Below are 141,699 nucleotides of genomic sequence, written 5' to 3' on the forward strand. Positions count from 1 at the left end.
TCTATGTCTCCCTCTGTCTACAACTTGCTGATCAGATATGAGCTCTCGGTTACTGCTCCAGCACCAGGCCAGCCTGCCACCATGCTCCCCACTATGCCAGTCCTGGACTACCCTCTGAAACTGTAAACAAACCCCCAACTAAATGCTCTATTCTATAACTTGCCTTGGTCAATGTGCTTCATCACATCAATTGAAAGCAACCAAGACAGAAGTAGGTACCAGAAGTGGGGTATCACTATTACAGGTCTGACCATACTTTTGGGTGGAGAAATATGGAACCTATTCCACCAACTCTCCATCTCCCGTTTCTCTCTATCCCACTCCCAACTCCCTCCCAGAAGTCTCAGTAACCCCACCTAAGGCAGGAGTTAGAACAACGTAAAAAAGAATATAGAAGCCGGGCGGTGGTGGCACACGCCTGTAATCCCAGCACTCTGGGAGACAGAGGCAGGCGGATTTCTGAGTTCGAGGCCAGCCTGGTCTACAGAGTGAGTTCCAGGACAGCCAGGGCTACACAGAGAAACCCTGTCTCCGAAGGGAAAAAAAAAAAAAAACCAAGAATATAGAAAGTTTCATATTCCAACATCCTTAAAGCTCGGCCACACAAGGTCCCTTCCCATCCAAGGTACCCACCTACAGGTAGTAAAATTGGACTTATGAATGCTCTCCTTAAGAGTAAAAAACCTTAAAAGAGCTTAAATCTTTTCTAGGTGAGTCCTTTGGCGTATCAAACCAATTGGATTATTGGGCCTCCAGGTTTATATATGGGGTGAATTAATATCAGTCCTGGGTATTGTTTTCTTAGGGGAAGAATGGATGGCTGCGAGCATCATCTGGGAGAGGGAGCACCTAGCTGGACCTAGAGTCCTGATAGACAATGCTAGATGCCCTAGTCAGGATCCCGATGGGATAGTAACAATAAAGTCCACTAGGGACAGATGAGGAATCTGAGGGTCCTTGTTATTAGGGAAATGAGAAAACCAGTTCCCTGATCTCAGAATATTAAGGCTTTTAATGCTGGGCAGTGGTGGCGCATGCCTTTAATCCCAGCCCTTGAGAGGCAGAGGCAGGTGGATTTCTGAGTTGGAGGCCAGCCTGGTCTACAGAGTGAGTTCCAGGACAGCCAGAGGACTATACAGAGAAACCTGTCTCGAAAAACCAAAAAAAAAAAAAAAAAAGACTGAAGGATTCCTTTCCTTTGGTCACGGGTTGCTAAAGTTACATTTTATGACCAATAGTTGGCCAGACAGTTTAAAAAGTTACTAAAGATAGAAAGCTGAAGGGGTAGAGAACTTAAAGATTTGCTTGTAGAGGCCCAGAAAGAGCATGCTTGAAGGCATGAGGAAAGTAAAGTAAACAGAAAGCTAAGATCATGGTCTCCCTCTGTGAACCAAATGCCCCAGAAACAGGACCAAGGCTTAGGATCCCAACGATGTCATTCTCATGCCTTTCTGGTAGCAGAGGCCCCACAAGTGTGTCAATGTGGAAAGGTGGAGCACTTTGAGAAGGAATGCCCAGATGGAGAAAGGGTGATTATTCTCATGAATTTTAATCACAATTTGGAGGTCTATTTTTCACTGAGACCTCATGGGAACCTTTAAAGATAGTTCCTATGGAGGAAGAAATTATCTTTCTTTTTGATCAGGGGAATTCCACTTCTCCCTATTAAAGGACTCCCAAGGATGAACTTTTTCCCAGAAAAATTGATAGTAACCAAGGTTAGGGGAGAATTCTCTCCTCCATTTTCTGAAAAAACTGCAATCAATTTTCAGGAGAGGCAAAGAATAACATGGTTTCTTTGTGTTCCAGAAGCAGGAACCAACCTATTGGAGAAGAGATTTGATATCCAAATTAAGAGTTGGAATTAACCTATTTCAGGGTGAAGTCAAGGTCTCCTTTGATTTGATGATTCCCTGGGCTGAAAAACAAATCAAACCTAATGTCTGGGCCCAAGAAGGAAATCGTTGTGACTTGCAGGGTCCTTCCTCCCATCCAAATTGAGCTGAAACACCCTATACACGTGTTTGAAGAAGTCAGTATCCTATTTCTTTAGAGGGAAGATTAGGGTTCAAACCTATCATTGAGTTTATAGAAGACAGACTTCTTAAAGCCTATATGTCCTCCTTCAAGACACCAATTCTACTAGTCAAGAAATACGATGGTTCGTATCAATTAGTCCAAGATCTTACAGCAATTAATCAGATTGTTAAAAGTAAACACCTTGTGGTCCCCAACACATACTCTCTCCTCAGTAAGACCCCAACAGTGGTTCAGGGTCACAGATTGAAAAGATGCCTTTTGAGCTTGCACCCTTATGTTGACAACAGAGACCCTTTTGCCTTTGAATGGGAAGACCTCCATCTTGGAGAAAGCAACAATATTAATGGGCTCCCATAATTCTTCTAATGTGTTTCCCAGATACTTGAACAGCTTTGAGAATTGTCCCGCTACCCATATGCTTACTGTAATATGCAGATGATCTTCTCCTGTCTGGGGACTACCAGAATGAGGTTATCAACACCACCGTTAGCTTCCTTGGCAGTCAAGGGTTTTGGGCATCAAAAATAGGTAATATGTGTAAGATGAGGTTAGATACTTGGGGCAAGTGGTCATTCAAGGTCAAAGGTTAAGGCCTGAAATAACCAGTTGGGGTTTCTTCTAGTGCCATTGAGTCATTCAGCAGTGTATGATGTCATACAGCTGACCTGCATCCAACAGTAACTTCCACACAAACTTCTTTATTTTGCAAGATGAATTCCCTTATGTTTATTTTCAACATTAATAAGACTAGCAACCCCTCAGTTTGTATTGCTTGCTAGGATTAATTATCTACATATTTGGTTTTCTGTTTTGTTTTAGGGAGGGTCTCAAGTAACCTAGGTTGGCCTTGAATTTGTTATCATCTTGCCTCAATCTCTGAAGTGCTAAAATAAAAGTGTGCATCAAGATGCCCAGTTTTTCCAGTGCTAGGGCTCAAGCCAAGGTTTTTATACCATACTAAGCGGGCACTGTGCTGAGTCACACCATCACTACACACTGATATTGGTTTTCACAGTTTTTTAATTGGCTTCATTAAGTCGAAGGAAACTGGGTGTAAGAATTCCTTAGCCACTGCAAATACAACATTGATGGCTTATTCGTGTATCTTGCGGTAAAAAAGGTACAATATAAATAACACCATCAAGGATCTCCCGGTGTCTGCACTGACCCTGGGGTACACAGCGTGGAGGCTATACAGGCAGGATTCAGACAGCTCTGCTGCTATCCAACTTTGCTTCACTGAGAAATGTTACCTAGAGTTGGAGAAAACCACAGCTTGCTCAACTTCCAAAGGAAAAAAGAAAAAGGTAGATTCTGATCTCAGAGCTGAGGCACCCAACCTCACAGGATAACCCCAGTAGACAGTAAAAAAGGGCAATCTAACCAACGCCCATCAAAACCAAAACAACAAAAAACAAAAACAAAACAAAAAAACAAAAACAGTAAGAAACAAACAAACAAAAAAGGAGTCATAGTAAAAACAAAAAGGGAAATCTAAAATGCTTTTCAAAAAAAAATTTTTTTTTTTGAGACAGGGTCTATGTTTGTCTGGGACCTCAAACTCACAGAGATCCACCTGTCTCTGTCACTCAAGTGCCTGGCAAGGCGTTTAAAACACAAAACATGGACAGCACTTTGTTAAAAAGGAAAGTCTGGTAATGAGGAAACCTGGGAGTTGGCAGCAGTCAGGGTGTGTTGGCAGAAGAGAATGGAAAGTACAAGATTTGTTCACGGCACATGACTAATTCAGTGAGGGCCAAAAGATCTTTAAGTTACAGCCACCCCACCAGGACGATCTCCGGCGGGAGTTTTACTCTTTGTAGCTGTCCCTGTTGCTGTTGGCCCTAAGCTCCAGTCACCACAGCTATGGGTTTGTGCTGGTGTCTCAGAAGCCTGCACCCTCTGCCTCACAGTGGCTGCCCTCCAGGCTTCCGTCTCCCCTGCACCCAGAGAACCTACATTTAGTCCCACCAGCCACTGGCAGTGCCACCTCGGTCCCTGGACCATCCACGTGCTTGCCAATCATGGCCATATCTGTCCTTAGCATCATTAATATTCTCAAACGAGACAGGTCGAATCCACTGATTCTCTGGGTCTCTCTCTCTCTCACAGTCGCCAATGAAGAGAGAAGTCATTATCTTGAAACCTCCCATCAACTGCTCTTTAGTGCGGGAACTCAACCCTGCGATTAAAAACCTAAACTTGACCTGCTGTTCTGAGTCGGTCAGGACCCTGAGCATGAGGTGTGAGGTGGGAAGACACAATAGGCCACACAGCCCCAGCCTCCTAACATGCAAGTCTGTTAGTAACAGTTTATTTAACTTTCATTATGCAATCCTACCTAATATAGAGCAGAGTTTCCAAACTGTTTTCTACATTTGTCACGTTAAAAATGTCTTTCTTGGAAAATCTTTTTGATTTGAATTAAGTATCTTTCAGATCCCTCCTTCAGCTGTGGCTTCTCTCCAACACGAGTCACATGGTGTGGAGTAAGGGGCGACACCCCACTACTGGCTTTACCACCACATTCCTGGCATTTATAGGGTTTCTCCCCAGCCTGAATTTTCTGATAGTCCGTGGACTGTGAGGATGTGCCGTAAGTTTTCCCACACTCATGACAACCCCGGGATTTCTCATCACTCCGTATTGTCCACTGCAGGACAAGTTTTGCACTGTGGCTGAAGGCCCTGCCACCTCTCTCTCCAGCAGACAGATGGCTGGAGTCATAAACAAAGTCTGGGCCACACTCAAATTCCTGTGGGTTCTCGCCCATGTGAATGCGTTGATGCTGAGTGAGAGCCGATCTCCTGCTGAAGGCCTTCCCGCAGAGACCACACTCGTAAGGCTTCTCTCCAGTGTGAACACGCTGGTGGAGGGTGAGCTGGGAGCTCTGGATGAAGGCCTTCCCGCACTCCGTGCACTGGTAGGGCTTTTCCCCGGTGTGCACTCTGCGGTGCTGCATCAGAGTCGAACTCCGGCTGAAGGCCTTCCCGCACTCGCTGCACACATAGGGCTTCTCCCCGGTGTGAATCCTGACGTGCTCAGTAAGATGAGAATTGAAGCCAAAGGCCCGTCCACATTCTCCACACACATAGGGCTTCTCCCCAGTGTGAACCCTGTGGTGAAGGAAAAGGCTGGAGCTCTGGCTGAAGGCTTTCCCACACTGAGCGCATTTGTGGGGCTTTTCGCCTGTGTGAATCCTCTGGTGCTGAATAAGGCTTGCATTCCGACTGAAAGCCTTCCCACACCAACTGCATCCGTGGGGCTTCTCCCCCGTGTGGATCCTCTGGTGCTGAGTTAACTGGGGACTCTGGCTGAAGGCTTTCCCACACTCACTACACTTGTAGGGCTTCTCCCCTGTGTGTATTATACGGTGCTGAATGAGACTTGAACTTCTACTGAAGGCCTTCCCACACTCATTACACCCAAAGGGCTTTTCTCCAGTGTGAATTCTCTGATGCAGACGGAGATAGGAATTGAGCCCAAAAGTCTTCCCACATTCATCGCACTTAAATGGTTTATTCCCAGTGTGGATTCGCTGGTGTAGAATAAGATTTGAGCTGTGCGTAAAGGCCCGCCCACACGGACCGCATTCATAAGGCTTTTCCCCAGTGTGACTCCTGCGGTGCCGACTTAGGTCTGAATTATATTTAAACGTTTTATTGCATATGTCACATTTAAAGACTCTCTGTCCTGCTTTATTTCTTTGAATTGTAACAACACTTTGGCTGGGATTCAAGTGTTTGTCAAATGCAGAAGCCTGGGCTTTCTCTGGGAGTTGCCCCCGACAGATCGTAAAGTCCTTTTGAGCAACAATCTTCAAACCCTGAGTAGCAGAGCCCCCGCGGCTCCTGTCTCCCTGACCTTCACGGGCACGAGCTTCCTGGGACTCAGATGCCTGTGTGTTAGCCCTTGGGAATTTTTGTGATAGCAATTCTGGGGTTTTTACTTCTTTGGAACATTTCTGGTTTAAAATGGAGAGCTCCTTCTCAGTTTCGGTCTCAGAATCTGTTAAACAAAAAGCACAGATAAGTGAGCAGAGAACCCCTGTGAGCAGACAGCACGATGTGCTTCATGTTTCCACAGTTCTGATGCACCAGCTATGAAGGCATGCCTTGGTCCTGGCGTGGGATGCAGAGGCAGGCAGACCTCTGTGAGTACAAGGCTAGCCTGGCCTACATAGTAAGTTCCAGGACAGTAAGACTACATAGGACCCTGTCTCTAAACAAACAAACAAACAAATAAATAATCAAGCTATTATGTAAAAATCAGATGCATCAGTAGAAGACTATGGCAGAACCCCAAAATAAGGACAGCCAGCTAGCAGAATAAAGACAGCAATGTTCACTAGTCATCAAAGCAAGGGAAAGCCAAACCGTCAGTGATAAATTAGCAAATTAATCTATTCAACAAATACAAGGCCAACCATGTTCTAGGTAAGGAACACAACAGGAAGACAGACACAGTCTCTGCTCTCAAGAAGCTCATACCCTACTCAGGAAGACAGATAATGATTTGTTTGTAGTTATTTTGGGGTGTTGTTGTTGTTGTTGTTGTGTAGCCTATGGTGGCTTGGAACTCAGGAGATTCTGTCACTGAGTGCTGGTATTAAGTCACATGTCACCATTTTCAAAAAGGAATTGATAAGCCCTGTACCATGGGATCAGTATGTTCCCATGAGGAAGGGTGGATGTGAAACAGTTCAGGGTGCCTGCCCGGCAGCAGTGGCAGACAATGCACAACTGCTGGGGTGTGAGGAGGAAGGTGCTGAGTCCAAGGACTAAGGCATTCTCACCATGGCCAGAGCAAGAGGTGGGTGACAGGGACAGGGACAGGCACAGAGGATGCTGCACAGAGCCTGAGAAGACTGGGTTTAAGAATTGATAGCCTGCCGGGTGGTGGTGGTGCGCACTTGGGAGGCAGAGGCAGAGGCAGTCGGATTTCTGAGTTCGAGGCCAGCCTGGTCTACAGAGTGAGTTCCAGGACAGCCAGGGCTATATAGAGAAACCCTGTCTCAAAAAAACCAAATCCCCCCCCCAAAAAAAAACCCAAAAAATAGAATTTAAATGAAATGAAAAAACAAAAATTAAAAAAAAATAGAATTGATAGACTGCACATCCCTGCTCCCCAAACTACTCGCTAAGAATGTATCCCAAGACTTAGAAGCTGTCCACTGGCTTCTCCAAGCATCCTACAAACACACACACACACAGAGTAAAATACATCTTTTTAAAAGAGAATTTATCCCACGTGAATGCCCACATGCATCAGGTGAATGAGTATGGCAGTAACTGAAATGCTGTTTGTAAGTATGGGGAGATGAGAAAGGACAAAAAATTTCAGAACCCAGACATCTGTCTAAATACATCTTTACTCAGATAACACAATACCTTCCCTTACATAGTAATGGAAAAACATATATTTAAAGGAAAGTCTATGATATAGTATAAAACCAAGTAAGTTCCAAAATCTGATGTACAGAATATACCAATTTTTACTGGGAAAAAAACCACATATATGTACTATTTCTGCCTTAAATGTTTGGTGCAAATTGCTGAAGTCATCTGGCCATGGCAATTTCTCTGAGGAAAAGTTAGGAAGTAGGTTTATAGACCAGGCTGGCATCAACCTCTGCCTTTGCCTCCAGAGTGCTGGGACTGATATGCACACATCACCGTGCTCAGGAAAGAGATAGTTAACCTAATGAATTCTCACTTACTTATTTATACAGTGTATCTTTCCCCTGCATCACCCTTGCTGCCCTGAGAGGTGAGGAGAGGGTGCTAGATACCCTGGAATTGGGATTACAAGTGTTTATGAGCCACCTGAATTAGCTGCTGGGAACTGAACCTGGGTCCTCTGCAAGAACAGCAGGTGCTCTTAAACAATGAACCATAAATAATTAATTATTAATAATTTTAATATTTATTGTGTGTGTAGGACAAAAAGATAATTTGTGAAATGCTATTTTTAAAAAAATTGTTATTTGTTTAATGTATGAGTGCTCTTCTACATATACATCCACATGCCAGCAGAGGGCGTCAGATCCCATTACAGAGGGTTGTGAGCCACCATGTGGTTGCTGGGAACTGAACTCAGGACCTCTGAAAGAGCAGCCAGTGCCCTTAACCACTGAGCCATTTCACCAGCCCGTGAAATGCTATTTTTCCTTTCACAATTCCCTTCAATCATATGGGCCGTCAGGCCTCGGAGCATGTGCTTTTACCTGGTGAGCCCTATCCCTTAGGTCTGCAAAACATTTTTGAAAACAATAATTTTAAAAAGCAGTGCTGCTTTCTGGTTTGTACCCCAGGTCCAGGTGGCCAATCCTGGTTACTGCAGGTACAGCATCATACTGGACAACAAAGACAACTTCGACGGTAATGACCAATGGTTAATTGTAACTCAGGTTAATTAAGGAACATCTAGAAGGAAAGGCAAAGCATTGAGAGCCTCCATTTTGGGGAACAAACATAAGCCAATCATAACTAAGTGTGAGTTCATGTGCTGGACACCTGAACACCCCAGCACTGATGGGTACCCTCTGGGTTGGTGGTGTTGGAGACCTTTTCCTTACCGCTGTGAAGGGACTAAGTCCTTAAAGAGCCCTACTACCTTTCTCATCCACTGCTACCTGCTAGATGGAAGCTCTGTGCACTAATTATCACTGACAGCTGCAGTTTTCCTCCTAACTATAACCCCAGGCTCTATTCCTCTGTTGACATTATATGAGAAATGATAAACAGCATTTCAATCATTGCTCCTAAATAAGCTTCAAAAGAAAAATATCAGAGCCTACAGAGAGAAAAAAAATCTTTCAGGCTATGTATCAGGCATCAGTTTAGTAACTAAAATATATAAACAATTACAAAAATTAAACAATAAAACCTCTGAAACCATCCCCATGTTAAATGAGTCAATGAACAGAACAGACAGTTCTTAGAACAAATGGAAATTAGATCAAGTATAGTGATCAGATATTGTAGCACTTAAGAAACAGAGGCAGGAGGATCAGAGTTATTCTCAGCTATACAATTTTCATGCCAAACTGAGCAACCTGAAACTCAGTCTCAAAACAAACTGTAACAATACACACAAAAAGTAATACAAATGGCCTATCTTTGAAAGGCAATTCAGAATTCTTAGTCAACAGTGAAAGGTAAACTGAACCTGCTTTGAAATCTCCCCCAGCCTGGCTGGCTATCTCAGAGAAACAAGCAGCTAACGCTGGGAGAATGTGGAGAAGGAGTGACCCTCACACACTGCTGGTGGGAATGTAAACTGGTGTATGCAGTGCAAAAGTCAGGCCAGAGCCTTCTCAAAAACACTAAGGATCTCTGTGAGTCTGAGGCCAACGTGGTCTACACAGCATGTTTCAGGACAGTCAGGGCTAAATAGACTCCGTCTTAAAAAACAAAACAACAACCAAACCACTGAACATAGATGTTCCATATGACCCAGCTATACCACTCCTAAGCATATACACTTGGCACACTATCTCCATAGCCAGAAAATGGAACCAGTGAGATCCAACCGATATGTTGATAAACTGTAGTACATATACACAGTGGAATTTTATTTAGCTGTAAAGGAAAATGGATACAACTAGAAACTATTGTGTTTACTGAAATCAGCCAGACACATATATAGATGATTTGTTCCTATATGAATCTAGGTTGTTAGTCTGGGGGCTGGGGAGACGGTTCAGCAGTTGAGAGTACCCAGGATCAGTTCCCACCAGCCATAGTGGCTCACAACCATACAGAACTCTAGTTCCAGGATACCTGATGCCCCACTTCCAGCCTCTGAATACACCAGGCATGAAATGGTCCGTATGCATACATGTAGACAAAATACTCACATAAGATAAATCTTTTTAAAAATTGCTTTCCAGCCAGGCAGTGGTGGCGCACACCTTTAATCCCAGCACATGGGAGACAGAGGCAGGTGGATTTCTGAGTTCGAGGCCAGCCTGGTCTACAGCATGAGTTCCAGGACAGCCAGGGCTACACAGAGAAACCCTGTCTCAACCTCCCCCCAAAAAAAATTGCTATCTCCCCTATTTTCTGAGATATTACTAATTTTCTCTCCAAAATTATTTTAATGTAAATATGCTCATGAGCTGAAGTCTAGCTTAGTTGATAGAGGGCCTGCCCAACCTGTGGGCCATTCCCAGCACCACTTAAAATCAGAGGTGATGGTGAATGCCTATGATCTGAGCATTTAGAAGGTGGTGCAAGAGGATCAGGAGTTTTAAGGAATTTCTGACTAAACAGAAAATTTGATGCTACATGAGGCCCTGTATCAAAGTGTCCAAAGTGTCCTTTTATTACAATTTGCAGGATCTGTGTCAAATGGTGTGTGTGTGTGTGTGTGTGTGTGTGTGTGTTTAAAGATTTATTTCCATTTTAAGTATGGGTGAGTGTTTTATGGCTGTCACAGAGGTCAAAGAGGGGCTTTGGAAACCCTGGAACTGGACAGCCACCACATGGGCCCTGGAACTCTAACCTATGTACTTTGGAAAAGCAGCCAGTGTTCTTAACTGCTGAGCTATTGATCCAGTCCCCTCACAAACACTTTTTTTTTTTGATAGGGTCTCATTACAGAGGCAAGGTTGACTTACACACCTGACCACACAGCCTATGCTGATCTTGGTGTTACTATCCTCATATTGGTCATTTGTCCCTCTGCTCTTTAATTCCCTATTATTTCATTTTTTAGGTGTTAGGAATAAAATCCAAAAGCTTATGCATTCTAGACAAGTACCTGTTGTACTCTTACCAACTGAAACATTTCCTCTCAAATGAAATATTTCTTCTTGGAGGAAAGTTCATAATACTCAAGGAATAAAATTTACAAAGCTCAGAAAGTTCCTGAAATTTACAAGATTCACAAAAACCCTACCCAGGGTTTTAAAAGCAATAAACAAGTATAAGAGAAAAGAGATTCTGACCAGCCAAGGTGCAAACAACTTGGTTATAAAACTCCAAGGAGGCCGGGCGGTGGTGGCGCACGCCTGTAATCCCAGCACTCTGGGAGGCAGAGGCAGGTGGATTTCTGAGTTCGAGGCCAGCCTGGTCTACAGAGTGAGTTCCAGGACAGCCAGGACTACACTGAGAAACCCTGTCTCGACAAAAACCAAATCCAAAAAACCAAAAAAAAAAAAAAAAAAAACAACAAAAAAAAAAAACAAAAAAAACTCCAAGGAAACAGCTTTCATGAATGGTTACATACAGACAGACAAAATATACACAAAATGAACTTTTGAAAAAAATATTAGTTTTCCCCCCAATTTAATAAACTATTTTCTGAGATAGTAATACATTTTATTTCCAAATAAAAGTCTTTTGACATAATTGTGTTCAAGAGCTGAAGATTCAGCTTAGTTGACACCATGCAACCCTTAATTTGAAGGAGCTTCAGTTGTGCTTGGTCCTTTTGTCTCATCCTGTTTACCACAACTGAGAGGTTGGAGAGTCCTGGGCATCCACAGGGAGGAGACATTTGGTGTCAGAGCTGCCCGGTGAGCCACTCAAGCCCCCGTAAGTAACCCCTCACCCCCACTCATGTAATACCCCATAAACTCACTGATTCATTAGACAAACAGAATTTGTTTTGGGTCAGTGTCAATATCTGGGGTGTAAATACATGTTATCCACGCCTAAGAACTCAGCATGAGGCTACCAACTACAGGTCACAGTGCACTGGGATAACCACACTCAGTATGGTCATCAAAATCATTACTGCAAAAATGGAATAATGATTTCCCTTTCAAGTGACATTACTCAAGAGCTCCCAAGGGGCTCAGACACCCACTAGCTGCCATGAGGCTTAACCAATCAGAAAAAAAAACGTCATCAATGCACCCTCCTCTTCTACCAAAGCACCCAGTTCTATGCTTCATATTGAAGCAACCTCAGCTCTGCAAAAGCCTCTCGGCTGTGATCAGGCTGCGACAGAGGGACAAACACAACCCAGGCTTCTCCGAATGAAGGGCTGCATGATGTCATCTTTCAGGAAATAAATAGCTAGACATAAAAGCCACATACCAGGATTAATTGGATTCTTGACCCAAGATGGTACTGCCCACTCACAACAACCTCATTCTTCTACAGGCTTGAAAGGCTAAAATGTTAATGGAAAAAAATTCATGTCCTGGATGTTTGTGCTGAGACATTCATGCATGGGTATGGTTGGGAAAAACAATGAACAGGCGCACGTGTGTGATAATCATATAAAATTCTCCCAAATCCACTCAATACATTTCTTTAGACTTATTTTATTGTTTGTTTTGCATACACACACACATACACACACATTTTTTTTTTTTTTTGGTTATTTTGGATTTGGTTTCTCGAGACAGGGTTTCTCTGTGTAGTCCTGGCTGTCCTGGAACTCACTCTGTAGACCAGGCTGGCCTCGAACTCAGAAATCCGCCTGCCTCTGCCTCCCAGAGTGCTGGGATTACAGGCGTGTGCCACCACTGCCAGGCTGTTTATATTTTTTCAAGACAGGTTTCTCTATTTGGCCCTGGCTGTCCTGGAATTTACTCTGTAGACCAGGCTGGCCTTGAATTTAAAAGATCCACCTCTGCTTCCTTGGTGTTGGGATTAAAGGAGTATGTCACCACCACCTGCTAGATTTATTTTATGTATATAAATGTTTTACCTGCATTTATGTTTGTGCTTCACACGAATGCCTGGGGCCCATATAGGTCAGAAAACGTTAGATGAGATCTCTTGGAACTGGAGTTACAGACAATTGTGAGTCAACACACAGCTACTGAGAACTCAATCTGGGTCTTCTGCAAAAGCAGTAAGTACTCTTAAGTACTGAGTGAACTCTCAAATCTACTTTTGAAACTTATGTAGGAGAGAGTGCTACAAACTGTGTATTATTAAAGGCTGTTGTGCAGCAATTCTCTCCAAAGGAAACCTACTTCTTAGAATGACACTCATTTGATATAGGATGCTTTAAAGAGGTGAAACACTCAATCCCAGTATGGAAGCTTATTTGCCTCAGGAACTGAACAACTCAGTCTTTAGGAAGTCTCTGAGAATGACCAAGTACACTGGGCCTCTCCTTCGAGCATACAGAAACTGTAAGAACTGCTGAAAGCCATAAGAAACCTGGCTGGAAGAAGCAGAGACCAGGGGCTGGCAGGATGGCTCAGTGGTTAAAAGCGTTGGGTGCTCTTCCAGAGGTCCCGAGTTCAATTCCCAGCGCCACATGGCAGTTCACAACTCTATAATTATAATCCTGTGAGCTCCAACAACCACTTCTGGTGTGCATATGTACATGCTGACAAAGCACCCACACGTATAAAATATATAAATAAATAAATAAATCTTATTTTTTAAAAAATGTAAACTGGGTGGTGGTGGCACATACCTTTAGTCCTAGCACTCAAGAGGCAGAGGCAGGTAGATCTCTGAGTTTGAGGGCAGCCTGGTCTATGGAGTGAGGTCCAGGACAGCCAGGGCTGCATGGATAAACCCTGTCTCAGAACGGGGTGCGGGGGAGGGGAGAGGATGGACCAGCTGAGGTCCCCGGAAGATGCTCAGACCAATGGAGCTACTCGGAAAGGACACTTTCAAGCCGGCGGAACTGCTTGCAGGCTGGACTACACTCCAGGTTTCCAGCCTTCAGGAACTGTCTGCCATGCTGGAGTGGGTTGGTGATGTAGCTGTCTTGTCACCATTTATGTTCCTGTAAGGAACCCCTTACCCACATCCCTGTAAGTAGCCCACTGGTTCACCAAGCTGGACATGTGATAGCATCCTCCTGTCTGTTGTCAGTTCCCTATCTGTGGTGAGAAGACGTTTGCTCCCTTTTCCCCAAGAATAGTGCCACATAACAACAGCTCATGACAAATAGCAATAGCACCTTGACTATTGGGACCTCTGTGGTTCTTTGAGTGAACTGTCCCCCATGGTCACAAACATCTGAATACTTAACGCCACGATGAAGTTACTACGTCACCGGGGCTCTGAGGTTTCAACGCCTGGTATCATTCCAGTTTGCACCTGCTGCTGTTCCTGTCGCTTGCTGCCATGTCTTCTTGCCCTAATGGACTCATCCCTCTGCAACAAACCAGCCCTTCCTTCTATAAGGGCCCTGGTCACGGTGTTCTATAAGTAACCAATGCAGCCTCTCAGGCCCCATGAGCATGTGATATTAAGTAACGTGGCTGATAACTAATAATTTGTTAGTAATAAGGATGTATTAAAAATACGTTTTGTGTCAGCAATGGTGGCACACACACCTTTAATCCTAACTTGGGAGGTAGAGGCAGGCAGGTGGAGCTGAGTTCAAGGATAGCCTAGCCTAGCCTACAGAGAAAGTTCTGGGACAACCAGAGCTACATAGAAAAAAGAGACAAAAGAAAAAAAAATTCTTTGCAGGAGCCAGGGTATGCTTCAGTGGATAAAAGCAGCAGAGTTTAAATCCCTAACGTCCACTTAAAATACCATGCACGGCTATAAATTCCTGTATCCTAGCACATGAGGATAGGGGTAGGGCCAAGAGGATCTTCAGTGTTTGATGGCCAGCCAGCCTAGTCAAAATGTCAAGATTCCCAGTTTAGGCAGCAATAAGAGGAGACTAATGTTATATTCTGGCTATGTGAATGCCCATACTTTGTAGACATCTTTGTCTACAGACTGTGTGAATACATGCACATGAATGCCTGCAGAGGCCAGAGGTACCCGATCCCTGGGGGCAGGAGTTACCTATGGTTGTGAACCACCTAACAGGGGTGCTGGGAACTGAACTCTGGTCCTCAGGAAGAACCCGTGTTTTTAACTGCTGAATCTTCTTTGCAGCCCAAGTTTGTGACATTTCAATGGTTATCTTTAAAATCACGTAAAGGGCAGGCTTCTGGGTATCTGTGAGGCTGTTCCCAAAGAGGTTTATCTGAGGGAGAACAGATCCCAAACGTGGACAGCAACATCGGGTAGGATGAACAGAGTAATCAGAGCCAGTGCCAGCATCCTCGGCTTCTCATGGACACAATGTGACCAGCTGCCTCACTCCTGCTGCCTTGCCCTCATCAAAACAGAAGGTTCCTCCTCAAACTATGAGATACACTTAAGTTGCTCCTTGGGTATTTTGTCACAATAATAATTAATACAATGTTACAGAACATCTGCAAACCTGAGAGCCAGAAGGGTAGACACTTAACCTTGCCTGTTGCTGCAGCCTTGTTTTCTTTTGTGAGTAAGGCAGAGGACCACTTCAGGTATCCTTCCTTAGGAGCTGACCAACTTGTTTGTTGAGACAGGGTCTCTCAGCAGCCTGTATCTTGCCAAATAGGCTAGACTAACTGGCCAACAAACCCCAAGAATCTGCATGTCTCTACCTCCTTAGCACCAAGATTACAAATACATGTCTGTCTTTTCATATGTCCGGGAACCCAACTCAGGCCCTTGTCCTCGCAGGAAAAACTACCTCCCCAGCCAGGGTCTCACTGTGTAGCTCTGGCTGACTCCACTCAGAGCTCCTCCTTTCTCTGCCTTCCGAGTGCTGGGATTAAAGGTGTGTGCCTCCACCACCAAGCCACTTGATGTGAGTTCCTGGATAGTAGTTAAGACTTCTTTGGCTGCCTGTGTTGGTAACTGTTTTATTTCTATAAGGAAATATGTGATATAAAGGGAAAAGCTAACTCATGATCTAAAGGTTTGAGATGTGACAACTGTACTGCTGTGGGCCTCTGGGCAAGGTCACCAGGGGGCAATTGAAAAGGAAGTACTCAACAGAGCAAGACCCTTACGCTGTGACCACAAACCAGGGAGAACTAGCACTGTACCACAGTCTCTTTTAGGACATGCCATCAGTGATTTACAGGTCTTCTAAACCTTTAACACATGGACCTTTGAGGGTCACCTGGCCAAACCATAGCATTGCCTGAGTTCTGCAATCACTCCTTCAGAGTTCCTGTGTGGATGCTAATTTCCCAAGCCCTACTCCATCTCTAGCTGGCCAATTTTACAACCTAGATTAAACCCCTAGCACAAGACTTTGCCATGTTTGCTTTGAGTCTTTTTCCTGTGTTCCCTGAGCTCCCATCCATGTTTCTGCCATAGGTCTGAACCCCAGTTAATGACGGAAGCCTCTGGTCTTCAGCCTATCTCTGTGTTAGTTGAACTCCGTATGTCTGTTGGACATTCTAGGTACGCCTAAGACTGTCAGTACCCCTGAAATTGTCTCCGCTTGTTGCTTCTTCTGAGGGGGTACACTTCACGAAGGAAAACAAAGCCAAACAAACCAGAACAGAGAGAAATTGTGTAGAAATCGAACTTCAGTAGTCTCTGAAGGCACACAACTTTGTTCTGAATCTTGAATGCTCAGGAAACCATAAGCTATTCCAGTGCACGTGTCACAATGGGCGTCCCTACACAATGGCATGTCCCTGTTACCTTTGCCACAGTTTAGGTTCCATCTGTCAAAGATGCTTATTGTATGTACGTGTGTGATGTGGGGGTTGGGGGGAGCATGTGCCACAGCAAGCAGATGAGGACGCGGACAGTCCTCAGGAATTACTTCTCTCCTTCCACCCTTATATGGACTCCGGTTACCAAACTCAGCTTGCCGGGTTTGTGTTTCAGGTGCCCTTTTCCGCTGGACTGGGCCGTCTTGCTGGCCCAGGGCTCAGCCTTGATGTTGTGTCTGGCCTGAGTTGGATAAACCAGTTGCATCAAGGCGGCATATTAGACAATATATTGGTATTTGTAAATAAAATTGTTATAGGTACCGGTGTACAAATTTTTATCTGGGTATAGAAAGCTTCAATTTATTTAGATATAGGCCAAGAACACAATTGTTGGAACTTTTAATAAGTATGCTAAGTTCTATAAGATACAAAGTATCTTTTAAGCCAGCTACATTTTGCATTCTAATGCAATGAATGACAGTTACTGTTATACCATATCCTTACCAGTATTAGTATTTTCAGGGTTCAGATTTTTGCCATTCTAAAAGATATGTAGTGATACCTCAGTATTTTACTTTGTAATTCCTTGGGGACACAGTCAAACATTTCATATGCTTACCTGTCATCTGTATCTTTTCTTGTGTCTGATTGGGTCTTTTGCACATTTTAAAAGTAGTTTTTTCTTTTTCTTTTTCTTTTTTTTTTTTTTTTTTTTTTTTTTTTTGGTTTTTTGCTTTTTTTGAGACAGGGTTTCTCTGTATAGCCCTGGCTGTCCTGGAACTCACTCTGTAGACCAGGCTGGCCTTGAACTCAGAAATCCGCCTGCCTCTGCCTCCCAGAGTGCTGGGATTACAGTCGTGCGCCCCCACCGCCCGGCTAAAAGTAGTTTTTATTACTGAATTCTAAGAGTGGCTGCTGTAATCGATGCTGTAGTAGATAATAACCGCCATCTACTAGATATAATATTTGCAAATATTTTTAGTCTCTGGACTTTTTGTTTCTTTTTGCAGTTTATTTTTAAAAAGTTTCAAATGTCAACCTGGCTTTACTGATTGTCTTTGGTGCTATATCTGAATATTTTGTCTTGTTATCATTTGGAAACTTTAGAGTTTTGTATTTTGGACTAAATTTTATCCTTCCTTCTAATTCATAAGATAAAATCCTAACTCGCAATAGCATTTAGAACTGTGCCTTTGGGCTGCAGAGACGGCTCAGCGGTTAAGAGCACTGACTGCTCTTTCAAAGGTCCCAAGTTCAAATCCCAGCAACCACATGGTAACTCACAACCATCTGTAATGAGATCTGATGGCCTCTGGGGTGTCTGAAGACAGCTACAGTGTACTTACATATAATAAATAAATCTTTTTTTGTTTGTTTGTTTGTTTGTTTTTGTTTTTTTCCCAGACAGCCCTAGCTGTCCTGGAACTCACTCTGTAGACCAGGCCGGCCTTGAACTCAGAAATCTGCCTGCCTCTGTCTCCCAAGTGCTAGGATTAAAGGTGTACACCACCAACGCCTGGCTAAATAAATCTTAAAAAAAAAAAAAAGAAAAAGGAACTGCGCCTTTGAGAGGTAACTAGGGTCTGATAGAAAGGCGATAGGAGCTGGTTCTCACAAGGAGATAAGTACCTTTTAAGAGATGCCATTTCTGGAGGTCTGCTCTGTTTAAAGGGAAAATCAGCCCAGTGTGGAGAAGCACACCTTTAATCTCGGCACTCAGAAGACAGAAACAGGCAAATCTCTGAGTTTGAGGCTAACCTGCAAACTCATGTATATAGAGTTCCAGGAAAGCCAGGGCTATGGAGAAAGACCCTGTCTTGAGGAAAAGGAGGGAGGAAAGGTGTGGGGGGCGGGGAGAGGCCATTTCTGTCTACACCAGGACAAAACGAGATTTATCATCTATAACTGAGATTTATCAGAGTCTAATAACATCATTCTGATCAGAGACTCTCAGCCTCCCCTAAGTGGTTATAAATGGTTCTGTTGGTTAAGCAGTTAGCTATAACAGCAGCAGAGTAAGTATGAACAAACCAAGACTGTTGACTTTTGTTATCTTTTTAATTGGCATGTAGACATCTAGTATTTGCTGAAGTGTTCCTTCTCCATTGAGTACGTCTGCCCCTTATCAGTTGATATTTATGAAGTCCTTCATACCTGCATTGTCTATGCTTTTTCAACGATTGCTAGATCACTCCGTTTATGTTTGATAATACCACACTGCCTTGGTAACTAAAACTTTATAGTTCAATCTTGAGATCAGGTAGTATGACATCCGCTTTTTTGCTTCAATAATGAGCTAGTTGAGGTCTAGATTAGAATACTGCTTTAAAATATTTGTAAACTTATGAATTGACCCCTACAACCTCAATCACCAGTATCCCACCTACCCTACACTCAGACTGAATATCTAGGTAGCTGTACAGCAGACTTGGGCTTTTTTTGTTGTTGTTTGTTTTTGTTCTTTTTGAAGACAATTTCTCTATGTAGCCCTAGCTGTTCTGAACTCACTCTGTAGATCAGGCTGGCCTCAAACTCAAAAGATACACCTCCCCTGCTTCCTAAGTGCTGGGATTAAAGGTATGGTCCACCACCATACTGATAGCTGAGAGTGTTTTAAAGTTCTAATTTATTAACAGCTAACATTTAGGCTGAAAACATTCACTCAGCCCACCACCAGCTTTATAGGTCCTTGAGAATTGGAAATAATTCCAATGATACATTAGTTTTCTTTTAGGAAGGGAGAGTTTGATACTCAAAATATTTCTTCTTTTGTACTTCAAAATAAGCTGGAATTTCCACATAAACCCTTTTGATGCCTGTTCCTTATATAGCTTTCCCCTGGGCCTTACAAGATAGGGGCCAGAGGCGTCAGCCCAACTGCCAGTTGTTAACCAGTACACTGTCCAGGAAATAAAGAGAGATCGCTAGTTGTTCTAAGATCTTGAGAGGCTACATCTCCTCACTGCTTATAAGAGAATTTCTGTAGTTTGTGGTACTCACCAAAGGGAAGGCCACTTACAGTTAAGGAATCAAGAGTCACTGGGTGGTCACGAATCAGAGATGCTGTTTTTCTCAGGCTCCAAGAGTACTGGCTGCCTTCTGAGGTTTCCAACCCATGCCTTGAGATCCCATGTTTTCCAGTTAAGAGAGTTCCCTGCTCTATGTTTATGGGTAGGTGAAGCTGCTAGAGTCTTGGTTCTGAAGAGCCACACTACCTAATACAAAGTTTGCTAAAGACTACTCTTTGCTTCATAAAGTTAATTCTAAGTTGTGGTTTTTTGTAAAGGAGGCTGATCAAACCTGAAGAAATAACATTCCAGGTAAAACCTTAGCAACATAATCATCTTTCCTAATTGTATCCTGGATTAGTGAACAAGCAGCTTAATGCAAAAACAGAAAAGTGCTTCGAATCTGAGGGAAATCCACTCATAACTTGAGGAAACAGATATCCCAGGAAGGAGGCCAGCGGGTCCTTTTCAGTTGTTCAAGGGATCACATGGTCACACACAGAAGGACTGAATGAAGCCAGTGGCAAGGCCCAGTCTCACAGCAATCGTTTGGAACCTTCTGAATTTCAACCAGGGTGAGTGAAGCTCAAGTTGTCATGGTCTCTAGGGAGGGGACTCAGTCAACTCAGCAGTATTAGTGAACAGAAGACTGGAATGACAACGAAGGAACAAAATCATACCTACATCAGCTAACCAAGCTATTACAGAGCTAACGCTATCTGGGAGTACAACGTGCCTGCCTATCCCAAGACAGAGAAAGGACTCCAACCTAGCCGGTGCTAACCCCACTGTCCAGGTCTCCTCCAAAGAAAACTGCTTAGAAAAACAAAACTGCCGGGTGGAGGTGGCGCACATCTTTAATCCCAGCACTTGGGAGGCAGAGGCAGGCAGATCTCTGAGTTCGAGGCCAGCCTGGTCTACAGAGTGAGTTCCAGGACAGCAGGGGCTACACAGAGAAACCCTGCCTGTAGGGGTAGGGGGTGGGTGGAACTATGTATGAGAACCATGAGATCTTCCTGACATATTCCTGTTTGTGTATTAAACTGTTCATTGCATTCCCACTCAAGCCTCCTTAGTTCTACTTCAGCTTGTGAAAGCCACACAACCCTCTTTGTATGTATGTATATATACATACATACATCATATATATATACATACATACATCATATATATATATATACATACATATATATATGATGCATTTACTATGTAAATTTCTATTGAAGACAGTTTTCTGTGCATTCCACAAATGTTGGTAAGTGCAAGTTAAACTTAGTGTGAAGTGTTTTAAAATGTCTGAGATCGCTTTTTTGACCCTGTATATTCTGGTGCCCACCTGAGATTCCAGCAATCAGGAGTCAGAATCAGGAACTCTGAGAGAGGCTAACCTGGGCTACATCAGGGTATGTCTCAGAAAGGATCCTTCCTTGCCTTTCAGTTTCCTGTTACTTGGTAAGCAGATGTGCTCAGAAGGAGCTATGTGAGCAGGTCTCAGGAACGTGCTCAGCGCTGGGAAGGGGAGAGGGCCACAGCACAAGTAGATCTCACTTCCTGTGACTAAAATTCTCCTTCCTCAAGCCAGAAAGGCACTGGGAAGATTGTTTATCTGAAGAGTGGCCGTTTTAAGTCATACTTGAAAACAGTTTTCTTTCCTTTCTTCATGGTCTTTACTGTGAGGTCCTGGTTAAGCTCCTGAAGGTATAACTCAGAAAAATGTTCCCTCTTCCCAGTATCTCCTTGGGTTCTGGTTTTGGTTGGTTGGTTGGTGTGTGTGTGTGTGTGTGTGTTTTGTTTCCTTAAATGTTTGTATTTATTGTGTGTTCTAGTGTATAGTGTCCTGGGAAAGGAGTTGGTTCTCTCTGTCTACCATCTAACTTGTGGGTTCCAGTGACTGATTTCACTTAGTGGCAAATGCCTTTACTCACTGGGGACACTCGCTAGCCTGCCGTTGAGGTTTTCAACTCAGACTAGTCTCCACTTAGCATCCGGAAATCTGTCACTTACAGATATTCCCTACCTTACATAGTTGACTCTGATCTCAGTTCTCTGGGAGCCATAAAAGATGTTTCAATGTGATGAGCTTTTCTGAGACAGGGTCTCAAACAGCCCTGGTTGGCTCGCACACTCATATGTATATACTACTTTCCAAGTGCCAAAATTACAGGCATATACTGCCAGGTCTAGTTTTATTCCATATTGGGGATCAAACACAGGGTCTTGTTCATGCCAGGCAAGTCCTGTGACAACTGAGCCATATCAATCCTCAGCTCATTTTTCTCTATTTAAATAAACTATATATAGATGTCTCCAACTGTATCAGTCAGCTTCCTGATAGCATGACAAAATCCCTGGGATAATGAACTATTTTATACTCAGGTCAGGTGTCCTGTGCAGCTACATGCCCCTGCTTCTTTGACCCTGTAGCAGACCAGTGCGTCATGACAGGGCGGAGGAGGCCTGCTTACCTTTTGGCAACCAGGAAGAAAAAGAAAGAGGAAGAGATCAGAGTTTCAATATGTCCATCAACGGCATGCCCCCAATGACCTTTCACAGACCCCAGGTTCTAAAGTTCCCACTATCTCCCAGTGGTGCTCTAGGCTAGCTTTCAACACAAGGCTTGGGGAACATTTCAGATCCCAATTACAGCAATTTACCCTGAGCTAACGGAAGAAAGTTTCTACTTTTCTGTTTGTTTTGAAACAGGATCGTGCCATATAGCCCAGGACAACCTGGAATATATGAATAGTCCGCTTGCCTCTGCCTCTGTGTGCTGGGAGCATACATGTATATGTGTCTCCACACTCCCTGATTTTATGTGCATTGGTGTTTTGCCTGCATGTACTGTCTGTGTTGGGGTATTAGATGGGGGGTGGGGGTGAGACCAAAACAAAACAAAACAAAAACACTAACAGACTGAACACAAAAATTAAAAGACAGAGTGAGCCGGGCGGTGGTGGCGCACGCCTGTAATCCCAGCACTCTGAGCATTTCTGAGTTCAAGGCCAGCCTGGTCTACAGAGTGAGTTCCAGGACAGCCAGGGCTACACAGAGAAACCCTGTCTCAGAAAAACAAAAAACAAACAAACAAAAAGACAGAGTGAATAGAAAATGGCACCCTATTGTGTGTGTGTGTGTAAATATAAACCATTACAGCCAGGTTGTGGTGGTGCATGCCTGTAATCCCAGCACTCTGGGAGGCAGAGGCAGGCAGGTCTCGGAGTTTGAGGCCAGCCTGGTCTACAGAGTGAGTTCCAGGACAGCCAGGGCTTTACAGAGAAACCCTGTCTCGGAAAAAACCAAATCCAAATATATATATACATATAAAACCCATCACAGTTGGAATTAAATAGATACTCCATGTCAACAGAAACCGCAAGAAGGCTGGAGCTGCTTTGTTAGCATCTCCTAAGATGTCTCTGCCAAATGAGGACAAGTCACTACCACAGCTTCAGAACAGAGCCAGCGGACACTGACTAAATCAAAAGGAAAGACAACTTCCCATCCTTGGATAATCCTAGCACCTGAAAGAACAACTAAACAAGCAAACAAGCAACAACAACAACAACAACAACAAAAACCAGGAAAACCTGAACCCCACCATCAGCCTGGTCAACTTAAATGACAATGTACACGCCTATGCCGACAGAACACACATCTCTTTTTTACATAGATATGGTTGTGGTTGGAAGGAGAAATGTCTTCCACAGGCTGGCATCTTTGAATACTTGGTCTCTACTCGGTGCTAGAAAACTTGAGAAAAGTTATGGAACCCCTTAGGAGATGGTGCCTTGCTGAAGGACTTCCTGTCCCCACCCATGTGTCTCCTCGAGACCTCCTTTTGCAGATGCCATGTGATCACTCTGTGTCCTGATTGACAGGCAGGCCACACACACTCCTACTGCCGCGAGTTTCCCTCCATCATGGACCCTGCCCCTCTGGAACGCCAAGCCAGAATAAATGAATCCCTTTCTTTTCTAAGTTGCTTTCTGTCAGGGCACTCAGTCACAGAAACAGAAAAGTTATTAATACACACACAGAATGCTTTCTAAGAGAGACCTGGAAATCTTAAGACATCTGGCAACTTTAAGAATAAAACTATACAGAGTTATGTTGCTTGACCACAGTAGAATTGTATAACAAATTAACAACAATAAGATAATTAGGTGGGCTGGAGATGGCTCAGCGGGTAAGAGCACTGACTGCTCTTCTAGAGGTCCTGAGTTCAAATCCCACAACCACATGGTGGCTCACAACCATCTATAATGAGATCTGATGCCCTCTTCTGGTGTGTCTGAAGACAGCTACAGTGTACTTAGATATAATAATAGATAAATCTTAAAAAAAAAATAAGAAAATTAGAAAAACAACTACTTAGGGGCGGAGAGATGGCTCAGCGGTTAAGAGCACTGACTGTTCTTCCAGAGGTCCTAAACACACAACCCACACTCCCAGCAACCATATGGTGGCTCACAACCATCTATAATAAGGTCTGGCACCCTCTTCTGGTGTGCAGGCATATAGAACATTGTATACATTATACATAATAAATAAATCTTTAGAAAACAACTACTTAGAAACTCACACATGTCCAATTATTGATTGGACTAAAGAATTGTTAAAAAAAAAAAAAAAAGCTGGCCGGTAGTGGCGCATGCCTTTAATCCCAGCACTTGGGAGGCAGACATAGATCTCTGTGAGTTTGAGGCTAGCCTGGTCTACGAGCTAGTTCCAGGACAGCTAAGGCTACACAAAGAAGCCCTGTCTTGAAAACAAACAAACAAGGTACATTTTGAACTATATGTTAATAAAGCATATGGAAAATTCATGACGTACATACTAGAGCGGACCTGTAATGCTGGCTTCTCAGGAGGCTGAGGTAAATAAGACCTCAAACTCAAAGCCAGCCTAGAATAGAACACGAGTCTAAAGCCACCATGAGCAACCAAGACCCTGTCTCAAAATAAAGTCACGAAAAGGGCTCCAGACATAGCTCATTGGTAGGGTATTTGCCTGGCATGCATGAGTTCAACACACAGCACCAAAATTAAAAAGAAAAGAAGGCAGGCGGGCCAGAGAGATGAACGCGCAGGAGCTAAGAACACACACACACACACACACACACACACACACACACACACGCCCTTCTGGAGGACCTGCGCTGGTACCCAGTACCCTCACTGAGCAGCTCACGATGCCTATAACATCCAGGAGATCTGATGCCTCTGACCTCTGCAGTCACCTGTGCTACAGTGTATACACACACACACACACACACACACAGAGTAACATTTGCAAAAGAAAAATGTGAAATGTACTTTCATAAAGTCTTGATATAAATGCCTTTAAGAAAACAGAAGTATAAATCAACGATCTAAGCTCCCAATTTCAGAAAAGCTCCAGATACCCAATTTCAAGCATGTAGAAAATGGGGAGGGGGTGGGTATTACTCAAAAGAGCTTTTCCGAGTAAGCCCCTCAGAAATAACGATGCATCCATTTGTGGTGAAGGACCAACTAATAAAGGGTAAACAAACACTTGATGTCCTTAACACAGAGAATAACAGCAAATGGGAGGCCATGACTGATGACACAGAAGCCACTCTGACAGTGCGGGACAGTACACAGGACACCAGGACAGACAGGGACAAGAAGAGCCAGAAACTGAGCGAGCCTCAGTAAAGCAGAATCGATAAAATAAGACATAAAAAGGCCAGGCGTGGCTGCACACGCACATCCTAGCACTTGAGAGGCAGAGGATCAGGAATTCAAGGCCATCCTTATCTACACAGCAACTTTCAGGTCAGCCCTAGCTCCCTCCAGGAGCAGGCTGAGGGAGGGGAGGGAAGGGAGCCACTGAAGAGACATTATAAAACACTAACGAGCCAAGCGTGGTGGTGTGTACGCACAGTCCCAGCCACCGCAGAGGCCAAGGTTCTGGGGTGACCTGATCTGATCCTAGGTGTTAGAGGCCACACAAGAAGACCTAGTCTCAAGAAAGAGAGAGAGAACAGGAGAAACTGAGGGCTGGAAAGAGCTGAAGGAGAGAGAGGTGTGATACAGACCATATGGCTAGTGTGAAGAGAAAAAGTAGGCTCTATAGAAAAAGTTAATGAAGAATGAAACACATTATAACCACAAACCACAATATTGGTTTTTGTTTGGTTGTTTTTTGTTGTTTTCTTTCTTTCTTTCTTTCTTTCTTTCTTTCTTTCTTTCTTTCTTTCTTTCTTTCTTCCTTTCTTTCTTTCTTTCTTTCGAGACAGGGTTTCTCTGTATAGTACTGGCTGTCCTGAAACTCACTCTGTAGACCAGGCTGGCCTCGAACTCAGAAATCCTCCTGCCTCTGCCTCCCAGAGTGCTGGGATTACAGGCGTGCGCCACCAACACCTGGCGTTGTTTTGTTTTTTTTAAGGCCTAGCAAATAGACCTTCCAAGGCAAAGGAAGACCTTATAAACAAGTGCATCCAGCAGATATGCTTCCCCTCACGGAGGGCTGGGCTGTACGCCATTACCATACCTGCCTTCACTTCCAGCCACGGAAGGCAGGGCTGGTAGGCCACTCCTGAACACCTAGCTCATGCTCACCTGTCTGGCAGCTTCTCAAGACTTCTGGTTCTTCGGCCCCAAGAAGATCCAGGACCCACAGCTCCTCCTCTTGCTCCAGCTGGGAGATCAGTTCTGGCTTTGGGCCTGGGAATCCTGTGAAGCGGGAGGACCCTGGGTGAGCTGCTATATACCCTGGGGATCAGAGCAGAGAACCCTGTCTGCTGGGTCTTCCTCACTAGATAGGGTGTTCTGCCTGCAAGGGCACACTGGTCAGGGGAGGCCAAGGGGCAAGAGAGTTCAAATGCCTACGACCTCTATCAGATGGGGAAAGGGATAGCACCATGAGGTCATTAGCAACAAGGAGAACAGTCCCTAGAACTGTGTAGACTGCCACGTGGGGACAAGAGTGGGGAAATCAAAGAGCTAAATCATCCCAAGTGTCCCTCAGAGACTCCCCACTCTGAGCCAGGATTCTAGGGCAGTTCTCACCCAGTGAGGCCACGTTCCCATAGTTCTCCAACATCACATCCCGGTACAGCGCCCACTCCTCGGGGCTGAGCTGCTGCCCTTCTGCCCTGGAGAAGTACACAGCCACATCCTGGAAGGTCAGAGGCATCTCACCCTGGAATGACAATATGCCGGATATTACACCAGGCATGGGGTAGCAGAACTGAGACTGGTGGATCAGGAGAGGCCCAATGGGACACAGCGCTACTCTTACAAGAGGCTGTAGTCTGCATCCTGATCTTTCCCACCTTCACTATCTGCTGACTTCACAGCTCTAGAGGAGACAGGGCAGTGGAGAAGAGGAATAACTCACCGGAGTCGGGGAGCAGGACTCGGCAGCCATCGGGGCTGTGAACCACCTTGCAATCCGTGGTAGGCAGGAGGCAGCCCGGGCCTGAGGCCTCCCCAACTTACTCTCCAGGAGAGAAAACCGACAAACTCGGCCCCATCCAGCTGGGGCAGCGGGCAGATGGTCAGAAGACGACAGTCCTTGCTTCGGAAGTGGCCTTCTGGAGTGTCCTGAAGCCGCGAGAGTCAGCCTGTGACCTGTCCCGTGCCGCTATCCAAACTGAGAACTGCCCCAGGCACGGCGCGAGTTGGCAGTTCCTGCCGTGCACCAGGACACCAAGATTGGACGCATAGCATCACCGCAGCCTTAGAGGGCCAGCCTGGAGAAGGCTGCGGGCCTCGCCACGACAGGCCTCACAGGGTTGCGGGTGTGAGTGGACACGAAATGGGAGGCGAGGGAGGGTTAGCTCTGGGCAAAACCTAAAGGTCATCGTCCTTCGCATCCATGCCTCCCAAGGCCGCGTTGCGTCCAGCGGCTCGTCCCTCCCACGGGTTCTCCCGCTGCTGGGTGGCCCTTCTGGCTGCGATTGCTGCCTCCTCCGCTATCCCTCCTCCCAGGTGTCGCGGCATCATCAGCGCCCTTGGCCAGAAGCTGAGGCAGCCAGCCCGGGACCCTGCCTGTCCCGCTCTGCTGTCCTTGCCCACCTGCAGAGCGACAGGAACGCGGGAGCCTCACCTCCGCCTCCGGACCAGGCACCCACCTACACCCAGCCTGGCCCGCGCTGAAGGGGCAAGTTGACTGCCGACGGGGGGCGGAACAGCCAAGCTGCGCACGCGCGGCCACGGTCGCCGTGCACTTCCGGAGCTTCTTTAGGGTCTCAGAGACCGGCGCCCCTACGCACAGACTGGGCGGGGCTCGGAGATGCTCGCCACCGTGCTGCCAGTACTGGCCAGGTCTGCTCTGTGGGTCAACCAGCTAACATCTGTACTGGGCTGCAAATAAAGCACGGGTTAAGTAACTAACACCCTTAGTGAGCGTTTGTAGCACCCAAGTCTGTAAGCCCAGAACTTGGGAAACTGAGGCAAGAGAATTGCGAATTCCAGGGGGCTGGAGAGATGGCTCAGCGGGTGAGAGCAAGAGCACTGACTGCTCTTCCAAAGGTCGTGAGTTCAAATCCCAGCACCCACATGGTGGCTCACAACTCTCCATAAAGAGATCTGATGCCCTCTTCTGGTGTCTGAAGACAACTACGGTGTACTTACATATAATAAATAAACAAATCTTTAAAAAAAAAAAAAAAAGAATTGCTATGGCCAGGGTCTTTCTCAAAATAGCCAGGCTTAATTCCTTGAGAGACAGAGGCAGACAGAGGCAGGAGCATCTCTGTGAGTTTGAGTTCAAGACCAGCCTAGTCTACCCAGTGAGTTTCAGCACAGCCTAGGCTATGTAAAGAGACTCCAAAAAAGAAGTAAACTTAGTAAAACCACGGAGGTAGGGTTGGGCAGGACAAAGAAAGATTATTTAAAACCCAGGGACTATCCTCTCCCAAAATAATTTGGACACTGAGCACACAAACTTCAGGATTGGAGATTAGACAGCACATACTGTTAACTGCTAAGCTATTTCTCCAGCTCTAAAATTTATTGCCATAATATAATGTTTTAAAAGATGTGGAAATTGTTGGAAAATCAGTTTTGAGGTGATCTCAATTGTACCTGTGGGCATTTAAGCCAAATAGAAACAACGTCTTTGTTTGTTTTTCAAACAGACATTTTGTAGCTCTGGCTAGCCTTGAATTTGTTCCATTCTGCCTGGGTCTCCTGAGTAGCCTCCTGGCTACAAAGTTTCCTTTGATTCTCTTTCTAAATTTGTAGGTTCTTTTTTTTTTTTTTTTTTTTTTTTTTAAACTCGATGCTGCTGGCCAGTAACTAAACAGTTCCCGAAGCTGACCGGCTATTTTATTTAATGGTCGGGAATGGAGAGTTGGAGTGTATCATCTTTTCCCTGAAACTTTGTGAATCGGTGAAGAAGCAAAAAAACCAGTTGTTAGATTGTGACTTGTCAATGTATTTAGCACTGTCATGCCAAGCATGACTTAGTTGAAACAGAATGATCTGGGGAGATAGCTGAAGTCAGGCATCACCATCCTTAAAAACCTGCTTGCTTGCCCCACCTTGTAGTTTTAGAGACTGAGTATACAAACTGGGCCCCGGGTGGAAGCCTGTGTGATACCTCCCATCCCCCCTGCCCCAGCACTCCCATGCATTTGGGAATATGTGATATCTCGGTTGGTCCCTGAAAGCACGGTGATTGCTGGTACAGAACTTTACCTCCTTCTAGCAAGCAGCATTTGCAAATTAACAGAAGCAGAGAGAGACGTCCATTATAATTTTGAGGCTCAGGCCGATGATGGCGTTTCATGGCCTGGGTACACTGCTTTTAGGGAAAAACTACTACACTGGTACATCTTCACAGCGCCCTTTCCTTTATCTGTTGCTCTAGATGGATCTTAGTAAACTGGGGCTGAAAAGATGTCAGCACTTAAAGAGTGTGGACTGTTCTTCCAGAGGACTGAGGTTCAAGTCCCAGGATCTGCATAATACACACCTGTTTGTGACTCCAGTTCCAGAGTATCTGATGCCCTCTTCTGGCCCCTGGAGGTACTCCCTGCACTTTGTGCCCACACATACATGGAAGCAAAAATGAAAAGAAAAAAAATTAAAGAAAATAAATACATGGCCAGGCAGTGGTGGCACAGGACTTTAATCCCAGCACTTGGGAGGCAGAGGCAGGTGGATTTCTGAGTTGGAGGCCAGCCTGGTCTACAGAGTGAGTTCCAGGACCGTCAGGACTATACAGAGAAACCTTGTCTTGAAAAACCAAAAAAATAAAACAGAATAGATATATGCTTAGAAAAGAAAATTTTTGAAAGAACTTACACGCTTACCTGGCAGGGGAGACACCGTGCCTGGTTTTCCCAGGGCAAGACTTATTCATTGTACTCCGGATGAACTGACCCTTGAGATTTCCTCAAATGTAGGAAACTCAGCTGTAAAATTTGTGGTAGTAGGGACTGCATTTTCAAAAACTAAACATGCCAAGAAGTGCTCCTGTCTACCATTTTAACAAATCAGATCTCTCTCTCTCTCTCTCTCTCTCTCTCTCTCTCTCTCTCTCTCTCTCTCTCTTTCTCCCTCCCTCCCTCCCTTTCTTTCTTTCTCGGTGTAACAGCCCTGTCTATCTTGGAACTCACTATGTAGATCAGGCTGATCTCAGACTCACACCGGCCTGTCCCCTGCTCCCATGTGCTGGGATTAAAGGCGTGCGCCTGTACATCCAGATCTCCACTCTGTTATGTCTTAGCTGTGGTTGTTTTGGTTTTGCACTAATCCAAGTAGGAACCCATTGTGCTTAGTTACACCTGAAATTCAGTAGGCAAACTATAAACATAGGAAGAGTGTCTAGATAACGCCTAAAAAGAGATAGTTCATCCTCGTTGGAAAACTGTAACGTACTTGGCTTTATCATTTTTCCTTTCTAAATGCCTGAGTTTGTAGCTACAGGCATTCCTCCTGACTGGAGTGCCACCTATTGATAGGGTTACCAGCTACCAAGCAGCCCGGCCATCTCTAAACAGCAGTGTTGTCACTGGTGGCTCTATTCCACAGCGTCACTACCTCAGACGTTCAGGTGACTTTACTGCATTTCCAATGATTTGTTCTGTAAATGCATTACAGGGTGCAGACAGTTTCTTCTCCAGATGGCTAAGTGAGGTTGGCACGATTTGCGGCCTGTCCCTAGGGCCACAATATGACAGGAAATAGTTCAGATCGTGTGTTGCTCTGATGCTGAGGAGCCGGCTCAGGGAGGCTGCATGGTGGCCTGCAGTTTGGCACCACTGAGGAGAGGTGCAAGGTCCTAGCGACCCCAGAAATGGAGCCGCTGCTTACTAGTGCTGGCTTTGCTTCTTCTGAAGGAGCCACAGGCTATTCTCTCAAGAGTCAAAAGAGGTGATGCTTACTCCTTGTCCACACATGGACTTGTCTACCCTGTGGACAAGTCAACCTACCGTAGCAGAGCTGACACCAGTGACCTCCTGGTTTCTAAAACTATAACAGGGACACTAAAGAACTGAAAGCTCTCTAGAAATTTCTATGTAGGGTGAGACTAGCCTGCAAAGCCCCGGCACCAAAAGAGGAATTGCCCAAAAGCAAAAGTGCCTGACAAGGTTCCAACAATTGTTCTCACGTTCTATGCCTGTGTCCAGACTTGTAACACTGTTACAGCAAAGCCAGACTAAAACACAGGGTGTTTCTCTCCCCAGTTCTGGTCAAGTAGTAAATGAATCCATTTTCTTTGCACAATTTTTCTCTTTGTCTCTCTGTCTCTGTCTCTGTCTCTGTCTCTGTCTCTCTCTCTCTCTCTCTCTCTCTCTCTCTCTCTCTCTGTTTTTGAGATAGGGTTTCTTCGTGTAGCCCACGCTGCCCTGGAACTTACTCTGTAGACCTACCCACATTTTCAGGTCTATTGTTCACTTAAACAAAACAAAACAAAACAAGAAAGGCAGGGCAGTGGTGATGCATGCCTTTAATCCCAGCACTCAGGAGGTCGAAGCAAGGCAGATCTCAGTGAGTTCAAGGCCAGCCAGGATTGCAAAGTGAAACCTTGTTTTAAAAAACAAAAAATAAAAACCTAGACCTGAGATTTTGGTCACAGATCACTTTCCCACTTGCCAGCTTGTTGAGAGCTTTTGGTGCCCCTTCTAGGAATCTGCCATTTGTCACCGGGCTGGGACAAGGAAGTAAGCTCAGATAAGAATATTAGAAACTGTGACCATGGGACTTTGTTTACTGCTTAGCTGAATTACTGCCTTATGTGATCTCTTTGCTTACTCCTTTACTTAATTATTACCTTGTGTGATCCTTTGGCTTACTACTTTGCTTGATTACTATCTTGCGTGATCTCCTTGTTTACTACTTCACTTTATTACTTTGTCTTTGATCTAAGAACTGACTATGTTTTTTGGCCCTACCTAGAATGACATAAAAGCAGACTGGGAAAATAAATAAACCCGCTTCAGCCTCAGCCCTGGCTGGAGACATGTTCTAGTGTTGTCTAGTTGTCTTTTTCTTTTCAATCCTACCTCCCTCCCTGAGACCCTGTTGACTGACTGAGCTGGCTTTGTCACCAGCTCCTATAAGACATTTTGCCCTCTGATGCTCTCACTGGTTTTCTGACAGGAAAGTTTGATTCCCTACTAACTAGAGAGATGGTTGATTCTTTTGTCTTTTTCTGAGATTTTGGAGGGAGGGAGGAGGTTTTGTGTTTTGTTTTGTTTTGTTTTTGTTGTTGTTGTTGTTGGTTTTTTTTTCAGAAACTTGCTGTAATTAATGCTGAAGAAAACACAGACCGTGCTGTGTCTTTGCTCAACCCCGCAGGGAATTTACTTGTGGAGGTTAAGAGATATCTGTGCTACAAAGGTAGATTTCCTCATGGAGACCAGAAACTCTTCTGACAGCAGGTGGTAGCTTGGAAACATATATGTCCTGTTACCCTCTGAGTGAGAGAGAGAGAGAGAGAGAGAGAGAGAGAGAGAGAGGGGGGTGTTATTTTGTTAGTTTGGTTTAAGACAGTCCCAGTATGTAGCCCAGGCTAGCCTCTAACTTGAGCTTCTCCTGCCTCAGTAGGTAACTTTGAGTTCACTCCTGTGGGATAAAGCCCATGTTAGATAAGAACTTCCTCTTGTTATAGAGATGGCTCAGAGGTTAGCAGCCCTGACTGCTCTTCCAGAGGTGGCAGGTTCAATTCCCAGCACATACATGACAGCTCACAATCACCTGTAACTCTAGTCCCTGGGAAATCCAGTGCCTTCCTCTGGCTCTGTTAGCACTAGACACATGTATGTGTGGTGCACATACATACATGTAGATAAGCACTCATACACAGAAAATAATAAAAACAAACAAAATGGATAAAGGTAGCTAGCTAAAAGGTGGTGTCTCACACCTTTAATCCGAGCACTTTTGAAACAGAGGCAGTTAGATCCTTGAGTTCAAGGCCAGTGTGGTCTACAGATTGAGTTTTAGGACAGTTGGAGCTACACAGAGAAACCTTGTCTTGAAAAACAACAAACAAACAAACAAACAAACAAAACAGAAAAAAAAAGACCATTTTCTTGAGAGGGTGCACACATGTAATCCCAGCATCTGGGAGGGAGGAACAGGAGGACCCAAAGCTCGAAATCACCCACAACTTTGTAGGATGGCAAGGCCAGCTTGACCTGTGTGAGAATGTTCCGTTTCAGGTGTATGTCAGACAGGCTGACCAATAAACCCAACGGTTCATCTATCTCTGCCTTCCTAGCCCTGGGATTACAGACACCCTTGTCAAGGCCTGGTTTTGATATGGGTGCTGGGGAATCTGAAATTAATAAGCAAGTTTTTGGCAAGCTGACACAAGCTAGTCTCACCTGGGAAGAAAATGTCTCAATTGAGGAAGTGCCTCAGATTGCCCTTAGATGAGTCTGTGGGACATCTTCCTGATGGAGCAGCCCCTAGACGGGTGGTCTGGTTTGTATAAGACAGCTGAGGCAGCCGTAGACAGCAGGGCATGTGTTATAGGGTATTTACCAGAGAAGACTATTTGGTCATTAAGTCTAAACCAATAGAAAGTCGTTATTAGCTGGCTGGCAGCGACAGTGGGTGTTCAGGATCCCAGTGTAGCCCTGAGCCTTTCTCGGCACAAAATCATGCTCTGGATTGACACATTTCAGTTACCAGCGGCAGTTAGCCAGAAGATAAAGCAGAAAAGCATGGTTAGGACACTGAGAGACTGCCTCAGAACTGCATAGACTTTGATGGCTTAGTGACCAAGTCAGCTCAGTCAGGTAACAGGGTCAGGATGGAGGATTAAAAAGAAAAAGACAAAAAGAAAAAGAAAAAAGAAAAAGACAATTAGACAACACTAGAACATGGCTCCAGCCAGTGCTGAGGCTGAATTGGGTTTGTTTTCCTCAGTCTTTTATACCATTCTAGGTCGGTACCAAAACCATGGTCAGTTCTTAGATCAAAGACAAAGTGGCCAAGCGAAGCAGTAAACAAAGCCCATGGTCACCGTTTCTAATATTCTTATCTGAGCCTAATTCCTTGTCCCAGCCCAGTGAGTGACAAATGCCAAATTTCTAGAGGTGTCACCAAAAGTTCTCAACAGGTTAGGTCTCTTTTCTGCTGTAGATGACAGCCCAATCTTTAACCTTTAAATTACATTTAAATTATTTTATGTATTTATGTATTTACTTACTTATTGGTGGGGAACAGGTGGACACCACAGTTGTCCTGCCACAGTTGGTGTGTAAAGGTCAGAGGACAGTTTTCAGGAGTTCATTGTCTATTTCCACTTTCAGTGTTTGGCAGCACTTACCTACCACGCCATATCACTGGCCTAGTGACTGACTGGGGTGTGCGTGTGCATGTGCAGAGGCCTGGAAAACTTTCAGGAGCCAATCATCTCCTGTACTGTGTAGGTTCTAGGGCTCAAACTAAGGTCCTTGGTGTTGGGGTCCAGGAGTCACCCCGCACACCGCAGGAACATTAATCTCAGTTAAATAGGGATGGTTTATAGAGTAGATACTCCAAGACTGATCAATCAGGGTGACAGCTCAGGCACCAAAGCTGAAAGCTGCACCCTGGACATTTCTCAGGGCAGACTTCCAAAGTCTAAAACCGCAAAACCGCAGTGAGCTCATACGCAGGCGCTGGTTGGCTCTGACTCAAGCCATTTTACAATAACAGTTCATATTGACCTTTAATTTGATGGGTTCTAAGCGAAGCTTACAGTTGTGGAATCTCTTGATTAGCAAACCTCAGACCATACAGAACATAGCATGGTGTCTGGTCAGCACAACCCTGCTTCGAGACAAGAAATTTTTCTGTGTCAGTGACTGGCAGGCATATTGTAGCAACAATATGAAATCACTGGCAGGCGTGGAACAAAATGGCTACCGATATGCTGGGGGAGGGCAGGCCTCACCACTTGGGCTTCTTATCTTAAAAATCAAAAAAACCCAATAAAATCTAGACATGTCATCTCTCATGTCTATAACCTTAGTCATGTATAGCTCAGGCAAAAGGACTCTACAAGTTCAAGGCCAGCCTGGGCTGTATAGTAAGTTCGAGGCCAACGACAGAAACCCCATCTCAACTTCCACCCTTTAAAACTCCAGGACACAAAGTCATTTGTGTCACACCTGCCAAAATTAAAGTAAGACTACCTAACACTAATTGGACGCCTTCTGTCTTTGGCTGCTACTGATGTTCAGCTCATGGAATGTCTTTCAGGCAGAGGTATAAGTCAGGAAGTTTCACATCAACCCAGCAGTCACTCCAGATCTCTTGGGACTGACAATAGATGAGATTGCAACAGTGTTACACAGACCCTTACAAACTTAGAATTTCCGGGCTAGAGGGTTGGCTCAGTGGTTAAGAGCGCTGGCTGCTCTTCCAGAGGTCCTGAGTTCAGTTCCCAGCAACCACCTGTTGGCTCACAAGCATCTGAAATGGGATCTGATGCCCTCTTCTGGCATGCAGGTGTACATGCAGATAGAGGACTCATACATAAAATAAACCAATCTGAAAATTTAAAATTAAAGTTTCTCCAGGGAATCTCATGTTGGGCTGGGACTAACCTGAAGCCATTGACAGAGGGGCAGCCTCTGTCAGTGACAATGTAGAAATAAATCTTCACGTGCTGCTTTGCTATTTTTCTTTTTTTTCTTTTTTCTTTTTTCCTTTTCCTTCAAGGCAGGGATTTTCTGTGAATTCCGGTCCTGGAACTCACTCTGTAGTCCAGGTTGGTCTCAAACTCAGAGATCCTCCTGCCTCTGCCTCCTGAGTGCTGGGATTAAGGGTGGCATCACCACCATCAAGCTGATTTTCTGACTTTTATTAATCTTTTCTACAAATTGTAATACTGGTACAGTCATGGTGGGGAGGAACAGATTGGGTTTTTTTTTCTCTCTTCACCTAATTATGACAAAATTTTTAAATATTTATTTTCTCTTATCAGCTCTGTGTGTGTGTGCATATGTGTATGAGGTGTGTGTGTGTGTGTGTGTGTGTGTGTGTGGTGTTTGGGTAAAACATCAGGACTTAGATTATAGTTATAAAACAATGTATATATTTTTTCATTTCTTTTTACTTGCTCTTGCCAATCAATTCATATTCCCAATCTATACAAGTAAATAAACCATAGTTAGGCTCTTAAAAATCACACTGGGCGTCAGGCGGTGGTGGTGCACGCCTGTAATCCCAGCACTCTGGGAGGCAGAGGCAGACAGATTTCTGAGTTTGAGGCCAGCCTGGTCTACAGAGTGAGTTTCAGGACAGCCAGGGCTATACAGAGAAACCCTGTCTCGAAGAAAACCAAATCCAAAAAATCAAGAAGAAGAAGAAAAGAAGACGAAGAAGAAGAAGAAGAAGAAGAAGAAGAAGAAGAAGAAGAAGAAGAAGAAGAAGAAGAAGAAATCGCAATCGCACTGGGTGACAGCAGTTCAGATTGCTCTGAATCAGGGTTCTGCAGGGCAGAGGGAACTAAAGCGATGCCCTCCTGGGACAAAGGAAGCATCAAGATTCAATCCAGGGAGCCTATGCATGTTCACATAAGGGTTAGCCCTCCCCTAAGAATGTCCAGTTAAAGAGTGCATTCCTGAGTGTGTCCAGTACAAGGTCACAGAGTCACTTTTGAGGCATTAATGTGACAAACCAGAATATCTCTTTGCATGCTCAATTTAAACCAAAAAAGTTTTTTTTCTCTCTATAAATGAAAGGATACTTTAAAGGTATACTAGGCATGAGTTCACCACTGAAGCTGACTCAGTGGGTGGTTATGCCACTTTGTAATTATATTTAATGTTCAGAAGGAACAGAGGCTTCATAACCGACTCTTGCTGAGAGAAAATAAAGCAACGCTCGTGGGTGCTGAAGAGAGGAGTGGTCAAGGGCTTGCTGTTCGTCTACAGAGCCCTCACACAGCAGTGACTCACTACCATGTGGAATTCCAGGTCCCGGGTGGGTTCCTGCACTCTCCTCTGGCACGCGTGGACATTCAGACAGACACAGATGCACAGAATTAAAAAACAGAATGTATGCACGTAGTAAAATGTCTATGAAACAGAAATCCATGTAATCCAGTCGTTTTGATTTCCTGGTCTTTTTGTGTACTCGGTTCACTGTCCGGCCTCTGGGTTTGGCTCCCCATCATCTCCCCTTTCCTCACGTGGCTCAGGGTCATGTCCACTCTGGACTCCCCCAGATGTCCCTGCCTCTGGCTATACTCTCCCATTTATCTACAATAAGCTTTCTCTTCCACCGTACCTAGGAGCAGACATGTCCCTTCACTGTGGCCATGGTATAATGATCAGGTGGCTCCAAAAGCCTTCAGATGGAAGGTGAAAATGCTCAAATCAAGGGGCAGCACACACACATACACACACAGCACAACACATGCACATATACACATACACCCCACACACATACAAATAGCACCCACATGGCATAGACACATACACACATGCACACATCAAACACACATCTCTCTCTCTCTTACACACACACACACACACACACACACACACACGAATGTGCATACACACTCTCTCCTTCCTCATAGTTCCTTCTGTGCTGAGTTCCCTGAGGTTATTTCCTCTCCCCTCACACCCTCTCAACAGTGCAGATACAATAGGCCCTCTATCCTCCTGAAACACTCCTTCCTTTATCACCAATGATACCATCATCCTTCACTTAGTTCTTCCAACCTCCCGTTCCCTTTGCTAGTGTCTCCTTGTTACAAGAATTTAAAGGCCTAGGCATAGTTGAAGAACAATGCTAGGACAAGGAGAGTTGGCAGGAAAAAATCAGGTTTGCAGGGCGCCTTTAATCCCAGCACTTGGGAGGCAGAGGCAGGCGGGATTTCTGAGTTCGAGGCCAGCCTGGTGTACAGAGTGAGTTCCAGGACATCCAGGGCTACACAGAGAAACCCTGTCTCAAAAAACCAAAAAAAAGAAAGAAAGAAAGAAAGAAAAAAAAGAAAGAAAGAAAGAAAGAAAGAAAGAGAAAGAAAGAAAGAAAGAAAGAAAGAAAGAAAGAAAGAAAGAAAGAAAGAAAGAAAGAAAGAAAGAAAGAAAAGAAAAAGAAAAGAAAAAATCAGGCTTACTCAGGAGCTGGTATTCTTTAGAAGTTAGGATGTGCTTTCTCCTCAAGACTCTATCTTTAAGGTTCAGGGACCCAAAAGGACATTTGGTAAGGGAAAGTCTTTGGTAATGGTTTGAGGGGGGGGTGTTGGTACTGAGACTGTGTCTGGGCAGGCTCTTTCTCATCAGAGATGCAACCTCTGGCCCCGCCTCCTGGTCGCGCCACGCCTTCCGAGGCCTTCAGCCACACCCCCCGGCCCTGCCTCTCAGACTCTACCCAGCTCTTTACGGGCTGACAACCTCAGGTCCCGCCCCCACCCGGCTCGAGGGCGGGGCTGGAGAGCCAACTGGGTGAGCTGCCTAACGAGCGGATCCGAACGGGCGGAAGTCGGTCGGGTGGAACACAGAGGGATAGGCGTGCAAAACCGTTTCCGGTGGCTCGCTTGTTGGCGGGTCCCTGATGCGCCCCGGCCGATGAATAGGCGCAGTTGCTTTCCTTGTTGTCAGGGCAAGGGGCACTTGCCCCTCCCTCCCCAAAAGGATGGAAGGCGCGGGCCGCTCCGTGCGGTTGTGAATGCCTAGCGGAGGACTTGATCCCAGCGGATGCGAGTTGAATAGCCGAGCACCCCAGCTCCTCTAGCCTGCTCCCGAGCTCCAGTGTCGAGCCTGGGTAAGGTTGCTTCCCTCCAGGCCCGGCTCTGGCTGCGGCCTCCCTAGTTCCTCGTGAGTAGTCACTTCTTGGGACTATCTCTCCTCTCAGTTCTGCACCAATGACCTGAAGTCGATGACAAGAGGCTGACAATGTAGTCACGGTTGTGGACTCAGATGGCACCTCTCAGGATTTGCCCTTCTGTATCTGAGACCGCGATTTCCCATTGGCTGTCCAAGTGCGGGGCGGGGGGGGGGGGGTGTCCTGAGAGGGAAAACCCTTTCTAGTGTTCAGTGCTAGATCAATGGCCAGGAATCCAGTTTCCTCCCTCCCATTTTGACCTGACGGTGGGGTGTTTGCGTGTGCCAGGAGGGGCCCAAGGGCTTTGGTTTAGCCGAAGGGGACTTCTCGAATCTGTGTTGTTGTCATCCATGTGACTTAGGGCAGCTGTAACTCGATCTGGAATTTAGGTCCATGGGAACAGGGATTCTGTTTTCCTTTCTGAAGACCTTTTTTTTTTTCTGGCCCTGGCTGCTACTGCCTCCAGTTAACGCTACTTCCCTTGTCTCCTTTGGTTCACAGACTGCCTCACTTTACTCCATTTTCAGGTCCTGAAGTGCGTTTCCTACCTCAGCCACCAGCGTGGCCTAGGCCCGTGGGAGAAGGCATCCTGTAAACTTTACCAGAGTTTCTCATTGAAACACACTACTAGTCCCCCGTACCTCAGCACTATCATGGATGTGATTTATGCGTGGCTGTTTGTCTTTTCTACTACGTCCCAGGAAGGCAGAGTTCTTGTAAATTCACTGTTGTCTCCCTCATTGTTCAGTTGGACCTATGACAGACATTTATTTGTTCATTCATTCATTCATTTTTGGTTTCTCAAGACAGGGTTTCTCTGAGTAGCCTTAACGGTCCTGGAACTCATTCTGTAGAGCAGGCTGGCTTCGAACCCAGAGACTAAAGGTGTTGTTCCGCCCCCTTCCCGCACACCCCTCCCAGTAGCCAGACATCATGACTCAAGCCCTCACTCCCACACAGACAAGAAGGCTCAAGAGCTGATATTCAAATGTCAGTGCTGCCTTTGCCCAGTCTGGTGTGTCTGTACGTCATGGGTGGTAAAGAAGTAGGGGGTGCAGAGTCCCTGGGACTTGGGGAGCTTCCTCCACTCTGATCTCTGATCTTTTTGTGATTTCTCACAGGTGTCTGAGTCAACAGCAACAGATCCCACGCTCCCAGTCTCATGGTAGGAAGCCTGGCACCTGTATCCCCTCTCTACTTCTGAGGAGCTACCCTTTCCACTGGGCCTGGTCACATATCTAGCTTTGACCCTCACTGTGGCTTTTGCCAGGCTCTGTCCCTGAGGCGGTGAATAAACACCTGCCCCGATCAGAGTGTGGCTGTGCCTGCTCAGTGGGGAGGAGCGTAAGGCTCCCCTGGATCAAGTCCCTTCTCTGCTAGTAATGTGACTCTAATGCAACCCCATGGCTGCCCTGCTTGAGATGGACCACGCTATCGGGGCCACAGTAGAGCTGGCACCTAGGGGTATCTGGGGTGCTGGTGTGTGTCCTTTCAGGAGGCGGTGACATTTGGCGACGTAGCTGTGCACTTCTCTCGGGAGGAGTGGCAGTGCCTGGATTCTGGTCAGAGGGCCCTCTACAGGGAGGTGATGCTGGAGAATCACAGCAGTGTGGCTGGACTAGGTGAGGCGCCCCTGGGGGTCTGCTCCATATGCCGTCCACATCAGAGACGGCGTGTGGATGCTAACTGCTTGGGCCTTAGGGGCTAACCTTGCATCTGAGTGAGCCAGGCTAGCTCCCGGCCTTACACACGTCACCCGACTTTGGTGAGTAGCCTAGATGAGTGGATCTCTGGGAACCAGTCAAACCCGTTTCTCCCATGATATTAAATCATCAGGTGAGAAATGGAACCCACACTTGAAATAGCTTAAGCAAAACAACAACAAGAAGAAAAGGAAAAAGATAGTGTTAGTGTGAGGAACCTCCAGGGAAAAGTGTTCTGGGATCAGAATGACAGTGACACCTGAGTCAATTCTTTTTTTTTTTTTTTTTTTTTTTAAATCTTTTTTTTTTTAAAGATTTATTTATTATTATATGTAAGTACACTGTAGCTGTCTTCAGACACTCCAGAAGAGGGCATCAGATATCTTTAAGGATGGTTGTGAGCCACCATGTGGTTGCTGGGATTTGAACTCATGACCTTCAGAAGAGCAGTCAGTGCTCTTACCTGCTGAGCCATCTCTCCAGCCCGAGTCAATTCTTTTTGTTGTTGTTGGGTTTTTTTTTTTTTTTTTGGATTTGGTTTTTTTCGAGACAGGGTTTCTCGAAGCCCTGACTGTCCTGGAACTCACTCTGTAGACCAGGCTGGCCTCGAATCAGAAATCCACCTGCCTCTGCCTCCCAGAGTGCTGGGATTACAGGCGTGCGCCACCACTGCCCGGCTGTCCTGAGTCAATTCTCGATGTTTGCCCTGCCATCAGAGGACTCCTGTTCTTGCGGGGCTGCTCTGGCGCACACAGCTTTGTATTTTGTTTCAACTTTGTGGTAGAATGGAATGTCTTCCTCGCTGGCTGCTGTGCCTCTCCCCTGATACTGAGCCCCCTTCAGAGCTGACCCCACATGGTGGTGGTACCCACAACAGGAAAGGATGCACGAACTGGGAGACCAGGAGTGGGGAGGTAGGGATGGAGTGTAGTTGGTTTACCAGGTGCCTCTCGCAGCATTAGCCCTATAACTGTTCATCCAGTCCAGCCTGGCAAAATCTAGTGTGGTGAGGTTTTATCAGTAGGGTGTAATGAGGGCTGGGGGACATGCAGTTAGTGGTTGAGCATTGTTCTCTCACATATAAAGCTCCGAGTCAGTGCCTAGCACCGCAGAGAACAAAAAGGAAAAAAGAAACAAACAAAGCAAACAGGCTGGGCATGGATGTGCATGCCTTTAATCCCTGCTGCTGGGAGGCAGATGCAGGCCAGTCTCTGAGTTCAAGGTCAGCCTGGTCTACAGAGCAGTTTCATAGAAATACTGTTTTGAAAATAACAATAAAACAAAAAACAAGCCAATACAACAACAACAAAGAAAGTAAAACAACTTAAGATTCTGCTGTTTGTCCGTTTGTCTGGTTTTTGAGGGTTTGAGCGTCCTGTCCTGTCCCGTGGTTGTTACTTCGTGAGTTCTGGAATCATGTCTGTGTAGCTCCTTTGTTTTCTTCTTTAAATGGTTGCTGTGCCTAATTGACTTGTGGTGTTTAGGTGTTTAGATGTTTAGAATATCTTGTGTTAGATTTCACCAAAAGCAAAATGACCTGTTGTAAATATAGCACTCAAAATACATACCTTAGAATTTATATATATAAATAAATTCTTTAATTTACTTACTTGTTTTACTTTTAAAAAAGTTTACTTATTTATATGAGTACACTGTAGCTGTCTTCAGATACACAGGAAGAGTGGCATCAGATCTCATTACAGATGGTTGTGAGCCACCATGTGGTTGCTGGGAATTGAATTCAGGACCTCTGAAAGAGCAGTCAGTGCTCTTAACTGCTGAGCCATCTCTCCAGCCCCCATACCTTAGAATTTTAACAGAGGGAACTACTGACGATAGCACCAACAACTTAAACTTACTCTGTACTTTTTGAGAGCTGTCTTAAACTCACATCTAGTTTATTCCGTGTCACTGTAATAAGAAGCAAAACACATGGTGTGCACTGTGCCCCTTGCTCAATCATCCCAAGGGGTCCTGGCCTGCCAGGAATGGTGACGGTTTTCTTCTTGAGATCTTACCTTCTGTGGGGCCAATGCCTCAGCTTTCTTGCCTAGTATATAGCAGCCATGTCTTTTGCGTGGCTCTCAGTGACAGACCATACCGCCTTGTCTGCATTGCGTGTCTTCTCCGGCCCTTTGCACATGCAGTTACCTGTGCGTGGGACTGCAGTGGTTCCTTAGGAAACTACCCAGTTTCAGAAGGAACTGTTGGTCTTTCGCTGCAATGTCTGCTTCTATAATAAACATGTTTCAACACCAAGTGGCTGGGCGATTTTTTTTCTTTTTGCAGTGGGCGGGCGTCTCACTAGCTGCCCGGTCTTGGCCTCAGTCTCATTCGCATTTCCTCAGCGGTTGAGAGTCCGTCGACTCCGCTTCTGTTGCTCTTTACCAAGTTTGTCCTCCTCTACCCACTACCCAAAATTCAGATTTTGTCTTTTACTTTTATTTTTTGAGACAGGGTTTCTCTGTGTAGCCCTGGCTGTGCTGGATCTCACTGTGTAGACCAGCCTGGCTGAACACGGACAGAAACATACATGCCTCTTCCTCCCGGGTGCTGGAGCTAAAGGTATGCACCATGCCTGGCTTGATTTCTATCTCACTGTCATCTAATGTGTGTGAGGACACTGTCACTTTCTTCAGACACACCAGAAGAGGGTATCAGTGTTCTTCACTGCTGAGCATCTCACCAGCCCCCCTAGATTTTTTTAATTTTTTACCAGCATCTTTTTATGATGACCTTGATGGACTCTGCTAAAGGACGTCGTTCATCATCTTTTCAAAGATTTCCCTCTTGGTTTTGCTTCTTGTTGGTTGGTTGGTTGATTTTTTTTTCCCCAGCATGGTTTCTCCGTGTAGCCTTAGCTGTCCTCTGTAAACCAGGCTGCCCATGAGCTGAGAAATCCACTTACTTGCCTCTGCCTCCCGAGGTGGTCTCAGGTATCCAAAGCTGACCTCTGTACCTTTTTCTTTTTTCTTTTTCTTTTTTTCTTTTTTTTTTTTGGTTTTTTTGAGACAGGGTTTCTCTGTATAGCCCTGACTGTCCTGGAACTTACTCTGTAGACCAGGCTGGCCTCGAACTCAGAAATCCGCCTGCCTCTGCCTCCCAGAGTGCTGGGATTACAGGCGTGTACCACCACCACTGGCTGACCTCTGTACTTTTGACTCACAACATAGCTGAGGATGATATGAACTAGTGGTTCTCTTGCCTACACCTCCCAAGTGCTAAGTTTACGTCTTTGGGCCATAATACCCAATTTTTGTGAACATGCTGGACATTTAACTCAGGACTGTGTGCGCCTGGCAAGCACTCTGCCAACTGGGACACATTACCAACCCGCTGGCCCTGTTCTGTACCTCGGTTCCTCTCTTTTCTTGCCCACTTCGACTGTTTTTGTTCTTTTTATTTATATAGATTTATGGTTTTGTATTCAGAGCTTCTTCAGCTTGTGGGGCTTTTTAGTTTATCTGAGACAGGGTCTTGCTATGCAACCCTTCCTGGAATCACTATGTAGAGTGCTTTGAAATCACAGGGAGCAGCTGGACAGTGGTGGCGCACACCTGTAATCCCAGCACTTGGGAGGCAGAGGCAGGTGGATTTCTGAGTTCAAGGCCAGCCTGGTCTGCAGAGTGAGTCCCAGGATAGCCAGGGCTACACAGAGAAACCCTGTCTCAGAAAAAGAAACCAAAAAAATATACAAAAAACAAACAAGTAGTTATTACTTAATGATTCCTTGCTTATTTTCCAAATAGCGGATCACCTCTGAACTGCCCTTTTGTGGTTAATGTCCTTCAGGCTGTGTTGTTCTGTTGTACGTTCTTTGATGGGTCCACAACTCCTGGCCTGCTTGACCCAAGGATGTTTGTTTCCTGATAATTGTGGGGTCCTGCCTGTACTTAAAGCTTGAGCCTGTTGGTGTACCATGTGTTTAACTTTTGATATTGTAAAAGATTTGATATCTTTTACAAGGTTCCCATTCAAGAGCCTTACAATTGAGTTACCAAAACAAAACAAGACACTTAACATGTTAAGTAAGTTCATGGTTTTGTGTTGGGCTTCATCCATAACTGCCCTTGTCTGCGTGTGGCCTCTCTCACCATGTTAGGAAAAGCCAGTGGGCTTCAACCCCAGGGCTCTGTTACCCTTTCTGTTTTGTTTTGTTTTGTCAATGTGTATGGGTGTTTTGCGTGTGTGTATGTTTGTGTACCTGCTGAAACTGGAGGTTTCATGTCGGTGCTGGGAAGTGTCCGCTGGAAGGAGGAGGATACGTGCTCGTAACTGTTGCGCCATCTCTAGTCCCGCTCAGTTGGTCCCTGACTGGATATGCCTCCTCCACTCTTAGGAACTGGCCCTAAAGGGAGCTTGGGACCAGCACTTGTAAAGTGAATCTGCTTCCTTCATTTCATTACCATTTTGTTCGTTGTTTGTTTGCTTTGCTTTGCTGTTTTGAGATAGAGTTTCTCTATATAGTCTTTGCTGTCCTGGAACTCTGTAGACCAGGCTGGCCTCGAACTCAATAAAGATCTACCTGCCTCTGCCTCCTGAGTTTTGGGATGAAAGGTGTGGCTACCACCACCACCCAGCTAAATTTTGTTTCTTAGCTACTCCTACTGGAGTATCCTTGCCTTTTGAACTGGGGGAAGAAAACACACAGCTTCGCAGAACATGGTGCTGGCCTGGGCTTAAGCTTCCCGGTTCCATTTGCACCCCAAGTAGATCCAGCCTATTCTGTGATGACAGTGTTCCTTGAAGATTGTGGAAGTCTGGGTGCCCCTTTCTGTCTCGTCTAAGAAGCTGGAGAGAAGGGACCCCTGTGTATCCAGTGCCTCATCCCGCATCACCCTCCTGAACAGGCTCTGTATAAATATTATAAATAAATACATATTTATATTTTTTCTGTCCTTCATGGCTGGAAACTAGGAGGGCAGTTGACTCCAGAACATATTTCCAGCATCTCCTTCTCTCACACAGCAGGATTCCTGGTCTTTAAGCCTGAACTGATCTCCCGGCTGGAGCAAGGGCAGGAGCCATGGGTCCTTGATCTGCAGGGAGCAGAGGGGACAGAGGCACCAAGGATTTGCCAGACAGGTGAGGCCCAGGCCTTGTCACAGAGAAGGTCTGAATAAGAAGGAGCGGAGGTGAGGTCTCGAGACAGTGGGAGGCTGGGGTGAGCCCTGGTCACCAGGCTTGGGCCGCTGAGGAACACCTAGAAAGGACCTCAGCTAGGCGTATGGCCACCTCTGGGAAGACTATCCCATAAAAAGACAAGGACACAAAACCGTTGTTCATTTAGCGTCGATGTGTCACCTACTTAATGGTCACAGAGAAATCTGGCCTTTGGGATCAGGACAGGCAGGTAGCCTATGTGGATTTGGAGAGTCTTAAAGCAAAGTAGATATCGTGAAGGCCTCTTGGGGGTTCTGGGCACTAAGACCCTTGTATGAACTTTCTCCAAGGAAGAAGTCAGTGTGAACTACTGCATGTAGTCACGCTAACCTTACTGTGTCACATAATAAAACGTTCTGATTAAAAGTCACTTAGGAAGGAAAGAGTTTATTTCAGTTTACATTTCTGGGTAATAAGCCGTCACCGTGGGAAATGAGTGTAGAAGATGAGTCACCAACGGTGAGGAACACTGTCACTCTTACTGTCTGGCGTGGTTGAGCATTCTTGCTTATACAGTCTAGACGCAGGGCTCAGTATTGATGCTGTCCATTGTGGGCTAGGTCTTCTTTCCATAATCGTCAATAAAGACAATCTCACTGACAGATCTGAAGTTTCTAGTTGAGGTTTCCTCTTTCCAGGTAACCCTTGATGGTGCCAATCTGTCAGTACAAACTAACCGTCACACCTACAGCCGGGCTTGCGAGGTGTGGGATTGTGGTTTGGGTCCTTCTCAGAGAAGCCTGCCTTAGAGGACAGCCATGGCCAGGTTGAATACCCAGTTTGCTCTGGGCCCATCCTGCTAAGACACCATCTCTTTCCTCTTCAGCCCCGGTCTCATTCCTGTATTTTGGTCAGACCCCCTTTTGTCCTTAACTTGCCAGGGAGCATGCTTGGGGGCCTCTCATGAATTCTAGACTGACAGCCTGTCCTAAGGCTTGCTCGTTCCAGGCTCATTTTGAAAACTGTAGAATATTCCTTGGTGCCCGATGGGAGTGGAACTCTGCTTGTGGACCCTCTTAGGACCCGAGGCTCTCAGCACTCTGTCATGTAGGCATAGGCATGTCATCACAGTCCAGTGAACTAAATTGAGAGGGTCTCCTTTGTATCTCCTTGTTACACTTTGCACTTGGGGTATGTTGTAGTGCTGATACTTCCCCAAGTACCTGGCTGATTCTGCCTTTTTTCAGACCTCAGATGTAAGGAACATTTGTTTTACTTTGTGTTTATTTCAGACTCCGCTATTAGATCTGCTCGCAAGCAGACCTATGAGTACATAAGCCTTCTCAAACGGCAGATTCCTGGCTTTGGAGACAAATTGGATTCTAAGGTCTGGTCAGAGAATTGCCCGAGAAGCCTTGGGCTAAGAGTGAGCAGCTCACTTTTCCAGAAGCACCACTTGAATAGTGAGACCACAATGCCCAAGAACTTCACAAAGGATGCTGTCCAGGAAGGTAAGGAACTGCAGGCCACTGATCTGGGCTGTCAACCCAATGGCCAGAGAGAGTGTGTGAAGGGAACATCAGAAAACTGTGAAGTGTGTGGCCGAGTCTTTAGACCAGCTTTGAACCTGGATCCATATGAAATGAATATACAGGGAAGACCATACAGATGTCATGAGTGCCAGAAAGCATCATCTGACTGCACACAGGAGAAATTCACAAGTAACTGCCATGGGAAGAAGCCTTATGGGTGTGAGCAGTGCGGCAAAGTCTTCAGGCTGTGCTCACAACTCAGTCAGCATCAGAGAATCCACACGGGAGAGAAACCATTTAAATGTGTTGATTGTGGGAAAGGTTTCCGCCTGAGCTCAAAACTCATTCAGCATCAAAGAATTCATACTGGAGAGAAGCCTTACAGATGTGAGGAGTGTGGGAAAACCTTTGGTCAGAGCTCAAGCCTCATCCATCATCAGAGAATCCACACAGGAGAAAGGCCATACAGTTGTCAGGAGTGTGGGAAAGCCTTCAGCCAGCAGTCACAGCTCGTCCGGCACCTGAGGACTCACACTGGAGAGAGGCCCTACCCCTGCCAGGAGTGTGGCAAGGCCTTCAGCCAAAGCTCAACTCTAGCCCAGCATCAGAGGATGCACACTGGGGAGAAATCTCAATTGCCAAGAGCCTCGGAGAGCCCAAGCCTTATTGCCCGTCAGAGAGCTAACACTGCAGAGAAGCCATTTAAGTGTGAGGAGTGTGGGAAGGCTTTCAGGTGGGTCTCGCGCCTGAGTCAGCACCAGCTCATCCACACCGGAGAGAAACCTTACAAGTGCAACAAGTGCACCAAAGCTTTTGGCTGTAGCTCACGGCTGATTCGCCATCAGAGAACCCACACCGGAGAAAAGCCGTTTAAATGCGATGAATGTGGGAAGGGCTTCGTCCAGGGCTCGCACCTCATTCAGCATCAGCGAATCCACACCGGAGAGAAGCCTTATGTGTGTAGTGACTGTGGGAAAGCATTTAGCCAGAGCTCCAGCCTCATTTACCACCAGAGGATCCATAGGGGAGAGAAGCCATACGAATGCCTCCAGTGTGGAAAGGCCTTCAGTATGAGCACCCAACTCACCAGCCATCAGAGGATTCACACTGGGGAGAGACCCTATAAGTGCAGCGAGTGCGGAAAAGCCTTCAGCCAAAACTCAACCCTTTTCCAACACCAGATAATCCACGCTGGGGTAAAGCCCTATGAGTGTAGTGAATGTGGGAAGGCCTTCAGCCGGAGCTCCTACCTTATCGAACACCAGAGGATACACACTAGAGCCCAGTGGTACTATGAATTCGGGAACGCCACCGAAAGTTCCACCCTTCTGAACCATAAAAAAGTGCACACTGTAAAAAAGTTGCACCAGTGTGATGAGTGCGAGAAGATATTCAGGTGGCGCTCACACCTGATTATCCACCAGCGGATTCACACCGGAGAGAAGCCTTACAAATGTAATGCCTGCGGCAAAGCCTTTAACCGGAGCTCCAGGCTTACTCAGCACCAAAAAACTCACACGAGATAAATCATTTACCTAAACGTCCTGGTTACTTCTCAGTGGCTGCGATGGCACCGTGACCAGGGCATCTCATACAAGAGTTTATGTGGGGTTACGGTTTCTGAGAATGTTAGTTCCAGAGAGTGTTCATGGCCATCTTGGCAGGGAGCATGGCGGCAGCAGGCAGGCAGGCAGGATGCTAGAGCAGCAGCTTAGAGCTCAGCCAATTGCTGAGAGAACAAACCGGAAAGCCCCCAGTCTCACACCTCCTCCCAGGCCACACCTCCTAGTAATTCAGGAACAGTTGCACCCACTGAGGACCAAGTGTTGAAACAAACGAGCCCAAGGAGGTTGTTCTCATGCAAACCACCACACTCTATAAGTATGTAACTGTGAATAAGCCAGAAGCCTTATTTTATTTGGGTGATTTATGCTAACAAACTTGAGGACGCTCAGATTTGTTCTTAAAGAATAGTCTACTTAGGAAATGTTTTATTTTGTTTCTGTAATTTACCCACTAAATAAAAGTGTGTGTCACACAAGGTGTAGCCTGTACTTTGAACTCATAGTGAATCTCTGTCCTACAGATGAGAAATGGGTATCAGGAAAGCCTTGTGAGCCCTAGGAAACTGTTTAAGGGAAGCCAACAAATCCAGGCCTGGTGGTGCAGGCTGGCCAGTGCAGCCCTCAGGCAGGTGCACAGTGTCTTCTAGACTGTGTCTTGGCTTTGTTTGTTGTTTGAGATTTATTTATTTATGTAAGTACACTGTCCTTAGACATACTAGAAGGGAGCATCAGATCCCATTACAGATGGTTGGGAGCCACCATGTGGTTACTGGGAAATGAACTCAGGACCTTTGGAAGAGCGGCCAGTGCTCTTAACTGCTGGGCCATCTTCCAGCTCAGGATCTTAGTCTTAAGAGCATCTTTTCCATTTTTCCAGTTCTGAGAAGGAGGCTTCTCTATGATGGTGCTAATCCCTTTAGCAGTTACTGCGTCTTCATCCCATAGCTTCGCTAAAACCCAAAGCTTCCCAAGAGCCTGTTCCCTCTCCACACTATCCATTTTACATTTCTTTCTTTCTTTTTAAGATTTATTTATTTTATTTATAAGAGCACATTGTTGCTGTTTTCAGACACACCGGAAGACACATCAAATCCCATTACAGATAGTTGTAAGCCACCATGTGGTGGCTGAGAATTGAACTCAGGACCTTCGGAAGAGCAGTCAGTGCTCTTAACCACTGAGCCACCTCTCCAGCCCCCCCACTTTCCATTTCTTTCTGCCTTACTTTTTGCTTTTGTTTTTCCCATTGTAGATCCCCATAAGAATTAGTAATAGCCTCGCCACACTTTGCAGTCTTGAGAGTGCCTCCAACCAAATAAATTAGTTCTGTACGAAGTGTTTAAAGTACTCATCTTATGTATATGGATGTTTTGCTTGCATGTATGCCTGTACCCGGTGCTTATGGAGGTTAGGAGAGAGCATTGGATTCCCCGGGAACTGGAATTATGGACTGTCTTAAGCTGCCATGCGGGTGTTGGGAATCGAACCCGGGTCTTCTGTAAGAGTGGCAGGTGCTCTTAGCTGTTGAGCCATGTCTTCATCAAACTCTCCACTATTTAATTAGCCTCAAGTGAGTTCTTAGCTTATTGGCAAAAGGCAGCCAGATTCTTTGCAGAAATAACACAAATGCCATTGCTTTTTTTTTTTTTTATATTTTTTTTATAGTGTAGAATAGACTTTATTCAGGGCATGGGGAGGGGAGTTGGCATAGAGACAGAAAGGCAGAGAGCAGAGTAGAGGCCGGCCGTGAGCACATGGAGAGGAGGGAAGAGGGGAATGGGGAGAGGGGAGGAGCGGGGCAAGAGGACAGATTGAGAGGGACAAATGGCCTTTTCTCAGAGGCCTTGTTTCATAAAATGTATGAAAATTTATGAGCTGGGCTTCCACTGTCTGCACTTGTCTTCCTACTAGAACGGTGCCTTCTGTGATTTCTGTTTAGGACACTCGATGGCCTTTCTAGTCCAAACTTAATGTTTTATTTTTTTGGTTTGTTGAGCCAGGCTGCCTTTGTGTAGCTTTGGCTTTCCTAGAACTGGCTCTGGAGACCATGCTGGCCTTGAACTCAGAGATCTACCTACCCCTGGTTCCCAAGTGCTGGGATTAAAGGTGTGTGCTAACACCACCCAGGTAGTCCAAACTTTTAAAATACTTCACACTCCTTCAAACCTTAACCCACCCTGTGCTGGCTCCTGGGCCTCTGCTATACTGCATACCTCAGCAAGCCAGACAGAAGTCAGCCCATAAAGGCAAGTGATTGTGGATTCGGGTTGCTTGGTATCCTATGGTTGAATAACTGATCTCTACCAGGGGTCAGGAACACACTACACCTGTTTCTCAAATAGTGGATGATTCTAGTTGCAATGGTTTGGCCTTCAGAATCTCAGGAGTCCTGTGCTAGCTTTGATCTATCTTTTTTTGGGGGGGGTTGGATTCCCCCCACCCCCGACAGAGTATGATCTATCATTTTTTAATTGCGGGCATCATTACACCATTTGCTTTTTCATTTGTTTATTTTGAGACATGGTCTCAATATGTCTCCCTCGCTGTGTAGACCATGGCAGCCTTGGATTCCCAGAGTGGGGCAATACTCTGTCCCTTCCCCTGGAGTGCTTGGGTTACAGGTGTGTGCCACCATGCCCAGCCTCTTCACTGGGCCTCTTTACACTCCCTGAAATAGATCTTACCGTTATCAAGAGTGAGCCCTTAGCACGAAGCCACCACCTTGTGTCAGTAACTGTACCCTAACTTCCCACCAGGACTGGCCAGTCTGCGGGCAGTCCTTTTCAAATGGCTATCAGGCTTTGTGGGTCATTTCTAGGCTTTTGTGTTGGCAGATGCCACAACAGGATTATGTCTGAAAAAGGTTTCACAAATGCCTTGGGGGTGGGAAATAGGGAGCTCACCAGGAAAATGGAGCTATCAGACTATACGCAGAGCTTGGCACAGGCTGGAAAGTCCTGAAAGGAGCTTCCATGGCAGCTGTGAAGGGATGTCCTTCCTACTGGGCCACCCCCAGCACGTGATGCTGGGCTATTCTGGGACTCATGCTATCACATCTCTCAAAGGTGCTTTCTGGTTGCTGGTGTAGCTTGGTTGGAAGCATACCTAGAGTTCAAAAAACTCTGGTTTGTATCTCCTGACATCTCATAAAAAATGAGCCAGAGGTGGCACACACCTTTAATCCCAGTTCTCAGGGCAAAGGCGGGTGGAACTCTGTGAATTTGAGGCCAGCCTGGTCTACAGAGAGAGAATGCTAGGACTGTTACACAGAGAAGCCCTGTCTTGGAAAACCAAAAAAAAAAAAAAAAAAAAAAAAAAAAAGTTGAGGTGTAGTGCCTGGTTTTAAATCCTGCACTCCTCCCTCAAAGAGTGGAGACAGGAGGATCAGAAGTTCATGGTGGTCCTTAGCTTCTTGTGAAGCTCAAGGCCAGACTGGGGTAGGGGAGTCCTTGTCTTTTAAAGAAAGGGCTTTGTATCAGGCTTACCTCCTATGATGTTACTTCATCCCCCTTTATAATAAATTAAGTTTGTGGCATTTTAAAAAACATTCTTTTTGAGATCCCGGTATAATTACATCGCCCCCCCCTTCCCTTTCCTCCCTCTAACCCTCCCATGTACCCCCTTGCACTCTTTAAAATTCATGGCATTTTAAAAAGTTAATTATTGTTACATGCACACATGCATATGCATATCCGTATATAGTCCTAATTATGTAACTACAACCTGCTCAGTCTGTATCATGTTACTGATGGTCCTGGGCTCCATAAGAAATCAGGCTGAGAAAACCATGGGAGCGAGCCAGCTAGCAATACTCCTCTGTGGCTTCTGTACCAGCTCCAGCCTCCACCGTCCAGCCTGGCATGAGTTCCTGCCCTGACTTGCTTCAGTGGTGGACTGCAATGTGGGGAGTTTAAGCCAAATAAACCCTTTCTTCCTCAGCATGCTTCTGGTCCTGGTGCTTCACCATCGCAATAGTCACTAAAAGACAATCTCCAAGCCTTAGGTGCAGGACTTGTAAATGTATCCATTGGGATTGGTCTTCTCAACTCTCCCTTTTGATTGGTTGTGTTTTTCTGGTGTGATCATCATTTGTTGCAAAGAGACATTTCCTTGATGAAAGACAAGGACTACACTTACTGGGCTAGACCCTGGAGAGGGTTGTCCCTGTTAGAGTCCCTGTCTCAGAACAGAACCAAAACCAAAACCAAGGTGGTGACCAGGATGATGGCTCAGTGGGTAAAGGATCTTCCCAGCAAGCCTGATGACTCGAGTTAAATCTCCAGAACCCACGTGGAGAAAGGAGAGACTAACTCCTGCAAACTGTCCTCAAGTCGGGGCATACATTCCGGCATACAGATACACCCATGTAAACATACATAAGGAAATGTAGTTAGAAACAATGGCAGTGGCCAAATGGTGCCTTTGATCTCAGCACTCGCAAGGCAGAGGCAGGTGCATCTCTTGAGTTTGAGGTCAACCTGGTCTACAGAGTGAATTGAAGGATACCCAGGGCTACACATAGAGACACTGTCTCAAAAAACCCAAATCAAATACCCCCAAACTAGAATCAAACACAAAACTAACAGTAACTAGCCCAGCGTAGTGTTGTGTATCTTTAATCCTAGCACAAGGGAGGCAAAGGCAGAAGAGGCAGGGGCGGGACAGGGGCAGGGGCAGGCAGGTCTCTAGGAGTTTGAGGACAGGCTGGTCTAAGCACTAAGTTCCAGGATAGCCAGGGCTACTTAAGGCAGGGCTACCCCTGTGTTAGGGTTCAGGAATTGACACATAAACAATACGAACATTAAGCTAGAAAAGTTTATTGAACACCCCCCCCCCCAAGACTGATCAATTAGGACTACCAAAAGCACTTGGAGCCTAAATGTGGTATCAGTCTGTTCTCAGGCAGGCTTATTATAGGGGGAAAAAAACGGGTTTAAAGGTTCAAAGGGGCTGGGCGGTGGTGGTGCACATCTTTAATCCCAGCACTCAGGAAGCAGAGGCAGGCAGATTTCTGAGTTGAGGCCAGCCTGGTCTTCAGAGGGAGTTCCAGGACAGCCAGGGCTATACATAGAAACACTGTCTTGAAAAACAAACAAACAAACAAAGTTTAAAGGCAGTGAAGCAGTATAACATTTTGGCTAACCATACAGCTAACTTTTGAGCTTACTGGTCTCAGGTAGGGTGAAGTGCAGTGCATTGAGACAATAGAGGATAAGTGGACCATAAACTTCTGGCTTAGTGGCATTCTCCAGTGTCAGCTTCTGGGAAGTGGAGTCTGAGAACCTGAACTTAATTCCACCTTATGAGCAAAATGGAGACTGAATAGAGCAGGCTCAACACCCTGCCTCAAAATACCACCAACCGTGGTGACCTCTATCTCCACATGCATTTACACATACATGTGCACCCACACAGAAATGCACATCCCCTCAAAAAAAATCCCCAAATAAGGCTTCTATGAACATTTATTAGATATCGGTTGAATTTTGTTCTTCAAAAGATATCCTGGAGTCCTAAGATCTCCAGAACCTGAGAGTAAATGGAACACTATTTGGAAAAATGGTCTTGGTAAATGAAGTTATTAGAATGCTTACAAGAAAGTAGAACTCTCACCTAAATTGGAGGCAGAGGGCCAGGCAGTGGTGGCGTGGTACATGCCTTTAATTCCAGCATCTCGGAGCAGGCAGTCTGGTCTGAGGCCAACCTGGTTTAGGGCTACACAGAGAAACACTGTGTCATAAAAGAAAATATGGAGACAGAGATTAGATATATCCAAGCTAAGGAATGTCAGGATGTTTGGCTGCAAGCAAGAGGCCCAAGAGCCTGGTCATATCAACAGTTACAGCTTCTGGAACCATTATATTTCTGTTATATCACCAACTTTATTTTGACTGCTTAGGAAATGTGTGTGTGTGTGGTTTTTTGTTTTGTTTTTTGGGTTTATTTATTTATTTATTTTGGTTTTTTCGAGACAGGGTTTCTCTGTATAGCCCTGGCTGTCCTGGAACTTACTCTGTAGACCAGGCTGGCCTCCAACTCAGAAATCTGCCTGCCTCTGTCTCCTAGAGTGCTGAGATTACAGGCGTGCGCCACCAACGCCCCCGGTGTGTGTGTGTGTGTGTGTGTGTGTGTTTTATCACAGAGAATATGTAAGTGCAGAATTGCTGGCTCGTAGAGCACTTGTCCTTTCAATTGTTTTCTGTGGAGTTGATAAATACAGGGCTTCTAGATTTCTAGGCAAACCTCTCCCACTGAACTAGACCATTCACTCTTGCATATCTAAATTTAAATAGAAAGGAGCTGTTCTGCTTTCTACTCCATAGACAAGTACAAGTTTCAATTACGGCACAGTGTACACAGCATTTGAGGTGATCAGTCCTGTTTCTTTAAGTTGCTATGAAGGGTGAGATTCTAGCTTGAAGTTTTTGTAGTGGTGGGCATGTCCTCTTATGTGCTTATTGAATGTGTGTGTGTGTGTGTGCATTATTTAAGATAGAATCGCTGTTTAACCCTGACTGGCCTGATATTCACAGAGATCTGTCTGCCTCTGCCTCCCAAGCGCTGGAACTAAAGGTGTGCACTGTAACACGCAACTTCCTCCAATCTTTTTTTGATAAAGCAACACACCAAGTTATTCAGGTTGAATAACCTGAACTCACTCTGGAGCCCAGATAGCCCTGCCTTGGGTTTGTGACCATCCTGTCCCAGGCTCTTGCAATCACTCGTTTACATCACCAAGTTTGGGACATTAGTCATTCATATCATCCTTGTTGAAATGTTCATACAGACTTTTGCCCGCATAATTGCTCACCTATCCCAAAAGCTTCATGGAACTATAATGCGTATACACACGGATTACACGGATTTACCATTTCCCCGCCCCACACACACACACCTGGCGGGGGAACTTTTTTTTTTTTGAGTCAGGGTGTGTAGCGTTGGCTGTGCTGGAACTTTCTGTGTAGACCAGACCGGCCTTGAACTCACAAAGTTCCTCCTGTTTCTGCCCCCCCCCCCCCCAGTGCTAGGATTAAAGACGTGGGCCGCCGCCTGGTCCACTTAACTATTTTAAAATATGCAATTCGTTGGCATCAACTACAATAATTCTAGCGTGTGTTCCTCACACGGGACTGCCTGGCCACAGGGCAGCAGAAGCCATGCATCCAATAAGGATGCCAACTGGATCACAACCTTCTGCTTCCGCTTCCCTAAAAACTGTCAGAAGGCAAACGACCGGGCGGCGCATGCGCTCGGCTCTGGGAACCACAGAGAGCCTCTGTCGCGCTTTCCTAGAGCATCCCGGAAGTGTCTCGGGGCACTTCCTGAGACCCGGCCAACTTTGTGCTGCTGCCAAGCCCCAGCGAGCTACTGCGGCTAGGTTCCTCCGGGTGCAGAGGGCGTTAAAGGCGCGGTTTGTATTTGTAATGTGAGATTAGGTCTTCCAGAGCTATGATAAGGATTCAGGGTTGAGGGGTCTCAGCTGCGTTGTCCACGTTCACTAATACTTACGTAGGACTTACGCGCTCTGGGACGCCTCCCTTCTCTTAGACTCAGGCGGGCTCCTTTGCCACACAGTTTCAGCGCTATCTCCCATGCACATATCCTATTTGCGATCTAGTGAGCGGCGGATGGGGGCCCCACATGGTACCCCATTTTTTAGTACATGAAGCTCCTGACTTTGTCTCTCCTTCACCTTTCTAGGCAAGTGTGGTTAGGATCTTCTCTTCGGACTGGTCAAGAAAGGGGAGGAAAGGATGTCTGCTTTGGGGACTGCCGCTCCATACTTACACCACCCAGCTGACAGTCACAGTGGCCGGGGCAGTTTCCTGGGTTCCCAGCCCTCTCCAGAAGTGACGGCAGTGGCTCAGCTCTTGAAGGACTTAGACAGGAGCACCTTCAGAAAGTTGTTGAAACTCGTAGTCGGGGCCCTGCATGGGAAAGACTGCAGAGAAGCTGTGCAGCACCTTGGTGCCAGCGCCAACCTGTCAGAGGAGCGACTGGCCGTCCTGCTGGCGGGCACACACACCCTGCTCCAGCAGGCTCTCCGCCTGCCCCCTGCCAGTCTGAAGCCAGATGCCTTCCAGGACGAGCTACAGGAACTTGGCATTCCCCAAGAACTGATTGGAGATTTGGCCAGTTTGGCATTTGGGAGTCAACGCCCTCTTCTCGACTCTTTGGCCCAACAGCGGGGATCCACGCTGCCTCACGTGTCTTGTTTCCGGTGGCGGGTGGATGTGGCCATCTCGACCAGCGCTCAGTCCCGTTCCCTGCAACCGAGTGTTCTCATGCAGCTGAAGCTCACAGATGGATCGGCACACCGCTTCGAGGTACCCATAGCCAAATTCCAGGAGCTGCGGTACAGTGTAGCCTTGGTCCTTAAGGAGATGGCAGAGCTGGAGAAGAAGTGTGAGCGCAAACTTCAGGACTGAACCCTGGTACTGTGGGTGCTGAAGCTGGTACCAGAACCCAGCCCCACTGGTGATGAGGATGTAAGAACGTACTTTAAGTGAATAGACAGCTGGGACTTTCCGGTTTTGTTTTATGGGTAAACAGCTGGGCAGGGTGGCACACTTTATAATCTCAGCACTTGGAAGGCTGGCCTGGGTTACATAGTGAGACTCAGTTTTGAATTGAAGAGGTAAGGCAACTATTAAAAACGTGTTATTCTACCGGAGGATTAAACCTACTTACCCCCTCCCCAGCTGTTGGTTTATGCCCCTGGATGAGGCCATGTGGAGATCGAAGTCCAGATGAAGACCTCTTGCAACGTACAAAAAGATTGCTCAGCAGACCTGAACTCTGCTCACTTGCTTCCTAAGTCCTGTGCTGCTATGGACATGTTGACTCTTTTGCCCTAAATTCCCACTTCCCTGAAGCTGACATCCTAGTGGGAAGATAAGAGTGGGGAGACATTATAGATACTAAATATGCATTAAATAATGTTTAGCATATATAACATGAAATACGTATTTTAAATATTAAGACATAAGAACAGGGCTGGAGGACTGACTCAGCAGTTAAAAGCACTTGCCCTTGCAGAGGACTTGGGTTCAGTTCCCAGCATCCTCGTGGTAGCTCACAACCTTCTGTATATCCAGTTGTGGGGGTTTGGGGAGGTGAGGGTGTGAGGGGAGGGGGGAACCCAACACCAAGACATCCAACACTGACACATATGTATACTCACACACACGTGCAAGCAAAACATTCATACTCATAAAATAAGTCTCTAAAACAAATAATAAAACCACATATACGGATTGTGACAATTGGTCAGATGAGGATAAGTGTTTGGAAGGAGGGTCATCGTGAGAAGGTTGGGCACAAAGTGATCTTTTTCTTGAAGTTAGGTGTCTATAAAGGGGATTGAGGAGTCCTCTGCAGAGGGATCAGAGTCAAGAGTTCCATTAGGAGCTGGAGAGTTGAGTCTGGTTAAGAGCCCTTGTTGCATTTGCAGAAGTCCTGGGTTTGAGACCCAGCACCCACATGGTGGCTCATAGCTGTTTGTAACTCCATTTTCAGGGCATCCAATCTCTTCTTTTGCCATTCCTGAGCAGCAGGCACACACTTGGTGCAGTCATACAGGCAAAACACCCATACTCAAATCTTAAGAAAGTGCCTGATGGTGGTGGTGCACCTCTCTAATGTCAGCACTCTGAAGAGACAGGTGGATCTCTGAGTTTGAGGTCTTACTGATCTAGCGTGAGTTCTAGGACAGCCAGGTTTACATAGAAAAACCCTGTCTATAAATAAATATATAAGGTGTCTTTGTTTGGGACTGGAGAGATGGCTCAGTGATTAAGAGCACTGACTGCTCTTCCTAGAGGTCCGGAGTTCAATTCCCAGCAACCACATGGTGGCTTACAACCATCTGTAATGGGATCTGATGCCCTCATCTGGTATGGCTGAAGACCGCTATAGTGTACTCAGATAAAATAAGCAATAATTCTTATAAAATAAAACAAAACAATGTCTTCGTTCTCTGGAAGGACAACCCAGCAGAAGATGCCTATATCGGAAGAGTGTGACAGGGACTGAACACTGGCACATTTACAGACTCTCACAAAACTGTCCTATGGGCCAGTTGGGTAAGATATACCCTAGTAGTAGCAGGGCCCTGAGTACAGCCAGGAAGCCAACTACACCCTGCAAGGTTCACAAGACAGGTAGCCTCCCACAGTCTTTCCTGTAATAGGCATCTTTCGCTCTGGTTCTCTCCTGGGCTGATTTACCACTGCCCCCTAGGTGGCTTGATTTACCACTCTCCAAGTCCTGGGTCCCTGCCACCCACAGTTCCACTGCCCTTCTGGAATACCCCATGCACTAGCATCCTGTGGAACTCCAGCCATGACGACAGGTTGTCACTCCCTCTCAATATGCCAATTTTAGCCTCTGCCGTGCAGAATCTAGTTCTGACAAGCCTCTCTTACTGGAACCCTGACCCTCAGTTACCTCCCTCTCCGTCTACACCGTATGGTATCAACTACTTAGGTTTCATTCAAATGAAGATCCTCTGCTTGGTGGCTCTGTGCCATCAAAGACACATACAGTCCACTTTATTGCCCTGCGTCGCAGCGTTCCTTCCTCCCCGTTGTTCTCCAAAGGGTCATTGCCCCTTCCCTCTTCCCAATTGCCTGAGGCCACCCGTTTCTGTGCCAGACATCTTGAGAACTCCGCAGGTGACCTTCCTAAATCCCAATCATTATCTTCTTGTTCTTCTCCCCCTCCTTTTTCTGCCTCCCCCTCCTCCCCTCCCCGCCAACGCAAGACTGACTGGGTTTTCTTTGTAGCCCTAAGCTTGTTCTGGAACTTGTTCTGTAGACCAGGCTGGCCTGGAACTGCCCGCCCCAGTCTCCCGAGTGGTGGGATTAAAGGCGTGTGCTGCCACCGCCCGGACTGGAAATCCCAATCTTCTAGTTGTGCAAAGCACTAGGTTTCCCGTGCCTGCACATCGAATCTCCTCCCTCTACCTCGGAGCCACTTTCTGGAGCCCCTCAACTTATGTGGAAGTCCTTCCCTGGGCCCAGTTCGGAAGCTCGGATTCTGTGTGGCCCTAGACAAATACTTGAACCTCTTGAAGGCTCTGCTGCGGTCCACCTGCCCTGCACAAGCAAGTTGGTAGATACACAGGATACCTGCATGTGACTACAGGCCCCGACAGGCATTGCGTTGGGAAGGGGCGGGGCTATGGCCCCGCCCCGGAAGATAAGGCCGCTTTGAGCCGTCTATTTCCTCTTTCGACTTTGCTTGCCGGCAGGTAGGTTGTGTTTTCTCCACTGCGGGTTTGAAATTATCCACCGCCATCCGCCGCCGTTACCTACTCGGTGGTCTGTCATGCGCCCTGGTCCACTCATCCGGGATCAGGAGGGAGGGATGGAGTTGCTTTCGGCTTTGGGGGCTGGCAGGGATCTGCGAATTTTGGACGTTGAATGTGAGCCATTTCCAGACCCGCCGCCATGGGCCGTGTGATCCGCGGGCAGAGGAAAGGCGCCGGTTCTGTGTTTCGTGCGCACGTGAAACACCGTAAGGGCGCCGCGCGCCTGCGTGCTGTGGACTTCGCGGAGCGACACGGCTACATTAAAGGGATCGTAAAGGTGTGTGGCACCGGCGGGGGCAAGCAGGCGGGGAACAGGGCGTCTCGAGCAGGCCTTACCATACAACATGCCACCCTGACCCATAGGACATCATCCATGACCCGGGCCGCGGCGCTCCCCTCGCGAAAGTGGTCTTTCGTGATCCCTACCGATTCAAGAAGCGGACGGAACTGTTCATCGCAGCAGAGGGAATCCACACTGGACAGTTCGTGTACTGCGGCAAGAAGGGTGAGTTTCAAGGAGGGCAAGGAAGGTTGGGCCTCGGACTAAAATGCCGAGCTCTGTGGTATGGGAGCCGTGTGGGTTCGCATTGCTTTTAGCGTTCTATTAGTCGCTTCGACACTTTTCTTGACAGCCCAGCTGAATATCGGCAATGTTTTGCCCGTGGGCACCATGCCTGAGGGTACTATCGTGTGTTGCCTGGAGGAGAAGCCTGGGGACAGGGGCAAGCTGGCCCGAGCCTCCGGGAACTATGCCACAGTCATCTCCCACAACCCAGAGACTAAGAAGACCCGAGTGAAGCTGCCTTCAGGGTCCAAGAAGGTCATTTCCTCTGCCAACAGAGCTGTTGTTGGTGAGTGAGTGCTGGAGGGCAGTGGGGCCCTGCAGACAGGGTGGTGAGCTAGGAGCTGCCTGCTGTTGGGCATAGGCCCTAGAGCCACATTGCTTATTTTCTTGGTCATGGGGGAAACCAATTTGAACACAGAGTACAGCTCTGGATTGAATTGTACAATTCAAGTAGGTTTTGCTACAATACCTACTTTGTGGGTTTGTTACAGCGTGGGCTGTCACGGTAGTTGATTGGTTCAAAGTACTGGTTGCTTTTCTAGAGAACACCCGGGTGGTTTTCCCAGCTCACAACTGTGACTCCTATCCCGGGGATTTGATGTTCTTTCTGGTCTCTGGGCACTGCGTAAATGTGGTCTATAAATACAGGCATGTAGGTAAAGAGTGCCTGTATGCATAAAACTAGGTTAAAAGATTACAGCGCTTGATTGTGCGGTGTGACCTAGGAATTCTACCCTGCATTTGAGTTTAGTTGGTTCGTTTTAGAAAAGATAGGACCAGTGTTGTTGACTTTTAAAGCTGCTCAAGTCAGTAAAAGGGGGCATGACTCAGTCTCATGTGTAGTTACTTGGAAGCGTTTTACAGTCTGCTAACCTCATCCTTAACATAGGATAAGTTCTGAGGGCACAGAGTCAACGCATACTGTGCTTGTTGGTGGATTTTGCCATTTGTATGGAAGGTGTCTTCAGAGGTTGGAGGACCTGTCCTGAGTCTCAGGCACTGAGCATTGAGGTGCACCCCCTAGAAACTGAGTCAGCAGGATGCTTTAATACATGCATGCATGGACTTTAATCCTGGTGGAAATGTCAGTTTGCAGAGTGTAAGGGGTTTCCTTGGTAGAACTTGCTGGACTTCTGTGGGGTTGTAGATTTCTGGCGTACACTAGTGTCCGCCAGAGTACTTGTGATACACGTCTCAGTGTTGTGTAATTTTTCAGGTGTTGTGGCTGGTGGGGGCAGAATTGACAAGCCTATCTTAAAGGCTGGCCGCGCCTACCACAAGTACAAGGCAAAGAGGAACTGCTGGCCACGTGTGCGGGGTGTGGCCATGAATGTAAGTAACCAAGAACTGAGTGGGAGAGGGCTTCTCTCATGGCTGTGCTGGGAGGGTCTGCAGTCTATAGATGGGAGGTCCTGGGCAGTAGGACCTTCCATTGTGTTGCCTACAGAGGTGAGGTAACATTTACTCTTAACTATCTTCATTCTCTCTCTAGCCTGTGGAGCATCCATTTGGAGGTGGTAACCACCAGCACATCGGCAAACCCTCCACTATCCGAAGAGACGCTCCTGCTGGGCGCAAAGTGGGTCTCATTGCTGCCCGCCGGACTGGACGGCTACGTGGAACCAAAACTGTGCAGGAGAAGGAGAACTAGAGCTCAGGAGCTAATAAAATACGTCCTTTGGCTAACAGGCTGTGTGAGCCTCTTTTTTGTGGGGTGTCCCGGCGTGGAGCCTTTTAGTACAGGAGTAAAAGATGCTTCTACCCTTCTTCCAGTCAAGGACATGGAGTGCTGGGATTGGAATTTGGGTGGGTGTCTCTTTATGCTTGAGACTGAGTCTGCATAGTCCTTGGCTGTCCTGGAACTTCTGAAGAGCAGCCTGGGATTGCCATCATGCCCAGCCAGGTAGCTCAGTTTACAGTGTGCGGTGCTGATGGGTATGCTGTGGGCCACAGTTGCTGGGATTAGTGAGGACAGTGCAGACTTCCCCTGTTCCTTCTCAACATGCAGAGCCTCAAGCTCTTTACTTGCCTGATTTGGAATTATAGGCTGTCTTAGGTACTAGAGTGTGCGTGCAAAAACTGCTTTCTGGAATGTCCAACTATTTTCTAGTTGGTTGTATCTTTTGTCCAGAGAATATTAGACATGCAGTGTGGGCCCCACTCCCTGCAAGTGAAGACTGCAGCTGTTACACGTTAAGATCTGTTGTTGAAAGCAGAGTAGAGGTGCTCTGTACCTTTCCTGATTTTGGTCACTCCTTCCCACCCTTCTTCACTGATAGTGGTGGAGGTTATAGCTTGAGGTTGCTGTCTGCTGGTCCTAGATCCCTGTGTGCTGACACTTTGAAAGCTATAGGTCCCAGACTGCCTGAAACCACCTCTGGCGGCCTACGAGGAAGAGCAAGGAGCTGGCATGTTTGTTACCCTATTCAAGGGACTGAGCACTAAGACCCAGGCAGCACCTGGATAGCATGTGTAGAGTTCTGAGGCTTACCTCTCTAAGGTCATTGACCATGCAGAGGAACCACAGTTAGGGACAGAGTGGCAGGTAAGGCAAGCAAGTTTACATCGAGGGCTCAGCGGTTTAAAAGCACTGACTGCTCTTCTGAAGGTCCTGAGTTCAAATCCCATCAACCACATGGTAGCTCACAATCATCCATAGTGAGATCTGATGCCCTCTTCTGGGGAGTCTGAAAACAGCTACAGCGTACTTACAAATAAATCTTAAAGAAAAAATTAACTTTAAACTTCATATGGTGTGGCATACTGGTCATGGATATAATAGCATCCCATGGGAACCATTAGTGTCTTCCTGGGCCTTCCCTTGGTAGATGTATTTGAGTAGCAGATATTTGTATTTCTTGAGGGGTGGTTCTTCTGGAGAGACTAGCTCAGGACTATCGGGTTGTGTTCCTCCAAAATGTTAAGTGTACCTTCTGCCTGGTGTACACCCTGTCTCTCCAGGATTATAATCCCTTTTCTCTCATTCACAGAGGTCACTGGAGGTTATTGGGAAAGTACTAGGAGTGGCTGCTTGGACTAAGCTTAAGCTGCCTCTGTTTTTCTGTTGATCTTGGCCAAGAAATAGAGCATACAGAAGGAATTGCTGTAGAAGGGCAGACTGGAAATTACTTTAAACTGGGTAGTGGTGGTGGTGCATGCCTTTAATCCCAGCACTCAGGAGGTAGAGGCCAGCCTGGTCTACACAGACAAGCCCTGCCTAGGGGTGGGTGGGGACTTGTAGATGAATTACACAGACTCATTTGTTTGGGCAAAGTGGGGACCAAGGTTCACTGCCAAATGGATTAATGCTTAAGTAGCCTCTACTCCAGGGAAGAGTTTGTTTAGCAGTGTTTGTGGCTTAAAAATGGACTATTATGAGTCACCAGGCCTCTGAGCACAGCCTTGATTTTGAGGGCTCTGTTTCCAACAAAACTCCATTGCAGTCTCCATACTATGATGCTTGCAGACACAACTGTTTTCCTGATTGGTGGATCAGAGGTCAGGTGGGGCAGAGTCAGTCAGCTGAGGTAGCAGCATTAGGGCATAAATTGAAGGAAATAGAGATGTTGGGCTGGGGCTGGGGCTGGTGAGGAGCCTCTGTGCTTTGTGCTCTTCCTGAGGTCCTGAGATCAATTCCCAGCCACCACATGGTAGCTATGAAGGGATCTGATGCCCTCTTCTGGCATGTAAGTGTACATGCAGACAGCTTTCCTACATTTAAAAAAAAAAAAGTGTTTAGAATTCCTGAAGACACCTAAAAGTGTGAAGCAGCCCAAGTTGGATGGAGCATCTGTCCTGTGTCTTTTCAAAGCCTAAGACAACTGTGAATCACAAAAGGTTTTGCGGAAAATAGCCATGTAAAGGTATTTTTGGGTTGGGGTCTCATACCAACTTGAACTTGTCATAAGGTCAAGAATGGCCTTGCCCCTGATCCTCCTGCCTCCACCTTGCAAGTGCAGATACACAGGCATGCACAACTCACGGTATGTAGTTCTGGGGATTAACTCCCTGGTTTCATGCACTCTACTAAAGGAATTATTACCAGCCCTTAAAATTCATCTACCTTAGAGTTGACTTTTACATTTATTTATTGATTTACATACATGTTTGTGTGCACGTGCATACCGTGACATTGAGTGTGGAGGTAGGAGGACAAGGTGGAGTTGTTCTGTGTAAAGTGTGGGCTCTGGGGACTGAACTCAGGCTGTCAGGCTTGGTGGCAGTCACTTTTACCCACTGAGCCATATTGCCATGAGTCAAATTTCCACTAGAGGCATAGGACATTCTCTCTGATGAAGGAGATTATAGCACTACCACCATCCGCTCCCCCAATTTGGTAAGAGGGACTCTAAATTGAAAGAATGCCACTGTAAGACTGACCGCTGGGTATTGCCTGTTGTGGACAGCACCACCCCTGAGCAGGTGGTCACGGGTTATAAAAGCTGAGCGAGCCAGTAGGCATCGTGTCGTCATGGCTGTGCTTGAGGCCGTGTTCCTGCCGACTTCCTTAGATGATTGACTGATGTGGAAACGTGAGCCATTTAAACCTCTCTTTCCTCTCAAGATACTTCTGTTCATGGTGCTGTTACAGCACTGGTTACCCTAAGAGAAATTGGTACCAGTATTGTGGGCCATTTTGTGGGGAGGATGGCGGTAGGACTTTGGGTGAGAAAATCCATTGAGTATCCAGAGGTTAATGAGCTATTGTGGGGACTTAGAAAATAATGTTGAGGGCAGCCTAGTAAAGATTATTTGGGGCTGTCCAATATCTTCTTTCTTTTCGAGACGCTTTCTGTTTGGCCCTGGCTGCCCTGGAGCTTACTGTAGTCCAAGCTGGCTCCGAGATCCACCTCCCTCTGAGTGCTGGGACTAAGGGTACCAGGCCTGACATTTTCTTTGTTGTTGTTGTTGGGTTTTTTTGGGAGGGGAAGGGGGGTTGGATTTGGTTTTTTTGAGGCAGGGTTTCTCTGTATAGCCCTGGCTGTCCTGGAACTCACTCTGTAGACCAGGCTGGCCTCGAACTCAGAAATCCGCTTGCCTCTGCCTCCCAGAGTGCTGGGATTACATGCGTGCGCCACCACTGCCTGCCTTTTCTTTTCTTTCTTTCTTTCTTTCTTTTTTTTTTTTTTGGTTGTTGTTTTGAGACAGGATTCCACTATGTCACTCTGGCTGGCCTGGAGTATGTAGACCAAGCTGGTCTTGAACTCAAGAGATCCACCTGCCTCTGCTTTCTAAGCAAGGAGACTAAAGGTGTACATGCACCACCATGCCCAGTGATTGTCAATCAAGAATCTGTGGTTCTTGTTATCTGAGGGTAAAGAATCAACTTTCCAAGAGACCAGAACCACTAAAGTGAAACTTTGCTTTGCTGGAACAATCACTATGGGTCAGCTGGGGTTGAAGAATTAGCTGAGGTGGGATCTGTGAAGTGTTTCCTCCAGGTTAGCATTCAGAGCCGTGCTCCGTGGGCAGTAAAGGTTGTAGCTTGGGCTGGCAACTGAACTCAGTAATGTGTAAGATTTCTTAGGAGGTACAGGTTTTGAGGGGACCGGTCATGTGGGTTCAAGCTGAGACTGGCACTGTGTGAGGACAGTGATGAAGGTGCAGTGTCAGTTCTAGTAGAAGCCCTAGGCTTAAAACGATCACGGAGATCGCGGAGAGAAACTGAGACTTGGCACCATAGGGTAGACTCCTGGAAGAGGGTGCGGGAGAGGCTACTGATGAAGGTGCAGCCGGGTTTGAGGGGAGGCCCCAGCATGTTAGAGACGCTGGTACCATGGGACCAACCGTGGATCCTGACTGAACTTGTGGAAGAAGGCAGACTGAGCAAGCCATGAGGAGCAAGCCAGTGAGCAGCTGCGCCACAGCCTGTGGCTGAGCTCCGGCCTTGACCTCCCTCAGTGATGGGCTGGGATATGGAAGTAAAAAAACCCTTTCTTCTTTAAATGTTGCAGTGTTTTATCAGGACAAAATAAACCCTAAAACAGGTATCAAACAGTTTTTTAGTATACATAAATTCCAAATCACCTGTTTTTCTTTTTTTTTTTAAAATACAAAACATGTATGGGCTTAGCGAGACGGCTCAGTGGTTAGAGCACTGACTACTGTTCCAGAGGTCCTGAGTTCAAATCCCAGCAACCACATGGTGGCTCACAACCATCTGTTAATGGGACCCGATGCCCTTTTCTGGTGTGTCTGAAAACAGCTACAGTGTACTCAGATACATAAAATAAATAAATAATTTTTGTTTTGTTTTGTTTCTTTTTTCGAGACAGGGTTTCTCTGTGTAGCCCTGGCTGTCCTGGAACTCACTCTGTAGACCAGGCTGGCCTCGAACTCAGAAATCCACCTGCCTCTGCCTCCCAGAGTGCTGGGATTACAGGCGTGCACTACCACCGCCCGGCAAATAAATAATTAAAAAAAAAAAAAAAAAAACATGTATTTCCAAACACTTGGAACTGCCATTTCAGAATATCTGGTAAGAATATTTTAAAATATAGGTTTTATTTGTGTGTGTGTGTGTGTTTGGAACTCACGTGGAAGCCACAGGACAATTGTGCACTTTAGTTCTCCCTTTCTACCATATGAGTTCTAGAAAGCAAACTCAGGTCACCTGGTTTTTTCTTCAGAGCCTTCTCTCTGGCCCAAGATCTTTTTTTTTTAATATCACTTTATCAACATAGCACCTAAGTGTTTCAAAAGGATACTGAGAATGGTCCAACATTCTAAATTTAAGCACAATATTAGAATGAACAGATCCATTTGGGAACATCGGGAAGTTTATGTAAGGAACAGAACTTCATTTGAATATGAATAGTTTCTAGGCTTTACAGCTTTTTGGTTGCTTCAATAAACTAATTCATGTCAAATAGACAAAGGTAGAATTATGGCTGTCTTTACCAGTATCTACAATTGTAGGATTACTCTCCAGTTTAACTTCAAGTTGTTGAGGAAAATAAATTTAACATTCCTGGAGGAAGGCTGTTTAGGTCTCAGGCATGTTCCAAATGTGGGCTTCTGACGGGCAGGGATCACAACTTCTTGTGTACTTTCTGATGCTGGATCAGGTGCCCGTGCTGGTTGAAGGCACGTCCGCACTCGCCACACTCGTAGGGCTTCTCTCCAGTGTGGATCCGCTGGTGCTGGATGAGCACCGAGTACTGGCTAAAGGCTTTGCCGCAGCTATTGCACTCATAGGGTTTCTCGCCCGTGTGGGTCCTCAGGTGCACGATGAGAGTTGCTTTCAGGCTGAACGCTTTGCCACACTCGCTGCACTGAAAGGGTTTCTCACCTGTGTGGATTCTCTCGTGCTGGATCAGGGACCTGCGCGCACTGAAAGCATGCCCACATTCGCCGCACACGTAGGGTTTCTCTCCGGTGTGGACCCTCTGGTGTTGGATGAGGTGCGAGTGCTGGACAAAGGCCTTCCCGCACTCGTAGCACGCGTAGGGCTTCTCCTGCGTGTGGATCCTCTCGTGATTCATCAGGGTGGAGCGGTGGCTAAAGGTCTTGCCGCACTCGCTGCACTCGTACGGCTTTTCCCCGGTGTGGACGTTGTGATGCTGGATGAGCACGGAGCGGTCGCTGAAGGCCCGGCCGCACTCGCTGCACGTGTAGGGCTTCTCCCCGGTGTGGACGCGCTGGTGCTGCATCAGCGTCCTCTTCACGCTGAACGTCTTCCCACACTCGCTGCACCCGTGAGGCTTCTCCCCAGTGTGTACTCTCTGGTGGCTTCGCAGGACGGTGCTGTGGTTGAAGGCTTTGCCACACAAGGGACACACGTAGGGTCTCTCCCCGGTGTGGATCCGCTGATGCTGGATGAGGTGCGAGAGCTGGGTGAACGCCTTCCCGCATTCCAGACACTCGTGAGGCTTTTCTCCCGTGTGGATCTTGTGGTGCTGGGCGAGGTCGGAACTCACTCGAAAGGCTTTGCCGCACTCGTTACACTCGTAGGGCTTCTCGCCCGTGTGGATCCGCCGGTGCTTGCTGAGGACAGAACTCTGGCTGAAGGCCTTTCCGCAAACGCGGCAGACATAGGGCTTCTCACCAGTGTGTATTCGCTGATGCTGAAGGAGATGGGAACTCCGGCCAAAGCACTTTCCACACTCAATGCATATATAGGGCTTCTCTCCGCTGGGAGCCATGAGCGGGCGAGCAACTGGCACACTAGGGTTCAATGCGTGGGCACTCTCGGGGCCAAGGGGCTTTGGACTCGGACAGAAGCTTGGCTCGGTTTTGAAATGTTCTTCATCAACCTTCCTCAACGGTGTTTCCGACAGCGTCGCTGATGTTTCGTGTGAGATCAATGGTTGCACATTCAAGTCTGTGTTTTGGTTCTCTTCTTTGGCTTTGCATTCTGAAGCACAAGATGAAAAGGTTAACACCGGTTGCAGTGGTGGGTAGCCTGTGCTAATAAGCACGTCGTGAGAGGCTGAGGCAAGAGGACTGAATTCGGTGCCAGACTAGACTACCTACAAGGGCTGCTTTAAAAAACAATAACCCAGCCGGAGGTGGTGGCTCACGCCTGTAATCCCAGCACTTGGGAGGCAGAGGCAGGGGGATTTCTGAGTTTGAGGCCAGCCTGGTCTACAGAGTGAGTTCCAAGTCAGCCAGGACTACACAGAGAAACCCTGTCTCAAAAAACCAAACAACAACAACAACAACAATCCAACTGAGCAACTGGGCGGTGGTGGCCCACGCCTTTAATCCTAGCACTCATGAGGAGGAAGCCAGCCTTGTCTACAGAGCAAATTCCAGGACAGCCAAAGCTATACAGAGAAACCATGTCTTGAAAAACCAAATAAAAGATAAACAATTTAAAAAAAAAAAAAAAGGAAAAAAGAAAGAAACCTAAATCAAAACACAAATCAAAACCTCCAACAACCCAATCAATCCCATCAGAGATCCAAAGGGGACATCTTTCTTTTTTTTTTTTTTTTGGATTTGGTTTTTCGGAAACAGGGTTTCTCTGTGTAGCCCTGGAACTCACTCTGTAGACCAGGCTGGCCTCGAACTCAGAAATCCGCCTGCCTCTGCCTCCCAGAGTGCTGGGATTACAGGCATGCGCCACCACCGCCCGGCTGACATCTTTCAATAAATCAAAACCAATAGTGGGAGGAAGGGGAAGGCACAGCCTGCCTGTCCCTTGCAGAATGCACACGATAGTGCGAGCAATCCTAGTGTCCCCTCAGGGAGGACCGGGTTCCATCAGCCACAGGCCACGGCACGTGAGCAGCGGAGCAGGCCCTGGCGCTGGCAGGGGAAACCTGAGGCTTCTGAGCAGTCAGAGGATCCTCTCCTGGAACCAATGGCTTCCTATATTGTACTGTGCTGATGGTTGCCTCTGTGGAAGACAGTTCAATGTGGAGAATGCACTGTGTAGCAGGCAGCGGGGTGGATACTTAGACAGGTCGTGGGAACCTGGTGCCACATTTAGGTTGGAGGTGATCTGGGAGGGTGGCAGTGTAAACAGTAAGGAAGGCTTTTTGGAAGAGAGAGAGAGACGGGCTCTAAGGCAGACCATGTGTGTATGTGAGCACTGGGAGTAACCAGGTTTCATATCTTGAGTTTAAAGGTGTCAGTCACATAAAGACTTCATGTGGAGAGAGCCACACTGGGTCATAGCATGGAGAGGTCCTACAAACACAGGGGCCAAGAGGACAGTTCCACATGGCAGAGGGGGCTAGTGTCTTCCGGTTTCCATTGTACTGTCCTGTGCAGAGGATGGTGGCTCGCCCCACAAGTGCTAGAAGCTCCTGTGCATCCTATAGCTGCCTACAACCTACTGGCCGGGCTGGGGATGCCAGTCTACCCTAAAGCCATAACCACTGTTTCCAGGGTCTCGGCTGTGGACTTCTCTGAATGAGCTGTCATACTTGATTGCTATCCTAGGACAGATTTTTTTTTTACCTTTTAAATTGAAGTGTGTGTGTGTGTGTGTGTGTGTGTGTGTTTGTAGGCATATGCCACTGTGTGCTTGTGGAGGTCATAGAACAACTTTTTGGACTGAGGTCCCCTTTTAACCTTTAGATGTTCTGGGGATTGCCCTCAGGTTTCCAGGCTTGTACCGTCAAGTACCATCTGAGCCACCGTGCGACTCCACATCTCTCACTCTTGGAGGACAATACAAGGGTCTCTGGCGAGTACCAGTGAGACTAATAACCTTGGGGTCAAGTACAGATTTAGCAAAGCTCTAACCAGAGGCCAGGATCAGGCAAGAACAGCATCAGAGCTTCTGCTTCTGCTATTCCCTTCTAAATGTTAGAATAGCAAAAACTTGGGAAGTGCTATGCTATGTATTGGCCCCAACATGGCCATCATTCATGTCTTATTTTTTTTCTTCCTTCCTTCCTTCCTTCCTTCCTTCCTTCCTTCCTTCCTTCCTTCCTTCTTTCTTATTTATTTGCTTTTCCGAGACAGGGTTTCTCTGTATAGCCCTGGCTATCCTAGAAGTCACTCTGCAGACCAGGCTGGCACTTTTTCCTTTTTTTAAACATCAATTTATTTTTATTTTATGTGCATTGGAGTTTTGCCTGCATTTATGCCTCTGTGAAGGCTTGGATCCCCTGAATTCAAGCTGGAGTTACAGATAGCTGTGAGCTGCCATGAGGGTGGTGGGAATTGAACCTTGGTCCTTTGGAAGAGCCACCAGTGCTCTTAGCTGCTGAGCCGCCCCTCCAGTCCCAGGCCTTTACTTTTCAAACCCGGTATAAAGAAGTCTGCTTCATTCTGGAGTCCAGTATTTGGTTGTATACCTTTGCTGATTATGAAATACATGTTTCCAATTGTGTTTTATCTAAAAATGAAATTTGCATTTCTTATTAACTCTGTGTGTGTGTGTGTGTGTGTGTGTGTGTATGTGTGTGTGTGTGTGTGTGTGTGTGTGTGTGTATAGCTCTGGTCAAAAAGAAGCTTTAGTTTTAAGTCATCCTTTGTTGTGGAGCTTGTGGTGCCCATGGCTGGAGCTGGAATATTGTATGTAGTGAGCAGGGACTTCAGTGCTGAGCTACACATCTCTAATCTAAAAGCTTCACTCTGATTTGGAACTTGCTGTGTAATGGGTCTCCTCAAAAACCTAATGAGTAGACCCGAAACGCAAGAGACTCAGAGTCTAAGAAGAATGCAAACAATGCAAAAGGACTTCCTATGATGGAGAGGAATATTCATCTTCCTATGATGGAGAGGAATATTCATGGAGTATCTTATGACTGAAGTGTTTGGAGAAAGATTTTTGACAACTTCAAAAAAAAAAAAATACTTAACTTGCTCTGCGAGGTCATTAATACCCAAGGAATAGTACCCTTGGGTACTTACCCTGCCAGACAGACATACTAAATACTAACAGTTCTGGTCAAAAGATGGCAGCAGCCAGGCAGTGGTGGCACACGCCTGTAATCCCAGCACTTTGGGAGGCAAAGGCAGGTGGATTTCTGAGTTCCAGGCCAGCCTGGTCTACAGAGTGAGTTCCAGGACAGCCAGGACTACACAAAGAAACCCTGTCTCGAAAAAAAAAACAAATCCAAAAAAACAAAAAGATGGCAGCAGATTAGACAGCAGAGAGCTCAGCAGAGCTTCCTCTGAGAAACAGGCAATGGGAACCCTCTTCAGACATGGTTCAGAATAACATTTGAGGGCACCAGGCAGCCGGCCCAGTACAGGCCTGAATTAACTCACTCCATTGGGCAGTCTTCCCGCCATGCTTGGATGCTCTTAACATTAACCCAGTCAGTTGTCGCTCAGGGATTAACCTGGACTTCACCAGACCTATAGAGAGGGACTGGCCTCCTCCATACCAGACCAAACCTCTCTTTAATTCTCCTTTTCTACACCAGCATCTAAGCCCTTGTTCGCATCAGCAGCCTACCCCACCAAGAGCTACCTATTACCCCACCTGACATGCTTAAGAACCAATGCCAGGGAGTATGAATCTCAGTATGGAATGCGTCTGCACAGAACCTTGATAGCTGAGTATCTGGAATACCTTGCCTTTGTTACATATTGTGTAAATATCAGAATTTTATTATTGCCTATTATATATTAGTTTGCTTTCTTCGGGAGATGGAAAGCTGGAGAAAATAAACTTCGCTTAATGTTCTTCAAATTGGGGGAAAAAAAAAATCACAGGCTCCATATCGCTCCCTTTTCTCAAGTCCAACAGGGCCTCGGTAGCTGGAGGAAGACGGGAGGCAAAGGCAAGGAAGGAAGATGGGGTCGGGATAAGAAGGGTGAAGAGACAGCGTAAGGACACAGGCACCAGGGCTCTCCTCCGCGGATCTTCCCGGTGGTGATCATGACCAGGGCTTCCTCGGAATTAGGTCCAGAAGTGGGGAGGACAAGAACCGCCAACTTACACTCAGCATTCACTTGTCTACTTAAACTCCAGGTTAGTGCAAAAGTATTCATTTCCTAGATGCTTTTTCTTACGTTGAACAAGATCTTTCCCATGCCTGGTTTGCCACACTTTATTTTTGTTTGTTTGTTTTTTGGTTTGTGTTTTTGAGACAGGGTTTCTCTGTGTAGCCCTGGCTGTCCTAGAACTCACTCTGTAGACTGGGCTGGTCTCGAACTCAGAAATCTGCCTGCCTCTGCCTCCCAAGTGCTGGGATTACAGGCGTGCGCCACCACTGCCCGGCTGTTTACCACACTTTAACTGGGGATGAATGCTGGATTCCACGCAATGCCTTTTCAAGAATGGCATGTGAGCACAGGCTTCTTTTTTATGTTACAACACTGTGAATGGTGCTAAGTTTTTGAAGTAAGACTTTAATCTTTGAATAATGTTTTTGTTTCTGTTTTGTTTTCTTTTGGAGGCGGGGTCTCTCTGTGTAACAAGCTGTTTTATATCTGGCTGTTTTATATCTCACTTGGTAGACCAGGCTGGCCCAAAACTCACAGAGATCCTCCTGTCCTGCCTCCCAAGCACTGGGAGCATGCGCCACCACTGCCTGGCCTACAGACGGATAATTCTTAAGGGGAAAATGGCCACACTGAAACCCTGAAGCCAATCAGCCCTTCCCACTTTGAGGGGCGCATCCAGGGAGGGTAGCATTCAGGGAGGGCAGCATCCAGGGAGGGCAGCTTGGCTGTAGTTTTCCTGAGACTCTGATGTTAGTTGCTGTCAGAGATTCGTCATCTAATATCACTGTGAGCACAGGCTTTCTGGTCGGGTCCCTGCATGTCATGCCATCTTCCCTATCTATAATCTTTTTATAATTTTTTTGTTTTTTGTTTTTGTTTTTTGAGACAGGGTTTCTCTGTGTAGCCCTGGCTGTCCTGGAACTCACTCTGTAGACCAGGGTGGCCTCGAACTCAGAAATCCTCCTGCTTCTGCCTCCCAAATTCTGGGATTAAAGGCGTGTGCCACCACCACCCAGCACTTTTTATAATTTTTTTAAAGTTTAATTTAGTTTGCGTGTATAATTGTCTTCTGTGTGTACGTCTATGCACCGCTGGTGCACTTGGTGCTTGTGGGAGCCAGGAGAGACCTGAGTTCCCCTGAAACCGGAGCTACAGAAGTTTGTGAGCTGTCATGTGGGTGCTGGGAATCGAACTCAGGTCCTCTGGAAGAGCAGCCAATGCTCTTCCCCACTAAGCCATATCCCAAGTAATGTTCTGAGGCTATTATAAATGTTATAATTTTTTTTTTTTTTTGGTTTTGGTTTTTTCGAGACAGGGTTTCTCTGTGTGGCCCTGGCTATCCTGAAACTCACTCTGAGACCAGGCTGGCCTCGAACTCAGAAATCTGCCTGTCTCTGCCTTCCAGAGTGCTGGGATTACAGGCGTGCGCCACCACCGCCTGGCTAAATGTTATAATTTTAATATTTATACCTTTGCTTATTGCTGATAACAATACAAATTATTTTTATTACCTATTGCTAAATTCACATATAAATAACAATCTTTTTCTAAGATCACATAAACTTCAAATACTTTCCTTTCCAATTCATATATATGTGTGTATATATATACATATACACACACATATATACATACACACATATATATTTAAACTTTGCTTTTTCTCATACACGGAGCCTCAGTACAACATCTCGTGGCTTAGGGGAAATGAATTCTCTTCTAACTGAGATGAACTGCCATCCCTTCACCTTGCTATCAGGTTGAGACACTTCCCATCTATACTAAGATACCTTGTTGCTTTCTAAACCTCCAAGTAACTGTCAGAACCCAAATCTCCCTCTGACAACCTATGGTCTTTCCCAGCAGAGACAGAATCCCAGGCGTCTCTACAGCTCAGCTGCCCTGTCCTGCCTCCTGTGTACCAAGGTTAAGCACCCTGTCTATCCACCACTCAGCATTTCCTCCTATGGGCTATTGCCTGGCTCACTACCCCCTGGTCTGTGACATTCTGTCAGAGGAAGAATGACTGACCCTTCCCTGGCCAATGGAAGCTGCTTCCATTGGTGGCTCAGTCTGAATTAGTTACACCTTCAGTGAAAACAGGACCAGGCCTCCTTACTCACCTGAGTGGTCACTTCCCGGGCCCCGGCTCAGCTCGGCCCCCTGTCCATCCAGGACCCACGGATCTTCTCCTCGCTCCAGCTGGGAGATCACAACAGGCTTCGATCCTGGAAGTCCTGCTCATGAGGAAGGAAGCCCTCGTGTTAGGTAGTATTTACTAAGATACTCCCTTAATCCATGCTACGGCAGGCACGTGAAAATGAACAATTCCGTTGGAGCTGAACACTTGGGAGACAAGCAAGCCTCAGGATCAGTCTGGCCCATGTCCCCCTCCTTCCAGCAGCTGTCTCCTCTGGGAACCGAACCCCCCATCTGAATCCAGCACCCAAAGATACACGGATGGGGCCTTACCCAGCGAGACTACATTCCCGTAGGTCTCCATCATGACATTTCGGTAGAGGCCCCGCTGAGCAGGGCCCAGGCGGGCCCACTCCTCCTGAGAGAGCAGAACAGCCACATCCTCAAAGGTCACTTTGGCCTGGAATGACAGGATTTTGAGTAACGGTACATCTGACAGGCAGTACATGTGTCGTGGGAGATTGGTGAGGGCCCCCTTAGAGTCACTCAAGCTCTATAGGCAGAAGCGATAGAGTTCAGGAGAGGTGATATTCAGACTGCCTGGGCACAGGAGGACTGTGTGAGCTTTGGTTAAGCCCCTGAATACACTTTTGGGACCACTCACCTGGGGCGCTGCTGGCAGCGGCAGAAGCCCGGCTGCTGCCATCTTGGTTTCTTAAGACTGTGAGGACAACAGAATTCAGGCGATCCTGTAGGGCTGAGAAAGAACAGAGCACATGAGAGTCCAGTCCAACAGAGCCTGGCCTCCCAGGCGGCCCTTTTGTCACAGGAAGTCAGTGGAAGGCACACCAGCATGAGATCCAAGGGGCCGAGGGGCTGAGGCCACCATCGTCCTGCTCCGTCCCATCTCCCCGTGCCCACACTGGTGTTCTCTGGTACAGAGTCCTGAGCAAACGTATGGTTCCTGGGCCTGCCCCATCTAGTAGGCTTAGTCAGAAAATCCCACTTAAAAAACGCTTCATGAGTTCGAGGCCAGTCTGGTCGACATAGTGAGTTCTAGGCCAGGAAGGGCTTCCTACCCTATTTTGTTTTGGTTTTAAAGAGGTATAGGGGGCTGGAGAGATGGCTCAGAGGTTAAGCATACTGGCTGCTCTCCCAAAGGTCCTGAGTTCAATTCCCAGTAACCACATGGTGGCTCACAACCATCTGTAATGGGATCTGATGCCCTCTTCTGGTGTGTCTGAAGACAGCTACAGCATACTCTTATAAATAAAATAATAAACCTTAAAAATATATATAGTTGGCCGGGCGGTGGTGGGGCATGCCTGTAATCCCAGCACTCTGGGAGGCAGAGGCAGGCAGATTTCTGAGTTTGAGGCCAGCCTGGTCTACAGAGTGAGTTCCAGGACAGCCAGGGCTATACAGAGAAACCCTGTCTCAAAAAGCAAAAACAAAAACCAATATATATATATATATATATATATATATATTCTAGAAAGGTAGCTCAGTGGGTCAGCATTAGGAGCACTTGTTACTCTTGCAGAGGATGCAGTCTTGTGCACAGACTCTAGTTCTAGGGGATCTAATGCTTTCTCCTGGCTTCTACTAGCTCTTACACACATGTAGTACACATGGACTCACATATGAACATACACATGAAGATAAATAATTTTTTAAAAATGATAAGAATTTCTAAGCAGGGTACCCATGTACCCATTGTTTTTCAAGGGCTTAAAGTTTCAACTTTTTAATTCCTAGACTATCGGGGTCCTTATTGTTGTATGTTGGGGAGCCTGTGAAGGCTCTGGCTGCCAGATGACTCCCCCTGGCCCTGGCCTACGATCCTGCCTGCTCACAAGGCCCGTAGTTCTCCAGAGCCTACACATCCTATACTCAAGGCATTCATTTGTCTCATGTGGGACCTGTAGGCATTAAGCCAAGCCGCCTCCCAAAGAAGCCCTCCTTCCAGAGCGGGAAGAGGGCGGCCTCCTCAGGGCCCACACTTCTGTGGGAACCCCCAGGCTGGGGCCCTTTAGTCAGTGTTAGATATCCTATTGTGCTCTGAGAAAACAAAGGCCTCTGTAGTGGCAACACGAGCCTGAGCAGTGGTTACTATGGGTGAACTGAGTCTGGAGTAACCCAGAGTCTGAGACCTGAAAGCTGTCTCGTCTCAAATGGGAAGGGGACACCTGGTGGCAGGTGGGTGCTGGGGAACATACGGGGATAAACGGGTGTTTTGCACAACTAAATGGCTGGGGAAGAGGGGGTTCTGAGAGCTCTCCCCACAGAGCTGGTCCTGGAGCAGCTGGGTTCAGGGTTGGGGAGCAGTCTACAATAGTGAGACAGGGCCAAGCCCACGACCGATGGCGGATGGAGCCAGAAAAAAATCGAGGAACAGGACTACATCTTTTCAGACATCTAGTTCTTTGATGATGAAATGGAAGCTAAGCATGGTTTCTCTCCCGTGTAAGTCTAACTGTTCAGAAGGTGGAGGCAGAAGGCTCCTCAGTCAAAGGCCAGACTGCACAACAAAGGGAGAATTTGTCTGGGGAGGTGGGAGGGGGGAAGGGACAAGAGGGGGAAGGGAAGAGGTGAGCCTCATGGTATCACGATCTACACATCTACAGTGTGTGGGGGGAGACAGGAAGTCAGGGTTACCCTGTGTTTTTTAAATAAAATGTCAGACATGTATATTTGCACGGACAGCTTTCAGGAAACACAAGCTAAGCTGTCTCTGAAGAACTGGAGCATGGTGACAAGGAGGGAGAGGTTGACTCTGACGTCTCACTCCTCTCGAAGGCCATCTCTCCAAATGTGTGCACAGCTTTATGCAATTTCCATTTGAACCCAACAGGAATCTGAATAAAATTCGGTTATCATTTACAGGAATAACAGGTGTGAAGAAGAATCCAGAAGGATGAGTGTGGGCCGTAGAGTCAGATATCTATACTAACACCGGGTTGGTCTACCGAAGACAGGACAGTTAGAGTCAGGCACCGGTAGACATGGGGACCAAACCGATGACAGGCAGGCTGGCAAGATGTTTCCATGGGTAAAAGTGCCTGTTGTCAAGTTTGATGACCAGGGTGTGGTTCCTAGCAACCACATGGTAGGAGAGAGCCAGCTCCACGCTTGCTGGGGTATGAATGCTCACAGGAACATGCAAATGCAAGTGCTCACACACACACACACACACACACACACACACACACAGCAACACAAAAAAATTAGGGCCAGTAAAATAGTTCAACGGGCTTTCCACGAAGCTGGACAACTTGTGTTCAGTCCTGAGACCCACATGGACCCACATGGTGGAAGGAGAGACATAACTCTTCCAAGTTGTCTTCTACATGCATGTGTGGTCCTACCCCTCAATCAATCAATCAATCAATCTGATAGGCTTTAGAATTCAGTTCCTGCCGGGCGGTGGTGGCGCACACTTGTAATCCCACTACTCTGGGAGACAGAGACAGGCGGATTTCTGAGTTTGAGGCCAGCCTGGTAAACAGAGTGAATTTCAGGACAGCCAGGGCTATACAGAGAAACCCTGTCTGGAAAAAACCAAATCCAAAAAACAAAAAACAAAAAAAAAAAAGAAAAAGAAAAAAAGAAAAGAATTCAGTTCCTTATGTAGTAATATCTGCATCCAGATGGCATATGTAACACACAATCCTAAATTTAAATATTTAATTCAGTAGGAACCCACCTAATTTAGTAATATTTGTATCCAGATGGCATACGATTAAATATAAAGTGCTCCGCCTCCTGCTTTCTGGTCCCCATATCTGACCCCTGCCACCTCCTGACACACTAACTCTTTTCCCAGTTCTCTGGCAGCAGCCAAGTTAGTCTTTCCAGTCCCTTAGTCAGTCACCCTTTTCCAGTGGCTTCCCATGGGAGCGGATTCACCCCCATGCGGTCTTTACCCCTTCTGCTTTTTAGGAGAACACTGTGTTCACATGATGTCACCTCCACGGGACCCTGGAGCAATCCTTACTGTCTGCGCTTGGTCATTGTCTACAGCAGGCAGTGTTGGGGTTTTATGTAAGCTCCACCCCACACCTACCTGGCAATAGCCAGGTATGCCCTGCCCCAGAGATCTGGCCCACTATAAGAGGGGCTACTTGCTCCTCCTCTCCCTCTTTGCTCACCGCTCTCCCACATACTCTCACCTCTCTGCCCCTGGGGCTCTTCCCCCCCCCCCCACGTGGTCATGGCCGGCCTCTACTCTCTCTCTCCCACTAACTCCCATCCCCTATTCTGAATAAACTCTATTCTATACCATGTCTGTGTGTGTGTGGTCGTGGTCCCTCAGAGGCAGAGGTGCCCAGGCAAGGGCGCGCCTGGACACCTTCCCCCACGCCGCCTAGCCACACTCACCTAATACTTCATCATCCTGCAGACTCCTTCAGGCAGAAGGCACACTGCCAGCCTAGGGGCACTACTCTCCCTCAGTGAGGCCTGCTCTGTCTCCATTCCCCACTCACCTCCTCATTCACTTGGGTGATATTTCCATCCTCAGGTAAGTGAGAGATTGGCCTTCACTAATGAGCAAATCTGGCTCCCGGAAGCCTGAAAGAGTAACGGGTAGTCAGTTCTGAGTACACCCGGGTGGGGGGCCTGGTGACGAGAACACAGAGACCCCCACATTCAGGCCTTCTGACAGGTCTCCAGGCTCTTAGGCTGGCCTAGAAACCGCTGCCTCTTGGCTGTTGCAACTTCTGTGACCTTCATGGAATTTAGGTTTGTTACTACTTTTTCGTTTTGTAAGCTAAATAAAAAGCCAATTATTCGTTTTGGAATTCCTAAAGATCTTGCTGTGACACAACTTACGTGTTTGTTCTAGAGCAGTGGTTCTAACCTTGCTAGTGCGGCAACCCTTCAATACAGTTCCTCATGTATGAAAGGCTACATGACCTGTGAACACAAAAACACAATACTCGAAAATTTCCCTAAGCAAATGGTCATTATCTATCTACTATCTGCCTGTCCGTCCATTCATCCATCCGTCCGTCCATCCATCCATCGGTCTGTCTGTCTATCTATCTAATAGCTTTCCTACACACCAGCAACACTTGGTCCAAGACATGAAAGAACAGACACCATAAATCATAGTAATGCTAATCTGTATGCTTTATTCACAACATCCATCAACATTTTGTTTTGTTTTTCGAGACAGGGTTTCTCTGTGTAGCCCTGACTGTCCTGGAACTCACTCTGTAGATGAGGCTGGCCTCGAACTCAGAGGTCCAACTGCTTCCTGTCAGGGATTAAAGCCATGTGCCACCACCACCCTATCCACCAATCAGCGTTTTTATGAAAGGTGATAGGGGAACAGGGTCTCCTAAGTAAATATTTTTATATTCATTAGGAGACTCAACAAACACAGAGGTATCTCAGAGCTACTAAGAAAGGAGCCAGCGGAGAAAAGGAGCTTCCTCTGCCACAAGGCCAACCACCGTAATGAGAGCCACATGGGCCTGGGCAGGGATGGGCAGCTCAGCGCCAGGAGTGCCGGCATTCACCTGTAATCTAGCACTTGGGAAGCTGAGGTGGGCAGACTGCTAACAGGAGACTACATAGTAAGTTCTAAAGCAGCATGAGCCAGAGGCCGGCATTGGCTCAGGAACCTCAAGACCACGTTCTCAGCACAACGGTTTGCCCCAGAGGGACAGAGGGCAGGGAATAAGAGACAAAGACAGGAGATGGAGGAGGAGGGGAAGGGAACAAAGGAGAGGGGGAGGGGTGTTTGCTCAGGAGGTGGGGGTGGGGGCAAAGGACTGCCTCTGGATAGGGAGGAGACAGTTGTGGCCTATAGGCAAATAGTGGTTTAAGAAGGTAAAATGGGAAACCAGTATTAGAATGAGCTGTTTAAATTTAATTGAAGCCTGGTTGTGGTAGCACACACCTGTAATCCCAGCACTCTGGGAGGCAGAGGCAGGCGGGTTTCTGAGCTCGAGGCCAGCCTGGTCTACAGAGTGAGTTCCAGGACAGCCAGGGCTATACAGAGAAACCCTGTCTCGAGGTGGGGGAAAAAAAAAACAAATCCAAAAAAACAAAAAACAAAATGTACAGAGCCATATTGGGGCAGTCATGCACAAGGTTTGAGTCTGACTTTGGTCAAGGACAATCCCTGACTTCGGGCAGGAATCTGCCTTTAGGACATAATAGGGAAGTAGGTTAAAGCAGGAATTTTTATCCTAGGGTGGAGTGCAAGAAAGTAAAGGATAAGTTCTTTGTTCCTCCAGGTCTAGGAATTCCTGAATTAAGCAGGTGACCCACCCAGCAGCCGAGCAGTCAAGACGAGGACCTCCAAGAGAAGCTAGACAACTTCCACCGGAACTCAGCCCGGAGTCTGGGGGCGGTGGGGGAGGAAGGGTTTGCCCAAACTGTTAAAAGGTCTGGCGCCATTAAAGTTTCTGGCCTTGATCAGTGAAACATTGTCCTGGTCTTTCTTTCTTTTCGCCCCTTCCCTATCCATCCCTCAGCTTCTGTTCCAGAAACCCACTTCATAATAGCTGCAGGCAGCTATAGAATCCAACAACAAATAGACTGGGTTAGTTCACCAAACGAAACCTCACCCACACCTCAAGTCCAACCAAATTAACCAACCAGTATGAAACCTTATGTATGCCGGGCAGTAGTGGCACATGCCTTTAATGCCAGCACTCAGGAAACAGACAGGTGAGAATCTCTGTGAGTTCGACACCAGCCTGGTCTACAGAGCTACTTCCAGGCTAGCCAGGGCTACACAGAGAAACCCCATCCCAAAAAACAAGCAACCAAATAAGCAATTGAACAAAAAACTCTTAGGCACATCAAAATCACCCGAAACTCCCCAAATCGGGGCAGACAATGGCCGATCTTCCAGAGACCAGGGGTTCAAATCCCAGCACCTTCGTGGAGGCTCACAACCACCTGTAACTCCAGTTCTAGGGGATCCGACACCCTCTTCTGACCTCAGGCACTGTACACATGTGGTACATAGACATGCACACAAGCAAAACACCCATACACACAAAATAAAATAGACACATCTGAGAACCATGATAACCCTCCCCAAATAGGCCCGAGTGCAGGGAAGAATTTAGTGTAAGACAGGTGCATTTTCAAGTAAAGGGAAAGATAAAGTATCCAATAGAGAGAGGACAGTGTTAGCAATGGGTATGATTTAGAAGGAGGGAAGCAAAGCTAGATTCTAACTTCATCCCTTACCTAAATAAATTCCATAAAATCAGACTATTTATAAAATAATCTTGAAATAAGGAAACCTCTTAAAACACAGCAAAAAAGCCAAAACACTTGAATGGAAAATATTTTGCCCATAAAACAAAACCAACAACAAAATCCTTCTAGTTGCAAAAAAAAGTAAATAAAATCAAAGAAGACACTTTCTCAATGGAGTAAAAACAAAAACAACCACAAAACCATAGGAAAGTGCAGTTTTTAACATACAGAAAAAGAATACAAGTTGGTCAATCCGAACTGGAATGCAAACAACTAAAAGAAAAACACAGTGATTTCAACCTCAGAAACAGTAACTGAGAATGGAAATTGAAACATCTGCATGGCAGAAAAGCCCCAGGGAATGGCTGTCTGTCGTGCTAAGGTGGCTTAGCTCTAACCCCATTTCATTCCACTTCTTTGTGTTTCCTACAAGGAAATTCCCAGTGTGCAAAGTAACAGAAGTGATGTCCACCCAGCTTTAACTATCTAGATAGTGCAGCTCAGTGGAGCCTTCCTTTTATGTTAGTAACAAGAATGTTCACATGCACCAGCAGTAGTGCTTGCTCCCAATTATTCTAGAAAGATCCATAGGAAACTACTTCCAGTGTCCCTGTGCGTTCACTGACAGGTTGCTAGGCAGAGTAACACTTAACAGAACTACCGTGGGCTGGGGAGATGGTCCAGTAGGCATTACATCCAGTGGCCTTCGCCTGCCTTAGAGAATACAATTGTGTCCATATATCACTTCCCACATACAAGGGGGAATTACTGAATACAATTTTTCTGTGTGTGTGTGTGTGTGTGTGCGCGTGCGTGCGTACCTACACGCCTCCTACACATGGAGGCCGGAGGACAACCTTAAGTGTTATTCCTCAGAAGCCTTAAACCGTTTGAGGGGCAACGCAGACTCTGATTGGCCTGAAACTCTCCAAGGAAGCTACTAAGCCCCAGAGACCTGCTTGTCTCCTCTCAGGGATAACAGCACTCTTCAGCACATCGAGATTCAGGTGTCTAACTGAGCCATAAATGTGCAGGCTGAGGCTGGAGAGATGGCTCAGCGGTTAAGAGCACATGTTTTTCTTCTAGAACCCACACTTGATAACCAGAACCCACGAGGTGGCTCACTGCCAGTTCCAGAGAGCCCGATGCCCTCTTCTGGCCTCCGATGGCACCAGGCATGCACATGATATACCTTTTACAGATACACATGCAGGCAAAGCACATAAATACATATAAAAAATTAAACAAGGAAATGTCACGTTAGAGAAGTTGTTGTCATCCATTAAAAAGGGCCTTTGCAAAGTAACAAGAGAGCAACAGCAGAGAAAGAAAACAAATCCAAGAAGTGGGCTATGTGAGGCAGAGCAGAGCACCTTCAGTTTGACAAGAATGTCCTCTGCTGCTGAGGATGGTAAAGACGGTGCATGTGACTTAAAATGCTATATGTATGGTGGCCCTGACTGTAGTCCCGGTTATTGAGGTGGATCGGGCGAACCCAGGACTTCCAGGGCAGTCTGGGACGCGGTTATTTCACCAGACAAAACCTCCTCCACAACCCAAGCCAAACCAAATTAACCATCCTGTAAGAAACGATATATACTCATCAGAACAATCCAAACTCGGGACCAGGTTAGCGGGAGTCCCCGCGAAGGGTCTTGGGGAGGGGCCTGGAGGGTCCGAGGGACCGGAGGGTGCGGCCTGGGTCAGCAGCCGGGCCACAGCCATGCATCGGGGGAAGGGCTGGCATACGCGAGGACGCGGAGCTTGGGTGCGGATGAAGGAGAGGGTCCCGCGCACTCACCATCTGCCGCAACCTCTCGCCCTGCGGCGGCTGCTTCAGCTCCCTAAGACAAAGGGGCCGTCCCGCCCCGTCTGCGCAGTCGTCAATCTCAGGGGACCCCGCCCCCAGGTCCCCACCCCGCCCAGCCCTGGACCAGGACGCCCGAGGATCGGATGGTCCGCCCGCCTCCAGCTCCTCTTGCAGGACTCTGGTCGGCGCCCCGGGGCCACCGAGACCGTAGGCCTCCGCTGTGCCTAGAGAGACCGCGTTCTGACCCGGAGCGCGCCTGCTCTTTGAGGCAGTGGCGGAAGCGGTGCCCGCAGTCCCTACAAATCCGAGAGCCTCCCCTCCTCGCCCCCTCCCTGCGGCCCCTCTTCTCCTGATGGCCTTCGGTCACTTCCGCCAAGATCCGTGCTTGCCCTCTAGCGATTTCCCCGATGTTCAGGCAGCCTGGAACCCATCAGGCTGATTCATGCTGCTTGGGTTTAGTTTACGGTATAGTATGTGTTTAACTTCTTAGGGGACTGCCTGTCTGTCCTGTTTCTTCATCAACACATTCCCTGGACTAGCAGTGTATGACTATTCCAATTGCAGCTTGTATTTGCCCACACTGGTATAAGCAGTCTTTTAAAAACGAGTTATTCCAGGACTAAGGATACAACAGTCTAGGTGTTTGCCGCTTATGCCCGAGGCTGTTTAAACACTAGTATCCATGGAAAAAGGCTGGTGTGATCGTGCTTGCTTATAATCACTGCACGGGGGAAGCAGATCAATGGAGGGCTCGCTGGCCAGCCAGTCTAGAACCATTGGCAAGCTTCAGGTTCTGTTGAGAAGCCTTTTCAAAAAACAAAACAACAAAATAATGTGGTGGGTGGCTCCTCAGACTGACCCTTAGCCTCCCCGTACTCTCTCTGTCTCTGTCTCTCTTCTGGAAATTAAAGTCAGGGACTCTTGGATGATAAGCATATAGTCTCCCACTTAGTTGCACCAGATCCCACCCATTATGGCTTTAATTTTTATTTCTCTAATTGTATTGGCTAGGATTCTGTCTAAGCCCCGCCTCACAGTTACCTGGCAATAGCCAGGTAGTCCTGGCCCACTATAAGGGGCTGCTTGCCCCCTCCTCTCTCTCTTACTCTCTCTCTCTCTCTCTCTCTCTCTCTCTTTTTATTTGGTTTTTTCGAGACAGGGTTTCTCTGTGTAGCCCTGGCTGTCTTGGAACTCACTCTGTAGACCAGGCTGGCCTCGAACTCAGAAATCCACCTACCTCTGCCTCCCAAGTGCTGGGATTACAGGCGTGCGCCACCACCGCCCGGCTGTCTCTTACTCTCTTATTCCTTCTTCCTGCTTGCTCCTCTCTGGCCCTCTTGGGCTCTCCTCCCCTCGCCACCACTTCTCTACTCTCCCCTTCTCTCTGCCTTTCTCTGCCTCTACTACCTTCTGGACCCCCTTTCTATGGCCTGAATAAACTCTATTCTATACTATACTGTTGTGTGTCTGGTCCCTCAGGGGGACGGGGTGCCTCGGCATGGGGCTGCTGGGACACCCTCTGCTCCCATACCTCTCCACACACCCCATAGAACATATATTAATACCACGTTATCATTTTATAATCACAACAGTATTGGTTACTTGTCTTCTGCTACAGAATACCTGCAGAGGCAGAGACAGGCCTATCTCTGGGTTTGGGGCCAGCCTGGTCTACAGAGTGAGTTACAGAACAGGCCAGGGCTACACAAGGGACTGGAGGAGGAAATGTCTGGAAATGGAGGTAGGGAGCAAGAATGGCTCCCTGGATCCAGACCTCGTGGATCAGGGTGGAATCTGTGATGGAGCAGCCAGGGTTCTGTTTTTGGATTTTTAAAGTGTGTGTGCTCCTGAGGCGGCCAGTTTTAAAGCAGGACCACAATAAGTTGAAGGGAACATTGAGAAAAGCCACACTATAGAGAGGCCATTGATGTCCACAAGACATGAAGCAGAAGGGAGGATATAGGGACCCTAGTGGTGTTTTGGAGGGTATGAATCCATTATTGATATAGTTGAGCTCTCTGGGAAGAGTCGGGCGTGTCTCTACACGGGTCCAAAACTGCTTGAAAGAACAGAGACCTTGGCTAAGGTAGTCTGATGGCTAATCTCGTCTTCATGGGAAACCAGTCTCTGGGCGTGTCCTAGAGTAGGTTGAGGAGGGCTGACCCACTCTAAATGTGGGCAGCAGCATCTCACAAGTAAGATTCTTGGCTGAACGATAAGGACTGAACTGAGTGTGCGCATACATCGCTCTCCTCTCCGTGGCCGCAGATACAATGTGGCCGGCTGCCTCAAACATACCACACATCTTCCCACCATCATGGATTGTCCTTGACCTTTGAACCACAGGAAACCTTTAAGTTTCCATTGCCATGTTCTTGTTAAAGCAATGCCAGCTAACTAAAGCAGGGTTTCTCTGTGTAGTCCTGTCCTGGAACTCATTCTGTAGACCAGGCTGGCCTAGAACTCAGAAATCCGCCTGCCTCTGCCTCCCAAGCACTGAGATCAAAGGCGTGCGCCCCCACTCCCCAGCAAGTACCCAGGAGTTCCTATCAGCTGATCTACATGTGGGCTCACAAAGAGGAGGTAGTCTAAGGCTAATGCCTTCATTTAAACATGGAGTCAGGGTGGCTGGAGAGGAGGTTCAGTAGTGAAGAGCATTGGGTCTTCCAAAGAAACAAGAGTTCAGATCCCAGCACTACCATGTAAGCTCCCAACCTCCTGTAACTCCAGTTCCAGGGGATCTGCCGCCCTCTTCTGGTCTCTAAGGGCACTGCATAAAGCTGGTGTACAGACATACCTGCTGGTAAAACTCATGGTTCAACATTAAGAGCATTCATATCTCTTCCAGAAGATCTGAGTTTGATTCCCAGTACTCATGTCAGGCACTCACAACTGCCTGTAACTTCAACTCCAGGAGAGTCCAGCTCCTTTGGTCTCTATGCACCTGCACACACACACACCCCTCTCCTTTTCCCTCTTCCCTCTCCATCCCCCCCCCCTCTCTCACACACACACACACACACACACACACAATTTAAAAATTGAGCCTCCAGGTGGTAATGGTGCACACCTTTAATCCCTGGCACTTGGGAGGCAGAGGCAGGCGGATCTCTGAGTTTGAGGCCAGCCTGGTCTACAGAGTGAGTTCCAGGACAGCCAGGGCTACACAGAAAAACTCGGTCTTGAAAAACCAACCAACTAAACCAAACCAAACCAACCAACCAAACAAAACCCACCAGCACCACTACCGCCACCACCAATTGAGCTACACTGCTCCTTATAGTTCAGTTCATGTTCAACTACTCACCCATCCTATTTCACTTAACTGAATTTGATTTTGCTTATTGTCCAGAATTTCATATTCTGAGAAATGAAAATTGGGACAGGAGGGATTGCTCAGCAGTCAACAGCACTAGCTGCTCTTCTAGAGGACCCAGGTTGGAGTGCCAGCACCCACATGGTGGCTCAAAACTGTAGGTCCGATTTCAAGAGATCTGTCACTCTCTTCTGGCCTCTGTGGGCACCAAACATGGTGGTGCCATCCCCTGGGTTGGTGGTCCTGGATTCTTTAAGAAAGCAGGCTGAGCAGGCCAGTAGGCAGCCTTCCTCTGCAGCCTCTGCATCCGCTCCCGCCCCCCAGGCTCCCGCCCCCAGGCTCCCGCCCTGTTTGAGTTCCTGCTCTGACTTCCTTCAGTGATGGAATACAAAGTAGAAGTAGAAGCCAAATACAGTCTTTCCCCCTCAGCTTGCTTTTAGTCATGGTGGTCCATCATATCCCGAGACCCTAATTAGGACAGTCTCAATATACAGTCCAGACTGGCCTTGAACTCAGCAGTAACCTGCCTGCCTCTGTCTTTTGAGTGTTGAGACTATGGGCGTGCACCACCATGCCCATCCTCAGAAATCATCATCTTAACTAAAGGACAAAGGGTAGACATCGCTGGGGCTAGAGACAGCTCAGGAGGTAGAGGTGCTTTCCAAAAGTGTGGTAAACATGAGTTCAGCCCCTAGAACTCAGCGTAGAAGAGAACTGACTCCCACAAGCTGTCCTGACTCTAACACATGCATTGTGGTATGTGGACACCTCCCACCCCACACACAGGGAAATTGTCATGAGAGTAACATCGCTAGGAAGGATTAGAACATTTCAGACCTCCTGGTGAAGACATATCTCCTTGGGGGTTCCTACTGAGGCTATCAGGAAACACAAGACAAACCCAAGGTGAAGGACATTCTACAGTAACTGGAAGTGTGCTCCAGACATGCTAATGTTGGGAAAGCAAGCCTTAACTGATCCAGAAGCAAGGACACAACAGCTATGTGTGTATGACAGAAGACTGTATCCTGGGATGTAGCCGTCCAGCAGCCATGGACGAACTGGGTTTACCTGAAAGGGAGGCTGGAAATGAAGGTGGAGGGCGAGAGAAGAATGGAGCCAAAACAAAGTTCTGATCAAGGCTCAAAGTTTAACAACAAGCTTTGCGTTTATAAAGGGGAAAATCCACAAAACCCATCCCCTGCTTCAGCGGGAGTAGGCTGTGGAGCAAGGTCAGTGCACACAGCCAAAACAGCTGAGTCCCCATGCGAACCTGCAACTGCAGGTTGATATGACGTGTCATGGCGAATGTTCAAGGTCCGCTTAACCTACTTAAGGCTGGGAAAACTGCTCAGCCTGTTAAAGGCTGGGAAAGGCCTACTCAAAGCTGGGATGGCCACACTGGAACAGGATGAAACTTTTCTACTTTGTACACAGAAAAACACTGAGAAACTTGTCCAAAATATTAATAAAGTTTAGAGATTAAAGTATGTCATGAACAGCTATTTGCTGACTAACGGTGTTTAGTCATCCTGTTGGTCAGACTAAAACCCTCACAAAACAAAATAAAATTGTCTATAGAAGAACATGATTTAAAAAAAACCAAACCTTAAATGGGGAGCTCTGAAGGTGTTTGTACACACATTTTTTTCTGTGTAAAATTACAATGCAATCACAACGGCCATAGTGGACACGTTTGTTTACTCAAAACCTCTTGGGAAACCCTACGTCTTGCACTCTCCTGTCAGCGGACAGCAACCACTGATCAGGGCGACATCAAAGCATGGTTAAACGGAGAAGCTGACTTCTACCCTCTGGCCCGCTGGCAGGATTCCCAACTGGAGAGACAGGTACATGAGCGGTTTCTGAGTCTTCCCTTGATATTTGGCTCTCCTCGCAATTCTGAGATTCTAATATTCTGTGAAGAAAAATGCCTAAGCCTGTATCTAAAAACTAGGAAGTGTGTGCATGCTCTGTCCGTAGATGTTTGACTACATGGGCTGGAGAAATGGTTCAGGGGTTAAGGGCACTGGCTGTTCCCCCAGAGGTCCTGAGTTCAAATCCCAGCAACCACATGGTGGCTCACAACCATCTGTAATGGGATCCGATGCCCTCTTCTGGTGTGTCTGAAGTCAATGGCAGTGCACTCACATATATAAAATAAATTCTTGAGAGAGAGAGAGAGAGATAGAGAGAGATAGAGAGGTTTGACTACAGAAGAGCTCATATACATAACAAAGTCTTACTTCTCTTACTTCGCTAGAGATTGTGTCATGCTGAGGAAAGGGTAGGAAGAGAGGAATCCGAGGGAAAGTGGACTGGCTCAGGAACAATCCTCTGTTCTCAGGCAAGCACCCCACACATTGATTAGGCTTCTAGTCACAGAATAGTTCAGTTCCTTCAGTTCTTCAAAACTTGCCCCTGAAAGCCTGCTATGCTAACAGGTAGTGCAGCCCGTGCTAGAGGGCAGCATCCTATGGCAAAGCTAGGAAAGTTCCCGAGAAGGGCCAGAAAGCAAATACTCTAGCATTATGGAGCCTATGGTATCTGTGACGACTCTTAATTCTGATATGCAAAAGCTGCTAGATATTTGAAAACAAATAGGAATGGGTTTATCTATCCTGTTAATTTTCTCAAAGAACCAGCTCCTGGTTTTGTTGATTCTGTATAGTTCTTTTTGTTTCTACTTGGTTGATTTCAGCCCTGAGTTTGATGATTTCCTGCCTTCTACTCCTCTTGGGTATATTAGCTTCTTTCTGTTCTGAAGATTTCAGGTGTGCTGTTAAGCTGCTAGTGTATGCTCTCTCCAGCTTCTTTTTGGAGGCACTCAGAGCTATGAGTTTTCCTCTTAGCACTGCTTTCATTGTGTCCCATAAATTTGGGTATGTCGTGCCTTCATTTTCATTAAATTCTAAAAAGTCTTTGATTTCTTTCCTTATTTCTTCCGTGACCAAGGTATCACTGAGTAGAGCTTTGTTCAGCTGGACCCCAGCTCTCTTATACCCACCCCCCATCTCCCATTGGTTATATCTCTCCACCCCAGTGTTCTCTTCTCTCTCTCTTGCTGTCCTGTCTCCCCTATTCTCTCCCACTCTCTCACTTCCCTAGCCTGGCCATATCCAGGCTGCTTTCTCTTTCTCTCAGCACTGGACCCCTCCAGATGCCTCATGATCGTTTTCCATTCTTATGCATAATAAAATCCTTATCCCCAACAATGGAACTGCTGTGTTGGCAATTTCTTTACTGTGCCCTTTCATTTATATCTTATGCCAAAGCCCTGCTCAAACTGTACTGTAGGAAGATTTCTGGGTATTTACTCTGCCCGAAACCCAAAACCTTCTAGGTACACACACACACACACACACACACACACACACACACACAGTACCAGCTCACTAACCTCTTCATTTTCCCAGAGCTGTCCATGCTTCTAAGCTCTGAACAGGGAGAAAGCTCAGGTACAACATATCTGTCCCCAGAAACAAGTGAAAGACCTATATGACAAGAACTTCAGATCTCTGAAGAAGGAAATCGAAGAAGATCTCAGAAAACGGAAAAATCTTCCATGCTCCTGGATTGGCAGAATTTATTATATAGTAAAAATGGCCATCTTGCCATCTTGCCAAAAGCAATCTACAGATTCAATGCAATCCCAATCAAAATCACAACTCAATTCTTCACAGAGTTAGAAAGAGCAATTCTCAAATTCATCTGGAATAACAAAAAACCCAGGATAGCTAAAACTATTCTCAATAGTAAAAGAACTTCTGGGGGAATCAGTATCCCAGACTTCAAGCAGTACTACAGAGCAATAGTGTTAAAAACTGCATGGTATTAAAAAAACAAAAACAAACAAACAAGAAAACAGCCCAGTGGTGGTGCACACCTGTAATCTCAGCACTCTGGGAGACAGAGGCAGGTGGATTTCTGAGTTCGAGGCCAGCCTTGTCTACAGAGTTCCAGGACAGCCAGGGCTATACAGAGAAACCCTGTCTCAGAAAAAAAACAAATCCAAAAAACCAAAAACAACAACAACAACAACAAAACCAAAAAACAAAACAACAACCAAAAAAACCCTGCATGATATTGATACAATGACAGGCAGGTAGATCAAGGGAATAGAATTGAAGACCCAGAAATGAACCCACACACTTATGGTCACTTGATCTTTGACAAAGGAGCTAAAACTATCCAGTGGAAAAAAGATATCCTTTTCAACAAATGGTGCTGGTTCAACTGGAGGTCAGCATGCAGAAGAATGTAAATCGATCCATTCTTATCTCCTTGTACTGAGCTCAAATCCAAGTGGATCAAGGACCTCCACATAAAATAGTGTTAAAAACTGCATGGTATTGGTACAGTAACAGGCAGGTAGATCAATGGAATAGAATTGAAGACCCAGAAATGAACCCACACACTTATGGTCACTTGATCTTTGACAAAGGAGCTAAAACCATCCAGTGGAAAAAGATAGCCTTTTCAATAAATGGTGCTGGTTCAACTGGAGGTCAGCATGCAGAAGAATGTAAATCGATCCATTCTTATCTCCTTGTACTTAGCTCAAATCCAAGTGGATCAAGGACCTCCACATAAAATAGTGTTAAAAACTGCATGATATTGGTACAGTGACAGGCAGGTAGATCAATGGAATAGAATTGAAGACCCAGAAATGAACCCACATACCTATGGTCACTTGATCTTTGACAAAGGAGCTAAAACCATCCAGTGGAAAAAAAAAAGATAGCCTTTTCAACAAATGGTGCTGGTTCAACTGGAGGTCAGCATGCAGAAGAATGCAAATCGATCTATTCTTATCTCCTTGTACTAAGCTCAAAACCAAGTAGATCAAGTACTTCCACATAAAATAGTGTTAAAAACTGCATGGTATTGGTACAGTGACAGGCAGGTAAATCAATGGAATAGAATTGAAGACCCAGAAAAGAACCCACACACCTATGGTCACTTGATCTTTGACAAAAGAGCTAAAACCATCCAGTGGAAAAAAGATAGCCTTTTCAATAAATGGTGCTGGTTCAACTGGAGGTCAGCATGCAGAAGAATGTAAATCGATCCATTCTTATCTCCTTGTACTAAGCTCAAATCCAAGTGGATCAAGGGCCTCCATATAAAACCAGTGAACTAATAGAAAAGAAACTGGGGAAGAGTCTTGAGCACATGGGCACAGGGGAAAAGTTCCTGAACAGAACACCAATGGCTTATGCTCTAAAATCAAGAATTGACAAATGGGACCTCATAAAATTACAAAGTTTCTGTGATGCAAAGGACACTGTCAATAGGACAAAACAGCAACCAACAAACTGGGAAAAGATCTTTACCAATCCTACATCCGCTAGTATGCAAGATATACATAGAACTCAAGAAGGTAAACTCCAGAGAGCCAAATAACCCTATTAAAAAATGGGGTACAGAGCTAAACAAAGAATTTTCACCTGAGGAATATCGAATGGCTGAGAAGCACCTAAAGAGATGTTCAACATGAGTCATCAGGGAAATGCAAATCAAAACAACCCTGAGATTTCACCTTTCGCCAGTCAGAATGGCTAAGATCAAAAACCCAGGAGACAGCAGGTGCTAGCGAGGATGTGGAGAAAGAGGAACACTTCTCCACTGCTGGTGGGATTGCAAGCTGGTAAAACCACTCTGGAAATCAGTCTGGTGGTTCCTCAGAAAACTGGGCATGACACTTCTGGAGGACCCTGTTATACTACTCCTGGACATATACCCATGGGATTTCCCAGCATGTAATAAGGACACATGCTCCACTATGTTCATAGCAGCCCTATTTATAACAGCCGGAAGCTGGAAAGAACCCAGATGTCCCTCAATGGAGGAATGGATACAGAAAATGTGGTATATATACACAACGGAATACCACTACTCAGCTATTAAAAACAATGAATTCATGAAATTCTTAGGCAAATGGGTAGAACTGGAAAATATCATCCTAAGTGAGGTAACCCAATCACAAAAGAACACACATGGTATGCACTCACTGATAAGTGGATATTAGCCCAGAAGTTCGGAATACCCAAGACGCAATTCACATATCAAATGATATCCAAGAAGAAGGAAGGAGAGGCCCCTGGTCCTGGAAAGGCTCAGTGCAGCAGTGTAGGGGAATACCAGGACAGAGAAGTGGGAGGGGGTTGATTGGGGAACAGGGGGAGGGAAGAGGGTTTATGGGACTTTCGGGGAGGGGGGACCGGGAAAGGGAAAAATCATTTGAAATGTAAATAAAGAATATATCTAATAAAAAAAAAAGGAGGAAAAAATAAGAAAAGAAAAGAGAACACCAAAGGTGGGGGAGAGCTGGGGTCGGAGTTGAGAAGGACCAGGGCCTGGAGGAGCATGGGGGCCTTGATGTGTCTAACAACTGTTGAGAAAGGGCTAAGGGGGCCTGGAGGGGGCTTGGGCTTCCATATGTGGATACAGGTATGTGTCAACAGAGCCACCTGTCCCTTCTGCCAGAGGTAAGGGACAGAAATGACTTCTTTTGGCAGATGGGAAGCAGCTTCCCAAGTTCCTAACGAGTGCTGACTTTCATCTAAGTGCCAGAATTCCTCCCATACCTCAGTGTGAGCCCATTTCTGGATATTTGGACTACCTGAGACGGAACAGGAAGTACTCCAAAACTGATGATGGATACGTGTGTGTGTGTGTGTGTGTGTGTGTGTATGTGTGTGTGTGTGTGTGTGTGTGTGTAGCAGCGGAAATGATGAGCTATGAAGAAAGTGTTTCTGGGGTCCGACCCTGAGGAAGATATGAATGAACACAGGACTACAGGAAGCTCTGGTGTAAGATGTCAGTATTACCCCAGGGAAGGTGACAACTGGAACTGAAAACCCCTCACTTAGTTCTTACATAAACAAACTATCAATAATAGACACTGAAGCTGAACTCACTCCCTATGACTGAGTGCTAAACAACAACAAAAAATCTACATTACCTATTGTCACACCCTTTGATTACAAAAATAAACTCTGAATTCGAACCCTTTGTCTTCTTTTCCTTCTAACTGACATGAGTCTGTTTTCAAACCATAAAAACAGCAAAATGCAGATGAGAGGCCCCCCCAGCGGCAGCAGCAGGACAGTCTCCAAGAGCAGTTCTAAAGGAGGCCCCGGGGGTGTGGTGGGGTGTGGGGTGGTCGGTGGCAGCTGGACACAGTAATCAGTGAACTGGTGACCCCGTCTGGGGAGCGGACGGCAGAAACAAGGGCCAGAAGAGCCAAAGGCCCCGGGGCTGAGCGACACTCCTCCCGGTCTCCAGCTGCTCCTTATGAATGGACTGGTGTTTTGCCAGCTTGGGCTCAAAGCCTTCCCACAAGCAGGGCAAGCGAAGGGCTTCACTCCGGTGTGAATTCTTTGGTGCAGGATAAGGACGGAGCGCAGACGGAAGTCTCCTGTCGCTGCATTGATGGAGCCTGTCCCCAGGGTGGATTGGGTGGTGTAAAATTGAAAGAGTTAACTCAGGAACTTAAAAAGGTCAGAGGCTGGGTTGCATTCCTCAGACCACAGGGGGAGGGGGAGGGGGAGGCCGACCTAAGGGTGGGGGTGCATTCCAAAGCACTGATTTTTGGCTACCTACCTCATCTTCTAACAACTAATTCAACAATTAGTTTGAATGTAACACTGTTCTGCCAATCACATTTTGCTTAATGGCCCAGCTGAGGAGAGTAAAAATCCTGCATAACACAAGACGGGGTGGGGGTGGGGATGGGGCGGGGACTCACTCTTCATATACAGGGTGACCCTAGCATGTTAGGCTTTTTTTGTTGTTTTTGTTTGTTTTTGTCTTTTTGGGTTTTTTTTTTGAATTTTTTTTTTCTAGACAGGGTTTCTCTGTGTAGCCCTGGCTGTCCTGGAACTCACTCTGTAGACCAGGCTGGCCTCGAACTCAGAAAACCACCTGCCTCTGCCTCCCAGAGTGCTGGGATTACAGGCGTGTGCCACCAAGGCCCGGCAGGTGGCATATTTTTAAAACAGTATTTATTGACTTCATCTCTATGAGTGTGCCTGAGTTTATGTACGTGCACCATGTGTGTGCAGATGTACCGGGGTCAGGACACGGGATGCACTGGAACTGGAGTGGCAGGCACCTGGGAGCTGCCTGACCTGAGGGCTGGGACCCAAACCCTGGTTCTTACCAGAGAGCTATTTCTCCGGCATCTATATACGTTATTTTCTAAAACAACCTTTAAGAACTTGGGCTATGGTTTAGTAGGAGAATACTCCCTTAGCAAGCACAAGGGTCTCTTTCTACCCCAAGCACCCAGTAGAGAACCACAGGGTGTGTGAGTCACACTGGCATCTAGTGCTTGAAAGGCTGATGCAGGAAGACTGTCACACATCCCAGGGAAATATAGAAAACACCTTAATACAACAGGGGTCTAACTGGCACACAGCTTGTTATAGGTATTTCGGGTGTGTGATTTTACATATTTTGTCATATACTCACTCTTGTGAAAGTGTCCCTGCATCATTTACTTTTCTGTTGCCGTGATGAAACACCAGGACCAAAAACAACTTATGGAAGCAAAGTTAATTTTTGTCTATGGTTCCAGGGTAGGAAGAGCCCATTATGGCATGGAGGCGTGGCAGCAAGCAAGCGGCAGGAATGGCAGCAGGAAGCTTCGAGATCACATCTTCAACTGTAAATGTAAGCAGAAACCAAACCTGAAGTGAAGTGTCCGGTGTCTGAGAACTCACTCTATAGACCAGGCTGACCTTGAACTCCCAGAGATCCGAGTGCTGGGATTAAAGGCTCATCCTTCACCCTGAGGCTATGAACTCCTACATTCTACCTCCAGGAACATACTTCCACTGGCTAGACCCGCGCCACCCCATAATCTTCCCAAACAGCACCACCAATCAGGGACCAATTATTCATATGCTGGAGCCTTTGGGGGACATTCTCAATCAAACACCCGCAGTCCACTCCTTGGCTGCTGTAGTGCTTTAAATGAGATGCCTCCCGTACCTCTCTGGAGTTTGAATCCTCGGTCCCCAGTTGCTGGCTGTTTGGGAAGGATTAGGAAGTGTGGTCTTGTTGGAGGAAGTGTGTTACTGAGGGTCCGGCTTAAGGTTTTTAAAGCCTCCTAAGGTCCCCAAGGTGTTCTCTTCCTCCTGCGTTTGGATCAAGATGTGAGCTCCCAGCTGCAGTTCTTGCCCTCTGCTGCCTTGCTATCTCTCCATCATCATAAGTTTTGTCCCCTTGGAACCGTAAGCCCAATCAAACTATTTTCTAAGTTGCCTTGGTCAGAGTGTTTTGTCACAATAATAGAAGAGTAACCAATACAGCCCCCACAGGCTTATGGCCATATTGTAAAGTAAAATGCATTTAACTATAAAAGGTCCCATAGTCCTTTTCAGTTTCGGCACTGTTTAAAAAGTTCAAAATTCAAAGTCTCTTTTGAGCTTCAATGTAATCTCTCTCTCTCTCTTTCTCTTCCCTTTCTCTCTGTTTTTAAAACAGGGTTTCTCTGTAGTCCTGGCTGTCCTGGAACTCACTCTATAGACTGGCCTTGAACTCAGAAATCCACCTGCCTCTCCCTCCCAAGGGCTGGGATTAAAGGCGTGGGCCACCACTGCCCGGCTCAAAGTAACCTCTTAACTATAGACCCCTGTAAAGTAAAAAATAAAATTATATACTTCCAACGTATAAGGGCACAGTTTATATGTCACCATTCCAAAAGTGTAGAATAGAGGCATAGGGACGAAATACTGAAACAAAGGAGGATCAGAAGCCTGCAGGAAAAATACCAAATCCTGCAGCTCCGTGTGTGGTATCTGCAGTGCCGGGGCTAGACCGCTGATAGTTATTGCTATTCTTGGTGGTCAGTTTGACAATAAACATCTGGATTTATCCTAAAACTCAAGGGGCTGGGCACACTTGTAAGGGATTTTTCTTGATTTTTATTTGAGGTGGGAAGATGCACCTTAAATCTGGGCCACATAAAGATCACGGAAGAAGGAAGTTCTTGCTCTTTGCATGCTTGCCCTCTCGCTGGAAAGTTCACTCCTTCATTGCCATCAGAGCCTAGTTCTTTCTTCAGGATTCCGACGCACATATGAGAATCAGCTGAGCCATTTGGCAACGCCAGCGCCCCGCCCCGCCCCACCCCGCGTGCTCGCCTTGCCCCGTCTCTGGGCATTCCCCCGACTCCACGGGTTCCATTCTCCCCAGGAATCAATCATCTTGTTTCTTGGCGGCGCACTCTGCTGGGTTCTCCGAGGGCTTTTAAGTTCATCCCTGTGTATCCCGTCTCCTAAAACTACAAGCACAGCCTGAAGCGCTCCGTCCACCTGAGAAGTTTCTGTCCCGCGCTGAGCGCTTACTCTGGCTCCGCTGCGCTTTCTGCGGAACCTTGGGTCGTAGACGTGTTTCCAGAGGAGGGAGTTTGCTGTGACACTTAGGATTTACTAGCTTCCGGTGACCGCTCCGACTAATGGCGGTGAGCTGTGGGAGAAGGCGTGTTTGTGGCGAGGCCCTAGGTGGGGAGACCCTGTGAATTTCGTCCGGTCTCACGTTTTTCAGGAGCCAGGGCATCCTGCTCGGGAGGCACCGGCAGCCTCAAGTCGGAAACCTCATCCGCGCAGACCCCGGCTCTCTCGCCCAGCTTCCGGTGCCTCCGATCCTCCCCTTCGCAGTTCGGTGCAACCTGCTTGTGACTCCGCCCCCAGAACACATCCGGTCGGCAACACAGTGTCGATGAAGCAAAAGAAGAAGAAAACCCAGAACAGGGTCTCTGGAACGAATGGAAACGAAAAGCCCCCCGAGAAACCTGCCCCAGAGGAAGCTCCTCCTAGTGCTGAGGCCCAGGCAAGGATGGGACTTGCTGAGAGATTTCTGGGTGCTACCCTGCCTGCCTGTGTGGGCCCGGTGTGCGGAATTAAGGATGGAGTGGGGTCTGCGGGATCCTGCTCCCTGTCGCAGCCATGTCCTTTCTATCACAGGCGGAGCAGCTGGCGCGGGAGCTGGCCTGGTGTGTGGAACAGCTAGAGCTGGGTCTCAGGACGCGGAGACCCACCCCGAAGCAGAGTGAGGGGCTTCTGCACGGGAGGTGTTGTCAAGGGGCGGGGTCGGCGCTCTTGGTTTGTTTGCATTGTTTGGGCTGTACTGAAACTTAGTTCTGTAGACCAGGCTGGCCTGGAATTCCGAGATCCGCCAGCCTCTACCTCCAGAGTGATGGGATTAAAGGTGTGTGCCACCCCAGTCTGAGGGAAATTGTTGCTTTTGTAGCAGGATGATATGGAGTGGGTTTGAAATCACTAGCTCTTTTTATTATTATTATTATTATTATCTGCAGAAGAGCAGGCTGTTGGGGCAATCCGAACGTTGCGCAGTGAAAAGACTCCCTTGCCGCGGAAGAGACAGCTGATGCGCTCCTTGTTTGGGGACTACAGGGCTCAGATGGATGCAGAGTGGCAGGAGGCCCTTCGGGCTCTAAAGACCGGTGAGGAACTAGAGAGTGATTGGCTCAGTACATTAACTTCAAGGGGGAGGAGAAACTCCGCTTAGCAGGGGTGGGGTGGGAAGAGATGGGCTGGGGTGGGGCTGTGTAAGCAGGGAGAAAGTTTATAAAAACCTCTTGGGGGAAAGAGGTCCTGGAAGGAGGAGGGCCGAGGTCCTCACCTCGTTCTGTTTGGGGGATGGAGATATCCAGCTCATCTCTCTTTGCCTGGGCTCACTTCACTGGCCAAAAAGCCAGGTACCAGTTGGACTTTCATTCCTGGAACTAAATAATAAATAACTTGGGTGTAAATCCTGGATCTGTTATTTCGATTGTAACATCTCTGGTAAGTTACTTCATCTGTGAGTCTCATCAGGGAATGACATTATCTACTTTTTAGTACTGAGAGATTAGGAGAGTTGTGTGGGCAATGTTAGGAACTGCGTGGACAATGTTAGCTGTTATTCAGTCTGACTCTGTTTCTCCTCCCTACAGCTACCCGCTCGGCCCAGGTACAGCTTGTCGGTGAGGCCGCCAGAAAGAAGAGCGGGAGGGTCTGCAGACCTCGTCCTGCAGGAAGAGCCCAAACCACTCCGGACTTGACCAATGAAGAGTTTCGGTTCAATTTCTTTTAAAGAGTCTCCCACGTGCTGGACTGGTCCTCCTCCTCCAGGGTGCCATGGGGGATTTGTGTTGAGTGCAGGGCCTCTCCAGGAAGTCCCTCAGCAGAAGTGGGATTGGATTGGTTTGTCCTTCACTGCTGCATAGACGTGAAGCAGCTGGCTGGTGTGAAGCTGCCCTGTGGAAACTTCTGAAGGGAATGTTCTTGTCAGAAGAGATGCTCAGAGTAGCTGCTGGCGATAAGGAACCATGGAGAAGCTGTGGAACCGTGGAGAAGCTGTGGACGCCCTGGGCTCACTTTTGAAAGGATGCTCTGGCCGTTTTTTTTAGTGCTTTATATATTGTTATATTGCCTTAATAAATCTTTTCTAAAGAAATAGGGTGGTGTGTGAAAGAGTTCTGTCTGTGTTAGGCGAGGCAGGCCCAGGACTGCTTGGCCCGGCTCTGACGACAGAGCTTAGTCCTTTGTTGCTGTGGCTGTTTCCCTAAGCAGGTCATCGTCTTCAGGAAGCAAGTGTGGCCTCCATCAAGACACGTTTTGTTTTTAGGAACCAAGGAGCTACTTGTCCTAGGCTGAATAGAATCTTGGCAGACTGCATTTGAAACAAAACAAAACAAAAACAACCTTTATGTGTGTGAGTGGTATGTATGTGTGTGGGTGTGAGCATGCTAGGTATGTGTGCATCAAAGTATCTTTTGTTCGCCTGATGTAATTGTCTTCAGAGGCTTGCTGCCTTCATTTTCTAAGCTAGGCCTAGTTCCGGAAGCTTTTAGCCTTGGTACAGTCTTACTTAGGCCTAAAATGTTTTTAGTTTCTGAGAGCTACTGCCTAATCAGCTCACCCTTTCTCGCTCTTTTTGAACTCTGGCTGTCTGTCCCCTCAGCTGTTCTGACTCAAACCCCTCTCCTAGCTGACTGATTCAATCTGGCTTCTCTCTCTTAGGCTGTTATTTATTTTCCTCTTAACTCTGACAATTTGTTCTCCTCTTCTGGCTCCTTCTCATTCTCTGGCTCATCCTGTCTTCACCTGTGACTAGATTGTTCTCTTTCTGCAACCTGGTAAAACCTTCTCTGTCTCTGTCTCTCTCCAGCCCCTGCCCCTCAAATAACTCCCCTTTCCTCCCTCTTCCAGTGAGGTTGCGCATATCCTATTGTGTCAAATCTTTCTGATTCCTCACTTTGCCACTCAGAAATCCCTGTCTTAGTCAGGGTTTCCATTCCTGCACAAACATCATGACCAAGAAGAAAGTTGGGGAGGAAAGGGTTTATTGAGCTTACACTTCTGCATGGCTGTTCATCACAAAAGGAAGTCAGGACTGGGACTCAAGCAGGGTTGGAAGCAGGAGCTGATGCAGAGGCCATGGAGGGATGTTTCTTACTGGCTTGCTTCCCCTGGCTTACTCGGCCTGCTCTCTTATAGAACCCATGACGACCAGCCCAGGGATGGCACCACCCACAAGGGGCCCTCCCCACTTGATCACTAATTGAGAAAATTCCCCACAGCTGGATCTCATGGAGGCACTTCCCCAACTGAAGCTCCTTTCTCTGTGATAACTGCAGCCTGTGTCAAGTTGACACACAAAACTAGCCAGTACAATCCCTTTAAAATATTATGCTTCCTCCTACAAACCAGCTTCATGATTCATATTATTAAAGGCAATTAATAATATTCATATATAATATATTATTCATATATGTGATATATATAATATATATTCATATTATTAAAGGCCAAAGCTGAGTCACACGACGACAACTAAAGACAGGTTTCTGCAGTAAGCAACACAATCTCAGGGCTCACAGTGTGATCAAATGTCCAGCAGCACATGCGTGGAAGCTAGTCTCTAGATTTGGTGGCAGTTGCCTTTACTAGGCCATTTTGCCAGCCCTTCCAGGATGGACATCCATACCGTACCCGCTGCTCCACTGAGTTCAGATCTTCAGGTGAACCAGGAGTGTTCACACCAGTGTAGTCTGCTGGTGTTGCCCAAACTCATATCCTAGACTAAATACAATGGGAGTCCAGCTGTGTTTGACCTTTCTGGGTGAGTGTTTTGTGGGCAGTTCAAACTCAGCAATGTTACAGAATACCTGATTAGGTCCTGGGTCTCCCTTTGCTTTTTAGTCAGTGGTAATTACTGCTTTGTCTACTTGCTTAGGCCAGAAATCTATGTCATTGTTTATTGCTCTGTTTTTTCAACACAATTCAATACTTAGTTTTAGGGTAGGTTGACAGTTAGGTGAGGGTTGGGGTTTAGAGTTTGGGTTCTGGTTGTAGTCTATATGGGTTAGGGTGTTAAGGTTAGCTAAGAGTTGGAAAATCTCCCTGTCAAGATATTGTGTGAAGATAATGGTAAGCCATTTCGCAGACTTAAGCAGCTATGTAAATAGGTGTCTGTTTTCATTCTCTCAGCTGCCATCACGTTACAAATCTGCTGTTCTTTTGTTCAGATCTCTTTCTTTCTTTTTTTTTTTTTTTCTTACCAGCTTCGACCTCCTGTCCTTCCTGCTGGATAAACTTACATCTCTGCAAAAGACTGACTAGTTAGAAGCATCACCATCAGCCAATCAGAGCTGGCCATTCTTGTCTGGTCAGCTAATCAGATGTAAGCTCTAAGTAGCCTTTCATTGTTGCTAGGCTTCTGATCTGCTTGTAAAAGCTGGCTGGCTCTCTGTTGGTCCAACCTCTCCCTCGCTCCCTCCCTTCGCACCTCCTGTCACCCTCCCACTCTCCCTAGCTTCCCACCCTTTCCTTTCTCTCCTACCCCCTTTTTGAGTTTGGAGCAATTCCAAACTGTTTAAGTCTTTGGGAAGTTTGAATTATTATGAATAACCAAGGTTTAAGAGTGCATTTTTTCCCCTTGAGAAACAGAACAGCTATTCCATATTCAATTTTCAAAATGTGTTTTAGCAGGCTTAATGTCTCTTAGCTCCATAAAACAGAGTTTAGTTGTGCTTAAGGGATTTTTTTTTTTTTTATTTTTGGTACAGATTGACTTTTTTTCAGAAGACTAGAACATAAACTGGCATTAAATTTGGCAATGAAATGTCCTATCACTTGAAATTCATTGGGCTAAGACAATGAATTCTAAGTATGTGGAGCTCTCTGTTTTAACCTGTGACTGACGATATCATCCTACGGCTTCACCGCTGTTGTACTTTCAGGGTGAGACCTCCTGGAGAACACGGCTGCTCAGCAGTGTCTGACTCTCACCTCATTGCTAAGTGGGTATCCCTTCCCTCACACCTGCCTCATCTGTGGACCCATGAGTCCTCTTTAGATGCCCCCTAGCTGGGCATGCAAAAATACCTCAAATCTAAGAGCAATGGCAGGGCGGGAGAGATGGCTCAGTGGTTAAGAGCACTGACTGCTCTTCTGAAGGTCCTGAGTTCAAATCCCAACAACCACATGGCGACTCATAACCATCCATAATGACACCCGATGCCCTCTTCTGGTGTGTCTGAACACAGCAACAGTGGACTTACATAAATCTTTAAAAAAAAAGAAAAAACAGCAATGGCAAATTTTTTAGGAAGAACAACAACAATACAAGGAGTGTCTCTGTACCCAAGAACTGAACATCTTCAAGGATTTATGAAGTGAAAGCTTCTGATTGTACCATATGATGCAGACTTGTGAGGTTTTGCTGAGGCAGACTCATGGGAAAACATGTAATGTTTGGAGAGAGTATAAATAGGCCTCAACAGACAGTGACAGGTGCTTCCACAGCTAGCTTTGCAATGCTGCATTGGTCCCCAGGGGAAATTCTCCTGGCATCCTGGCCGGTACTAGTCACTCTCTCTGACTCTTGCCGATTTGGCGGAGGCCTGGTGGTTTCTGCTGGATTGTGCCTTAGCTGCTGATTTGCGTTTGCTACCCTGACACTCCTGAACCGGACTGCTGGTATCCTGACAGACAGAGATTGCAATCACCCCAAAGACTCACTTTTTTTTTTTTATTTTAAAGATTATTTATTTATTGTATGTATGTGAGTACACTGTCACTGTTTTCAGACACACCAGAAGAGGGCATCAGATCCCATTACAGATGGTTGTGAGCCACCATGTGGTTGCTGGAACTCAGGACCTCTGGAAGAGCAGTCAGTACTCTTAACTGCTGAGCCATCTCTCCAGCCTGAAGACCCACTTCTAAGCTGGTCCACATCCTATGTACCATCTGTTCTCCCCTACCTTTGGACGGTGGGCTGGAAGGTGGATGCAAGTGTTTGAGAATCCTTATCAAAAGTAGGTTTTGCAAAACCTAAGGCTACAGATTTGCAGTGTGAAATGACCAAAGACAAGTAGCAGAAAAATTTCATGATTGACAAAGGGGTCACTGCCCTGAGGCTCTGACCTAACCTAACCAGGTGTGACCTTTAGTTATGATCCTTCAAGTCACTTTTATCAAGGAAAGGGGTCTTCCCTAGAACAGTGGTTCTCAATCTTCCTAACACTACAGCAGTTTCTCATGTCATTGCCACCCATCAAGAAAAAAAGGAGAGGAGAAGAGAGAGGGGGAGGGGGAGGGGGAGAGGGAGAGAGAGAGAGAGAGAGAGAGAGAGAGAGAGAGAGAGAGAGAGAGAGAGAGAGAGCTGGGCAGAAGAGAGTGTGTTCTCTGCTAACATCTGCTTGGTCCTAACAAATCTTTTTTTTTTTTTTTTTTTGGTTTTTCGAGACAGGTTTTCTTTGTGTAGTCCCGGCTGTCCTGGAACTCACTCTGTAGACCAGGCTAGCCTGGCCTGGAACTCAGAAATCTGCCTGCCTCTGCCTCCAAAGTGCTAGGATTAAAGGTGTGCACCACCACTGCCCGGCTCATTGATTTTATTTTATTTTTTTATACAAAAGTTTATTACAGGTGTGCACCACCACTGCCCGGCTCATTGATTTTATTTTATTTTTTTATACAAAAGTTTATTACAATGAACAACAACAGGCTGCAGGATAGCACTTCATTTTAGCTATTAGGTGGCAAAGATGTTATGACAGGGACTCCAGATGTTTGACAGATTATAGGATAACACTTCATTCTAGCTGTAGTGGCAAAGACGCTATTTATGGCAGGGAATCCAGATGTTTAAATAGGAATGGAAGAGGAGGTCACCATCACCTCAGATGTGAGGAACAGCTTACTCTTTGCCAGATTTCTTGATTCCATCTGTGGCCAGGGGGCCATTCCCTGCGGCCTTGTTTTTTAGCTCCTCAAGTTTCTTCTGTTCCTCCTTCTGTTTCTGCTCGAAAACCTTCTCTTCCTCGTCCATCTCCTTGGCCTGCTTCTTGGGCTGTTTCAGGGGCTTCTTTTTGCCACCTTCCCGGCCCCTTCACCAGACCCTGATCCTAACAACAGTCTTAATTTTTGAATACTAGTTTTGCCTAGCATTTAGAGATGGCCTGGATGTCACTGCATATCCTGCAGGTGAAATGTATGAAATTTGGTTAACGCTGTACCTGGGCTACGGTTTAAAAGAAGCAGGGCCATGGAGTGTGGGAAAGTTCGACAATAGCCATCTCTCCGACTTGGTGCAAGCAACCTGTTAATGTAGCCTGGCAAGGGCAGTGTGTGGCCACTGGCATTACAGCAAGGATAAGGTTTGTAAGTGGGTACGCTACGGATGCCAACCCTGGCAGGGTCGGTACAAGTGTTCAAGAATTCTTTCTTTCAACCTCTTATATGCTCCCACTCCCTCACCAGCAGGGTAGGGCATGGCCGGGGCTTCTTGCTGGTTTCCCGATGGGAAAATGTGTATGGTTTCATTTGCCTGCTGAGGTCTTCTTTTACATGTCAAGTTCCATTAAGGCAAATCCTAGTATTTCTCATACCACTATATCGTGGGAAGCTAATGTGCAATTGGTCCTTAGTAGCTGTAATGAATGAAAGAGTGGGTGAATGAATGAATGAGCACCAGAGCTATAGCAACCCCTGTGTGCCATGTATCTTCTGCAGCAACACCTGTGGACAGGGCTCCCTCCTGTTAGCACACCATTCTTTTGGAAGTCATGATGTCTATTAAACTGTCGTCCTTTAGGAAGCATTGTAGAATTCCTAACATGATTTCTGAAAACGGAAGGAAAATCCTGTTTAGATTGAGACTTGAGGGATGATAACAATGTATGGTTATCACCCATTGGTCATATAAGTTATATGGTGTCTCTGAGAGATTAACCTATTCTTAGCAAAATGAATCACTTTATAGAAATTTTAAAGTCATCACTGAATCAATGTCTTCGACAAGATAACCCTGCTTTAATTTTGTCCATTTATTTCAATATTCCAATTTTGAAGTTTTTTTTTTGTTTTTGTTTTAAAGCTGGCCCATTAGTTTCTTTTGAAAATGAAAGTTGTCATGGTGCCCCCTGGTGGAAAGAAAAAGAATTTCCTCTCTTATTTCTTCCATTCATCTTATCTAGAAAGAACACATGATTGTGATGATAAATGATTCAGAACTTCAAATGTTCCCCGGTGGAAATGATTCAAATATTTGTAGAAAAGTTCAGCAGGGATTATCTTATATTAGATACCTAAGGGAGGTAGTGAGCTGTGGAGGCACACCAGGAGCACCTTGAAGGCTAAAGGAAAAGTCGAGAAAAGATGTCCGAAGGGGGACTAGAAGAACACAAGGCTATTATTGACGTCTTCGGGGACCACTGTTTGAGAATGCTCAGGAAGGACCTAAAACTTTGACTTCTGATTAACGTTATGGCTCCATGAAAGCAGGAAATGAAAGCTAAAACTGATTTTCTTTCTTCTTTTTGTTTTGTTTGTTTGTTTTTCTGAGGCAGGTTTTCTCTGTGTAGCCCTGGCTGTCATGGAACTATAGACCAGGCTAACCTTGAACTCACAGAGATCCACCTGCTTCTGCCTCCAGAGTGCTGGAATTAAAGGTGTGCACCATTCCCAGATACTACCTATATTTGATGAAACCATTAGTTTGTGAATCCAACAAGCTCAACACAGGAGATAGGATAACAATCTCAGAGATTTATGCTTAGATGCACCATAATCTAACTGTTAGGTGCTAAAGAGCAAGAGAATCTTGGAGAATCAAAAGAAGCTGTTCATGTTTAAACCTTCTCATCTGATGGTAAGGGAAAGCAGTGGCCTGTGATGTTTAAAGGAAAAAATGCTGAAATAAAAACAACAACAAAGCTGGGCGGTGGTGGCGCACGCCTGTCATCCCAGCACTCTGGGAGGCAGAGGCAGGCAGATCTCTGAGTTCGAGGCCAGCCTGGTCTACAGAGTGAGTTCCAGGACAGCCAGGGCTACACAGAGAAACCCTGTCTCGAAAAAACCAAATCCAAAAAACCAAAAACCAAACAACAACAACAACAAACAAACAAATAACAAAAAACCAAACTACTGACTAAGAGATCTATGTCCAGCAAAACTATCCTTTTAGGTGAGGAAGAAATCAGGAAATCAAGACATATTTTGATGGATAAAACATGAGTCAGCTCTCTGGCAGTAGGCTGCCTTGCCAACAATACTGAAAGAATTCTCTCAGCAAAATGAAAGGCTGTTAGACAGTAAGTTGGATCCAGAGGAAGAAACAAACTGTTATTTTTACCATTACCCACTAGCAAATATAAACTGTAGGTAAATATGGAAAAAATTATAAATAGGGGGACTCTCAGGAGGAATGAAGGTACTGTATTTTTTTTTTATTGAAGTCCTGAGTTAGAATCCCAGCACACACGTCAGGATGCTCACAACTGCCTATGGGTCCAAATCCAGAGGAATCTGACACCTCTTGCCTCTGTGGGCATTTGTGCTCACAGGCATTTACACCACACAGAGGTACACACACACATAATTAATAGTAGAATAAGCCTTGCAGGTACCTTCTCAACGGTGTGCAGCAAGTTAATCTCTGAAATAACCTAAACCTTAAAAAGAGTCTCACATTGTATTTCATTTGTAATTATCTTGTTTGAAAGACAGATTTATGAGGCAATAACTATGAGTTTGAGTTGATATGTACACACATATCATATGAAATGTGGTTTGTATGACCATAAAGCACTATGGAATAGACAGAAAACAAACAAGAAAGGTTTTACATAATCTCCCAGAGTGCCCTGCACTGCACTATATATATAACACTAAGATGTTGACTTTAAGCCCCAGGAAAACTATTAAAAATAATCTTAAAATTTATTACAATAGGGCTGGATAGATAGCTCAGCTGTTTAGAGCATTGACTGCTCTTCCAAAGGTCCTGAGTTCAAATCCTAGCACACACAGACTCAGGAATCTAAGTCGTCCATGTAGACCTTTCCTGAGTGAACTCTAAAAGAAAAGGCTTTAAGCAAGCGATTACAGACAAGATATTGACAAAGCCCTGGTGAATGAACGACGGCTGCTGCAAGAAAGCTCTTCATAAATCCTGGAAAGAAAAGCATCAAAGTTGTGTGGCTCCTAGTGAGTTCCTGGAGCTCAGCAACTCTCCTGAACAGTTAATAACAGCTTAACACCCGACAGAACAGAAGACGGCCTGTGGAGTCAGTGGTCTTCTCGACCCCATCTCCGGAGTAAAGCTGAGAGTGACACATTAGATGTACCCATCAATTCACAGGAAAGTTGAATTAAGGAACTTACTAAATCACATATTTAGAATGCACTTAGCCAGGCGGATAATCAGCAGGTTAAACAACCTCTGGCTTCAAGACGAAAAAAATAAAAAGAGAAAATTTATAAAGTAAAATATCCTGTTTATATTGAAACTTTATATATGCTACAAAATATTCTTTTTAAAAAAATATTTATTTATTTATTGTTTATATGAGTATACTGTGGCTGTATTCAGACACACACCAGAAGAGGGCATCAGATCCCATTACAGATGGTTGTGAGCCACCATGTTATTGCTGGGAACTGAACTCAAGACCCCTGGCAGAGCAATCAGTGCTCTTAACCCGTGAGCCATCTCTCCAGCCCCAAAATATTCTTTATTTGTTTGTTTTTGTTTTTGTTTTTTGAGACAGGGTTTCTCTGTGTAGCCCTGGCTGTCGTGGAACTCACTCTGTAGACCACAAAATATTCTTTTTATCTACAGAAAACATAGTAATGATTATAAACACAACAAAAACATATACATGTACATACATGTATGCATGTACACATAAATATGCACATGTACACAAATAAATATACACATGTTTACAAACAAACATATACATGAACACAGATATAAACATATTCATATACACACAAAAATATAATCTATACACATGTACATACACATAAATATACACACACACAAAAGTACACATCTACACACAAAAATACACATACACAATTAACATGAACACACATAAACATATATACACATAAGCATACAAATGTACACACATAAACACACACATGTACACATGTAAATATTTACAAATATACACATGTACATACACATAACCGTATACATGCACATATACACAAAATATACACAGGGACATTCAAAATTATCCACATGTACACACATGTGCACACAAATATAAATTTGTACAAACATAAATATATTGTACGTACATAAATATACATATGGCACACATGAATATATATGACATATATAAATATGCACATGTACAGACATATAAACATACAAATGTACATGCAAGTAAACAGACATAAACATATGAATATGTACACGGAAATGTACATAGAAATATACAATGTGCACACACATAAACACATACTTGTACAAATATATACACACATAAATATAAACATGTATATACAAAAATATATGGATGCATACACAAATAAATATACACAGGCACATAAAGTTAATATACATATATACACATAAACTTACATATGTACACACATAAAGATACATGTTTGTTGCTACTTTGTTTCCAACCCAGTTCCCTGGTAAAAGAAAGCTCAACTCAATCAGTTAACCAAACAAGCTACAAGCCTAGATTGGGCGACCTCCCACTACACTACTCTATTCCATCTGTATTATCCCATATAACTTTCGGATTCTCCAGGCCACAAGCCCCCGTAGCTCCTCCCCCTCCAGTTTATTCCTGTCGCTCCTCCCCTCAACTCTCTGCTCCTCCCACTTCCTCCTACCTAGTCATTGGCTCAAGTCTTTATTTGAAAAGCTAAGGTGGGGAGAAGGTTCACAAGGCAACTCCTCATCTGCAGCCCCTCTGAGGAGTGGAATTAGCATCAAAATACAAGCCCAGGGCTATCCACAACACATGTACACACATAAATATACACAGTTTCATGCATACACACAACATAAATATACATGTGTAAACATTAATAAATATATGCATGTACACATGGGTAAAACACTTTAAATATATACACCTGCAAATATACACACAGATATAAATATGTACACATAAATGTACAGGTGTACACACATGTACACATGTACACACTTTAAATATTCACGTGTACATAATACACATAAAAACATATACATAGCATATAAATGTACACTGTCTTAGTTACTGTTTTATTGCTGTGAAGAGACACCACAATCAAGGCAAGTCTTATAAGACAAGCATTTAGTTGGGAATCGTTTCAGAGGCTTATTATCATCATAGCAGGGAGTATGAAGGCCCTGAAGCTGCAGCTGAAAGCCACACCCTGATCCACAGTTGGGGGGGCTGGGGCGGGGCTGACTGGGCCTGGAATGGGTTTTTGAAACCTCAAAGCCCACTTCCACTGAAACACTTTCTCCAACAAGGCCACACCTGCCAGGCGGTGGTGGCGCACGCCTGTAATCCCAGCACTTGGGAGGCAGAGGCAGATGGATTTCTGAGTTTGAGGCCAGCCTGGTCTACAGAGTGAGTTCCAGGACAGCCAGGGCTACACAGAGAAACCCTATCTCAAAAAAATAAAAAACAAAAAACCAAGGCCACAACCTCCTAATTTTTCTAATCTTTTCAAAAGTTCCACTTCCTGGTAACAAAACATTGAATATATATGAACCTATGAGTCCATTCTTATTGAAATCACCCCCCACATAAACATATAGCATACATACGTGCACAGACATAAACACATGTCCATATGTAAATATACACATGTACACACAAAGATACATGTGTGTATGCATGTATACAGTATAATTATGTATAAGTATTCCACATATACATGACTATGCTGTATGTGTACTCACACATATGCACATACATAAATATACATATGTAAGAAATATGATATACACATATGCACACAAATATGCACATGCACACACAGATACAAATACACACTCGTGTGCATATATGTTTATTCTGTGTACATGTACATATGTGAACACGTGTACATTTATATTTGTGTCCATAGTCATATTTATGTGTGTATATATGAATGTTTATATGTTTGTACAGGTGTATATTTAGGCATGTACATACATAACTATGTATGCACATACATATGTTTATGTGTTTATGTGTGTATATATGAATGTTTACTTCATGTACATTGGTGATTTGACTGCATGTATGAGGCTGTCCAATCCCCAGGACATATAGAGAGTTGTGAGCTGCCATGTGGTTGTTGGAAATTGAACTCAAGTTCCCTGGAAGAACAGCCAGTGCTCTTAAGCACTGAGCCATCTCTCCAGCCCCCATGTTTGTGTTTGTACATGTGTTTATTTATGTGTGTACATGTTCTTTACATCTTTCCTGCATGTTTTGGTCTACTTGCTCTTGTGTTCACATTTTTTTTGTTTGTTTTCAGCTTTTTCTTTTAGAGGATTTCTGAATCTGGGAAAAGTGACACAACTTGTCCTGTGGTCTTTCCCTTATTGCCTGGGGACTCAGTTAGCCATCAAAAGGGCAGCTTTTCAGGCTACTTGGACAGTGACATGGGCACACATCCTTAAGCACCATGCCTGCAGTCTGAGGGTGAATTCTATCCCAGACCCAGCCCAGATAGAGACCCCCATCAACACCCGTAGAGGCATGGTAATGGGTAGTCTGTGAAATGACTCGGGGAAGCTATACTGTCTTAGCGTTATGTGTTCCTGCCAGGTCACTACCAGCTGTCCACCCCCAACAGTCACACTCACCTTGACGAGGCCCCTTGGATGGTCCATAACATTGACCATGGTCTAAACATCATATGTGGTGTCTGGAAGATGTTGCTGAGCCTTACAAAGAAAGCAGATGTTAGTTGGCCACTCCAAATCCCTCATGAACATAATACCCCTCTGAGCACTGTTGTAATTGTGGTTTTGTTTTCAAAAACGCTGTACCCCTGAGCACGGACACCAAAAGTTTTCTTACCAGAGGGACAAGCCAGCTCTTGGTCTGGCCATTAAAAAGGACTCAGGACTTTTAATTGGTTTAATCAGCACAACTGCCAATAACTATCTAGCATGGAAGTAACTATCATTTCATGGAGGCCCCTCTTGAGATCTCCCATGCTCTGTGGGACTCAGCCTGGCCAGGAAGAGACTGCAGATGTGAGGGGTATCCCTGAAAATATTCCACCTCACCTGGAGAGGTTTGGAGTGACTGCTGTGTTTCTAACACAACAGAATCCTAACACTTCTCCTGAGGTAAGTCTGTCTGATTTTAGTTCTGGTTCTGGTTTTTGGTTCTGGCTGAGGAAGATGAACTCCTCAGGGAGCCTTCTGGATAAGAGGGATAGCCCCAGTCAGGGAGCCTTCTGGATAAGCCAAGAAAAACCTGCTTTGGGAAGAAATTTTCTAACCAATTTCTTCCCAGTCCTTCCCACCAAGTTGGGAGCCCAATAGTGGAGACGTGTATTCTGATTCTGACTTTGAGGAGAGATACGGTTTCGGTTTTGCTTGAATGAATAGATGGCCAACTGTGTGAGTGATTAAATGCCTGACAGCAAGTTCAGCCTAGGGAGTTAGCTGTTGATTTGATTTCTTGATTCTGTTGCTTGTGGACTTTGACGCTGACATTCTGCCGGTTCTTCAGGATTCCGCCAGTAGGTGGCGCCCTCTCTATGCTGTTGTTACCAGTTGGTTACTCTCCCCTCCCCTCCCTCCTGCTAGAAATGTCTCCTTTTCTCTCCAGGACCGGAAATGTCCAGGTCCTGGAGCCACAGCCCCGATCCCTCCCCCGGCGCCCCTCGGGCCCGGGGATCGACAATGGAGGATGGTTCTCGGGCTGTTTCACATGGCAAGGTCTCCGGGACTTGAAGAGGCTGAGCTCGCATAGGCCCCAGACCTGTCCCATCCTCCTGCTCCTGCGGGGAGGACGGAGGATCTGCGGAAAGGGGGGGGGGAGGGGACACATGCCACGCTGCTCTGGTGCAGTAGGCTCCCGGTCACCAGCCTCCCGCCACCTCTTCTGACGCCTTCAGAGGCCTGGTCTCCCTTCCCTTTGTCTACAACCTATCTCCCCCACTTCCTGCAGGTTCTTCCCCCTCCCCCTCAACCTCAGACTCCTCCATCCCATCCCACCGCACCCTGTTCGCCTCCGCACCCATCCCTACCCCACCTGCTTCTCCTGGATCTACACTCTTTGTTTCCTCTGCCCCTCCCCCGCCCCTCATTCTCCCTGTGGCTATTACTAGGTCGGGTGGCGGTATCCGGTTTCCCCAACCTCCTGCACTTCCTTCACGCCTTTACTTTCCCTCTTGAGGCCCCGCCACGCCCCGGACTCAGGTTTCAGCCTCTGCACCGCGGCACCATCCTGGGATAGAGAGCAAGGATTTAGAGGAAGGGCACCGCCCTTTCCTAATCTGCTAGAAGACTAGCAGACTAGAAGACTCAGACCGGAATACCCCATTTTAACGAAGTCCCAGGCCCTAACTGCCCTCCTGCAATCTGTCGTCCACACCCATTGCCCGACCTGGCACCACTGCTAGCTAGCAACTCTTGATGTTGGGAACGGTTGGAGCAGAGGCTTTTTAGCCTCTGTCACTGGTGTGGATGCCTTTGAAACCGCTTTCCCATCCAAGCATCGGGATTCGGACCCCGTACTGTACGCACACAAGTTCCCAGACCTCGGGCACGTTTCACAGGGTACAGCTCAAAACCCTGCTCATCTGTTTAAGACTACCGAGGTTCTTCAGTTTCCGGAGGAGTCAGTCTCCTGGGGGCATCTCTCGTGATTAAAAGAAGCATTCAGAATTTATACCCCCTTTGATCTCCAGAAAACGCTAGGCTGTTAAATTTGGCTTTTGTCTCTCAGTTAGCTCCGGACATCCGCAAAATCTCCAAAAAGCAAAAGGGCTTTGCGGGGATGAATACCTGTCAGTTCATCAAGGTGGCCCCAAAAGTCTGCACTAACGGAGCAAAGGCAGAGGCGAAGCTGTCTTGGCGGCTGATGAGGGCAAAGGTTATAGGTTATAGGTTATGCTGGGTCCTTTCTGGTCAGCTCACTCTCTGCCCCTACTGCTCATGGCCAATGGAGAGAGCCCCCAAAACAAAAAATAGCCAGTTACTAATAAAAGATGCCAGTCAGGGGGGCCATGGACACCAATAAGGCCAATCACCTCACGCCTGTGTGAACAGTCAGCCTGGGCCACAAGCAGGTCCTTTGCAGTGGCCCTAGTCTGCCCTTTGCCCCTGTGGGCAGAGATCTTTGAAAATCAGGGACCACTGTAAGAAGGAATCAAACAGAAACCACTTTGAAGACATTCTTTTTTGAGATTTATTTATTTATTATATGTAAGTACACTGTAGCTGTCTTCAGACACTCCAGAAGAGGGCATCGGATCTCCTTACGGATGGTTGTGAGCCACCGTGTGGTTGCTGGGATTTGAACTCAGGACCTTCAGAAGAGTAGTCAGTCCTCTTAACTGCTGAACTCTCCCTCCGGCCCCAGAAACCATTTGAATAAAACTTCCATTTTGAATAGGGGTTAAATAAAATTTAAGTTCTCAAGACCTCCCTGGGTAACTTGCTTGGCAGAGAAAGACATGTATGTGGGTAACTACCATCCTGGTTGGCAAGTTAAGACATGAATGTTAAGTGAGTCACCCTAAATCCAACCAATGGGGACAGGATAAGTACAGTACAAAGACAAGCTCTTAAGGAAGTCCCCTACCCCTAAATCCTGATTGGTGGGATGACCTGGCACAGATGTTTGTGGTTTGGAAGCTTAAAAGCCTTCTGGCTTGGGGTCACAGTTCAGCTCCCGAGTCTGTTCTTCAGCCTGATCAATCAGAGCCAGTCTAAGGACAATACACTTTTGTAATCTGCTTAAATACCAAAGCGAACGTTCTTAGACACAGTCAGCTCTGAGTCTGTGGTGTTGTCCCTAATTCAAATAGAGAGCTTACTTTGTTGGACTCTTGTGACTGCTTGAGCTGTTTTGGTCCCCCCTCCCCCCAGACAGGGTTTCTCTGTGTAGCCCTGGCTGTCCTGGAACTCACTCTGTAGACCAGGCTGGCCTCGAACTCAGAAATCCGCCTGCCTCTGCTCCCCCCAAGTGCTGGGATTAAAGGCGTGTGCCACCACTACCCACCTTTTTTGGGGTTTTGTACCCAACACCACTGTCACCTTTATGCCTCAAGAAACTAAACTTTCCTTTGCACCTGCTACCAACTGAGCTTAACTGCCCCTCTGAAGAATATCTTCTAGCTCCCCCAGACTCCACAACAGAAAGAAAGTCAGACCCAGGGATCCCGCTCCAGGACCTGCAACAGCAGTGTCCTAGGACAGATTCTCCATGCTTGTCAATGCACCACCCCCAGTTCTGTTCTAAGTATCTTGGCTACAGGGACACCCATAAGGGTCCCATGAACCACTGGAAATTGCTCCCTATATCAAGAGGCTGTTAGAAGCTAACAGTTTCACCCCTTTGTTAGTTGTCTTGGAATCTGATTTTCTGCCTGTCCAGAAATCAGGAACCTCAGATTACCAGCCAGTCCAGGCTCTCTGGGAGGTAAATAAATGGACTAGAACCATTCTTCCTCTTGTTCCAAATCTATATACTTTGCTCCGTCTCCTCCCACCAAACACCAGGTTTATACAGTCCTAGGCCATAAGGATACTTTCTCCATCCCATGGTGCCAAAGTGCCAAGTGATATCCACCTTTCAGTGGACTGATTCTATGTCCAAAGAGACCAGTAAGCTAATCTGGATATGACTATCCCAGGGGCTCAAGGTTTCCCCTACACTCTTTGGGGAGGCATTACAAAAGAAGCAACAAGATTCAGGGTGTCATGCTGTAATCCAAATCTGCTCCAGTATGTAGATGATGTATTGACTGCAGCTGCCACCACCATCTGTTTGAAAGATACAAAAGATTTGCTCCAGCTGCTCCAGACATTGAGACTCCGGGGGTTGGAGCCGGGAGGCTCAGTTCTGCCAAATGGAAGTCTCCCGTCTGGATTACAAGCTCACTCAAGGTAATTAATAAACAAACAAATAAAATAAAACCTCTCAGCTCTATGGAAAGGAAGCCATCTTACAGATCTCCACTCCTCAAACCAAGAAGCAAGTTGGAGAATTCCTGGTGGGTGGGGTGGGATATTGCCAGCTCTGGTTTTCTGCCTTTGCTAAAATAGCCTGGCTCCTTTGTTCTGGCACTGTAGGAGACCAGCCTTTATAGTGAACTGAAACAGAGAAAAAAGGCTTCCGGGAAACTAAATCGAGCCCTGACACCAGCCCCACCTTGACCCAGATATTATTAAACCATCCTACTTCTTCATCCACGACTCGACCATTTCAAAGGGGGTTTGACTCAGACCCTGGGACCGTGGCAGAGGTCTGTAGCATGTCTATCCAAAGCGCTGGGACCCAGTGATCTCTGTTTGGCCATGCTGTCTGCATGCCATAGTCTGCTATATTAATTAGGGAAGCTAAAATGCTCACCGTGGACCAGGACCTGGCCTTAACAGTTCCCTATGCTGTGAAAATCCTCCTAATTGGGGCAAATGGGGGCTGGAGAGATGGCTCAGCAGTTAGGAGCACTGGTTCTTCTACCAGAGGTCGTGAGTTCAATTCCCAGCAACCACATGGTAGCTCACAACCATCTGTAATAGGATCTAATGCCTTCCTCTAGTGTGTCCCAGAAGAACCAAAATGTACTCACATACATACATACAGATATATACATACATACATAAAATAAATCTTAAATAATAAAAAAAGAGGGACAAGTGGCCAGTGGATGTCAAATGCCCACTTAGTGCCACAGTCTATTGCTTGACCAACTGTGTCTCGATTTTGCTGCGGTACAGAATCTCCACCCTACAACGCTGAAGTCTGATGATGGTGAGGACATACTGGACATTTCTCAGGTCAGCTGCCCAGATCTCCTGGACATTCCCGGACCTGAGGCAGAAGCCCATCTCTTTACGGATGGAAGCAGTCATCAATGGAGTCAGGAAGGCCTGAGTAGCCGTAACTACTCAATGGGCCACCATACAGGCACAAACCTTGCCACAGGGCACATTGGCCCAGAAGTGGCGCTAACTGACCTCAGTGCCCGTGCCATGAGTTATAGACAGAGGGGCTACTGATTGAAAAATAAAATCCTTTAAAAATAAAGAGAAAAAGCCTTCTCTCCTTGAAGTCTGGCTCTCCAAGGAGGCTACTACCTAGTTCAACAGCCAACACACCTGAAGCCCAAGGAAGTCAGAGGGCAGACCAGGCAAAAAAAAAAAGCAGCAGCTGAGACAGAAGCTGGGGAGCCCCTTTCTGTCTTGCCCATTTGATGCACAGTTTCTCCCCCCCATACCTGCCCCCCAGTCCCAGAAAAAAGAAGGCAACGCCTGCTCCCAGGATGCAAAACAGAATCCAACTGGATGTGGATCTTGCAAGACTCAAGAATTATCCCCACCCCCATTCCACCCCCATGGCTCTTGGCCATCTTTTGATGTATCAACTACACCAGACAACCCATCCCAGTCCCACTGGACTGACCGAGTTATTATCTTCCAGGTACCAGATTCTGCATCTCCAAGACATGGACACCCAGGCTGTCTCTCAGTGTCTCTCTTACACACAGGTCAACCAGGGCAAGGGGCAAACTGTGTCCCTGCTGTCGGTGAGAAATGGGAATTCAGCTTCACTGAGATGAAGCCTCCTCGCAGTGGGTGTATAAGTATCTGTTAATGTTTGTGGACACCTTCTCAGAATGGACAAAAGCCTTTGCTGCCTGGAAGGAGAATGCTCTGACGTTGACTGAGACTCTTTTACATGGAATTATTCCTAGGTTCTGGCTGCCCCTGTTCACTGAATCAGGTAATGGACCTACCTTGTCTTCATCTATAATCCCAATGGTCAGTAAGTCCATCTACCTTACTTAAATGGAACCTGGAAGCAGCACTGTGCCTACCGACCTCAGACAGGTTGAAGACATAAACACTATCAAGTCCACTCTTTCTAATTTTGGAAACCAACTTACCCAACCTTTTGCCTCTGGCCCTTCTTGGCATAAGATTTACCCCTTACAAGGCAGGAGTCATCCCCTATGAAGGCCACCCCCCACAACACACACACACACACACACACACACACACACGATCGCCCCATTTAAGAGACCCTATCATTGAGGAGATTACTCATTAGTCTCTATTAGAGTATCTCCAGCCTCTCCAGCAGGTCCAGACTGCAGTCTACTCTAGGGTTCCAGATGCCCATCTAGTTCTCTCTTTGATGCTTTGTCATTTATTCTAACGAGGGGACAAGTGTACACCAAGACCTTTCAGAAAGAAGGACTGACATCAGCCCAGAGAGGACCCCATACTATCATCTTGACAGAGCCGACCGCAGCCAAGGCCAACTCCACCTGGATTCATCCCTCTTGTGCCAATTCTGTTCCACACCAGGACCAGAAATAGAGCATCTCACCTGGACCAGGCCCACTCCGGCTAAGCCGCTGACACAGGACTCCTGCTTGCTCATACCCACCTCCCTTCTTGCCTCTTGTAATACTAGTCTCATGGTTACTCTTAACCCAGAAGCTTACTTCTCTCTCACAGGAACTTGGTCTGCCTGTATCGCTGGCCACATGCACCGTAAGACCTCAGAACATCTACATTATAATCTAGTTTTATGTATGATTGATTGTACCTGTACGACCCCAAATATGTGCTTATACAGGATCAGCAGGGGGCCTACCTCTTCTTCCCCTTTGCACTGCCCCACAGTGACACGGGAGGGCTACCTCTCTCCTTGTTCCAGTGATGTTAGGAAGAAAGGTAACAGGGAGCACTTCCTTCAGTACTACAGCCCTACTCAAAGAAAAATAGGGGAACCTACAAAAAATAGGTCATCAGACAGATGCAGACATTAGACACCTTCAGCTGTCCCTTGATATCCTCCAGACCCAAGTAGATTTTCTGACAGGCATAGTCTCCTAAAACCTGCCAGGTGAGGACTTCGTTTCCATGTCTCAGGGGGCACTTTATGTGGGAGACTTGCTGGGAGAGACTTGCTTCTTTATGTTAACAAATCAGAGTTTTCAAAGAGACGTTACAAAAGGTTAAGAGTAATTTAGACAAGAGGCAACAGGATTGTGAGTCAAGTGATTCCTGCTACCACAAAATGTTCGATTGGAACCTGCAGCTCACAACGCCCCCACCCCCACTCCCGGCAAGGCTGTCCCCTTTTCTTTATATGACTGGATGTGGGGTCTTGTATAGTAAATTGCCTCTTAAAGTTCATCAAACAAAGGATTGCCCAGGTTAAGCTAATGAGCCTCAGGACCCAATAATTATCCCTCGGCCAAGATCAAGTACTTAAAACTAAAGACACTGGAATTGAAACGACCAAGGGAAGCCACCCTGTCCCAGTGTTAGTGTGTGCTGGCCTGGCCACTCTCAGCTGTTCTGTGACTGTCAAGGTCACATTCACCTTGGCCAGGCCTCTGGGATTGTCCATGATCTCCATCATGCTTCAGAAAATAGCATGTGGTGCCTGGAAGGTGCTGCTGAGACTTACAGAGACAGCAGATGTGACTAGACCACTCCAAATCCTCAAGAATGGACTCCCACCCACTCCGCCCCCACCCCCTGCCGCCAGAACTGATGTAAACTTTAAAAACGCTGTTCCCCTGAGCTTGGGCACCAAGACTTCTGGAGGCACAAGCTCACTCTCGGTCTGGCTATCAATAAGGACCCAGGACTTTTACTGTCTTCATTAGGGTTTTACTGCTGTGAACAGACACCATGATTAATTTTAAAGGCCAACATTTAATTGGGGCTGGCTTACAGGTTCAGAGGTTCAGTCCATATCATCAAGGTGGGAGCATGGCAGTATTCAGGCAGGCATGGGACAGGAGGAGCCGAGAGTTCTACATCTTCATCTGAAGGCTGCTAGCAGAATACTGGCTTCCAGGCAGCTAGGGTGAGGGTCTTTTGTTTGTTTGTTTGTTTCTTTGTTTTGAGACAGGGTTTCACTGTGTAGCCCTGTATGAGGAGGGTTTTAAAGACCACACCCAAAAACAAAACAAAACAAAACAAAACAAAACAAAACAAAAACAAAAAAGAGCCGGGCGGTGGTGGCACACGCCTGTAATGCCAGCACTTGGGAGGCAGAGGCAGGTGGATTTCTGAGTTCAAGGTCAGCCTGGTCTACAGAGTGACTTCCAGGACATTCAGGGCTACACAGAGAAACCCTGTCTCGAAAAAAAACAAATCAAAAAAAAAAAAAAAAGACCACACCCACAGTGATATACATATTCCAACAAGGCCATACCTACTCCATCAAGGCCACACCTACTCCAACAGGGTCACACCTTCTTTTTTTTTTTTTTTGTTTTTTGGATTTGGTTTTTTCGAGACAGGGTTTCTCTGTGTAGCCCTGGCTGTCCAGGAACTCACTCTGTAGACCAGGCTGGCCTTGAACTCAGAAATCCACCTGCCTCTGCCTCCCAGAGTGCTGGGATTACAGGCTTGAGCCACCACCGCCCGGCTAGGGCCACACCTTCTAATAGTGCCACTCCTTAGGCCAAGAATATACAAACCATCACATTGACTTAATAAGTGTGACTGTCAGTAAATATATTTTGTGGATCATTTTAGTCTGCTGTGATGTTCCTCTGGGGACTGTGTTGGTCCTGAGGCAAATGATAATTTTGTCAGAGATCTAACTGACCCTGCAGGTGATGGAGACTTCCCTAAATGAGAGATCAGTAGAGTCTCCCCAGGCAGAGGGAGAACAGCTTGGCCATTGGAAACAGTAACCAGAGGCACAGGGGCCGTTACAGAGATGCTGTGGCAGCCTACCACAGCAGAGGCTCCTAGTACGTGAGTCATTTCTACCTCTTCCGTTTCCATCCAACTTTTGTTATGATTTAAGAGGCAGAATTGGAGCCAAGGATTGTCACCAAGTCACACCATGCAACCGATCTCATGGGAGAGGTTTTTGGTGAGAGGGTGTACACAGAGGCTGCCTCTGAAGGAGGCTGGAAAGGGAAATAAGAAAGAGAAGGCACTTTTTATAAGGGGATAAAGCGCATGCGCACAGGGAGACTACGCACAGGGATGGCCTGCTGTTGCTAGGTTACTAAAAGCGGGGAGGGGGGGCGCTTATGAGGTCGGGTTTTCCAACCTCTCTCCCTCTTATTTATTATAAAAGACGAGGAAATATTTAGGTGTGACTCGTGAGGCGGTGGGGGTCATTGGGGGGGTGTCATGCTCTTTAGACTGTTTCCTGATGTCTGGGGCCTCAACAAAGAACTGTTATATTCTAGAATGGTACACTATGTAAGGGTGTACAGTTGCCATCTTCCTATGAACTGTATTCATCAAAAGAGCCTCAAGCGGGTGGTGGTGGCGCACGCCTGTAATCCCAGCACTCTGGGAGGCAGAGGCAGAGGCAGAGGCAGGCGGATTTCTGAGTTCGAGGCCAGCTTGGTCTACAGAGTGAGTTCCAGGACAGCCAGGGCTACACAGAGAAACCCTGTCTCAAAAAAACCAAATCCAAAAAACCAAAAAAAAAAAAAAAAAAAAAAAGAGCCTCAATCAGAAATCGTTATTATTATTATATGCTGTTAAAGGCGATTAAGGTTTAATATGTTCAGGACTCTACTTGGGGTCATGCTGAGAACTAACGTAGTTAAGTGCAGGGGAAAAGCTTTATTTAGCCTCATGTGTATGCTGAAAAAAAAAAAATCAAAGGTTAGCTCCGATAGATAATGGTCCTCAGGATGTTTATGCCTCGGCTGAGAGACGGCTCAGTGGTTAAGGTGTGACTGCTCTCCTCACGGTCCTGAGTTCAAAACACGGCAAACACATGGTGGCTCACACCCATGTGTAATGGGATCTGACGCCTCCTTCTGGTGTGTCTGAAGGCAGCTACAGTGTACTTACATATAATAAATAAATAAATAAATAAATAAATAGATAGATAAATAAATAAATAAATCTTAAAAGAAAGTAAAGAAAAGGCAGACATGTTGGCCTTGCTAACAAGCTTCATATCAAAGAATTAGTAGGTTTCAGGTATAAAAGTTTCCACTAAGGGGAAATGCCTTGCAAGACTGTTCTCAGTAATCACTACATGTGTCTCTGATAAATGTCTAGATGGAAAAAGTGTTAAATATACACAAGTCATAAAGGTATAAAAATTTTTTTAAAAAGGTTTATTTATTTTATTTATTGTGTACATGGTGTCCTGAGTATATGCCTGTATGCCAGAAGAGGGCGCCAGACCTCTTTATAGGTGGCTGTGAGCCACCATGTGGTTTCTGGGAATTGAACTCAGGACCGCTGGAAGAGCAGTCAGTGCTCTCAACTGTTGAGCCATCTCTCTGGCCTAGTATAAAAATAATTTCAGATATATGAATAATGGGAAATGTTTTTGATTTCTTTTTCACCTTCTATGCTATTATTACTCTAAATTTTTTTTTTCTTTTTGGATTTGGTTTTTTTTTTTTGAGACAGGGTTTCTCTGTATAGCCCTGGCTGTCCTGGAACTCACTCTGTAGACCAGGCTGGTCTCGAACTCAGAAATCCGCCTGCCTCTGCCTCCCAGAGTGCTAGGATTACAGGTGTGCACCACCAACGCCTGGCTTACTCTAAGATTTTAAAGGTTCAGAGTTTTAACACTGGTCAATGGAGTTCTGATAGCTCAGTAGAGCACTGATGACTTACTATTCAATGGCAAGCTCAGAATTTAAATTTCCTTTGGCTGTGTACTACATATACACTTACAGGGGGTTCTCATTCAACTAAAAGCATATACCTGACTCTCTGAACAGAGGACAAAATGTTTCTGTTCATGCTTTTTACCCCAAAGCTATCGTTTGGGCTAGGACTGAAAGGTGTGTCTGCCCCAGCTATGTGGATTGCACTACAGGTTAATGCTAGTCTACCTAAAATGCTCATCTCTAATACTAAAAATTTACGTAAGCTTCAGGGAGTCAAAGAAGTCACAAGACCCTGATCCACCTACCACAGGTCAAATGGATTCCAGATAAGCACAGCCTGTTTCCCACCTGTCTAGACTGGACGATGGGCTCTCTCTCCTCTCCAAAGACTAGGACTATGGGCCTGAATGTAAGATGTAAGATTTGCCTTTAAGTTCCTAAATTTTAACTTCTGTTCCCAGTCTCTATTTGTCTCAGCAGATCTCCACTTGGCTGACAGACGCCATTCAGGCTTCACCTGTGGACTGCAAACTGCTGAGCTCTGGACTTGAAAGCTGAGGTAGAACAGTCCAGCCAATGGGATTGGTCCCCGGTCTGTTCAGCTGGGTCAGCTAGCCAGATGCTTCTGATGGGTGCCCTGATAGATGATTGCCTAGCCTCTGACTAGCCTGCCTGGGCCCTGAGAATGATGCCTCAGTTTCAGTTGGAAGTAGTTACAGACTAGAGTGTGGTGTTATCCCACACTATCTCTGCTCCAGGCTGAAATGCCAAGTCAAAAGGAAACTCTGGCATAGGGGACAAAATGGCTACTGTTGGGTTTCAGACCTGGGACAAGGGGCTGAGGTGCATGTTTTAGGTACCAAAGCAGACCTGGCCTTCAGGTTCTCCCAGCATCCCTCAGTCCCTATATGCCCTCCACCCTGAACTTTCCAGGCCAGGGACTGAGCTGCCCTTACCCCAGAGGCTCTTCCTGTATAATCCAGACATTTCGGGTCCCCCTCCCACCCCTTTCTGTTTGTGTACACACACTCTCTCTCTTTCTCTTACCTCTACCTCCCTCTATCTTCCTCTGTTTGGTTACTTCCCTGGCATCCTTCCTTGGGACCAGTAAACTCACCCAAGAGTGACTTCCCAATAAACCTGGCTTTATATACTCTAATCTGGCTTAAATTGGCTCATTTTACCAGTGGAGGAATAACTTATCATGCCAATTGGAAGACCAGGAAAATGTGTGTGGTGGGTTGAATATGCTTGGCCTATAGGAAGTGTCTCTATTAGAAGTTGTGGCCTTGTTAGTATAGGTGTGGCTTTGTTGGAGGAAATGTGTCACCGTGTAGGTGGGCTTTGAGGTCTCCTCAAGCTCAAGCTCCGCCCAGTGCAGGAGAGTCTCCTCCTGGCTGCCTTCAGATCAAGATGTAGAACTCTTGACTCCTCCAGCACCAAGTTTGCCTGCCTGCTGCCATGTTTCCCGCCATGATGATAATGGACTGAACCTCTGAACTTGTAAACCAGCCCCAGTTGAATGTTTTCCTTTATAAGAGTTGCCCTGGTCATGGTTTCACTTCACAGCAACAGAAACCCAAACTAAGGCAGTAGGCTCAGTCTTATCAACAGGAGGATTCATTACCTGAAATAGTTCTACAATATGATAGGCAGCTTGGCCTGGCTATACAGAACAAAGAGGTACTATACGGCTTTTGGAGAAAATTGTTATTTCTATACAAATCATTTGGTATTATAATCTGGTATACTCAAAGAAATAGTACAAAAAGAAGACCTGCGAGGAAATAATTGACTTGTGCCTCATCGATGTTCAGGCTCCTCCTAGTCAGCAACTCTGACGTCAGCCATCATAGGGCCTACGGGCCTTCTGCTTCTGCTAATTCTGTTGGCTTTTACATCACTGATACCTCCAATGGATGATAATTCCTGTCTGGGTACCATGAAGCTGATGGCTATTAGATCCCAATATAAACAAGTACCCATCATAGAGTTGAGGACTTGATCCAGGATGCAACTCAAGGTGGGGGGGATGTAAGACCCAAAGTTAACCTACAAAACCCTTCTTTCCAAGGACCAGGCAACCTCCTGAAATGCTGAGAGCTGTTGTGTCACACCAACCCCAGTAAACTCTGTGTGACAAGTTCCACAGACTGAGGCATTAGACTTCAAAAGAGGGTCTCCTGGAACCGGATGTGGAACTCTCCCTCGGAGCAAACATTGAGCCGTAGTTCTCATGGCAATTTTTCTGTTTTGTTTTCTTTCATTTCTTTTCTTAGGTTACAGGTTCCTGGTAGCCTAGGCCAAGATCTTAAGCAAGAGTAATGGGTAAGAAACCATTCCTTGAGATGGGGGTCACTAACATGACTAACCCTTTACTTTTTACCAACACTTTACTTTTTAAATCATTTACAAAATTATTATGATAAACTTTCCCAACAATAAAATTTCATATGGCTACATGTGTGTCATCAGAGGTGGGTTTTGGTAAGAAAGTCTTAATTAGAAAGAATTAAAATAGTTTAAATGTATGCGTTGAAGATTTATAAAAGATCAGGCATTAACTGTTAAACAATAATAAAGATTTATTGACCTGCTCTTGGAAATATCCCACTAGCCTTGGACGACTGCCCCTCCCCCCCACTGAGTACATCTTTTTAGAGTTGTTATATTTAGATGATTTATGTTAATAATGATGTTACCTGTTCTGTTCGTGATTCGATGAACACCCAGTATCAGAGTTGTAATGCTTGGATGATTTCTGGGCTTTACTGTGCCAAATGATTTTGGTTGGTGTTTGTGATTGTTTCGCTGGATACAGTTTCTAAGAGCTGTAATGTTTGGTTTTTTAATATATAAAATCTCCTGCTTGAGAGCTGCAAAATACACTCAGATTCAAACTGCCTCTGTGTTTGTTTCTGTTTGTCACAGCTGAATCCTTACCCACCTGGACTTTGAGGACCCTCCTCCCAGGGCCCCCCATACCCAACTGGGGTGGTCAGTGGCACTGTTGTTCTTGGAGAATAAGAAAGCCAATTGGGAAAATATGGTGGCAGTGTGGTGTTTGTCCTTAAAAGCTCCCTACAACGTGTACCTCATGGCTACTTGCTGAAATTCCAGAGTGGTCCTGACCAAAGTCCATCCTGGACAGTATTTGATTAAAGCTTGCTTCAAATTTGGCTCAGAACTGTAGAATTGCTTTTTTTTTCCTCTTGCAAATTTCAGGATTAACACTTCACTATTGATTAAGGGTCCTGATATGTAAAAATAATTTAGCTTCTCTTAAATTCCTTAAGAATTTGTGTGATATTTTAGAAGCTTAAAAAATTATGTTATGTGTTGGCCTGCACTACGTCTGATGCCATTGTGGCCTTGTGACTTTAAAAACCCTGCCCTCCTCTGTCTGGACACCAAGGGTCCTGCCCAGGCATGAACCTACTCTTGGTCAGCTGAGACTCACCACACTCTTCACTGATCACCAAAGCATGGGGGGTAACTTTCCTGAGTGGGTTATCTCAGCCACAGTGTATCACCCTGCCTAGCTTGGAAGCCAGATACCTGGAACTCACAAGCTCTGTCTGCTGCTGCCTACCCAGTAATCAGACTAAAGGTGTGTGTTGCCACCCCCAATTCTATCAAAGGCTCTTCAGGAATAAGATTCAGTCTCTGGACTTTTTTTTCTTTCTTTTCCTAATACAGACATTTGGATTTTGTGGATTTGTCTGTCAATTTATTTCAAATTTTACCCAAGACTAAAATCTTGGCTACCTACTCACTTTGGAAAAACATGAGAAACATGAAGAGTTGGTTTAAATGCACTACCTTAAGAGGGCTTTGTGAGCCTGTTCCCAGACTGAAAACACTGCCAAGTTCCAGATGAAATGGCCTTGCTATACACACTATCTCAGAAGGAGAATTAAACAGACAAAAAGAAATCCCTAAGTGGTATGGTTTTCTGACCACAGAAGCAGTCAGCAGTCAGCATGAGACACAGATCACTGTGGACAAGCAGGGTCTCCCCATACACTATTGCTACACCCAACTCCAGGCCAACAAGACACCCTGAAGACAGAGCAGTTGTCCCACTGAGACATATTCAGGGTGAGAAGCACCTAGTTGGCCAACTGCCACTATTTCTGTTCTTGTTGCTAGAAGTCAGAATTGAGGAAGAACCCAAGTCACCCTCTCAAGAGACCTGGAGTTCCAAAGACACTGGAATGATTAGTTAGAGTACATTTGACAATATTAAAGTTAAAACAAATGCATCTTAGTGGTTAAGAGTATAAGGAATCACTGGGCAGTGGTGGCACACACTTTTGTTCCCTGTGTTAGAACAGAGAAGGCAGATCTCTGAATCTCTGGTCTTGGAGCCAGCCTGGTCTACAGAGCAAGTTCCAGGACAGCCAAGTCTATATAGAGAAACCTTGTCTTAAATAAACAAACACTAACCAAACGAACAACAAAGAAGGAATCAACTGAGAAATCTAGTGAAACATTCTACTATTCTACTTTTTACAAAACACACATGTCAATCATCATTAAGTTTTAAAAATGTGATAGTCTTTGCAATAGTTGCAAACCACTATAGAAAACAGCAAGCAATTAAAATACAGTTGTCAAGCCCAATGGTCCCAACAAACACATCTCCAGGACAACTCTCTCAGGAAAATCAGAAAGTTTTCTGCGAGGCTGTGTCTTCTAGTAATATCAGACACTAAACCTATAAAGTCTCACCAATGACTGTGTCAGCACAGGCTGAACAAGATACAACAACAGACACATGAAGTGAAAGGGTGAAAGCCCAGGAGCCCTCAACCCTAAGCAGAGAACTAGAGAGACAACTAAAGAAGGCTGAGAGAGGAGGAACAGTCTTCCTCAGGGAAGAGCACACCAACTGGTTACGCAATACCAAATGGTCAGCCATGAAAAAACACCTGTACAGAAACAGCTTACACACTGAGAAGATGATACTTAGGAATAGATACGTATTTACATGGGGCTGCAGAGATTGCTAGGTGGTTAGGCACTCTTGCAGAGGACCCAAGTTTGAGTCTCAGCACCTCCAGGGTGGTACACAATCTCCTGTCAGACACACAGACATGCACATTAAAAATATGTGCAGACATATATGTATTGACAACAATTAATGAGCGAAGAGGCCAAGAATAGGAAAGAGAGCAAAGAGAGGCGTATGAGCAGGTTTGGAGGGAGGAAAGGGAACAGGAAATTATGTAATTTTATTTTAATCTCAAAAAAAAAAAGGTCAAAGATGCGTGTTTTGCTTAGCCATTACCAGAGACGCCTCTTCCTGCAGCAGGCGGGAACAAATGCAGAGACCCACAGACGTTATGCAGAGAGGGGGAGACCTTGGAACATTCAGCACAAATGTGATGTCTTCACCAATCTCTCTGCATAGGGCCACAGTGCCCTGGCTCACCAACCACACTCTCTGTCACTGTTCTCTCCATGTGGGACAGCACGGGGCAGAAACCTTGGGTTGCATATTAGAGTCAGGACGAATTCCACCAACCACTCTCATGCGTTCCTGATTCTCTCTTTAAACAAAACAAAACTGTGTGTGTTCCTTGTGCATGTGCATGTGCATGTTTTTGTGTGTGCATGTTTATGTGTGCATGTGGAAGTCAGAGGTCAAGGTTAGATGTCTTTCTCAATTGTTCCCTGTCATTTTTTAAGATTTATTTCTATTTATGTATCTGTGTGTGTGTGAGTGTGAGTGTGTGTGTGTGTGTGTGTGTGTGTGTGTGTGTAAGCCAGTGCCTGTGGAGGCCAGAAGAGGGTGTCGGACGCAGTAGCTGGAGTTACAGACAGTTGTGAGTTGCCTGACATGGGTGCTGAGATGCAAACTTGGGTCCTCTGGAAAAGCACCAAGTGTTTGCTCTTAACCCATGAGCCATCACTCCAGTGCCCACCTTATGTTCTTTTAAAAGACTTACTTTATTTTTATTTTTTATTTTATTTATTTATTAAAAAGATGTATTTATTTCATTTTTATGAGTACACTGTAGCTGTCTTCAGACACACCAGAAGATGGCATCAGATCCCATTACAGATGGTGAACCACTATGTGGTTCCTGGGAATTGAACTCAGGACCTCTGGAAGAGGAGTCAATGCTCTTAACCACTGAGTCATCCCTCTAGCCCGTATTTTTTGTTTGAGACAGGGTTTCTCTGTGTAGCCCTGGCTGTCCTGGAATTCACTCTGTAGACCAGACTGGCCTCGAACTCAGAAATCTGCCCGCCTCTGCCTCCCGAGTGCTGGGATTACAGGTATGTGCTACCACATCTATTATTTACTATTTTTGTAATCATTTATGTGTGTTCCTGTGCAAATGTGTGCAGTGCCTTCAGAGGCCAGAAGAGGGCACTATATCCCCTGGAGCTGGAGTTACAGGCTGTTGTGAGCCACCTGATGTGGCTGCTGGGAACCAAACTCAGGTCCCGTGCAAACACAGGATGTGCTCCTAACTGTGCGCCATGTCTCCAGCTCCACTTTATTTTTCGAGATAGGGTCTCTCACTGAACCTGCAGCTCAGGGATTCGCCTAGGTGACTGGCCAGGGACCCTCCAGCCTCTGCCTTTCTTTCCAGAACTGGGATTCCTGGCAATGATGCTGAACTTGGCCTTAATGGGTGCTGAGAATCCAAACTCAGGTCCTCAAGTTGCACAGCAAGCTCTTTAGCAATGTTGCTGCCTTCCTGGCCCCTCCTGATTCTTTAGCTGAGCAAAAGCAGCTAATGCTTACATGTCTCTACAATTCCATCATCAGGCCAGGTTAAGCTTCTCTGAGATCATTTCTGAGAAGGAGCTGTTGGTTGGCTTACCCACCAGCAAAGTTCTGCACTGACATTTTTGCCCCAGCAAAATCAGAAATGATCACAACTGTGGACCTGTAATGCACTTGAAACCAGTCATAATGGCTCAGTAAATCCTCCAATGATCAGGCTTTCCTGGACTTTCCAAATTGACTCTCACAGGCAGCCTTAGGGTCTCCTCATGCTCCACACATACACTTCAGGTCACCACACGCCTAAGCACCATGAACAAAGAGGCACACAAAGGCTCTGGGTTGCAGGTTCATAGGGCCATGTGTATTTGTACATGTACATACTAGCATTCCACATCCTATGTACACCTCTGCATACAAATCACACATACATACAGACATGTGCACATCTCCTAACACACAAAACTAGCATCATACTACACACAGAGCAGCAACACAGACATATACATATGTAAATGTGCTTCAGCAGGTCCAGGCATGCACACACACACACACACACAAAATGCCAAGAGCAAGTGGGGGAGGGGGAGGAATAGATGAGTGGGGGAAGGGTAGATGGGGTGGGGGAGGGTAGACATATTGTTCTCATTCTCATTCAGCAACTTTCTCTTGGTACATAGTTTTGTTTTGATTATCTTTTGTCAGTTTAAAGATATGGGCCTGGAGCCAAATCCCTGGGCTTTGCTGGCTGGGAGATGAGATTTCTATTCTATCAGAGTCTGCTGGAACAAGAACTTGGAGGCCTCTTGGAAGGCTCTTGATCGTCAGCCCTTCCCCCACTCCAATCCCAGGAGCAGCCTCCCCAGGAATCTGTTGGCTGCAAGCTGTAAGCTCCTTTGAATCTCTCCCACTGGGCTAACCAGGTCTCCCCGTTTCCATCTCCGGTCCTTCTAGTCTTACTGTCGCTCTGTTCATCACCCCCCATACCCCCCTTACCCCCGCACAGGGTCTCATTATATAGCTCTGACTGTCCTGGAAGTCAATCTGTAGACCAGGCTGGCCTTAAACTCACAGAGATCCACCTGCCTCTGCCTCCCCAGTGCTAGTACTTAAGGCGTGTGCCACCATCGCCAGGCCTCAGTTCATAAATTTTAAGGTTCAGTTTTATCCCATATCCCAGCTGGAGAAACTGTAACAGGTCAAGAGTGCTCTCCAGCAGGGTGGAGTGTTTCTAGCTTGCCGAAGGCCTCTTCTTGGGAGTCCTAAACTTGAACCCATAGGAACCACTTGGGGTTAGCTTGTAGTGTGGTCTAGACATTTCTTTTTAAGATTTATTCATTTATTTTATGTATATGAGTACACTGTAGCTGTACTGATGGTTGTGAGCCATCATGTGGTTGCTGGGAATTTGAATTTAGGACCTCTGCTCGCTCTGGTCGGGCCCTGCTCCCTCCAGCTTAAAGATTTATTTATTGTTATATCTAAGTACACTGTAGCTGTCTTCAGACGCACCAGAAGAGGGCATCAGATTTCATTATAGATGGTTGAGCCACCATGTGGTTGCTGGGATTTGAACTCAGGACCTCTGGAAGAGCAGTCAGTGCTCTTAACTGCTGAGCCATCTCTCCAGCCCAAGACATTTTCTTCACTGTAAAGGCATGGCCTGTTCTTTGGTTTCTAGAAGGAAGGGTAGTCTATGTCTCGGCTCTTCTGCACAGCCCCCACCTCCTGGCTGGGACAAGATGGGATTGTGTCTTCTAACTTGGCCTCCTTCCTCTCCACCTCTGGGCACGCCCATAGGACAGAGAAGATGCAATTTGGAAAGCTGTTACTACTGGGGCTGGGATGGGGGGCAACTGGGCCTACCCCTCACCTCTTAGAACCTCCATTTCCCTGTATGAACAAAGATGAGGCAGGGTGTGTCCTCTCCCTGAGGTTCCATCAGAACCACAGCTGCGCCAAACAACTAGTCCGAGAACCAGAATAGGTGACCCCCAAGGTCTACTGTGTCAGTGCCAGCGTGTAATCCAGGGACCTTGTATGCTCACTGGTGTCACAGTCAGGCGAGGGGAGGGCCTTGGAGAGAGAGAGCGAAAGCTGCAGAGGCCCCAGTGCTGCAGTTAGACTAGGGCGTGCAGCATGCCTTCCGTAGGGGAGGGGCGAGGTGGGGGAAGGGGCGTGGCAAGTCTCGGAGTACAGACCCGGGCTCAAGGATGATCTTTTATTCTGAATGGCTCATGATGCACATTGTAATTAGAGACTCACCCGCCCCATCCCCCCCCCCCCATCCCCAGCAATCCTCAGCAAGCCTCCCCTGCCAATGTACCTCCCACAGAAGGCCTAGGGAGAACGGCTTCACAAACGTGTCCCAGAAGTGCAAGGCTGTTGCTAAACTCTTGGAGTCAATCTGGCCTGGTGGCCAAATCTGGGCCCAGATGGACAGCACCCTCTCTCCCACTTTGTAGCAGAGCCCCAGGTGGACCCGTGAAAGGCTTCCCTGAAAGCCAACGCACTGTGATTCTGAGTCCCCGGGTTTCCATAGTGACTGCTGTCTTCTGGAGGTTGACAATGGCCCTGTGTCTGAGAAGCCTGGCTGGGAAGGAGGCAAGCTGAGTCTATCTGGTCCCAGCCCCATGGTTTGGGCTGGTGGGGCTGGTGGGGCTGGTGGGGCTGGTGGTGTGGGAACAGTCTGTTAGAGAGGGACCAGACACCAGCCGTCCAAGGGCCCCTCCTTCACCTCAAGAACGGGAAAGCAGTGGGGATACGGACAGTGAGGGCCCCTCTCCCTGACAATGCAGGCTGGTGGCTAAGCACCTGCGTGCTGGATAGATCACACGGAGCTCAAATCCTGGAGCTTCTACCTCATGGCTAGGCCCCTAACGGTCCCACAGACCATTCTCCCCATCTGTGAAATTGCAATAATAGTACCACCCTATGAGTAAGACCCTTCTGAAGGTCATGTTTGATGAAGGGGCCTCTTCTGAAGGTCATGCCTGTCTGGGCAGTGCATGTTACCAAAGAGTAAGACTGTGAGGGAAACCTTCATCTGTCAGATTCACACACACACACACACACACACACACACACATACACACACACACACACACCTCTAATTAGTCAAACCATGACTGTGTCAACCTACAGTCAGTTCTGTTTGTCAGCATTCCCTAAAAACCTCAGAGAAAGCACTGTTTGCATTGTCAGGGCCGTGTCATGTAGTGACAACACACAAGTAATGATCTGCAGAGTTGTGAAAGTCATTGGCAGACTGAAAGAACATGGGACAGTCCTATAGGTGGTGTGTGTATTTGTGTGTGCCTGTGTGTGTGTGTGTGTGTGCAAGTGTATGCCATGTGTATGTATGTGTGTGTACCACATGTACGTGTGTGTACCATCTACTCCGTTTCTATCAGGCACCTCAGTTACAGGGCAAGTCTGTGGAGGGCTGTCCTGGAACATGCCCCGTGGACTGAGTGTCAACTACATTCACTTGATTTAATGACTGTTCGTGTCTCCCCTAGCATGGGAACTTCATAGGTTGAAGAGCTAGTTTTGCTTGTTGCTGTCTCCATTGCAGCACAAATCCCAGGCATCCCCAGGACAACCTTTGATGAATGAATGAATGAATGAATGAATGAGTTATAGGGGCACAAAAATCGGTGGTGGCTGCGATGTTAACGCTCAGAAGGCAGAGGCAGAAGGATCACTGTATGTTCAAAGTCAGCTTGGTCTACATAGGCAAGTTCCTGGCCAGCCAGGGTTACACAGAGAGACCCATGTATCGACAAAATTATAGAAACAAAAATGGTGATCAATATATAGAAAGAAATGAAGGCTATTACTGCCAAGGCGGCTTTTGGGGGCCAATGCTTGTAGAATAAATATCTGACTGCGTGCTGACCTGAGAATGGCTGTAGTGCCTTCTTGCTAGGCATGGGCACCAGCTGAGCCACTGGCTGCCTTCAAGCCTCTTCCTGGGGCCTTGGCCTCCTCTGTGGTGTGGAGGGACTGCGTGAGGCCATTGGATTATCTGTTTCATAGATTGTTTTGACAGCATCTTTTGGACGGTGGCTTCATATCAATGTCCAGTGCAGATGACATGCAGGTGGAGAGCTGAAGGTTGGAAACTTGAGAGCCATGGACTTAACCTGTCTACTCAGTCACTGTGACCATAGGTGACAGTCTCTGGGTGTCCCTAGTCTTTTGAAGACTGCTTAAATTCTGTAGGACTAGCTGTTTACTGAATCACAGCAGGTTGTTACATTGTTATTTAGTAAATATTTACCAGAACTTTGCCCATGGCGCTGGGTTCAGTGAGGTCATTTTCTCTTTTTTTGTTGTTTTGTTTTTGTTTTTGTTTTTTTCAAGACAGGGTTTCTCTGTATAGCCCTGGCTGTCCTGGAACTCACTCTGTAGACCAGGCTGGCCTCAAACTCAGAAATCCACCTGCCTCTGCCTCCCAAGTGCTGAGATTACAGGTGTGTGCCACCACACCTGGCCGTGAGGTCATTTTCTTTTCCTACAAAATGTGAGTCTAGGTGGCTATATGACTGTTTCCAGTGGAGGCTCTGAGAAGCCTCCTCAGTTCCTGGGCACCTGCCTGCCCCTTAAGGACACTGAGTCTCAGATGGTAAGAGCCTGCTCTTTTAGTAAAGTCCTGGTGTAAAGGACACACGGGCAGCCGTGATGCTGACCACAGTCCAGACCACAGCTGTAGCAGCTGGTTTCTCCACTGCTGGCATGCAGTGTGGGCGGTAAAGCAGTGGTTCCTGCTACAGGAACAAGATTTAGGGAATGTACGTTACACAGCACAACCTAGCAAAACCTGACTGGCAGATCTCTTCTAGCTTTGACTTGGTAGGGATCTTGGTTCCAGGAAGATGGGAGAACTCAAGTCTGGAGTTTTCTGTCATCTTTTTGGCCCAGTTCCTCACCTCATGACATTTTCTCCTGGCCTCTGACTTCCCATTTGCATGTATGTTGTGTATATGAACATGTATATGTATATGTGTATGTATATGAGCATGAATACATATGTAAGCATGTATATGTATATGAGAATGTATATGAACATGTATATGTGTATGTGTATGTATATGAGCATGAATACATACGTAAGCATGTATATGTATATGAGAATGTATATGAACATGTATATGTGTATGTGTATGTATATGAGCATGAATACATATGTAAGCATGTATATGTATATGAGAATGTATATGAACATGTATATGTGTATGTGTATGTATATGAGCATGAATACATATGTAAGCATGTATATGTATATGAGAATGTATATGAACATGTATATGTGTATGTGTATATGTGAGCAAATATGTGTTTACCCCAAATACATCACAGATGACAGATCAAAGAAACCATCCTTCTCAAGTCTTGCTCAGTGAATCAATGCATTTGGTAGGGTTGTCTGCCAGTGGCTCAGACAGCTGTGTCACCCCAGCCTAGGTGACTGGGAAAAGCTGAGTCACTGGGGTTCCCAGCTGACTTGTGGCAAAGCCACCGAGTATCCTTCCCCAGCAATGGTTGCTGTCTTAATCACCTTGGGGATGTAAAGAACCAGCCTCCTTCCATTTTAGGCTTCAAAGCCATCTTATGGGCTCATTCCTGTCTATGATGAAATCTCTGTTTCTCAAGGCTGTGCTGCACCTGTAACCTTAACTGCTAATAGTTCTGTACTGCCTGTTCCAGGGATGCCAATCATGTCTTTGTTTCAAAAAGTTATCTACCATCTTGTAACCCTACCTTTATTTCAAAGGGTTATATAACCACCCAGGACTGTCTTGTTATGACTACCCGTTGTTATTATGACTACCCGTTGTTATGACTACCTGGTTATGCCCACCTTGCAACCCTGTCTTTGTTTCAGGAGCCCATGGAGGACTAACTTGCAATGCTTATGTCCTGCTCCTGTAACCCCATGACCATTTTGTTCACCAAATCTTCCATTTGGAAACCTCCTACCCCTTGTCTTCCTCACATCTAATGCTGACCTCTCAACCCCCTGTTAAGGGGAGAAATAGTCTGTGTACATGAATTAAAAAAAGCTTGCTTTAATTAGTTGCTTGTTTTAATTAATTTGGCCATGACTGGGTCGGCAGTCTTTCTCTTGCCGTCTTTGGGATTGACAGATAGCCTTATCAATCTGTCAATCTTCCAAAGGCTTTTAAGCTTCGTTGACTTGCTAAATCTCCTGAGTTTCTTCCCTCCTCCCAGGAGTCTGTTGCAGTTCAGAGGAAATAGACCCACAGCATAACTTAACGATGTGCTACCAAGATTAGTAAACTAGGCTTGTACACAAGCCAAGTGGTGATGGTGCACGTTTTTAATCCCAGTACTTAGGAGGTAGAGGCAGGTACATCTCTGAGTTCGAGGCCAGCCTGGTCTACAAAGCAAGTTCTAGGACAGCCAGTGCTGTTACACAGAGAAACCCTGTCTCTTGGGGGAAGAGGAATGTACCTCACAGAACTCAAGCAGTAGAGACTAGAAAATCAGGAGTCCAAGGCCAGCTTCAGCTACATAATGAGTTCAAGGCTAGCCTGGACTATATGAGATATTGTCTCATAGTGAAACAAACAAAAGACATTTTTATTGGCCTAATTCCCTCCCTGACTTCCTAAACACACCGTGAAGCTGCCTGGGGGAAACAGCAGACTTTTACCTCCCGGAGGCTTCAGATCCTGCTTACCTCTGGGATAGGAACAGGAACCCATCCCATCCCATACAGAGCCTCTCATTCCTCCCTAGTGAGGCGCGATCATTTCTGAACTTGACAGCTGCTTGCAGAGTCTAGAAACAGAGTATCTGCCACAACAGAGCCTTTCATCTGGCTTACAGGCAGCGGAAAAACATCCCGGCTGTCCTTCTGGGGACTAATTCTCACAAACTAATTTTATATTTGCCCGAGGTGGCAAAAATTTAAAAGAGCCGTGGTGTATATTCAGAAAGAGAAAGTGCATCTCAGGATTCAGACGTGCTGTGTGTCTGGATGTGTCACGGGCCCTGGGACAAAGAAGTGGCTGGGACTCCAATGTCCCTCCCTGACTCTGTCTTGCCATCTGCTGAGCACAGGGGCATGCTGTCCTTGGGAGGAGAGGCTCTCAGAGGAGTCCTTTCAAAGCACGTCCCATGTCCCTGGCCAAGTGAAGCTAGCTTGGTCCTGGGGTCACTCTCTGAAATCCCTCAAGTGCAGGTACCCATGGTCTAGGTCTGCATTGCCTCTCCCACCCCTCCCCCCATGCCTCCCTGTACACAGGCCTCTGCATCTTCCTGCTGACCCTCTGATATCCCAGCAGGGACAGCCATGGACTTTATGCTTGTCCTGCCCCTTATATATGTATGCCACATATATATGTATGTGTGTATATATGCATGTATATATGTGTTGTGTATATGTGTGTATGTGTATATATGTGTGTGTGTGCATATATGGGTGATGGTACCCAAGTCTAAGCATGAGTCACTCATGTGACCTATCCATCTTATCCATTGCCTGACATTTCCTGTGTATGATACTGCGTGTGTGCACACACTCACACGTATAAAAGCAAACATGTATTTTGCACATGTAGAAGCCTTAGGTGTTGTTTCTCCTGCACATTGGTTTCTCCCCTACTGTTTTTTTAGGTAGGGTCTCTCTATGTAGTCCCGGCTGTCTTGGACCTCCATATGTAAACCAGGCTAGCTCTGATTCACAGAGATCCACCTGCTTCTGCCTCCTAAGTGTTCCCTTTAATTTTTGAGATGGTCTCTCACAGGCTCTTGGGGCTGCAGAGGTCTCAGATGGGCCGCAGGCTCTTTTCCCATCTAGGGGGAAAGGAGCTGAAAGTCTTCAGAGTCAGTGGCACTGGGGACTTGGCACACATACTCCTGTCACCTTCACTGTCCCAGGGGGTCAGAACAATTGCCCCCTTTGAGGGTGGAAAAGCAGTTCGAGGCCAGGGGACAGTTTTCCCAGTGCTCTCAAAGCCACCGGGAGCTGGGGCTGCAGCCTCGGCTGCCGGGAGGGAGGGTTGCTGGACAGCCAAGATCAGCTCCAGGCCTCCCAGGCGCCCTGCCCACGCCACTCTAGGAACAGAGCCTGTGGGGGCGCTGTGCAGGAAGACTTGGTTGCTTCTCCCCGAGACAGGCTGGAATGGAGAACCGGGCATGTGCACTGATGTACAACTATCCCTGAAGTATCTCTGGAGGCTCAGGAGCCCTCAGCCTGGGAGTTCCACACAGCAGTCCCTGGGGTTAGAAATGGCAATGGATCGCAGTGGCCAGATAGGACAAGAATAAAATCTAGACCACTGTGTGCCAGAGCGGGCGGGGCATGGGAACAGTAAGGTTCCCTGTGAGAACCAATCGCTGCAGTCCTCAGGACACTTAATGTTCTATCTCTCCTGGCTGGTTGGCCCCAGGCAAGTTCTTTACCTGTCTGAGCCTTATTTCCTTGCCTCCTGTTGTGACTGACTGCCCTTTAATCTGAGGAAGGGCTATCTTGGGCCATTCAGCTACGTCTCCTTGCTCAAGATTATTCCGGGCAGGCTTGTTGATAGTTTACACCCTGTCTTAGTCAGGGTTTCTATTCCTGCACAAACATCATGACCAAGAAGCAAGTTGGGGAGGAAAGGGTTTATTGAGCTTACACTTTCCACATTGCTGTTCATCACCAAAGGAAGTCAGGACTGGAACTCAAGCAGGTCAGGAAGCAGGAGCTGATGCAGGGGCCATGGAGGGATGGTTCTTACTGGCTTGCTTCCCCTGGCTTGCTCAGCCTGCTCTCTTATAGAACCCAAGAATATCAGCCCAGGGATGGCACCACCCACAAGGGGCCCTCCCCACTTGATCACTAATTGAGAAAATGCCCCACAGCTGGATCTCATGGAGGCACTTCCCCAACTGAAACTCCTTTTTCTGTGATAACTCCAGCCTGTGTCAAGTTGACACACAAAACTAGCCAGTACACACCCCCACCTCCCACTTACCGACCCACAGCTTCCAACCGCTCCCTACTGACTGGCAACTCTACATGTGACCTTGGGACGGGGGGGGGGGGGGGGGGGGGCGGGGAGAATCGAGTGGAGCCACGTGGAAACCCCTCATCCCTGCTAGGTAATGCTTTCCAGGTGGGGTACTTGAGAGAGGAGCATTCACTTATGCAAGGAATTCCCTCACCTACGCTCAGTAAAGACTCCCAATAAAGTCTTTGGTTCCCTGGAGTATTGGTGGAACTGTGCCCTGGGTTGTCTTTGGGACCATAGGAGAAAGGGTAGATTGCCTAAGTCTCCCCATGGGAAGGAATTTTAGCAACACTTACTTTAATAGATCATATTGATTGAGAATGCCTAGAGACAGGGTGTTCCAGCATCAGCATTGTGTCTGTATTTGGCCCTCCAAGCCACCGTGTCAGGCTGAGAAATGTGGACGTGAGGGCTTAGGTCTCCTGAGCAAGGTCATGTGGCTTTGAAAGTTGTAGAACCAGGATTTAACCTAAGGCTCTCAAATCCCTGAGCCCAGTTGTGCTGAGTACAATCATGTGCTACTTAGTTTGTCATGGCCCATTAGGTAGATGGGAAAACTGAGGGACATACCAGAGCACATAGCAGGCAGGCAATAGACACAGCTCTTGCTCTGCAGGGCTACATCTCTCTGCTGGATCCATGTGTCCTTGCATCCAAAGCAAGAAGTGGGGTCCTGTGGCCTACAACTCCTAGTCAATAGACCTGCTGTGTAACTGCATTCCTGGGAAGGGGGAAGGGCGGATGGGCAAATAAATGGGTGGGTGGATGAATGGGTGGGTGGGTGGGTGGACAGATGGTTAGATGGATGATGGGTAGGCAGACGGATGGATGAATGGGTGGGTGGTTGTGAGTAGACTGGCAGACAGACAGATGTATGGATGGCTGAAAAGAGAGAACAAATTGGAATAACGGTGGAGGTTTAGATTAGTGTGAGGTTGGTGGACACGGGTGGAGGGGCTGCGGGGGAGAAGGATGTATGGATAGAAAGGCAGCCAGAGGGATGGACAGATAGACAGTTAGGTGGTGCTGGGTGGAGATGCAACTGAAGTTGGAAGCTGACAATGACAATGTGGTGGTCTGAAGAGGAATGGTCCCCAGAGACTCCTGCGTTTGGATGCTTGGTCCTCAGGGAGTGCCACTTTAGGAGGTGTGGCCTTGTTGGAGGAAGTGTGTCGCTGTGGGGGTGGACTTTGAGGAATGCCCAAGCTATTCCCAACGTGGCACACAGTCCCTTCTGCTGCCTGCAGATCAAGATGTGGGACTCTCAGCTCCTTCTCCAGCACATCTGTCCGCCTGCACGCCACCATGATGACAACGGATTAAGCTTCTTAAACTGTTTGCCAGCCCCAGTGAAATGTTTTTCCTTTATAAGAATTGATTGCCACGGTCATGGTGTCTCTTCACAGTAATAGAAACCCTAAGACAGACAGTCACAGGACTTCCAGGGACATTCACATAGTAGGGAAGAGAGAAGCTACTGTGGCTACTTAACATATCAAAGTGAACCTACCTCTATGTGACACTTCCTCCAACAAGTCCACACCTCCTAATAATAGACACTCCCTGTGGACCAAGCATTCAGACACATGAGTCTATGGGGGTCATACCTATTCTGGTATGCCCCTAGCCCACCTCCTTAGGGCCACGGTGGAACATGGTAGAGAATGTTCATTGCCCTCCGGCCCTGTATCCCAGCATCCAAAGTTGGTCTAGACCTTCATGGAGTCAGGAGACATGGCAGATCCAAACCTAAGAACTCACGTCACAATATTCCCCCTGGCTGTCTCGGAGGGAACTTCACATCCTGCCAGAGAGGTGGGTTGCCCGGCTCCTGACAACGTGCGGTCAGAATCCCAGCCGAGAAAGGACCCTTTTAGACAGGCCGTCAGCAAAGACCAAAGCTGAATACATCCCTGTGGACTCACTAGGCACAGCCCTAAAAGAACGAAATGTCCTGCCTTGGAAGGCCTTGGCAGCTGGAGGGGTCTGCAGCAGGAGGGAGGTCTGGCACAGATGCTGAAGCATGGGTGGTCTTGGGCACAACCCCGCCCCCGCCCCAGTTTCTACCCTTGTCTGATGACAGTTAGTGGCAAACTGACTCTCCAGTTTCTAGGAGGCACAGCCTGGGAGGATATGACCGTTCCACTCCTCAGGGTCTGAGGTCCTCCCAACCTTTGAGTAGTTTCACCTGAGGATACCTTGATTCTTCCATGGCGCTCCAAGCTTCTCGAGGCTGGTTATAGTCAACCAGAAGACCAGAGATGGGAAGTGACTTGCCGAAGGTCACACAGCAAGAGGACAACCAACTGCAGATCCAGACTTCTAGGCACCATGCCCAGACCTCTCCCCAGAGGAGACCCTGAGACCCTGAGACCCAAAGTAACACTGCTGACATCAGGAGCAGAGGCTGTGCCAGGAAGGCTGTGTGGTGCCAAGAGTTAGCAAGGACATTGTATGTGCTGAGGTGCCAGTATTTCCCTTGGGAGGTGAACCTGAGGTCTCAGAGACCCAGGAAGTTCTCTACCAAGGAGACCCAGGGCACTCACTAAGAGGAGGGTGTGTGTGGCTGGGAACCTCTGAATTCATGTCTCCTGGTCTCCTAAACTGACCCCTTACCTTCACACACTGACCTTGGCTCAGGATTCTTGTTGGAATGCCTCGGACGCTCGTCTTCAGGGAGATGGGTGGCCCCTGGGTGCCATCTAGTGGCAAAGAAGAGACATGCAGCTTTTCTTCAACCTTCAAACCACAGAGACAACTTGAGCAAAATGACTCTTTGTTTTTCAGTGGTGGACACTAAGGCCTGGTTGAAGCACACCCTGCCCAGTCAAGGAGAGCCCTGAGTGACTGAGGGTCCCTCCAAGAGGCGAGGCTGACCCTGAGTCTGAGCTGGAAGTCTGAGCGGATAGGGGTCAGAGTAGAGCCAGGCCCTAAAAGATTTGGTCTGGAGAGCCAACAGCTGAGGACCAGGAGGAAGCTGGATTACCAGAGAGAAGGCTGAGGTGATGGTCAGGGCTTCTCCACAGATCAGTGCCGACCAGAATACTCCCGTCTTCCCGAAGGACAGACATGACTAGAGAAGTCCCATCATTCTTAGGGACAGCCAAGGCTGGAGAAGGTTCATATGGTGAAACTCTCAAGGAGCTTGATTTAGTATTTGCTCACTTTGAAAATGAGCTGGTGCCGGGCGGCGGTGGTGGTGGTGGCGGCGGCGGCGGCGGCGGCGGCGGCGGCGGCGGCGGCGGCGGCGGCGGCGGCGCACACGCCTTTAATCCCAGCACTTGGGAGGCAGAGGCAGGCAGATTTCTGAGTTCGAGGCCAGCCTGGTCTACAGAGTGAGTTCCAGGAGAGCCAGGGCTACACAGAGAAACCCTGTCTCGAAAAAACCAAACCAAAACAAAACAAAACAAAAAAATGACCTTGTTCACCACGACTGCCCTCAAAGTGTGCAGAACCAGACCCCACAGCCCAACAATGCTGA

At 46.6% G+C, this 141,699-nt stretch overlaps 6 protein-coding genes and 1 pseudogene across 15 annotated transcripts; 5 read left to right on the top strand and 2 right to left on the bottom strand.

Moving 5' to 3' along the window:
- Positions 1 to 2,722: 2,722 nt before the first annotated feature.
- Positions 2,723 to 27,639, bottom strand: Znf251 (zinc finger protein 251). The gene is made up of 5 exons (XM_052161593.1): positions 27,525 to 27,639; positions 26,845 to 27,137; positions 26,514 to 26,646; positions 26,064 to 26,177; positions 2,723 to 6,048 (listed from the first exon to the last, which is right to left on the bottom strand). Exons 2-5 carry the CDS (start codon positions 26,872 to 26,874, stop codon positions 4,427 to 4,429), a joined length of 1,899 nt encoding a protein of 632 aa, XP_052017553.1. The 5' UTR covers positions 26,875 to 27,137; positions 27,525 to 27,639; the 3' UTR covers positions 2,723 to 4,426.
- A 2,120-nt stretch (positions 27,640 to 29,759) lies between these two features.
- Positions 29,760 to 29,906, top strand: LOC127668261 (uncharacterized; annotated as a pseudogene).
- Positions 29,907 to 38,348: 8,442 nt separating this feature from the next.
- Positions 38,349 to 49,127, top strand: Znf7 (zinc finger protein 7). Of its 6 annotated transcripts, none has more exons than XM_052161587.1 (5): positions 38,349 to 38,728; positions 39,857 to 39,900; positions 40,231 to 40,357; positions 45,407 to 45,523; positions 46,834 to 49,127. In XM_052161587.1, the coding sequence occupies exons 2-5, from the start codon at positions 39,898 to 39,900 to the stop codon at positions 48,597 to 48,599; spliced, it is 2,013 nt and encodes a 670-aa protein (XP_052017547.1). In that variant the 5' UTR covers positions 38,349 to 38,728; positions 39,857 to 39,897; the 3' UTR covers positions 48,600 to 49,127. The 6 variants fall into 6 exon arrangements, with proteins under 6 accessions (XP_052017547.1, XP_052017546.1, XP_052017549.1 ...); XM_052161586.1 differs by having other exon boundaries at positions 38,349 to 38,675; XM_052161589.1 differs by having other exon boundaries at positions 38,349 to 38,675; positions 45,410 to 45,523.
- Positions 49,128 to 55,932: 6,805 nt separating this feature from the next.
- Positions 55,933 to 57,907, top strand: Commd5 (COMM domain containing 5). 3 transcript variants are annotated; one of them, XM_052161601.1, is made up of 2 exons: positions 55,933 to 56,049; positions 56,345 to 57,907. In XM_052161601.1, the coding sequence occupies exon 2, from the start codon at positions 56,393 to 56,395 to the stop codon at positions 57,065 to 57,067; it is 675 nt and encodes a 224-aa protein (XP_052017561.1). In that variant the 5' UTR covers positions 55,933 to 56,049; positions 56,345 to 56,392; the 3' UTR covers positions 57,068 to 57,907. The 3 variants fall into 3 exon arrangements, with proteins under 3 accessions (XP_052017561.1, XP_052017560.1, XP_052017558.1); XM_052161600.1 differs by having other exon boundaries at positions 55,934 to 56,064; positions 56,340 to 57,907; XM_052161598.1 differs by having other exon boundaries at positions 55,934 to 56,049; positions 56,340 to 57,907.
- Positions 57,908 to 59,820: 1,913 nt separating this feature from the next.
- Positions 59,821 to 62,203, top strand: Rpl8 (ribosomal protein L8). Its single transcript, XM_052161597.1, has 6 exons — positions 59,821 to 59,892; positions 60,082 to 60,229; positions 60,316 to 60,457; positions 60,585 to 60,803; positions 61,734 to 61,849; positions 62,010 to 62,203. The coding sequence occupies exons 2-6, from the start codon at positions 60,092 to 60,094 to the stop codon at positions 62,166 to 62,168; spliced, it is 774 nt and encodes a 257-aa protein (XP_052017557.1). The 5' UTR covers positions 59,821 to 59,892; positions 60,082 to 60,091; the 3' UTR covers positions 62,169 to 62,203.
- Positions 62,204 to 67,050: 4,847 nt separating this feature from the next.
- On the bottom strand, positions 67,051 to 84,144 carry LOC127668155 (zinc finger protein 250). 3 transcript variants are annotated; one of them, XM_052161594.1, is made up of 7 exons: positions 84,042 to 84,140; positions 79,875 to 79,930; positions 79,501 to 79,585; positions 75,678 to 75,770; positions 75,347 to 75,473; positions 74,998 to 75,111; positions 67,051 to 68,873 (listed from the first exon to the last, which is right to left on the bottom strand). In XM_052161594.1, exons 4-7 carry the CDS (start codon positions 75,717 to 75,719, stop codon positions 67,549 to 67,551), a joined length of 1,608 nt encoding a protein of 535 aa, XP_052017554.1. In that variant the 5' UTR covers positions 75,720 to 75,770; positions 79,501 to 79,585; positions 79,875 to 79,930; positions 84,042 to 84,140; the 3' UTR covers positions 67,051 to 67,548. The 3 variants fall into 3 exon arrangements, with proteins under 3 accessions (XP_052017554.1, XP_052017556.1, XP_052017555.1); XM_052161596.1 differs by having other exon boundaries at positions 79,847 to 79,930; XM_052161595.1 differs by lacking the exon at positions 79,875 to 79,930 and having other exon boundaries at positions 84,042 to 84,144.
- Positions 84,145 to 97,617: 13,473 nt separating this feature from the next.
- Positions 97,618 to 99,837, top strand: C17H8orf33 (chromosome 17 C8orf33 homolog). Its single transcript, XM_052161387.1, has 5 exons — positions 97,618 to 97,840; positions 97,924 to 98,208; positions 98,343 to 98,427; positions 98,696 to 98,842; positions 99,335 to 99,837. The coding sequence occupies exons 1-5, from the start codon at positions 97,835 to 97,837 to the stop codon at positions 99,472 to 99,474; spliced, it is 663 nt and encodes a 220-aa protein (XP_052017347.1). The 5' UTR covers positions 97,618 to 97,834; the 3' UTR covers positions 99,475 to 99,837.
- The last annotated feature ends 41,862 nt before the right edge of the window (positions 99,838 to 141,699 follow it).

Source organism: Apodemus sylvaticus, chromosome 17, assembly GCF_947179515.1.
Source record: "Apodemus sylvaticus chromosome 17, mApoSyl1.1, whole genome shotgun sequence".
NCBI lineage: Eukaryota > Metazoa > Chordata > Mammalia > Rodentia > Muridae > Apodemus > Apodemus sylvaticus.

Excerpts from the sequence above, each read along its gene's own strand:
- Commd5 (XM_052161601.1), top strand. The coding sequence starts at position 56,393 with ATGTCTGCTTTGGGGACTGCCGCTCCATACTTACACCACCCAGCTGAC.
- Rpl8 (XM_052161597.1), top strand. The coding sequence starts at position 60,092 with ATGGGCCGTGTGATCCGCGGGCAGAGGAAAGGCGCCGGTTCTGTGTTT. Across the intron at positions 60,458-60,584 it reads CGTGTACTGCGGCAAGAAGG|CCCAGCTGAATATCGGCAAT; the intron begins GTGAGTTTCAAG and ends TTTTCTTGACAG. Across the intron at positions 61,850-62,009 it reads TGCGGGGTGTGGCCATGAAT|CCTGTGGAGCATCCATTTGG; the intron begins GTAAGTAACCAA and ends TTCTCTCTCTAG.
- LOC127668155 (XM_052161595.1), bottom strand. The coding sequence starts at position 75,719 with ATGGCAGCAGCCGGGCTTCTGCCGCTGCCAGCAGCGCCCCAG. Across the intron at positions 75,112-75,346 it reads CGGGAATGTAGTCTCGCTGG|GACTTCCAGGATCGAAGCCT; the intron begins GTAAGGCCCCAT and ends CCTCATGAGCAG. Across the intron at positions 68,874-74,997 it reads CCCGGGAAGTGACCACTCAG|AATGCAAAGCCAAAGAAGAG; the intron begins GTGAGTAAGGAG and ends CTTGTGCTTCAG.
- Znf251 (XM_052161593.1), bottom strand. The coding sequence starts at position 26,874 with ATGGCTGCCGAGTCCTGCTCCCCGACTCCG. Across the intron at positions 26,647-26,844 it reads AGTCCTGCTCCCCGACTCCG|GGTGAGATGCCTCTGACCTT; the intron begins GTGAGTTATTCC and ends TTGTCATTCCAG. Across the intron at positions 6,049-26,063 it reads CTTGAGAAGCTGCCAGACAG|ATTCTGAGACCGAAACTGAG; the intron begins GTGAGCATGAGC and ends TTTGTTTAACAG.
- C17H8orf33 (XM_052161387.1), top strand. Across the intron at positions 98,209-98,342 it reads CTCCTAGTGCTGAGGCCCAG|GCGGAGCAGCTGGCGCGGGA; the intron begins GCAAGGATGGGA and ends TTTCTATCACAG. Across the intron at positions 98,843-99,334 it reads CCTTCGGGCTCTAAAGACCG|CTACCCGCTCGGCCCAGGTA; the intron begins GTGAGGAACTAG and ends TCCTCCCTACAG.
- Znf7 (XM_052161587.1), top strand. Across the intron at positions 40,358-45,406 it reads CAGCAGTGTGGCTGGACTAG|CAGGATTCCTGGTCTTTAAG; the intron begins GTGAGGCGCCCC and ends TCTCTCACACAG. Across the intron at positions 45,524-46,833 it reads ACCAAGGATTTGCCAGACAG|ACTCCGCTATTAGATCTGCT; the intron begins GTGAGGCCCAGG and ends TGTTTATTTCAG.